This window comes from Heterodontus francisci, chromosome 49, assembly GCF_036365525.1.
Source record: "Heterodontus francisci isolate sHetFra1 chromosome 49, sHetFra1.hap1, whole genome shotgun sequence".
Classification (NCBI taxonomy): domain Eukaryota; kingdom Metazoa; phylum Chordata; class Chondrichthyes; order Heterodontiformes; family Heterodontidae; genus Heterodontus; species Heterodontus francisci.
In genome coordinates this window covers 9,401,143-9,545,321 of record NC_090419.1, presented here as the reverse complement: position 1 = coordinate 9,545,321, position 144,179 = coordinate 9,401,143, and the positions used below count along the sequence as shown (strand labels likewise).

The window sequence follows — 144,179 nt, the reverse complement described above, 5'->3', positions numbered from 1 at the left end:
GTATAATAACACACCGTGCGTTACTGCGTATAACACTGTATATTGTATAATAACACACCGTGCGTTACTGGATATAACACTGTATATTATATAATAACACACCCTGTGTTACTGGGTATAACACTGTATATATTATATAATAACACACCCTGTGTTACTGGGTATAACACTGTATATATTATATAATAACACACCATGCGTCACTGGGTATAACACTGTATAGTGTATAATAACACACCGTGCGTTACTGGGTATAACACTGTATATTGTATAATAACACATCGTGCTTTACTGGATATAACACTGTATATTATATAATAACACACCCTGTGTTACTGGGTATAACACTGTATATATTATATAATAACACACCCTGTGTTACTGGGTATAACACTGTATATATTATATAATAACACACCGTGCGTCACTGGGTATAACACTGTATATTATATAATAAAACACCATGCGTTACTGGGTATAACACTGTATATTATATAATAACACACCCTGTGTTACTGGGTATAACACTGTATATATTATATAATAACACACCCTGTGTTACTGGGTATAACACTGTATATATTATATAATAACACACCGTGCGTCACTGGGTATAACACTGTATATTGTATAATAACACACCGTGCGTTACTGGGTATAACACTGTATATTGTATAATAACACACCGTGCGTTACTGGATATAACACTGTATATTATATAATAACACACCGTGCGTTACTGTGTATAACACTGTATATTGTATAATAACACACCGTGCATTACTGCGTCTAACACTGTATATTGTATAATAACACACCGTGCGTTACTGGGTATAACACTGTATATATTATATAATAACACACCGTGCGTTACTGGGTATAACACTGTATATTGTATAATAACACACCGTGCGTTACTGGGTATAACACTGTGTATATTATATAATAACACACCGTGCGTTACTGGGTATAACACTGTATATTGTATAATAACACACCGTGTGTTACTGGATATAACACTGTATATTGTATAATAACACACCGTGCGTTACTGGGTATAACAGTGTATATATTATATAATAACACACTCTGCGTTACTGGGTATGACACTGTGTATATTATATAATAACACACCGTGCGTTACTGGGTATAACACTGTATATATTATATAATAACACACCGTGCGTTACTGGGTATAACACTGTATATTGTATAATAACACACCGTGCGTTACTGGGTATAACACTGTATATATTATATAATAACACACCGTGCGTTACTGTGTATAACACTGTATATTGTATAATAACACACCGTGCGTTACTGGGTATAACACTGTGTATATTATATAATAACACACCGTGCGTTACTGGGTATAACACTGTATATTGTATAATAACACACCGTGCGTTACTGGGTATAACAGTGTATATATTATATAATAACACACTCTGCGTTACTGGGTATAACACTGTGTATATTATATAATAACACACCATGCGTTACTGGGTATAACACTGTATATTGTATAATAACACACCGTGCGTTACTGGGTATAACACTGTATATATTATATAATAACACACCGTGCGTTACTGGGTATAACACTGTATATATTATATAATAACACACCGTGCGTTACTGGGTATAACACTGTGTATATTATATAATAACACACCGTGCGTTACTGGGTATAACAGTGTATATATTATATAATAACACACTCTGCGTTACTGGGTATAACACTGTATATATTATATAATAACACACCATGCGTTACTGGGTATAACACTGTATATATTATATAATAACACACCGTGCGTTACTGGGTATAACACTGTGTATATTGTATAATAACACACCGTGCGTTACTGGGTATAACACTGTATATATTATATAATAACACACTCTGCGTTACTGGGTATAACACTGTATATATTATATAATAACACACCCTGTGTTACTGGGTATAACACTGTATATATTATATAATAACACACCGTGCGTTACTGGGTATAACACTGTATATTATATAATAACACACCGTGCGTTACTGCGTATAACACTGTATATTATATAATAACACACCGTGCGTTACTGGGTATAACACTGTGTATATTATATAATAACACACCGTGCGTTACTGGGTATAACACTGTATATATTATATAATAACACACCGTGCGTTACTGGGTATAACACTGTGTATATTATATAATAACACACCGTGCGTTACTGGATATAACACTGTATATTATATAATAACACACCGTGCGTTACTGGGTATAACACTGTGTATATTATATAATAACACATCGTGCGTTACTGGGTATAACACTGTATATATTATATAATAACACACTCTGCGTTACTGGGTATAACACTGTATATATTATATAATAACACACCCTGCGTTACTGGGTATAACACTGTATATATTATATAATAACACACCCTGTGTTACTGGGTATAACACTGTATATATTATATAATAACACACTGTGCGTTACTGGGTATAACACTGTATATTATATAATAACACACCCTGTGTTACTGGGTATGACACTTTGTATATTATATAATAACACACCGTGCATTACTGGGTATAACACTGTATATATTATATAATAACACACCGTGCGTTACTGGGTATAACACTGTGTATATTATATAATAACACACCGTGCGTTACTGGGTATAACACTGTATATATTATATAATAACACACCGTGCGTTACTGGATATAACACTGTATATTATATAATAACACACCGTGCGTTACTGGGTATAACACTGTGTATATTATATAATAACACACCGTGCGTTACTGGGTATAACACTATATATTATATAATAACACACCGTGCGTTACTGGATATAACACTGTATATTATATAATAACACACCGTGCGTTACTGGATATAATACTGTATATTGTATAATAACACACCGTGCGTTACTGGATATAACACTGTATATTATATAATAACACACCGTGCGTTACTGCGTATAACACTGTATATTATATAATAACACACCGTGCGTTACTGGGTATAACACTGTGTATATTATATAATAACACACCGTGCGTTACTGGGTATAACACTGTATATATGATATAATAACACACCGTGCGTTACTGGGTATAACAGTATATATATTATATAATAACACACCGTGCGTTACTGGGTATAACACTGTGTATATTATATAATAACACACCGTGCGTTACTGGGTATAACACTGTGTATATTATATAATAACACACCGTGCGTTACTGGATATAACACTGTGTATATTATATAATAACACACCGTGCGTTACTGGATATAACACTGTATATTATATAATAACACACCGTGCGTTACTGGATATAACACTGTGTATTTTATATAATAACACACCGTGCGTTACTGGATATAACACTGTGTATATTATATAATAACACACTGTGCGTTACTGGGTATAACACTGTGTATATTATATAATAACACACCGTGCGTTACTGCGTATAACACTGTATATTATATAATAACACACCGTGCGTTACTGGGTATAACACTGTATATTGTATAATAACACTCCGTGCGTTACTGGGTATAACACTGTATATTATATAATAACACACCGTGCGTTACTGGGTATAACACTGTATATTATATAATAACACACCGTGCGTTACTGGATATAACACTGTATATTGTATAATAACACACCGTGCGTTACTGGATATAACACTGTATATTGTATAATAACACACCGTGCGTTACTGGATATAACACTGTATATTGTATAATAACACACCGTGCGTTACTGGGTATAACACTGTATATTATATAATAACACACCGTGCGTTACTGGATATAACACTGTATATATTATATAATAACACACCGTGCGTTACTGGATATAACACTGTATATTGTATAATAACACACCGTGTGTTACTGGATATAACACTGTATATTGTATAATAACACACCGTGCGTTACTGGATATAACACTGTATATTATATAATAACACACCGTGCGTTACTGGATATAACATTGTGTATATTGTATAATAACACACCGTGCGTTACTGGGTATAACACTGTATATTATATAATAACACACCGTGCGTTACTGGATATAACACTGTATATATTATATAATAACACGCTCTGCGTTACTGGGTATAACACTGTATATTATATAATAACACACCGTGCGTTACTGGGTATAACACTGTATATATTATATAATAACACACTCTGCGTTACTGTGTATAACACTGTATATTATATAATAACACACTCTGCGTTACTGGATATAACACTGTATATATTATATAATAACACACCGTGCGTTACTGGATATAACACTTAATATTGTAGAATAACACACCGTGCGTTACTGGATATAACACTGTATATATTATATAATAACACACCGTGCGTTACTGGGTATAACACTGTATATATTATATAATAACACACTCTGCGTTACTGGGTATAACACTATATTATATAATAACACACCGTGCGTTACTGGGTATAACACTGTGTATATTATATAATAACACACCGTGCGTTACTGCGTATAACACTGTATATTATATAATAACACACCGTGCGTTACTGGGTATAACACTGTATATATTATATAATAACACACCGTGCGTTACTGGATATAACACTGTATATTATATAATAACACACCGTGCGTTACTGGGTATAACACTGTATATTATATAATTACACACCGTGCGTTACAGGGTATAACACTGTGTATATTATATAATAACACACCGTGCGTTACTGGATATAACAATGTATATTGTATAATAACACACCGTGCGTTACTGGATATAACACTGTATATTATATAATAACACACCGTGCGTTACTGGATATAACACTGTATATTGTATAATAACACACCGTGCGTTACTGGATATAACACTGTATATTATATAATAACACACCGTGCGTTACTGGATATAACACTGTATATTATATAATAACACACCGTGCATTACTGGATATAACACTGTATATTATATAATAACACACCGTGCATTACTGGATATAACACTGTATATTATATAATAACACACCGTGCGTTACTGGGTATAACACTGTGTATATTGTATAATAACACACCGTGCGTTACTGGGTATAACACTGTATATTATATAATAACACACCGTGCGTTACTGGATATAACACTGTATATTATATAATAACACACCGTGCGTTACTGGGTATAACACTGTATATTGTATAATAACACACCGTGCGTTACTGGGTATAACACTGTATATTATATAATAACACACCGTGCGTTACTGGGTATAACACTGTGTATATTATATAATAACACACCGTGCGTTACTGGGTATAACACTGTATATATGATATAATAACACACCGTGCGTTACTGGGTATAACAGTATATATATTATATAATAACACACTCTGCGTTACTGGGTATAACACTGTGTATATTATATAATAACACACCGTGCGTTACTGGGTATAACACTGTATATATTATATAATAACACACTCTGCGTTACTGGGTATAACACTGTATATATTATATAATAACACACCCTGTGTTCCTGGGTATGACACTTTGTATATTATATAATAACACACCGTGCGTTACTGGGTATAACACTGTGTATATTATATAATAACACACCGTGCGTTACTGGGTATAACACTGTATATTATATAATAACACACCCTGTGTTACTGGGTATAACACTGTATATATTATATAATAACACACCCTGTGTTACTGGGTATAACACTGTATATATTATATAATAACACACCGTGCGTCACTGGGTATAACACTGTATATTATATAATAACACACCCTGTGTTACTGGGTATAACACTGTATATATTATATAATAACACACCCTGTGTTACTGGGTATAACACTGTATATATTATATAATAACACACCGTGCGTTACGGGGTATAACACTGTATATTGTATAATAACACACTGTGCGTTACTGGATATAACACTGTATATTATATAATAACACACCGTGCGTTACTGGGTATAACACTGTATATTGTATAATAACACACCGTGCGTTACTGCGTATAACACTGTATATTATATAATAACACACCGTGCGTTACTGGGTATAACACTGTATATTATATAATAACACACCCTGTGTTACTGGGTATAACACTGTATATATTATATAATAACACACCCTGTGTTACTGGGTATAACACTGTATATATTATATAATAACACACCGTGCGTTACTGGGTATAACACTGTATATTGTATAATAACACACCGTGCGTTACTGGGTATAACACTGTATATTATATAATAACACACCGTGCGTTACTGGGTATAACACTGTATATTATATAATAACACACCGTGCGTTACTGGGTATAACACTGTATATTGTATAATAACACACCGTGCGTTACTGGATATAACACTGTATATTATATAATAACACACCGTGCGTTACTGCGTATAACACTGTATATTGTATAATAACACACCGTGCGTTACTGGCTATAACACTGTATATTGTATAATAACACACCATGCGTTACTGCGTATAACACTGTATATTGTATAATAACACACGGTGCGTTACTGCGTATAACACTGTATATTGTATAATAACACACCGTGCGTTACTGGGTATAACACTGTATATATTATATAATAACACACCCTGTGTTACTGGGTATAACACTGTATATTGTATAATAACACACCGTGCGTTACTGGATATAACACTGTATATTGTATAATAACACACCATGCGTTACTGCGTATAACACTGTATATTGTATAATAACACACCGTGCGTTACTGGATATAACACTGTATATTATATAATAACACACCCTGTGTTACTGGGTATAACACTGTATATATTATATAATAACACACCCTGTGTTACTGGGTATAACACTGTATATATTATATAATAACACACCATGCGTCACTGGGTATAACACTGTATAGTGTATAATAACACACCGTGCGTTACTGGGTATAACACTGTATATTGTATAATAACACACCGTGCTTTACTGGATATAACACTGTATATTATATAATAACACACCCTGTGTTACTGGGTATAACACTGTATATATTATATAATAACACACCCTGTGTTACTGGGTATAACACTGTATATATTATATAATAACACACCGTGCGTCACTGGGTATAACACTGTATATTATATAATAACACACCATGCGTTACTGGGTATAACACTGTATATTATATAATAACACACCCTGTGTTACTGGGTATAACACTGTATATATTATATAATAACACACCCTGTGTTACTGGGTATAACACTGTATATATTATATAATAACACACCGTGCGTCACTGGGTATAACACTGTATATTGTATAATAACACACCGTGCGTTACTGGGTATAACACTGTATATTGTATAATAACACACCGTGCGTTACTGGATATAACACTGTATATTATATAATAACACACCGTGCGTTACTGGGTCTAACACTGTGTATATTGTATAATAACACACCGTGCGTTACTGCGTATAACACTGTATATTGTATAATAACACACCGTGCGTTACTGGGTATAACACTGTATATATTATATAATAACACACCGTGCGTTACTGGGTATAACACTGTATATTATATAATAACACACCGTGCGTTACTGGGTATAACACTGTATATTATATAATAACACACCGTGCGTTACTGGGTATAACAGTGTATATTGTATAATAACACACCGTGCGTTACTGGGTATAACACTGTATATTATATAATAACACACCGTGCGTTACTGGGTATAACACTGTGTATATTATATAATAACACACCGTGCGTTACTGGGTATAACACTGTATATATTATATAATAACACACCGTGCGTTACTGGGTATAACACTGTATATTGTATAATAACACACCGTGCGTTACTGGGTATAACACTGTATATATTATATAATAACACACCGTGCGTTACTGTGTATAACACTGTATATTGTATAATAACACACCGTGCGTTACTGGGTATAACACTGTGTATATTATATAATAACACACCGTGCGTTACTGGGTATAACACTGTATATTGTATAATAACACACCGTGCGTTACTGGGTATAACAGTGTATATATTATATAATAACACACTCTGCGTTACTGGGTATAACACTGTGTATATTATATAATAACACACCGTGCGTTACTGGGTATAACACTGTATATTGTATAATAACACACCGTGCGTTACTGGGTATAACACTGTATATATTATATAATAACACACCGTGCGTTACTGGGTATAACACTGTATATTGTATAATAACACACCGTGCGTTACTGGGTATAACACTGTGTATATTATATAATAACACACCGTGCGTTACTGGGTATAACAGTGTATATATTATATAATAACACACTCTGCGTTACTGGGTATAACACTGTATATATTATATAATAACACACCATGCGTTACTGGGTATAACACTGTATATATTATATAATAACACACCGTGCGTTACTGGGTATAACACTGTGTATATTGTATAATAACACACCGTGCGTTACTGGGTATAACACTGTATATATTATATAATAACACACTCTGCGTTACTGGGTATAACACTGTATATATTATATAATAACACACCCTGTGTTACTGGGTATAACACTGTATATATTATATAATAACACACCGTGCGTTACTGGGTATAACACTGTATATTATATAATAACACACCGTGCGTTACTGCGTATAACACTGTATATTATATAATAACACACCGTGCGTTACTGGGTATAACACTGTGTATATTATATAATAACACACCGTGCGTTACTGGGTATAACACTGTATATATTATATAATAACACACCGTGCGTTACTGGGTATAACACTGTGTATATTATATAATAACACACCGTGCGTTACTGGATATAACACTGTATATTATATAATAACACACCGTGCGTTACTGGGTATAACACTGTGTATATTATATAATAACACACCGTGCGTTACTGGGTATAACACTGTATATATTATATAATAACACACTCTGCGTTACTGGGTATAACACTGTATATATTATATAATAACACACCCTGCGTTACTGGGTATAACACTGTATATATTATATAATAACACACCCTGCGTTACTGGGTATAACACTGTATATATTATATAATAACACACCCTGCGTTACTGGGTATAACACTGTATATATTATATAATAACACACCGTGCGTTACTGGATATAACACTGTATATTATATAATAACACACCGTGCGTTACTGGGTATAACACTGTATATTATATAATAACACACTGTGCGTTACTGGGTATAACACTGTATATTATATAATAACACACCCTGTGTTACTGGGTATGACACTTTGTATATTATATAATAACACACCGTGCGTTACTGGATATAACACTGTATATATTATATAATAACACACCGTGCGTTACTGGGTATAACACTGTATATTATATAATAACACACCGTGCGTTACTGTATATAAAACTGTATATTATATAATAACACACCCTGTGTTACTGGGTATAACACTGTATATTATATAATAACACACTCTGCGTTACTGGATACAACACTGTATATTATATAATAACACACCCTGTGCTACTGGGTATAACACTGTATATATTATATAATAACACACCCTGTGTTACTGGGTATAACACTGTGTATATTATATAATAACACACCGTGTGTTACTGGATATAACACTGTGTATATTATATAATAACACACCCTGTGTTACTGGGTATAACACTGTGTATATTATATAATAACACACCCTGTGTTACTGGGTATAACACTGTATATTATATAATAACACACTCTGCGTTACTGGGTATAACACTGTATATTATATAATAACACACCCTGTGTTACTGGGTATAACACTGTATATTATATAATAACACACCGTGCGTTACTGGGTATAACAGTGTATATTGTATAATAACACACCGTGTGTTACTGGATATAACACTGTATATTGTATAATAACACACCGTGCGTTACTGGGTATAACAGTGTATATATTATATAATAACACACTCTGCGTTACTGGGTATAACACTGTGTATATTATATAATAACACACCGTGCGTTACTGGGTATAACACTGTATATATTATATAATAACACACCGTGCGTTACTGGGTATAACACTGTATATTGTATAATAACACACCGTGCGTTACTGGGTATAACACTGTATATATTATATAATAACACACCGTGCGTTACTGTGTATAACACTGTATATTGTATAATAACACACCGTGCGTTACTGGGTATAACACTGTGTATATTATATAATAACACACCGTGCGTTACTGGGTATAACACTGTATATATTATATAATAACACACCGTGCGTTACTGGGTATAACACTGTATATTGTATAATAACACACCGTGCGTTACTGGGTATAACACTGTATATATTATATAATAACACACCGTGCGTTACTGTGTATAACACTGTATATTGTATAATAACACACCGTGCGTTACTGGGTATAACACTGTGTATATTATATAATAACACACCGTGCGTTACTGGGTATAACACTGTATATTGTATAATAACACACCGTGCGTTACTGGGTATAACAGTGTATATATTATATAATAACACACTCTGCGTTACTGGGTATAACACTGTGTATATTATATAATAACACACCGTGCGTTACTGGGTATAACACTGTATATTGTATAATAACACAACGTGCGTTACTGGGTATAACACTGTATATATTATATAATAACACACCGTGCGTTACTGGGTATAACACTGTATATTGTATAATAACACACCGTGCGTTACTGGGTATAACACTGTGTATATTATATAATAACACACCGTGCGTTACTGGGTATAACAGTGTATATATTATATAATAACACACTCTGCGTTACTGGGTATAACACTGTATATATTATATAATAACACACCATGCGTTACTGGGTATAACACTGTATATATTATATAATAACACACCGTGCGTTACTGGTTATAACACTGTGTATATTGTATAATAACACACCGTGCGTTACTGGGTATAACACTGTATATATTATATAATAACACACTCTGCGTTACTGGGTATAACACTGTATATATTATATAATAACACACCCTGTGTTACTGGGTATAACACTGTATATATTATATAATAACACACCGTGCGTTACTGGGTATAACACTGTATATTATATAATAACACACCGTGCGTTACTGCGTATAACACTGTATATTATATAATAACACACCGTGCGTTACTGGGTATAACACTGTGTATATTATATAATAACACACCGTGCGTTACTGGGTATAACACTGTATATATTATATAATAACACACCGTGCGTTACTGGGTACAACACTGTGTATATTATATATAACACACCGTGCGTTACTGGATATAACACTGTATATTATATAATAACACACCGTGCGTTACTGGGTATAACACTGTGTATATTATATAATAACACACCGTGCGTTACTGGGTATAACGCTGTATATATTATATAATAACACACTCTGCGTTACTGGGTATAACACTGTATATATTATATATTAACACACCCTGCGTTACTGGGTATAACACTGTATATATTATATAATAACACACCCTGTGTTACTGGGTATAACACTGTATATATTATATAATAACACACTGTGCGTTACTGGGTATAACACTGTATATTATATAATAACACACCGTGCGTTACTGGGTATAACACTGTATATATTATATAATAACACACTCTGCGTTACTGGGTATAACACTGTATATATTATATAATAACACACCCTGTGTTACTGGGTATAACACTGTATATATTATATAATAACACACTGTGCGTTACTGGGTATAACACTGTATATTATATAATAACACACCCTGTGTTACTGGGTATGACACTTTGTATATTATATAATAACACACCGTGCGTTACTGGGTATAACACTGTATATATTATATAATAACACACCGTGCGTTACTGGGTATAACACTGTGTATATTATATAATAACACACCGTGCGTTACTGGGTATAACACTGTATATATTATATAATAACACACCGTGCGTTACTGGATATAACACTGTATATTATATAATAACACACCGTGCGTTACTGGGTATAACACTGTATATTATATAATAACACACTGTGCGTTACTGGGTATAACACTGTATATTATATAATAACACACCCTGTGTTACTGGGTATGACACTTTGTATATTATATAATAACACACCGTGCGTTACTGGATATAACACTGTATATATTATATAATAACACACCGTGCGTTACTGGGTATAACACTGTATATTATATAATAACACACCGTGCGTTACTGTATATAACACTGTATATTATATAATAACACACCCTGTGTTACTGGGTATAACACTGTATATTATATAATAACACACTCTGCGTTACTGGATACAACACTGTATATTATATAATAACACACCCTGTGTTACTGGGTATAACACTGTATATATTATATAATAACACACCCTGTGTTACTGGGTATAACACTGTGTATATTATATAATAACACACCGTGTGTTACTGGATATAACACTGTGTATATTATATAATAACACACCCTGTGTTACTGGGTATAACACTGTGTATATTATATAATAACACACCCTGTGTTACTGGGTATAACACTGTATATTATATAATAACACACTCTGCGTTACTGGGTATAACACTGTATATTATATAATAACACACCCTGTGTTACTGGGTATAACACTGTATATTATATAATAACACACCGTGCGTTACTGGGTATAACAGTGTATATATTATATAATAACACACCCTGTGTTACTGGGTATAACAGTGTATATATTATATAATAACACACCCTGTGTTACTGGGTATAACACTGTATATTGTATAATAACACACCGTGCGTTACTGGGTATAACACTGTATATTGTATAATAACACACCGTGCGTTACTGGGTATAACAGTGTATATATTATATAGTAACACACCGTGTGTTACTGGGTATAACACTGTGTATATTATATAATAACACACTCTGCGTTACTGGGTATAACACTGTATATTATATAATAACACACCGTGCGTTACTGGGTATAACAGTGTGTATATTATATAATAACACACCGTGCGTTACTGGGTATAACAGTGTGTATATTATATAATAACACACCGTGCGTTACTGGATATAACACTGTGTATATTATATAATAACACACCGTGCGTTACTGGGTATAACACTGTATATATTATATAATAACACACTCTGCGTTACTGGGTATAACACTGTATATTATATAATAACACACCGTGCGTTACTGGGTATAACAGTGTATATATTATATAATAACACACCGTGTGTTACTGGGTATAACACTGTGTATATTATATAATAACACACTCTGCGTTACTGGGTATAACACTGTATATTATATAATAACACACCGTGCGTTACTGGGTATAACAGTGTGTATATTTTATAATAACACACCGTGCGTTACTGGGTATAACAGTGTGTATATTATATAATAACACACCGTGCGTTACTGGATAGAAACACTGTGTATATTATATAATAACACACCGTGCGTTACTGGGTATAACACTGTATATATTATATAATAACACACTCTGCGTTACTGGGTATAACACTGTATATTATATAATAACACACCGTGCGTTACTGGGTATAACAGTGTGTATATTATATAATAACACACCGTGCGTTACTGGGTATAACAGTGTGTATATTATATAATAACACACCGTGCGTTACTGGATATAACACTGTGTATATTATATAATAACACACCATGCGTTACTGGGTATAACACTGTATATATTATATAATAACACACTCTGCGTTACTGGGTATAACACTGTATATTATATAATAACACACCGTGCGTTACTGGGTATAACACTGTATATTGTATAATAACACACCGTGTGTTACTGGATATAACACTGTATATTGTATAATAACACACCGTGCGTTACTGGGTATAACAGTGTATATATTATATAATAACACACTCTGCGTTACTGGGTATAACACTGTGTATATTATATAATAACACACCGTGCGTTACTGGGTATAACACTGTATATGTTATATAATAACACACCGTGCGTTACTGGGTATAACACTGTATATTGTATAATAACACACCGTGCGTTACTGGGTATAACACTGTATATATTATATAATAACACACCGTGCGTTACTGTGTATAACACTGTATATTGTATAATAACACACCGTGCGTTACTGGGTATAACACTGTGTATATTATATAATAACACACCGTGCGTTACTGGGTATAACACTGTATATTGTATAATAACACACCGTGCGTTACTGGGTATAACAGTGTATATATTATATAATAACACACTCTGCGTTACTGGGTATAACACTGTGTATATTATATAATAACACACCGTGCGTTACTGGGTATAACACTGTATATTGTATAATAACACACCGTGCGTTACTGGGTATAACACTGTATATATTATATAATAACACACCGTGCGTTACTGGGTATAACACTGTATATTGTATAATAACACACCGTGCGTTACTGGGTATAACACTGTGTATATTATATAATAACACACCGTGCGTTACTGGGTATAACAGTGTATATATTATATAATAACACACTCTGCGTTACTGGGTATAACACTGTATATATTATATAATAACACACCATGCGTTACTGGGTATAACACTGTATATATTATATAATAACACACCGTGCGTTACTGGGTATAACACTGTGTATATTATATAATAACACACCCTGTGTTACTGGGTATAACACTGTATATATTATATAATAACACACCGTGCGTTACTGGGTATAACACTGTATATATTATATAATAACACACTCTGCGTTACTGGGTATAACACTGTATATTATATAATAACACACCGTGCGTTACTGGGTATAACAGTGTGTATATTATATAATAACACACCGTGCGTTACTGGGTATAACAGTGTGTATATTATATAATAACACACCGTGCGTTACTGGATATAACACTGTGTATATTATATAATAACACACCGTGCGTTACTAGGTATAACACTGTATATATTATATAATAACACACTCTGCGTTACTGGGTATAACACTGTATATTATATAATAACACACCGTGCGTTACTGGGTATAACACTGTATATTGTATAATAACACACCGTGTGTTACTGGATATAACACTGTATATTGTATAATAACACTCCGTGCGTTACTGGGTATAACAGTGTATATATTATATAATAACACACTCTGCGTTACTGGGTATAACACTGTGTATATTATATAATAACACACCGTGCGTTACTGGGTATAACACTGTATATATTATATAATAACACACCGTGCGTTACTGGGTATAACACTGTATATTGTATAATAACACACCGTGCGTTACTGGGTATAACACTGTATATATTATATAATAACACACCGTGCGTTACTGTGTATAACACTGTATATTGTATAATAACACACCGTGCGTTACTGGGTATAACACTGTGTATATTATATAATAACACAAAGTGCGTTACTGGGTATAACACTGTATATTGTATAATAACACACCGTGCGTTACTGGGTATAACAGTGTATATATTATATAATAACACACTCTGCGTTACTGGGTATAACACTGTGTATATTATATAATAACACACCGTGCGTTACTGGGTATAACACTGTATATTGTATAATAACACACCGTGCGTTACTGGGTATAACACTGTATATATTATATAATAACACACCGTGCGTTACTGGGTATAACACTGTATATTGTATAATAACACACCGTGCGTTACTGGGTATAACACTGTGTATATTATATAATAACACACCGTGCGTTACTGGGTATAACAGTGTATATATTATATAATAACACACTCTGCGTTACTGGGTATAACACTGTATATATTATATAATAACACACCATGCGTTACTGGGTATAACACTGTATATATTATATAATAACACACCGTGCGTTACTGGGTATAACACTGTGTATATTGTATAATAACACACCGTGCGTTACTGGGTATAACACTGTATATATTATATAATAACACACTCTGCGTTACTGGGTATAACACTGTATATATTATATAATAACACACCATGTGTTACTGGGTATAACACTGTATATATTATATAATAACACACCGTGCGTTACTGGGTATAACACTGTATATTATATAATAACACACCGTGCGTTACTGCGTATAACACTGTATATTATATAATAACACACCGTGCGTTACTGGGTATAACACTGTGTATATTATATAATAACACACCGTGCGTTACTGGGTATAACACTGTATATATTATATAATAACACACCGTGCGTTACTGGGTATAACACTGTGTATATTATATAATAACACACCGTGCGTTACTGGGTATAACACTGTATATTATATAATAACACACCGTGCGTTACTGCGTATAACACTGTATATTATATAATAACACACCGTGCGTTACTGGGTATAACACTGTGTATATTATATAATAACACACCGTGCGTTACTGGGTATAACACTGTATATATTATATAATAACACACCGTGCGTTACTGGGTATAACACTGTGTATATTATATAATAACACACCGTGCGTTACTGGATATAACACTGTATATTATATAATAACACACCGTGCGTTACTGGGTATAACACTGTGTATATTATATAATAACACACCGTGCGTTACTGGGTATAACACTGTATATATTATATAATAACACACTCTGCGTTACTGGGTATAACACTGTATATATTATATAATAACACACCCTGCGTTACTGGGTATAACACTGTATATATTATATAATAACACACCCTGCGTTACTGGGTATAACACTGTATATATTATATAATAACACACCCTGTGTTACTGGGTATAACACTGTATATATTATATAATAACACACCGTGCGTTACTGGATATAACACTGTATATTATATAATAACACACCGTGCGTCACTGTGTATAACACTGTATATTATATAATAACACACTGTGCGTTACTGGGTATAACACTGTATATTATATAATAACACACCCTGTGTTACTGGGTATGACACTTTGTATATTATATAATAACACACCGTGCGTTACTGGATATAACACTGTATATATTATATAATAACACACCGTGCGTTACTGGGTATAACACTGTATATTATATAATAACACACCGTGCGTTACTGTATATAAAACTGTATATTATATAATAACACACCCTGTGTTACTGGGTATAACACTGTATATTATATAATAACACACTCTGCGTTACTGGATACAACACTGTATATTATATAATAACACACCCTGTGTTACTGGGTATAACACTGTATATATTATATAATAACACACCCTGTGTTACTGGGTATAACACTGTGTATATTATATAATAACACACCGTGTGTTACTGGATATAACACTGTGTATATTATATAATAACACACCCTGTGTTACTGGGTATAACACTGTGTATATTATATAATAACACACCCTGTGTTACTGGGTATAACACTGTATATTATATAATAACACACTCTGCGTTACTGGGTATAACACTGTATATTATATAATAACACACCCTGTGTTACTGGGTATAACACTGTATATTATATAATAACACACCGTGCGTTACTGGGTATAACAGTGTATATTGTATAATAACACACCGTGTGTTACTGGATATAACACTGTATATTGTATAATAACACACCGTGCGTTACTGGGTATAACAGTGTATATATTATATAATAACACACTCTGCGTTACTGGGTATAACACTGTGTATATTATATAATAACACACCGTGCGTTACTGGGTATAACACTGTATATATTATATAATAACACACCGTGCGTTACTGGGTATAACACTGTATATTGTATAATAACACACCGTGCGTTACTGGGTATAACACTGTATATATTATATAATAACACACCGTGCGTTACTGTGTATAACACTGTATATTGTATAATAACACACCGTGCGTTACTGGGTATAACACTGTATATATTATATAATAACACACCGTGCGTTACTGTGTATAACACTGTATATTGTATAATAACACACCGTGCGTTACTGGGTATAACACTGTGTATATTATATAATAACACACCGTGCGTTACTGGGTATAACACTGTATATTGTATAATAACACACCGTGCGTTACTGGGTATAACAGTGTATATATTATATAATAACACGCTCTGCGTTACTGGGTATAACACTGTGTATATTATATAATAACACACCGTGCGTTACTGGGTATAACACTGTATATTGTATAATAACACAACGTGCGTTACTGGGTATAACACTGTATATATTATATAATAACACACCGTGCGTTACTGGGTATAACACTGTATATTGTATAATAACACACCGTGCGTTACTGGGTATAACACTGTGTATATTATATAATAACACACCGTGCGTTACTGGGTATAACAGTGTATATATTATATAATAACACACTCTGCGTTACTGGGTATAACACTGTATATATTATATAATAACACACCATGCGTTACTGGGTATAACACTGTATATATTATATAATAACACACCGTGCGTTACTGGGTATAACACTGTGTATATTGTATAATAACACACCGTGCGTTACTGGGTATAACACTGTATATATTATATAATAACACACTCTGCGTTACTGGGTATAACACTGTATATATTATATAATAACACACCCTGTGTTACTGGGTATAACACTGTATATATTATATAATAACACACCGTGCGTTACTGGGTATAACACTGTATATTATATAATAACACACCGTGCGTTACTGCGTATAACACTGTATATTATATAATAACACACCGTGCGTTACTGGGTATAACACTGTGTATATTATATAATAACACACCGTGCGTTACTGGGTATAACACTGTATATATTATATAATAACACACCGTGCGTTACTGGGTATAACACTGTGTATATTATATATAACACACCGTGCGTTACTGGATATAACACTGTATATTATATAATAACACACCGTGCGTTACTGCGTATAACACTGTATATTATATAATAACACACCGTGCGTTACTGGGTATAACACTGTGTATATTATATAATAACACACCGTGCGTTACTGGGTATAACGCTGTATATATTATATAATAACATACTCTGCGTTACTGGGTATAACACTGTATATATTATATAATAACACACCCTGCGTTACTGGGTATAACACTGTATATATTATATAATAACACACCCTGTGTTACTGGGTATAACACTGTATATATTATATAATAACACACTGTGCGTTACTGGGTATAACACTGTATATTATATAATAACACACCGTGCGTTACTGGGTATAACACTGTATATATTATATAATAACACACTCTGCGTTACTGGGTATAACACTGTATATATTATATAATAACACACCCTGTGTTACTGGGTATAACACTGTATATATTATATAATAACACACTGTGCGTTACTGGGTATAACACTGTATATTATATAATAACACACCCTGTGTTACTGGGTATGACACTTTGTATATTATATAATAACACACCGTGCGTTACTGGGTATAACACTGTATATATTATATAATAACACACCGTGCGTTACTGGGTATAACACTGTGTATATTATATAATAACACACCGTGCGTTACTGGGTATAACACTGTATATATTATATAATAACACACCGTGCGTTACTGGATATAACACTGTATATTATATAATAACACACCGTGCGTTACTGGGTATAACACTGTATATTATATAATAACACACTGTGCGTTACTGGGTATAACACTGTATATTATATAATAACACACCCTGTGTTACTGGGTATGACACTTTGTATATTATATAATAACACACCGTGCGTTACTGGATATAACACTGTATATATTATATAATAACACACCGTGCGTTACTGGGTATAACACTGTATATTATATAATAACACACCGTGCGTTACTGTATATAACACTGTATATTATATAATAACACACCCTGTGTTACTGGGTATAACACTGTATATTATATAATAACACACTCTGCGTTACTGGATACAACACTGTATATTATATAATAACACACCCTGTGTTACTGGGTATAACACTGTATATATTATATAATAACACACCCTGTGTTACTGGGTATAACACTGTGTATATTATATAATAACACACCGTGTGTTACTGGATATAACACTGTGTATATTATATAATAACACACCCTGTGTTACTGGGTATAACACTGTGTATATTATATAATAACACACCCTGTGTTACTGGGTATAACACTGTATATTATATAATAACACACTCTGCGTTACTGGGTATAACACTGTATATTATATAATAACACACCCTGTGTTACTGGGTATGACACTTTGTATATTATATAATAACACACCGTGCGTTACTGGGTATAACACTGTATATATTATATAATAACACACTCTGCGTTACTGGGTATAACACTGTATATTATATAATAACACACCGTGCGTTACTGGGTATAACAGTGTATATATTATATAATAACACACCCTGTGTTACTGGGTATAACAGTGTATATATTATATAATAACACACCCTGTGTTACTGGGTATAACACTGTATATTGTATAATAACACACCGTGCGTTACTGGGTATAACACTGTATATTGTATAATAACACACCGTGCGTTACTGGGTATAACAGTGTATATATTATATAATAACACACCGTGTGTTACTGGGTATAACACTGTGTATATTATATAATAACACACTCTGCGTTACTGGGTATAACAGTGTATATATTATATAATAACACACCGTGCGTTACTGGGTATAACAGTGTGTATATTATATAATAACACACCGTGCGTTACTGGGTATAACAGTGTGTATATTATATAATAACACACCGTGCGTTACTGGATATAACACTGTGTATATTAGATAATAACACACCGTGCGTTACTGGGTATAACACTGTATATATTATATAATAACACACTCTGCGTTACTGGGTATAACACTGTATATTATATAATAACACACCGTGCGTTACTGGGTATAACAGTGTATATATTATATAATAACACACCGTGTGTTACTGGGTATAACACTGTGTATATTATATAATAACACACTCTGCGTTACTGGGTATAACACTGTATATTATATAATAACACACCGTGCGTTACTGGGTATAACAGTGTGTATATTATATAATAACACACCGTGCGTTACTGGGTATAACAGTGTGTATATTATATAATAACACACCGTGCGTTACTGGATAGAAACACTGTGTATATTATATAATAACACACCGTGCGTTACTGGGTATAACACTGTATATATTATATAATAACACACTCTGCGTTACTGGGTATAACACTGTATATTATATAATAACACACCGTGCGTTACTGGGTATAACAGTGTGTATATTATATAATAACACACCGTGCGTTACTGGGTATAACAGTGTGTATATTATATAATAACACACCGTGCGTTACTGGATATAACACTGTGTATATTATATAATAACACACCGTGCGTTACTGGGTATAACACTGTATATATTATATAATAACACACTCTGCGTTACTGGGTATAACACTGTATATTATATAATAACACACCGTGCGTTACTGGGTATAACACTGTATATTATATAATAACACACCGTGCGTTACTGGGTATAACACTGTATATATTATATAATAACACACTCTGCGTTACTGGGTATAACACTGTATATTATATAATAACACACCGTGCGTTACTGGGTATAACAGTGTGTATATTATATAATAACACACCGTGCGTTACTGGGTATAACAGTGTGTATATTATATAATAACACACCGTGCGTTACTGGATATAACACTGTGTATATTATATAATAACACACCGTGCGTTACTGGGTATAACACTGTATATATTATATAATAACACACTCTGCGTTACTGGGTATAACACTGTATATTATATAATAACACACCGTGCGTTACTGGGTATAACACTGTATATTGTATAATAACACACCGTGTGTTACTGGATATAACACTGTATATTGTATAATAACACTCCGTGCGTTACTGGGTATAACAGTGTATATATTATATAATAACACACTCTGCGTTACTGGGTATAACACTGTGTATATTATATAATAACACACCGTGCGTTACTGGGTATAACACTGTATATATTATATAATAACACACCGTGCGTTACTGGGTATAACACTGTATATATTATATAATAACACACCGTGCGTTACTGTGTATAACACTGTATATTGTATAATAACACACCGTGCGTTACTGGGTATAACACTGTGTATATTATATAATAACACACCGTGCGTTACTGGGTATAACACTGTATATTGTATAATAACACACCGTGCGTTACTGGGTATAACAGTGTATATATTATATAATAACACACTCTGCGTTACTGGGTATAACACTGTGTATATTATATAATAACACACCGTGCGTTACTGGGTATAACACTGTATATTGTATAATAACACACCGTGCATTACTGGGTATAACACTGTATATATTATATAATAACACACCGTGCGTTACTGGGTATAACACTGTATATTGTATAATAACACACCGTGCGTTACTGGGTATAACACTGTGTATATTATATAATAACACACCGTGCGTTACTGGGTATAACAGTGTATATATTATATAATAACACACTCTGCGTTACTGGGTATAACACTGTATATATTATATAATAACACACCATGCGTTACTGGGTATAACACTGTATATATTATATAATAACACACCGTGCGTTACTGGGTATAACACTGTGTATATTGTATAATAACACACCGTGCGTTACTGGGTATAACACTGTATATATTATATAATAACACACTCTGCGTTACTGGGTATAACACTGTATATATTATATAATAACACACCCTGTGTTACTGGGTATAACACTGTATATATTATATAATAACACACCGTGCGTTACTGGGTATAACACTGTATATTATATAATAACACACCGTGCGTTACTGCGTATAACACTGTATATTATATAATAACACACCGTGCGTTACTGGGTATAACACTGTGTATATTATATAATAACACACCGTGCGTTACTGGGTATAACACTGTATATATTATATAATAACACACCGTGCGTTACTGGGTATAACACTGTGTATATTATATAATAACACACCGTGCGTTACTGGATATAACACTGTATATTATATAATAACACACCGTGCGTTACTGGGTATAACACTGTGTATATTATATAATAACACACCGTGCGTTACTGGGTATAACACTGTATATATTATATAATAACACACTCTGCGTTACTGGGTATAACACTGTATATATTATATAATAACACACCCTGCGTTACTGGGTATAACACTGTATATATTATATAATAACACACCCTGTGTTACTGGGTATAACACTGTATATATTATATAATAACACACTGTGCGTTACTGGGTATAACACTGTATATTATATAATAACACACCCTGTGTTACTGGGTATGACACTTTGTATATTATATAATAACACACCGTGCGTTACTGGGTATAACACTGTATATATTATATAATAACACACCGTGCGTTACTGGGTATAACACTGTGTATATTATATAATAACACACCGTGCGTTACTGGGTATAACACTGTATATATTATATAATAACACACCGTGCGTTACTGGATATAACACTGTATATTATATAATAACACACCGTGCGTTACTGGGTATAACACTGTATATTATATAATAACACACTGTGCGTTACTGGGTATAACACTGTATATTATATAATAACACACCGTGCGTTACTGGGTCTAACACTGTGTATATTGTATAATAACACACCGTGCGTTACTGGGTATAACACTGTATATTATATAATAACACACCGTGCGTTACTGGGTATAACACTGTATATTATATAATAACACACTGTGCGTTACTGGGTCTAACACTGTGTACATTATATAATAACACACCCTGTGTTACTGGGTATGACACTTTGTATATTATATAATAACACACCGTGCGTTACTGGATATAACACTGTATATATTATATAATAACACACCGTGCGTTACTGGGTATAACACTGTATATTATATAATAACACACCGTGCGTTACTGTATATAACACTGTATATTATATAATAACACACCCTGTGTTACTGGGTATAACACTGTATATTATATAATAACACACTCTGCGTTACTGGATACAACACTGTATATTATATAATAACACACCCTGTGTTACTGGGTATAACACTGTATATATTATATAATAACACACCCTGTGTTACTGGGTATAACACTGTGTATATTATATAATAACACACCGTGTGTTACTGGATATAACACTGTGTATATTATATAATAACACACCCTGTGTTACTGGGTATAACACTGTGTATATTATATAATAACACACCCTGTGTTACTGGGTATAACACTGTATATTATATAATAACACACTCTGCGTTACTGGGTATAACACTGTATATTATATAATAACACACCCTGTGTTACTGGGTATAACACTGTATATTATATAATAACACACCGTGCGTTACTGGGTATAACAGTGTATATATTATATAATAACACACCCTGTGTTACTGGGTATAACAGTGTATATATTATATAATAACACACCCTGTGTTACTGGGTATAACACTGTATATTGTATAATAACACACCGTGCGTTACTGGGTATAACACTGTATATTGTATAATAACACACCGTGCGTTACTGGGTATAACAGTGTATATATTATATAATAACACACCGTGTGTTACTGGGTATAACACTGTGTATATTATATAATAACACACCGTGCGTTACTGGATATAACACTGTGTATATTATATAATAACACACTCTGCGTTACTGGGTATAACACTGTATATTATATAATAACACACCGTGCGTTACTGGATATAACACTGTATGTTATATAATAACACACCGTGCGTTACTGGATGTAACAGTGTGTATATTATATAATAACACACCGTGCGTTACTGGATATAACACTGTGTATATTATATAATAACACACCGTGCGTTACTGGGTATAACACTGTATATATTATATAATAACACACTCTGCGTTACTGGGTATAACACTGTATATTATATAATAACACACCGTGCGTTACTGGGTATAACAGTGTATATATTATATAATAACACACCGTGTGTTACTGGGTATAACACTGTATATTGTATAATAACACACCGTGCGTTACTGGGTATAACAGTGTATATATTATATAATAACACACCGTGCGTTACTGGATATAACACTGTATATTGTATAATAACACACCCTGCGTTACTGGATATAACACTGTGTATATTATATAATAACACACCGTGCGTTACTGGGTATAACACTGTGTATATTATATAATAACACACTCTGCGTTACTGGGTATAACACTGTATATTATATAATAACACACCGTGCGTTACTGGGTATAACAGTGTGTATATTATATAATAACACACCGTGCGTTACTGGGTATAACAGTGTGTATATTATATAATAACACACCGTGCGTTACTGGATATAACACTGTGTATATTATATAATAACACACCGTGCGTTACTGGGTATAACACTGTATATATTATATAATAACACACTCTGCGTTACTGGGTATAACACTGTATATTATATAATAACACACCGTGCGTTACTGGGTATAACAGTGTGTATATTATATAATAACACACCGTGCGTTACTGGGTATTACACTGTATATATTATATAATAACACACTCTGCGTTACTGGATATAACACTGTATATTATATAATAACACACCGTGCGTTACTGGGTATAACAGTGTGTATATTATATAATAACACACCGTGCGTTACTGGGTATTACACTGTATATATTATATAATAACACACCGTGTGTTACTGGGTATAACACTGTATATTATATAATAACACACCGTGCGTTACTGGGTATAACAGTGTGTATATTATATAATAACACACCGTGCATTACTGGGTATAACACTGTATATATTATATAATAACACACCGTGCGTTACTGGGTATAACAGTGTGTATATTATATAATAACACACCGTGCATTACTGGGTATAACAGTGTGTATATTATATAATAACACACCGTGTGTTACTGGGTATAACACTGTATATTATATAATAACACACCGTGCGTTACTGGGTATAACAGTGTGTATATTATATAATAACACACCGTGCATTACTGGGTATAACACTGTATATTATATAATAACACACCGTGCGTTACTGGGTATAACAGTGTGTATATTATATAATAACACACCGTGCGTTACTGGGTATAACAGTGTGTATATTATATAATAACACACCGTGCGTTACTGGGTATAACACTGTATATTGTATAATAACACACCGTGCGTTACTGGGTATTACACTGTATATATTATATAATAACACACCGTGCGTTACTGGGTATAACACTGTATATTGTATAATAACACACCGTGTGTTACTGGATATAACACTGTGTATATTATATAATAACACACCGTGTGTTACTGGGTATAACACTGTATATTATATAATAACACACCGTGCGTTACTGGGTATAACACTGTATATTGTATAATAACACACCGTGCGTTACTGGGTATTACACTGTATATATTATATAATAACACACTCTGCGTTACTGGGTATGACACTGTATATATTATATAATAACACACTCTGCGTTACTGGGTATGACACTTTGTATATTATATAATAACACACCGTGCGTTACTGGGTATAACACTGTGTATATTATATAATAACACACCGTCCGTTACTGGGTATAACACTGTATATTATATAATAACACACTCTGCGTTACTGGGTATAACACTGTGTATATTATATAATAACACACCGTGCATTACTGGGTATAACACTGTATATTATATAATAACACACCGTGCGTTACTGGGTATAACAGTGTGTATATTATATAATAACACACCGTGCGTTACTGGGTATAACACTGTATATATTATATAATAACACACTCTGCGTTACTGGGTATAACACTGTGTATATTATATAATAACACACCGTGCGTTACTGGGTATAACACTGTATATTATATAATAACACACTCTGCGTTACTGGGTATAACACTGTATATTATATAATAACACACCGTGCGTTACTGGATATAACACTGTGTATATTGTATAATAACACACCGTGTGTTACTGGGTATTACACTGTATATATTATATAATAACACACCGTGCGTTACTGGGTATAACACTGTATATTGTATAATAACACACCGTGCGTTACTGGGTATAACACTGTGTATATTATATAATAACACACTCTGCGTTACTGGGTATGACACTTTGTATATTGTCCATTGGCATGCCATGCTTTCCTGGGTATGAGACTCATGTATGTGTCATACATATGCTGATCGAAGACATAGTGAATATCTTTTGGTTAAATTGTTTCTTGCTGTTTCAGTTAATTTAATCTCGTCTGTTTTATGCATGAACAGATACTGACCTAACTGACTTACAATTTGAAATCACTTCAGATTTACAGCCCGAGTGGTATGAAAAACATTTGTTGTCAGCCCCTGCTCTGTTCCACCGAACGTCATTCTTCTGAGATCCCCAATGTCTGCCTTCCTTCGAAATCAAACACCTTATTTGGCTTAAATAAAAACAAAAAGTGCTGGAAATTCTCAGCAGGTCTGGCAGCATCTGCGGAGAGAGAAGCAGAGTTAACGTTTCGGGTCAGTGACCCTTCATCAGAACCGGCAAAAGTTAGAAATGACATAGGTTTCTGCAAGTAAAGCAGGGGTGGGGCAAAAGAGCACAAATGGGAATGTGTTGACAGGACAGAGGATCACAGAGAATAAAGAGGTCATGGGGCAAACACAAAGAGTGTGTAAATGGCGTGGTGAAAGATGAAGTGTTAGTGCAGAGAGGGTGTTAAATGACAGAATAATGAAAGCCCTGGGCAAAAGCACAAACATGAAAAAAAAAGTGGGCAGGCACATGGTAAAAAAATTGAATGACGAAACAAACTAAAATAAAATAAAAAATGTTTTTAATTAAAATTAAAAATGGGGAGCCATGCTCTGAAATTATTGAACTCACTGTTCAGTCCGGCAGGCTGTCGTGTGCCGAATCGGTAGATGAGATGCTGTTCCTCGAGCTTGCGTTGATGTTCACTGGAACACTGCAGCAATCCCAGGACAGAGATGTGAGCATGAGAGCAGGGGGTGGGTGTTCAAATGGCCAGCAACCGGAAGCTCGGGGTCCTGCTTGCGGACCGAGCGGAGGTGTTCCGCAAAGCGGTCACCCAGTCTGCGTTTGGTCTCCCCAATGTAGAGGAGACCACATTGTGTACAGTGAATACAGTATACTACATTGAAAGAAGTACAAGTAAATCGCTGCTTCACCTGAAAGGAGTGTTTGGGGCCTTGGATAGTGAGGAGAGAGGAGGTAAATGGGCAGGTATTACACCTCCTGTGATTGCAGGGGAAGGTGCCATGGGACGGGGATGAGGTGGTGGGGGTAATGGAGGAGTGGACCAGGGTGTCGGGGAGGGAACGATCCCTTCAGAATGCTGACAGGGGAGGGGAGGAGAAGATGTGTTTGGTAGTGGCATCACGCTGGAGGTGGCGAAAATGGCAGAGGACGATCCTTTGGATGTGGGGGCTGGTGGGATGTAAAGTGAGGACTAGGGGAACCCTGTCACGGTTCTGGGAGGGAGGGGAAGGGGTGAGGGTAGAGGTGCGGGAAATGGGCCGGACACGGTTGAGGGCCCTGTCAACAACAGTGGGGGGGAATCCTCGGTTGAGGAAAAAGGAAGACGTATCAGAAGCACCGTCATGGAAGGTAGCATCATCAGAGCAGATGCGTCGGAGACGGAGAAACTGGGAGAATGAAATGGAGTCCTTACAGAAGGCAGGGTGTGAAGAAGTGTAGTCGAGGTAGCTGTGGGAGTCGGTGGGCTTATAGTGAATAGAACAAATTCCCAAGAGTTCACCTACCTAGGCTCAACTATCACCAGTAACCTGCCTCTCGATGCAGAAATCAACAAGCGCATGGGAAAGGCTTCCACTGCTATGTCCAGACTGGTCAAGAGAGTGTGGGAAAATGGCGCACTGACACGGAACACAAAAGTCCGAGTGTATCAAACCTGTGTCCTCAGTACCTTGCTCTCCGACAGCGAGGCCTGGACAACGTATGTCAGCCAAGAGCGACGTCTCAATTCATTCCATCTTCACTGCCTCCGGAGAATCCTTGGCATCAGGTGGCAGGACCGTATCTCAACACAGAAGTCCTCGAGGCGGCCAACATCCCCAGCTTATACACACTACTGAGTCAGCGGCGCTTGAGATGGCTTGGCCATGTGAGCCGCATGGAAGATGGCAGGATCCCCAAGGACACATTGTACAGCGAGCTCGCCACTGGTATCAGACCCACCGGCCATCCATGTCTCCGCTTTAAAGACGTCTGCTAATATGACATGAAGTCCTGTGACATTGATCACAAGTCGTGGGAGTCAGTTGCCAGCGTTCGCCAGAGCTGGCGGACAGCCATAAAGGCGGGGCTAAAGTGTGGCGAGTCGAAGAGACTTAGCAGTTGGCAGCAAAAAAGACAGAAGCGCAAGGGGAGAGCCAACTGTGTAACAGCCCTGACAAACCAATTTTATCTGCAACACCTGTGGAAGAGTCTGTCACTCTAGAATTGGCCTTTATAACCACTCCAGGCGCTGCTTCACAAACCACTGACCACCTCCAGGCGCTTATCCATTGTCTCTCGAGATAAGGAGGCCAAAGAACTGGATAGCCTATCCCCAGAGATAGAGATAGAGAAGTCGAGGAAGGAAAGGGAAGTGTCGGAGATGGACCATGTAAAGGTGAGAGAAGGGTGGAAATTAGAAGCAAAGTTGATAAAATTTTCCAGTGCGGGGCGGGAGCAGGAAATGACATGGGTACCTGCATGGCTCCTAGTTATGCATTTCTTTTTGTGGGATATGTTGAACATTCCTTGTTCGAGTCCTGCTCAGGCCCCCTTCCCCCCACTCTTTTTCCAGTATATTGATGACTGTATCGGTGTCGGGACAGGAGGAGGTTACAGAGATAGGGAGGGTTGTAGGGGCTGGAGGATGTTACGGAGATAGGGAGGGTTTTCGGGGCCGGAGGAGGTTACAGAGATTGGGAGGGTTGTAGAGGCTGGAGGAGGTTACAGAGATAGGGAGGGTTGTAGGGGCCGGAGGAGGTTACAGAGATTGGGAGGAGTGTAGGGATTGGAGGAGGTTACAGAGATAGGGAGGGTTGTAGGGGCCGGAGGAAGTTCCAGAGATAGGGAGGGTTATAGGGGCCAGAGGAGGTTACAGAGATAGGGAGGGTTGTCGGGGCTGGAGGATGTTACAGAGATAGGGAGGGTTGTCGGGGCTGGAGGAGGTTACAGAGGTAGGGAGTATTGTCGGGGCCGGAGGAGGTTACAGAGATAGGGAGGATTGTAGGGGCTGGAGGTGGTTACAGAGATAGGGAGGGTTGTTGGCTTTAGAAGCTTCAGGCGGGATAGAGGGGGATGTAAAAGGGGTGGGGGAGTTGCATTACTGGTTAAGGAGAATATCACAGCTGTACTGCGGGAGTACACCTCGGAGGGGTCATGCAGCGAGGCAATATGGGTGGAGCTCAGGAATAGGAAGGGTACAGTCACGATGTTGGGGGTTTACTACAGGCCTCCCAACAGCCAGCGGGAGGTAGAGGAGCAGATATGTAGACAGATTTTGGAAAGATGTAAAGGTAACAGGGTTGTAGTGGTGGGTGATTTTAACTTCCCCTATATTGACTGGGACTCACTTAGTGCTAGGGGCTTGGATGGGGCAGAATTTGTGAGAAGCATCCAGGAGGGCTTCTTGAAACAATACGTAGATAGTCCAACTAGGGATGGGGCCATTCTGGACCTGGTATTGGGGAATGAGCCCGGCCAGGTGGTCGAAGTTTCAGTAGGGGAGCATTTCGGGAGCAGTGACCATAATTCCATAAGTTTTAAGGTACTTGTGGATAAGGATAAGAGTAGTCCTCGGGTGAAGGTGCTAATTTGGGGGAAGACTAATTATAACAATATTAGGCAGGAACTGAAGAATTTAGATTGGGGGCGGCTGTTTGAGGGTAAATCAACATCTGACATGTGGGAGTCTTTCAAACGTCAGCTGATTAGAATCCAGGACCAGCATGTTCCTGTGCGGAAGAAAGAAATGTTTGGCAAGTTTCGGGAAGCTTGGATAACACGGGATATTGTGAGCCTAGTCAAAAAGAAAAAGGAATCATTTGTAAGGGCTGGAAGGCTAGGAACAGATGAAGCACTTGAGGAATATAAAGACAGTAGGAAGGAACTTAAGCAAGGAGTCAGGAGGGCTAAAAGGGGTCATGAAAAGTCATTGGCAAACAGGATTAAGAAGAATCCCAAGGCTTTTTATACGTATATAAAGAGCAAGAGGGTAACCAGGGAAAGGGTTGGCCCACTCAAGGACAGAGATGGGAATCTATGTGTGGAGCCAGAGGAAATGGGCGAGGTGCTAAATGAGTACTTTGCATCAGTATTCACCAAAGAGAAGGACTTGGTGGATGATGAGCCTAGGGAAGGGAGTGCAGATAGTCTCAGTCATCTCAATATCAAAAAGGAGGAGGTGTTGGGTGTCTTGCAAAGCATTAAGGTAGATAAGTCCCCAGGGCCTGATGGGATCTACCCAGAATACTGAGGGAGACAAGGGAAGAAATTGCTGGGGCCTTGACAGAAATCTTTGCATCCTCATTGGTTACAGGTGAGGTCCCAGAGGACTGGAGAATAGCCAATGTTGTTCCTTTGTTTAAGAAGGGTGGCAAGGATAATCCAGGAAATGATAGGCCGGTGAGCCTTACGTCAGTGGCAGGGAAATTATTCGAGAGGATTCTTCGGGACAGGATTTACTCCCATTTGGAAACAAATGAACTTATTAGCGAGAGACAGCATGGTTTTGTGAAGGGGAGGTCGTGTTTTACTAATTTGATTGAGTTTTTTGAGGAAGTGACGAAGATGATTGATGAAGGAAGGGCAGTGGATGTTATCTATATGGACTTTAGTAAAGCCTTTGACAAGGTCCCTCATGGCAGACTGGTACAAAAGGCGAAGTCACACGGGATCAGAGGTGAGCTGGCAAGATGGATACAGAACTGGCTCGGTCATAGAAAACAGAGGGTCGCAGTGGAAGGGTGTTTTTCTGAATGGAGGGATGTGACTAGTGGTGTTCCGCAGGGATCAGTGCTGGGACCTTTGCTGTTTGTAGTATATATAAATGATTTGGAGGAAAATGTAGCTGGTCTGATTAGTAAGTTTGCGGACGACACAAAGGTTGGTGGAGTTTCGGATAATGATGAGGATTGTCAGAGGATACAGCAGGATATAGATCGGTTGGAGACTTGGGCGGAGAAATGGCAGATGGAGTTTAATCCGGACAAATGTGAGGTAATGCATTTTGGAAGGTCTAATGCAGGTGGGAAGTATACAGGAAATGGCAGAACCCTTAGGTGGATTGACAGGCTGAGAGATCTGGGCGTACAGGTCCACAGGTCACTGAAAGTGGCAACGCAGGTGGATAAGGTAGTCAAGAAGGCATACGGCATGCTTGCCTTCATCGGTCGGGGCATAGAGTATAAAAATTGGCAAGTCATGCTGCAGCTGTACAGAACTTTAGTTAGGCCACACTTAGAATATTGCGTGCAATTCTGGTCGCCACACTACCAGAAGGATGTGGAGGCTTTGGAGAGGGTATAGAGGAGGTTTACCAGGATGTTGCCTGGTCTGGAGGGCATTAGCTATGAGGAGAGGTTGGAAAAACTCGGATTGTTTTCACTGGAACGACGGAGGTGGAGGGGCGACATGATAGAGGTTTACAAAGTTATGAGCGGCATGGACAGAGTGGATAGTCAGAAGCTTTTTCCCAGGGTGGAAGAGTCAGTTACTAGGGGACATAGGTTTAAGGTGAGAGGGGCAAAGTTTAGAGGGGATGTGAGAGGCAAGTTCTTTACACAGAGGGCGGTGAGTGCCTGGAACCTGCTGCCAGGGGAGGTGGTGGAAGCAGGTACGATAGCGACGTTTAAGAGGCATCTTGACAAATATATGAATAGGATGGGAATAGAGGGATATGGTCCCCGGATGTGCAGAAGGTGTTAGTTTAGGCAGGCATCAAGATCGGCGCAGGCTTGGAGGGCCAAATGGCCTGTTCCTGTGCTGTACTGTTCTTTGTTCTTTGTTCTTTGTTGGGGCTGGAGGTGGTTACAGAGATAGGGAAGGTTGTAGGGGCAGGAGGAGGTTACAGAGATAGGGAGGGTTGTAGGGGCCGGAGGAGGTTACAGGGTTTGGGGAGGGTTGTAGGGGCCAGGTGAGGTTACAGAGATAGGGAGTGTTGTAGGGGCCAGAGGAGGTTCCAGAGATAGGGAGGGTTGTAGGGGCCAGAGGAGGTTACAGAGATAGGGAGTGTTGTAGGGGCCAGAGGAGGTTACAGAGATAGGGAGGGTTGTAGGGGCCAGAGGAGGTTACTGAGATAGGGAGTGTTATAGGGGCTGGAGGAGGTTACAGAGATAGGGAGGGCTGTAGGGGCTGGAGGAGGTTGCAGAGATAGGGACGGTTGTAGGGGCCGGAGGAGGTTACAGAGATAGGGAGGGTTGTAGGGGCTGAAGGAGGTTACAGAGATTGGGAGGGTTGTATGGGCTGGCGGAGGTTACAGAGATAGGGAGGGTTATAGGGGCCGGAGGAGGTTACAGAGATAGGGAGGGTTGAGGGGCTGGAGGAGGTTACAGAGATAGGGAGGGTTGTAGGGGCTGGAGGAGGTTACAGAGATAGGGAGGGTTATAGGGGCCGGAGGAGGTTACAGAGATAGGTAGGTTTGTAGGGGCTGGAGGAGGTTACAGAGATTGGGGAGGGTTGTAGGGGCTGGAGGAGGTTACAGAGATTGGGGAGGGTTGTAGGGGCTGGAGGAGGTTACAGAGATTGGGGAGGGTTGTAGGGGCTGGAGGAGGTTACAGAGATAGGGAGGGTTGTAGGGGCTGGAGGAGGTTACAGAGATTGGGAGGGTTGTAGGGGCTGGAGGAGGTTACAGAGATAGGGAGGGTTGTAGGGGCTGGAGGAGGTTACAGAGATTGGGGAGGGTTGTAGGGGCTGGAGGAGGTTACAGAGATAGGGAGGGTTGTAGGGGCTGGAGGAGGTTACAGAGATTGGGGAGGGTTGTAGGGGCTGGAGGAGGTTACAGAGATTGGGAGGGTTGTAGGGGCTGGAGGAGGTTACAGAGATTGGGGAGGGTTATAGGGGCTGGAGGAGGTTACAGAGATAGGGGAGGGTTGTAGGGGCTGGAGGAGGTTACAGAGATTGGGGAGAGGGGGGAGTGGTGCTGGAGGGATTTGAAACCAATGATGAGAATATTAAAATTGAGGCATTGCCAGACCAGAAGCCAATGTCAGTCAGTCTGCACGGTGGGGTGATGGGTGAACAGGACTCGGTACGATTTCGGATCAAGGAGTAGTGCTGTTTAACTGGCAGATGACTGCTGAATTGGCTGTAATGGTATACTGACCAACAGTTATGCAAGGTGCTATCTCATCCAGTTGCTGTGACGTACGGGGGAAGTGTCGGGGCCTAGATAGTGGGGCGAAAGTTGCTGGAGTGGGTTTTGAAACCCGCAGCCTCCTGTTTTAGAGGGGAGAGTGCTACCCATCTCTACCAGTCTTTGTCTCCTGTGGTGACAAAGGGTCCGATCCCAGAGAAGTGCCAGGCTCAGTCAAAGAAGAAGCCTGCAGGCCTCGGCCTTTTGTGCCGTGCAGTCTGCCTGCAGTGTTCCTGTCAGAATATTGCTATGTTTTCAGAACCAGCCTGAATGGTAACCATACTCTCGAGAGCACAGAGGCTCCTTTCCTCATCGGAAATCACCTGCTGATTTCAGCCATTTCCTGAAAGCTAAATTCTCAGTCAAGTGACAGGCTCTGGCCTAGAGCCTGAACCATGTCCCGTGGCCCACTCACAGGTTGCCTCCAGTGCGTCCGAACCTCAGAGATTCTCTCGATAGCCCTCACCTCAGTGAATGTGCACAGCACAACGCAGAAGCTATTTAGCTGGGAACATTCAGGGCCTAGAGGCTTAAGTGGACAGGCCACATCCTCTAGGCTTGTATCCCCTCGAGTGTCGAAGATTAAGGGCGTGACCTGATCGAGGGGTTTAAGATGATTAAAGGATTCGATCGGGTCAATAGGGAGAAACTATTTCCTCTGGTGGGGGGAGAGTCCAGAACAAGGGGGCAGAACCTTAAAATCCGAGCCAGGCCGTTCAGGGGGTGATGTGAGGAAGCACTTCTTCACACAAAGGGGGAGTGGAAATCTGGAACTCTCTTCCCCATTAAAGTGGTCAATTGGATTGAGCTCTCAAAATCGAGACTGAAAGATTGTGGCCTGTGAATTGCTGTGTATGTGAGCCTGTTTATATTCGGGCCTACGTATCTCTCTATATAAGCCCCCGATTAGATTGTGGCCGGTGAATCTTTGCATATGTCTTTGATCCCTGTTTGCTCTGATCGTTGTTGGCTTGCAGGCCAGGCAGGGAACATATGAGAAAGAACAAATTAAGCTGTGGTTCTTTGCGTGCTCAGACAGGCAGCGATCTGGGCCTGGGATTAACAGCAGGGACAGCCTTCAGCATTTGTGGCAAGAATGTAGAGCAAGTGCCACAGGATGCCAGGGGTGAAAAGTTGAAGCCTTTTATGTGACGTGCAGGAGTGACTAAGAGCTTGATCTCTGTCTCAGACTGTTCACTTCACAATTTATTAACTCCTCGGCCTCCTGCTTTCCCCTCACTCCATTTCCAGACCTCATTCCAGAAGGATTGTGAAGGAAAAGTCTTTAAAAAAATGGAGAGGCCTTGTTTTGGCCAATTCTCCTCCCCGTTACTTTTCTCTTAACACTCTGCAAACTCCTCTTTGTTCGCTGCCAACATCTGAACGGGGAAATATGGGGAACACGTGAACCTGGGAGATGGATATTTAGCCCAGAATTAGAGGTTGAGCAGTGCGAGGGAGTGTAGGAACAGCAGGAGGTAATTCAGCCCCTTGAGTGTGCAATTAATGGGAGGATTTCGGGAACACACGCAGTGAAACTGTGTGGTTGGGTCTCACTCTCCCAACTTCAAGTCAGGACGGAGGGAGTGCCACACTGTCGGAGGTTCAGTAACGAGGGAGTGCCGCACTGTCGGAGGGTCAGCACCAAGGGAGCGCCGCACTGTGGGAGGGTCAGTATTGAGGGAGCGCCGCACTGTCGGAGGGTCAGTACTGAGGGAGTGCCGCACTGTCGGAGGTTCAGTAACGAGGGAGTGCCGCACTGTCGGAGGGTCAGTACCAAGGGAGCGCCGCACTGTGGGAGGGTCAGTACTGAGGGAGCGCCGCACTGTCGGAGGGTCAGTACTGAGGGAGCGCCGCACTGTCGGAGGGTCAGTACTGAGGGAGTGCCGCACTGTCGGAGGGTCAGTACTGAGGGAGCACCGCACTGTCGGAGGGTCAGCACTGAGGGAGTGCCGCACTGTCGGAGGGTCAGTACTGAGGGAGTGCCGCACTGTCGGAGGGTCAGTACTGAGGGAGCGCCGCACTGTCGGAGGGTCATTACTGAGGGAGTGCCGCACTGTCGCAGGGTCAGTACTGAGGGAGCACCGCACTGTCGGAGGGTCAGTACTGAGGGAGTGCCGCTCTGTCGGAGGGTCAGTACTGAGGGAGCGCCGCACTGTCGGAGGGTCAGTACTGAGGGAGCGCCGCACTGTCGGAGGGTCAGTACTGAGGGAGTGCCGCTCTGTCGGAGGGTCAGTACTGAGGGAGTGCCGCACTGTCGGAGGGTCAGTACTGAGGGAGCGCCGCACTGTCGGAGGGTCAGTACTGAGGGAGCGTTGTAGGGGCTGGAGGAGGTTACAGAGATTGGGAGGGTTGTAGGGGCTGGAGGAGGTTACAGAGATTGGGGAGGGTTATAGGGGCTGGAGGAGGTTACAGAGATAGGGGAGGGTTGTAGGGGCTGGAGGAGGTTACAGAGATTGGGGAGAGGGGGGAGTGGTGCTGGAGGGATTTGAAACCAATGATGAGAATATTAAAATTGAGGCATTGCCAGACCAGAAGCCAATGTCAGTCAGTCTGCACGGTGGGGTGATGGGTGAACAGGACTCGGTACGATTTCGGATCAAGGAGTAGTGCTGTTTAACTGGCAGCGTGGCGCTCCCTCAGTACTGACCCTCCGACAGTGCGGCGCTCCCTCAGTACTGACCCTCCGACAGTGCGGCACTCCCTCAGTACTGACCCTCCGACAGTGCAGCGCTCCCTCAGTACTGACCCTCCGACAGTGCGGCACTCCCTCAGTACTGACCCTCCGACAGTGCGGAGCTCCCTCAGTACTGACCCTCCGACAGTGCGGCGCTCCCTCAGTACTGACCCTCCGACAGTGCGGCGCTCCCTCAGTACTGACCCTCCGACAGTGCGGCGCTCCCTCAGTCCTGACCCTCCGACAGTGCGGCGCTCCCTCAGTACTGACCCTCCGACAGTGCGGCGCTCCCTCAGTACTGACCCTCCGACAGCGCGGCGCTCCCTCAGTACTGACCATCTGACAGCGCGGCACTCCCTCAGTGCTGACCCTCCGACAGTGCGGCGCTCCCTCAGTACTCACCCTCCGACAGTGCGGCGCTCCCTCAGTACTGACCCTCCGACAGTGCGGCGCTCCCTCAGTACTGACCCTCCGACAGTGCGGAGCTCCCTCAGTACTGACCCTCCGACAGTGCGGCGCTCCCTCAGTACTGACCCTCCGACAGTGCGGAGCTCCCTCAGTACTGACCCTCCGACAGTGCGGAGCTCCCTCAGTACTGACCCTCCGACAGTGCGGCACTCCCTCAGTACTGACCCTCCAACAGTGCGGAGCTCCCTCAGTACTGACCCTCCGACAGTGCGGCGCTCCCTCAGTACTGACCCTCCGACAGTGCGGTGCTCCCTCAGTACTGACCCTCCGACAGTGCGGCGCTCCCTCAGTACTGACCCTCCGACAGTGCGGCGCTCCCTCAGTACTGACCCTCCGACAGTGCGGCGCTCCCTCAGTACTGACCCTCCGACAGTGCGGCGCTCCCTCAGTACTGACCCTCCGACAGTGCGGCGCTCCCTCAGTACTGACCCTCCGACAGTGCGGAGCTCCCTCAGTACTGACCCTCCGACAGTGCGGCGCTCCCTCAGTACTGACCCTCCGACAGTGCGGTGCTCCCTCAGTACTGACCATCTTACAGCGCGGCGCTCCCTCAGTACTGACCATCTGACAGCGCGGCACTCCCTCAGTACTAACCCTCCGACAGTGCGGCGCTCCCTCAGTACTGACACTGGGGGTGTGGGGGGGGGTGGTGGTGAGCCTTGGGCCTGGATTAAGGGTCTCGAGTCAGTGAAGTGAGAGCTCGAACCCACAACCCTCTGACTTGGAGGCAAAAGGGAGACACACTGGGCCACAGCTGAGAAAAGGGCCTCAGCCAAATGTAGAAGCAGAGAGACGCTGGCGGAGAGAGAGTGAGAGATAGAGGTTCACGGAGAGAGAACGCCCATGAGAGAGAGAGAGAGAGAGAGGGAGAGAAAGTGTGTGTGAAGTGGAAAGAGGGATAAACAGAGAGCCAGACACCTGGAGGGAGCCTGCAAGCAAAAGAGCGAGGAGATAGAATGAGAAACATGTGAGAAATGAGAGGAAATGTTTGGACGAGGCTTGTGTGACAATGCAAGATAGGGCATGTTGCAGAGAGAAAGAGACTACACGGAACAGCCTGCGAGAGGAGTGGGAGATATTGTGTCCTGGTGTTACTGGCTCAGAATAAACAGTGCCTGCAGATTATGTTCCCAATGACCAGACCATCACATACTCGGGAGTGGAGAAGACTGGTCCAGAGAAAGAAAGAAGAGACAAACAACAACCAACTTGCATTTATAAAGCGCCTTTAACATCGCAAAGCGTCCCACGGCAGTTTTACAAGGAGCACAAGTCAGACAGTGTTTGCCGCCAAAGCGCGTCAGGAGATATTAGGGCCGATGTGGTCGTGTGGTTGATGATGCGGGAGAAAGCTGTCGACTGCTGGGAGATATAAGTGGACCAGTCAGATGGGAGGAGCAGGTGGAGACAGGAGATCAAGCTCCCGTCTGCCCTGGGCATAAAAGCTTCTGGGGCGTTACTTCGAAGAAGAGCAGGAAGGGAGTTCTCCCCATGTCCTGCAGCCAATACTTGTCCTTCACCCAGCATCACCAAAACAGCTGATCTGGGTCATTTATCACATTGCTGTTTGTGGGATCTTGCTGTGCACAAATTGGCTGGGTTTCCTACAGTACAACAGTGACTGCATTTCATTGCCGGTGAGGCGTTGAGATGTCCTGAGGTGGTGAAAGGTGCAGGAAAAATGGAGGACTTCTTTCTTTTTTTTCCCCTCTGTCTCTTTCCATCTCTCTCCCTTCCACCCTGCTCTCCCTGCCACACTCGGTCTCTGTGCCTCCCTCTCCCTCTTTCTACCTTTTAATTCTCTCCGTCCCCTGTTCCTCTTTCTCATAGATGTGGTGTCACTGCATTAGTCACCAAGAGTGAAAAGCAGACTGAGAACCAAGCAACTCCCAGGAATAGATACTGTTTAACATGAGGGGATAAACACAAAGAGGCACTCGGGGAGAGAGACAGAGAGAGGGACAGAGACAGACAGAGAGAGAGAGCGGGGGGACAGAGAGAGAGAGAGAGAGACAGAGAGAGGGACAGAAAGAGAGACAGAGAGAGAGAGACAGAGAGAGGATCAGAGAGGGGGACAGACAGACAGAGAGAGAGAGAGACAGAGAGAGGGACAGAGACAGACAGAGAGAGAGAGCGGGGGGACAGAGAGAGAGAGAGAGACAGAGAGAGAGAGACAGAGAGGGACAGAGAGAGAGACAGAGAGAGAGACAGAGAGAGGGACAGAGAGAGGGACAGAGAGAGGGACAGAGACAGACAGAGAGAGAGAGCGGGGGGACAGAGAGAGAGAGAGAGAGAGACAGAGAGAGAGAGACAGAGAGGGACAGAGAGAGAGAGACAGAGAGAGGATCAGAGAGAGGGACAGACAGACACAGAGAGAGAGAGACAGAGAGAGGGACAGAGACAGACAGAGAGAGAGAGCGGGGGGACAGAGAGAGAGAGAGAGAGACAGAGAGAGAGAGACAGAGAGGGACAGAGAGAGAGACAGAGAGAGGGACAGAGACAGACAGAGAGAGGAGCAGAGAGAGGGACAGAGAGAGGGACAGAGAGAGAGGGACAGAGAGAGAGACAGACAGACAGACAGACAGAGCGAGAGAGACAGAGAGAGGGACAGAGACAGACAGAGAGAGAGAGCGGGGGGACAGAGAGAGAGAGAGAGACAGAGAGAGAGAGCGGGGGGACAGAGAGAGAGAGAGACAGAGAGAGGGACAGAAAGAGAGACAGAGAGAGAGAGACAGAGAGAGGATCAGAGAGAGGGACAGACAGACAGAGAGAGAGAGAGACAGAGAGAGGGACAGAGACAGACAGACAGACACAGAGAGAGAGACACAGAGAGGGACAGAGACAGACAGACACAGAGAGAGACAGAGACAGAGAGAGGGACAGAGAGAGAGACAGAGACAGACAGACAGACAGAGCGAGAGGGACAGAGAGACAGAGAGAGGGACAGAGAGAGACAGACAGACACAGAGACAGAGACAGAGAGAGGGACAGAGACAGACAGACAGAGAGAGAGAGCGGGGAGACAGAGAGACAGAGACAGAGAGAGGGACAGAGAGAGAGACAGAGTGCGGGACAGAGTGCGGGACAGAGTGCGGGACAGAGACAGACAGACAGAGACAGACAGACAGACAGAGCGAGAGGGACAGAGAGACAGAGAGAGGGACAGAGACAGACAGACAGAGAGAGAGAGCGGGGAGACAGAGAGACAGAGACAGAGAGAGGGACAGAGAGACAGAGAGAGGGACAGAGACAGAGAGCGGGGCAGACAGACAGAGCGAGAGGGACAGAGAGACAGAGAGAGGGACAGAGAGGGACAGAGACAGAGAGAGAGACAGAGAGAGGGACAGAGACAGACAGACAGAGAGAGAGCGGGGGGACAGAGAGAGAGAGACAGAAAGAGAGAGACAGAGAGAGGGAGAGAGAGAGAGACGAGAGAGAGAGAGACAGAGAGAGGATCAGAGAGAGGGACAGAGACAGACAGACAGAGCGAGAGGGACAGAGAGACAGAGAGAGACAGGCAGACAGAGAGAGACAGACAGACAGACAGAGAGAGACAGAGAGAGGGACAGAGACAGACCGACAGAGAGAGAGAGCGGGGGGACAGAGAGAGAGAGACAGAGAGACAGAGACAGAGACAGAGACAGAGGGACAGAGAGAGAGAGACAGAGACAGAGACAGAGAGAGAGGGACAGAGAGAGAGGGAAAGAGAGAGAGGGAAAGAGAGAGAGGGAAAGAGAGAGGGACAGTGACAGACAGACAGAGAGACAGAGAGAGGGACAGAGAGAGACAGAGAGGGAGAGAGAGACAGACAGACAGAGAGGAAGAGAGAGACAGACAGAGAGAGGGACAGAGACAGACAGACAGAGACAGAGAGAGGGACAGAGACAGAAAGACACAGAGAGACAAAGACAGAGAGACAGAGAGAGAGAGACAGAGACAGAGAGACAGACAAAGAGAGAGCAGGTGGACAGAGAGAGAGAGAGAACAGGGACAGAGATAGAAAGAGAGAGACAGAGAGAGAGACAGACACAGAGAGAGAGAGAGACAGACAGAGAGAGACAGAGAGAGAGACAGACACAGAGAGAGAGAGAGAGAGACAGAGACAGAGAGAGGGACAGAGACAGAGAGACAGACAAAGTGAGAGCAGGTGGACAGAGAGAGAGAGAACAGGGACAGAGAGAGACAGACAGACAGAGAGACAGACAGACAGAGAGAGGGACAGAGACAGAAAGACACAGAGAGACAAAGACAGAGAGACAGAGAGAGGGACAAAGAGAGAGCAGGTGGACAGAGAGAGAGAGAACAGGGACAGAGATAGAATGAGAGAGACAGAGAGAGGGGATAGAAACAGAGAGAGAGAGACAAAGAGAGAGATAAAGAGAGATGGAGACAGAGTGAGAGATGGAGAGAGAGATGGAGAGAGAGAAAGAGAGTGACAGGAAAGAGGCAGGAGGAGAGGGAGAAACACAGACACACAGAGGGAGGAGAGAGGGAGAGATAGAAGAGTGAGCAGCTGGGTTAAATTAGCAGGGCCGAGGGAGCCCACGTCACTCAACGACACACCCAGAGGAGAGTACAAGGCACAGGGCAGGGGAGACTGGAGATGTGAGTGTGAGTTTCTCCTCCTGTCTGGTTAATGAGCAGTGTGTGGGGGCAAAATTCCTCCTGTGGGTTCCTTTCCAAGGCAAGAAATAAGAACTGTGTTGGACAAATTAGGAACTCGTGAAGATAATTATGGACTGCGGGAGTATTTTAGAATCAGAATATAACGTTCAGTTGAGCACTGCCCATTTGAGAGTCCATTTATAGTGCAGAAACTGGCTTGTTTAATCTTTAATCTTGGCATGTTAGAATTAAAGAAAAGTTGCAACCTGAACAAAGTTTTATTTTTACATGGTAATAACTTTTACGAACTTTCCCATGTTCGGCACCGGAAGTTGTGGGGAAACAAGGGTCTAGTGAGAGTGTTGTAATTCATATCAGCAGAGAGAGAAATACAGGGAAAATTAAAAGAGACTAAAAGCTTACACATCCCCCCCCCCCAGGAGCTGACGGGCTGCATCCGAAGGTCCTAAAAGATCTTCCAAAATTCCCGAGATTCTGGAAAGGTCCCGGCAGGTTGGATGTTAGCAAATGTAAAACCACGATTCAGGAAAGGAGGGCGAGTGAAAACAGGGAACTCCGGGCCAGTTAGCCTGACATCAGTCGTCGGGGAAAATGCTGGAGTCTGTTACTGGGGAGATGACAACAGGTCATGTAAACGAGGCCGAGTCGACATGCATTTATGATTATAAGATGTTAACATGCTGGGGCAGAAAGAAATTAGGAACGTGAACTTTACGATAAGGAGGTTGGAGTCTGAGAGTAAGTAGGGTTTTGGAGAGCAGGTGTCCTGATACATTCAGCATCTCAATTCCCTGCTCTTTCCCTATGACTTGGGTAGGATCTTCTTCCTTCATAAAGACAGATACAAAGTACTCATTTAGTACCTCAGCCGTGGCCCCTGCCTCCAAGTGTAAATCCCCTTTTTGGTCCTGAATCAGTCCCACCCCTCCTTTTACCACCCTTTTACTATTTATATGGCAATTGAAGACTTTTGGATTCCCTTCTATGTTAGCTGCCAGTCTCTTCTCATACTCTCTCTTTGCTTCTCATTTCTTTTTTCACTTCCCCTCTGGACTTTTTATATTCAGCCTGGTTCTCACTTGTGTTATCCACCTGACATCGGACATATGCATCCTTTTTCTGCTTCATCTTACTCTCGATCTCTTTCATCATCCAGGGAGCTCTAGGCTTCGTTTGTCCTACCATTCCCCCTCGTGGGAATGTACCTTGACTGTACCCGAACTGTCTCCTCTTTAAAGGCAGTCCACGGTTTTGCCTGCCAATCCTGGATTCCATTTTCCCTGGAACAGATTTGTTCTCACTCCATCGACATTGCAATCCCCCAATTTAATTATCTTTATTCCAAATTTCGCTGTATCCTTTTCCATCGCCAACCTTAACCTTATGATGCTATGATCACTCTCCCCTAAATGTTCCCCGACTGACACTTGATCCACCTCATTTCCCCCAACCAGATCCAGCAATGCCTCGTTGGACTGGAAACATACTGTAGAAAATTCTCCTAAATATACTCTATAGAAACTCTTGCCCCTCTCTGCCCTTTACACTATTACTATCCCAGTCTAACTTCTGATAATTAAAGTCCCCCCATTATAACAACTCTATATAATTCTTGCACCTCTCTAATTTCTCTGCAAGTTTGTTCCTCCTATATCTTTCCCACTAGTTGGTGGCCTATAGAATACACCCAGTTGTGTAATGGTATCTCTATCGTCTTATAATTCTAACCAAATAGATTCTCTCCTTGACCCGCTCGGACATCCTCTCTCTCTCCAGCACTGTAATATTCTCCTTAATCAATACTGTCACCCCTCCTCCTTTCTTTCCTTCCCCATCTTTCCAGAACACCTCGTATCCAGGAATATTTGGGACCCACTCCTGCCCTTGTTTGAGCCGGATCTCCTTCATCGCCACAACATCATGTTCCCACATGGCTACCCACAGCTGCAGCTCACCAACCTTATTTACCACCTTGTGTGTTCAGATACATGCACAGTAAACCTAATCTACACCTTTACTGCATTCCCTCTTACTCTGAACCCACCTAATGTCTTACTATTTCCTACTCTAGTGCAATCTGTCTCTCTCCCAATCCTTTGTGCACCTTGTTTTTCCTCTCTAGTATTACCCCCTGCCAGGTTAGTTTAAACCCTCCCAAATAGCACGAGCAAATCGCCCTGCAAGGACATTGGTCCCAGCTCTGTTTGGGTGCAAACCGTCCAGTCTATAAAAGTCCTAACCTCCCCAGAACCGCTCTCAATGTCCCAGAAATTGAAAGGCCTCTCTCCTGCACCAGATTTCCAGCCAGGCATTCATCTGCTCGATCCTATTTCTGTACTCACTAACACGTCATACCAGGAGTAATCCGGAGATTTACTTACTTTGAGAGCCTGCTTGCTAGTTTCTTCCCTAGCTCCCTAAACTCTGCCTGCAGGACCTCATCCCTGTTTCTACCCATGTCGTTGGAACCGATATAGACCACGATCACTGGCTGTTCATTCTCAGAGTGATCTGCAGTGACATCATTAACCCAGGCACCAGGGAGGCAACACACCATCCTGCATTAGTGTCTGCGGCTGCAGAAATGCTTGTCTGTTCCCCGAAGTATAGAATTCCTCATCACGATTGCTTTTCCAATCTTCCTCCTGCACCCCCCCCCTGTGCAGCTGAGCCAGCCGTGGTGCCATGGACTTGGCTCTGGCTGCACTCCCCAGATGAACCATCAAGACTGAATACCGGTTGGAAAGTGAGATGCACTCGGGGGGACTCCTGCACTACCTACCTGGACTTCCTCAGCTATTTGGCAGTCTCCCATTCCCTCTCTGCCTGCACACCCCTAAGTTACAGGGTGACCATCTCCAGAAATGTGCTGTCCATGCAGCTCTCTGCCACACGGATGCAGTGCAGTAATGCTGACTGATTCTCGGGTTCCAAAACCCAGAGCTCAAGCTGCTCCAGCTGATGTCACTTCCTGTACACATGGTTATCCAGGACACAGGAAGCGTCCTGCAGCTCCCCCATGGAACACGATGTGCACTCCATGGGACTGAGGTGCCCTGCACTGTCTTTATGTAGAAGGCACGCTAAACCTAACAGACATAAAACAAAGGCTTATCAAAGACAGATTTTTAAAAGCTCACAAATCAGCACCTTCCCTTGTGCAGATGTTACTTTGTCATTTGTGAATTGCTCACCGACTGTCGCACTCACTCGCTCTGCAGCTCCTCCATAATGTCTTTCAGGTCCGCTCTCCTTACCTCTGGGCTCTCCAAACTCTAACCCATGCTGTACCTGTCCTGGGAGTGTTTGATGGGGACAGTGTAGAGGGAGCTTTACTCTGTATCTAACCCCCGTACTGTACCTGTCCTGGGAGTGTTTGATGGGGACAGTGTAGAGGGTGCTTTACTCTGTATCTAACCCCCGTACTGCACCTGTCCTGGGAGTGTTTGATGGGGACAGTGTAGAGGGAGCTTTACTCTGTATCTAACCCCCGTACTGTACCTGTCCTGGGAGTGTTTGATGGGGGACAGTGTAGAGGGTGCTTTACTCTGTATCTAACCCCCGTACTGTACCTGTCCTGGGAGTGTTTGATGGGGACAGTGTAGAGGGAGCTTTACTCTGTATCTAACCCCCGTACTGTACCTGTCCTGGGGAGTGTTTGATGGGGGACAGTGTAGAGGGAGCTTTACTCTGTATCTAACCCCCGTACTGTACCTGTCCTGGGAGTGTTTGATGGGGACAGTGTAGAGGGAGCTTTACTCTGTATCTAACCCCGTACTGTACCTGTCCTGAGAGTGTTTGATGGGGGACAGTGCAGAGGGAGCTTTACTCTGTATCTAACCCCGAGCTGTACCTGTCCTGGGGAGTGTTTGATGGGGGACAGTGTAGAGGGAGTTTATGGATATTTTGGTCAAAAGATTATTAATATGGATCTTACGAAACACAATCACATTTAGTAATGAGAATGCTTTAGAATTAACTGGCTGTAGAATGCAATCCAGAGAGGTGTAACCCACAGGAACTATCTCCATGATTTGCATTTGGCATATTGAACAGCAATTAGGCAAAACAAACACAGTATATTTCTAACTGTCATTTACAGTGAGGGGTGTGGGATATATCAGAGTGTAACAGTGAGGGGTGTGGGGTATATCAGAGTGTTACAGTGAGGGGTGTGGGATATATCAGAGTGTTACAGTGAGGGATGTGGGATATATCAGAGTGTTACAGTGAGGGATGTGGGATATATCAGAGTGTTACAGTGAGGGGTGTGGGATATATCAGTGTGTTACAGTGAGGGGTGTGGGATATATCAGAGTGTTACAGTGAGGGATGTGGGATATATCAGAGTGTTACAGTGAGGGGTGTGGGATATATCAGAGTGTTACAGTGAGGGATGTGGGATATATCAGTGTCACAGTGAGGGGTGTGGGATATATCAGTGTGTTACAGTGAGGGGTGTGGGATATATCAGTGTGTTACAGTGAGGGGTGTGGGGTTTATCAGTATTACAGTGAGGGGTGTGGGATATATCAGTGTGTTACAGTGAGGGGTGTGGGATATATCAGAGTGTTACAGTGAGGGATGTGGGATATATCCGAGTGTTACAGTGAGGGGTGTGGGATATATCAGAGTGTTACAGTGAGGGGTGTGGGATATATCCGAGTGTTACAGTGAGGGGTGTGGGATATATCCGAGTGTTACAGTGAGGGGTGTGGGATATATCAGAGTGTTACAGTGAGGGGTGTGGGATATATCAGAGTGTTACAGTGAAGAGTGTGGGATATATCAGAGTGTTACAGTGAGGGGTGTGGGATATATCCGAGTGTTACAGTGAAGAGTGTGGGATATATCAGAGTGTTACAGTGTGGGGTGTGGGGTATATTAGAGTGTTACAGTGAAGAGTGAGGGATATATCAAAGTGTTACAGTGAGGAGTGTGGGATATATCAGTGTTACAGTGAGGGGTGTGAGGTAGATCAGAGTGTTACTGTGAGGGATGTGGGATATATCCGAGTGTTACAGTGAGGGGTGTGGGATATATCAGAGTGTTACAGTGAGGGGTGTGGGGTATATCAGAGTGTTACAGTGAGGGGTGTGGGATATATCAGAGTGTTACAGTGAGGGGTGTGGGGTATATCAGAGTGTTACAGTGAGGGGTGTGGGATATATCAGAGTGTTACAGTGAGGGGTGTGGGATATATCAGTGTGTTACAGTGAGGGGTGTGGGGTATATCAGTGTGTTACAGTGAGGGGTGTGGGATATCTCCGAGTGTTACAGTGAGGGGTGTGGGATATATCAGAGTGTTACAGTGAGGGGTGTGGGGTATATCAGAGTGTTACAGTGAGGGGTGTGGGATATATCAGCGTGTTGCAGTGAGGGGTGTGGGATATATCAGAGTGTTACAGTGAGGGGTGTGGGATATATCAGAGTGTTACAGTGAGGGGTGTGGGATATATCCGAGTGTGACAGTGAAGAGTGTGGGATATATCAGAGTGTTACAGTGAGGGGTGTGGGATATATCAGTGTGTTGCAGTGAGGGGTGTGGGGTATATCAGAGTGTTACAGTGAGGGGTGTGGGGTATATCAGAGTGTTACAGTGAAGAGTGTGGGATATATCAGAGTGTTACAGTGAAGAGTGTGGGATATATCAGAGTGTTACAGTGAGGGGTGTGGGATATATCAGAGTGTTACAGTGAGGGGTGTGGGGTATATCAGAGTGTTACAGTGAAGAGTGTGGGATATATCAGAGTGTTACAGTGAGGGGTGTGGGATATATCCGAGTGTTACAGTGAAGAGTGTGGGATATATCAGAGTGTTACAGTGAGGGGTGTGGGATATATCCGAGTGTTACAGTGAAGAGTGTGGGATATATCAGTGTGTTACAGTGAGGGGTGTGGGGTATATCAGAGTGTTACAGTGAGGGGTGTGGGATATATCAGAGTGTTTCAGTGAGGGGTGTGGGATATATCAGTGTGTTACAGTGAGGGGTGTGGGATATCTCCGAGTGTTACAGTGAGGGGTGTGGGATATATCAGAGTGTTACAGTGAGGGGTGTGGGGTATATCAGAGTGTTACAGTGAGGGGTGTGGGATATATCAGCGTGTTACAGTGAGGGGTGTGGGATATATCAGAGTGTTACAGTGAGGGGTGTGGGATATATCAGAGTGTTACAGTGAGGGGTGTGGGATATATCCGAGTGTGACAGTGAAGAGTGTGGGATATATCAGAGTGTTACAGTGAGGGGTGTGGGGTATATCAGAGTGTTACAGTGAAGAGTGTGGGATATATCAGAGTGTTACAGTGAGGGGTGTGGGATATATCCGAGTGTTACAGTGAAGAGTGTGGGATATATCAGAGTGTTACAGTGAGGGGTGTGGGATATATCCGAGTGTTACAGTGAAGAGTGTGGGATATATCAGTGTGTTACAGTGAGGGGTGTGGGGTATATCAGAGTGTTACAGTGAGGGGTGTGGGATATATCAGAGTGTTTCAGTGAGGGGTGTGGGATATATCAGAGTGTTACAGTGAGGGGTGTGGGGTATATCAGAGTGTTACAGTGAGGGGTGTGGGATATATCCGAGTGTTACAGTGAGGGGTGTGGGGTATATCAGAGTGTTACAGTGAAGAGTGTGGGATATATCAGAGTGTTACAGTGAGGGGTGTGGGGTATATCAGAGTGTTACAGTGAGGGGTGTGGGGTATATCAGAGTGTTACAGTGAGGGGTGTGGGATATATCAGAGTGTTACAGTGAGGGGTGTGGGGTATATCAGAGTGTTACAGTGAAGAGTGTGGGATATATCAGAGTGTTACAGTGAGGGGTGTGGGATATATCAGAGTGTTACAGTGAGGGGTGTGGGGTATATCAGAGTGTTACAGTGAGGGGTGTGGGATATATCAGAGTGTTACAGTGAGGGGTGTGGGGGGCATATCAGAGTGTTACAGGGTTCCAAAACACTCACTGAACCTGCCTCCACCACACTCTCAGACAGTGCATTCCAGATCCTAAACACTCACTGAACCTGCCTCCACCACACTCTCAGACAGTGCATTCCAGATCCTAAACACTCACTGAACCTGCCTCCACCACACTCTCAGACAGTGTATTCCAGATCCTAAACACACACTGAACCTGCCTCCACCACACTCTCAGACAGTGCATTCCAGATCCTAAACACTCACTGAACCTGCCTCCACCACACTCTCAGACAGTGTATTCCAGATCCTAAACACTCACTGTGCAAAAACGTTTTCCCTTGTGTTACCTCTGGTTCTTTTGCCTATCACTTTAAATTGGTGTCCTCTTGTTCCGGATCCTTCTGCCAGTGGGAACAGTTTCTCCCTATCCACTCTGTCCAGACCCCTCATGATTTTGAACACCTCTATTAAATCCCCTCTCAACCGTCTCTTCACCCAAGAGAACAGCCCCAGCTTCTCCAATCTGTCCACGTAACTGAACTCCCTCATCCTGGGAACCATTCTCATGAATCCTTTATGCACCCTCTCTCAAGCCTTTACTTCCTTGCTATAGTGTGGGGCCCAGAATTGGACACAATACTCTAGTCGAGGCCAAATCATCATGATCGCAGATTGTCACAGGAAGTGTTAGAAATACTCAACAGGTCAGGCAGCATCTGTGGAGACAGATACAGAGTTAGCGTTTGATGAAAGGTCACAGACCTGCTACTGTCTCTTTTATTCCATGGGCTCTAACTTTGCTGACAAGCCTTTTGTGTGGCACTTTAACAAACACCTTTTGGAAGTCCATGTAAACCACATCAACCGCAATACCCTCATTAGCCCTCCAAGTCACCTCATCAAAAAAGCTCAATCCAGTCAGTTAAACACAATTTGCCTTTAACGAATCTGTGCTGGCTTTTCTTAGTTAATCCATAATTGTCCAAGTGACTGTTAATTTTGTCAACCACAGTCCGGGGGCGGGGGGCGGGGGCGGGTGGTGGAATCCTCGGTTGAGGAAAAAGGAAGACATATCAGAAGTGCTGTCATGGAACATTTGCGATTCTCCAGTCCTCTGGCACCACCCCTGTATCTAAGGAGGATTGGAAGATTATGACCAGAGGCTCTGCAATTTCCACCCTTACTTCTCTCAGTATCCTCAGAAGCATCCCATCTGGTCCTGGTGACTTATCAACTTTAAGCACAGCCAGCCTTTCTAATACCTCCTCTTTTATCAATTACTAGATAAAAGGAAGCCTATGTAGATGTTTGATCAATCACTGCACCCCTTTATAAAGTTTCACCACACCCCATGTTGGCCTTAAATCTGCTGAACCCTGACGCACTTGACTCTTTTGATGGATGTTTTGCCTTGGAGAATGTTCTTTGTCGATGAACTCAGGGTCCAACCAGCAGAAAGGAATTTTACAGAACGTCCAGCACAGAAACAGGCCATTCGGCCCATCCGCTCCGTGCTGGCGTTTCTGCTCCACACGAGCCTCCTCCCACCCCCTACTTCATCTCCCCCCCATCACCACATCCTTCTATTCCTTTCTCCCTCGTGTGTTTATCCAGCTTCCCCCTTAAATACATCGATACTATTCACCTCGACCACTCCCTGTGGGAGCGAGTTCCACATTCTCACCACTCTCTGGGGAAAGGAGTTTCTCCTGAATTCCCCATTGGATTTATTACTGACTGTCTTATATTGATGGCCTCCCGAGTTCTGGTCTCCCCCCACAGCCTTCTCTTTTCCACTAAGAGCCCCAGCTTTCCTGACAGTTTGCATGTTAAATGCTTTGAAGTGACAACTTGTTTCTCACTGAGAGCTGAGGGTTAGCAAAGGAATTGTTGTGATTGGCATGGAGGATGTTTCTGAGTTGCCGCAGCGACTCGCAATGAGAAGCAGCTGCTGGTCTTCATTCTGTGAATCGCGCATCAGATCCTGTTCAGAATACAGTCAGACTGACCTTCCCCACCTCCCCTCCCCTCCCCTCCCTGACCCCCTCCAACTACCCTCTCCCTTCCCCCTCCCCACCTCTCCACCTCCCCTCCCCTCCCTGACCCCCTCCGACTACCCTCCCCCTTCCCCCCTCCCCTTCCCCACCTCCCCTCCCTGACCCCCTCCGACTACCATCCCCCTTCCCCCTCCCCTTCCCTTCCCCACCTCCCCTCCCCTCCCCTCCCCTTCCCTTCCCCACCTCCCCTCCCTGACCCCCTCCGACTACCATCCCCCTTCCCCTTCACCTTCCCTTCCCCACCTCCCCTCCCCTTCCCTTCCCCACCTTCCCTCCCCTCCCCTTCCCCACCTTCCCTCCCCTCCCCTTCCCTTCCCCACCTTCCCTCCCCTCCCCCTCCCTGACCCCCTCCGACTACCCCCCCTCCCCTTCCCTCTCCCTCCCCGGCCCCCTCTGACAACCCTCCTCCCCCACCTCCCGTCGCCCTCCCTGACCCCCTCCGACTTCTCAGTCACTTCCCCCTCATCTCCCACAACCACCACTCCCCCTCCCTGACCCCCTCTGACTGCTTACCCTCTTGCCCCTCCTCCCTAAAGTCCCCTCCTTGATTCCCTCCGACTACCCTTCCCCTTTCCCACCTCCACTCCCCTCCCCCTCCCTGACCCCCTCCGACTACCCCCCCTCCCCTTCCCTCTCCCTCCCCGGCCCCCTCTGACAACCCTCCCCCCTCCTCCTCCTCTCCCCATCCACCTCCCCTGCCCCTCCGTGACCCTCTCCAACAAAGAGCCCCCTTCCCCCTCCCCAACCCCCTCCGACTACTCACCCACTTCCCCACTCTCCTCCCCCACCTCCCGTCGCCCTCCCTGACCCCCTCCGACTTCTCAGTCACTTCCCCCTCATCTCCCACAACCACCACTCCCCCTCCCTGACCCCCTCTGACTGCTTACCCTCTTGCCCCTCCTCCCTAAAGTCCCCTCCTTGATTCCCTCCGACTACCCTTCCCCTTTCCCACCTCCACTCCCCTCCCCCTCCCTGACCCCCTCCGACTACCCCCCCTCCCCTTCCCTCTCCCTCCCCGGCCCCCTCTGACAACCCTCCCCCCTCCTCCTCCTCTCCCCATCCACCTCCCCTGCCCCTCCGTGACCCTCTCCAACAAAGAGCCCCCTTCCCCCTCCCCAACCCCCTCCGACTACTTACCCACTTCCCCACTCTCCTCCCCCACCTCCCGTCGCCCTCCCTGACCCCCTCCGACTTCTCAGTCACTTCCCCCTCATCTCCCACAACCACCACTCCCCCTCCCTGACCCCCTCTGACTGCTTACCCTCTTGCCCCTCTCCTCCCCAAAGTCCCCTCCTTGATTCCCTCCGACTACCCACCCCATTCCACCTCCCACTCCCCTCCCTTCTGCCTACTTGCCCCATCCCCCTCTGTCGATCCTCTCCCTTCCCCCTCTCCTCTCTGACCCCCCACTTCCATTCCTCTCCCCCTCCCCGACCTGCTCCGACTAGCCTCCCCTCACCTTACCCTCCTCACTTCCCCTCCAAATACCCTCCCCCTCTCCTACCTCCGCTTGAACTCCCACTCGACTACACTCCCCTTCCCATCCCCCTCCCCTCCCCGACACTCCCAGGACAGGTACAGTACGGGGATTAGATACAGAGTAAAGCTCCCTCTACACTGTCCCCATCAAACACTCCCAGGGGACTGATTAGATGCAAAGGCTAATCCCCAATCAAATGCTTTGGTGCTAATACTAAGAAGTGAATTTCTGCTGCACAATTTGAAAGTTGTATGCCATCGTCCTTGCGGTGTCTCTTGGAGTCCGAGAACACACAGTCACTCTTGCACTAAACTGGGAATTGTGTTAAGAATAGCCAGTTTAACCCTTAAGTACCTGGATGTTGAATGCTTTGATAGTCAGTGGGAGAGTGATGGCATTTCTCCAGTCCAATTCTTTACATTGCTGAGGTTTGGAATGTGTTTGAATTCCTTTCGATACCTTGTTGGAACCTGCTATTGAAGAAACTGCCTTCTTGCGGGGAGCAGGTACTGGGGCTGACTTCACACCAGGGCAAACTAAGGAACGTCAACGTCATTCAGAGCAAAGAGAATACAGAGAGAAAAAAGAAACTTTTATCTCTCCAGCATCTACCACCACCTCAAGATGTTCCAAATAGCTTCACAGCCCATGAGGTCCGTCTGAAGTGTGGTCACTGTCACAACGTGGGAAATGCAGCAGCCATTTTGTACACAGCAAGATCCCACAAACAGCCAAAGTGAGAATGACCAGTTCATCAGGACACTGGGGAGAACTTGCCCTCCGACAGTGCGGCGCTCCCTCGGTACTGACCCTCCGACAGTGCGGCGCTCCCTCGGTACTGACCCTCCGACAGTGCGGCGCTCCCTCGGTACTGACCCTCCGACAGAGCGGCGCTCCCTCGGTACTGACCCTCCGACAGTGCGGCGCTCCCTCGGTACTGACCCTCCGACAGTGCGGCGCTCCCTTGGCACTGACCCTCCGACAGTGCGGCGCTCCCTCGGGTCTTTGGAATGGAGATTGGTCCCTACAATGTTCTGAGTCAGAGGCGAGAGTAAGAGTCACTGAGCCAAACGGTAAAGAATATTAAAGGGTTACAGAACCCAGGCGGGTGAGTGGAGATGTGGTGCTGATCAGCCGCAGTTGGAATGCAGAGCAAGACCCCGTGTTGGCTGAATGACCCTTCTCCTATTCCCAAACCCATTTTCCCTCCCAGCTTGCTGGCTGCACACTAGACCAGCACAAACATGCAGGCCAAGAGGCTCTGGATTGCTTCTGTCAGCCTGGGATGTGTCATGCTTGGCCCACGCTGAGGCCTGCGAGAACAGGCTGTGCTTGATTTGATGGAAGACCCTTGACGTTTCCTTCCCTGCCTCCAGAAGGCCTCCCGGCGGGCTCTGGTGTGCCGTGGTTGGGGTGGGGGGGGGCCCTCCTTGTCAGACACATCCCCCCCCCCTACTCCCTGTCGAGGCCAGGGGGTCAATTGAGAATTTCAAACCTGAGATTGATAGATTTTAGTTGGGTGAGCGGATTAAGGGTTAGGGAACCAAGGCGGGGAAATGGAGTTAAAATACAGATCAGCCAGGATCTGATTGAATGGTGGGAAAGGCTGGAGGGGCTGAATAGCCTCCTCCTGTTCCTGTGTAACAGGCTCGAGAGGGGCTGAGTGGGCCTCCTCCTGTTCCTGTGTAACAGGCTCGAGGGGCTGAATGGCCCTCTTCCTGTTCCTGGGTTCCCAATATTGCATTTATATGTCTGGTTATCCTGCTCTTTGAACTTCCCATTGTATTTGGCAGCCAATGAATTACTTTTGAGGTGCAGTCACTGTTGCCATGTGGGCAAGCGTGGTTTCAGCACAGCAAGATCCCACATACAGCCATGATGTGAATGCCCAGTTACTCTGGGTTTTGTTTTTTGGGTGGCATTGGTTGAGGGAGGGATGTTGGACCCACTTGCAGTAGGATTGAAGAGGAGAGTCCAACTATACCTGACAGGGCAAGATCGGGAAAGGAAGGGCAGAAAGAGAGAGAGACGGAGAGAGACGGCGGAAGAGACAGAGAGAGAGACAAAGAGAGAGAGAGAGAGAGAGAGAGAGACGGAGAGACAGAGAGAGGGAGGGAAAGATAAAGAGAAAGATACAGAGAGAAAGAGACAGAGAGACAGCAGAAGAGACACAGAGAGAGAAACAAAGAGTGAGAGACGGAGAGGGAGAGAGAGACGGAGAGAGAGAGAGAAAGGGACAGCACAAGCGAGAGAGTGTGTGTGAGAGAGACAGAGGAGTGTGATGGAGGGGAATTCTCCACAAGGATAATCCTGTCAGATCTACTTCCCAAGTGCTGGCAGGCTGTGACTGTTAAAGATCTCACATTCACCCCAGCCCTGAAAAATAGGCGAAAATATTTCAAATCAAAAGAGAATAAACAGGGCAGTCTCTCTGTCTGTGAAACAAAACAGGAGGAGAGGGGAGCTGGTGACAGAGAGATCAAGCAAGGGAGGAAAGGGCTGGGAATGTGTTGGAATGTTCCTGCTCGTTCTTTTCAAAAAGACAAACTGTCTGAGAAGCACAGAGACAGAGACAGAGCGAGAGAAGGAGAGAGAGAAACATCGAGAGATCGAGTGACAGAGAGAGACAGACAGACAGAGACCGATAGACATAGAGAGAGAGAGAGAGAGAGAGAGACAGAGGAAGAGAGAGAGAGCGAGACAGCGAGAGAGGGAGACAGCGAGAGAGGGAGACAGAGGGAGAGAGAGACAGCGAGAGAGGGAGACAGCGAGAGAGGGAGACAGAGGGAGAGAGAGACAGCGAGAGAGGGAGACAGCGAGAGAGGGAGACAGAGGGAGAGAGAGACAGCGAGAGAGAGAGACAGCGAGAGAGGGAGACAGAGGGAGAGAGAGACAGCGAGAGAGGGAGACAGCGAGAGAGGGAGACAGAGGGAGAGAGAGACAGCGAGAGAGAGAGACAGCGAGAGAGGGAGACAGAGGGAGAGGGAGACAGCGAGAGAGGGAGACAGAGGGAGAGAGAGACAGCGAGAGAGGGAGACAGCGAGAGAGGGAGACAGAGGGAGAGGGAGACAGCGAGAGAGGGAGACAGAGGGAGAGAGAGACAGCGAGAGAGAGAGACAGCGAGAGAGACATAAACAGAGAGACAGAGACAGTGAGACAGAGAGAGAGAGACAGAAACTGAAACAGAGAGACAGAGACAGGCAGACAGTGAGAAACAGAGAGGAAAGAGAGTGAAAGACAGAGACCGCAAAATTCAGCTCCGTCGTGCTGGTGGTTTGGGTGCTATAGATGCCAGTTCTGACGTGTAAATGGGATCCACACCGATTCCTGGAGGTGCAGGGAATGGTGCTAAACGTGGTATCATTCTGGTAAATCTCCACTGCCCTCCCTCCAAGACCAATACATCCTTCCCAAGGTGTGGTGCCCAGAACTGTTCACAATACTCCAGGTGTGGGTCTAACCAGGGCTTTGTATAGCTGAAGCATGACTTCTATCCCCTTGTATTCCAGTCCTCGAGATATAAAGGCCAGCATTCCTTCAGCCTTTTGATTATTTAATGTACCAGTTCATGATATTTTAATGATCTGTGTACCTGGATCCCTAAGTCTCTTTGGACCACCACTGTTTCTAGCCTTTCACTATTTAGAAAGTACCCTGTTCTATCCTTTCTGTCCAAAGTGGATGATCTCACATTTGCCGACATTGAAATCCATTGGCCACAGTTTTGCACATTGAGTTACTCTATCAACATCTCTTTGTAATTCGATATTTCCGTCTACACTGCTCACCATACTGCCCAGCTTTGTGTCTTCTGTCTTTAAGCCGGTGCCACCTCCCCCAGAGCAGTGCCTCAGCAATCCTAGTGATGGGTCTGGGGGAGTATTGCTGGACTGCTGCAAGAGAGCCTGCAAGCCCCTTGTGCGCTGGTATCTATCCACAGACTTGGGGAGCAGCAATCTGAGCTCCAGCACTTACAGCTGTCAGACGGCGGGTGGAAACTGAGACTTTGGCCATTGGGGTGCTCCATAGGTCTGCCAGTGCCCTCATGGGAGCTGGCCACCACCTCCATGCCACTTAGCTCCAGCATCCGCCTATTACGGGCCTCTTGTCCTATGAGAGAGAGAGAGAGAGAGAGAGAGAGGGAAATGCATCAGCGAGCATTTGTGATGCAGTCTGTCTGGGCGATGTGTCTGCCATGGAGGAATAGCTGGCAAAGTGCCCAAGCTGCGAGACGTGGGTGCAAGGCTTGCCGCAGTGGGTGAGGCGAGGATTGTGAGGAATGAGTTGGGGGTTGAGAGAGCTTGCCTGTCGGTTGAGTGAAGGGTTGAATGGAGCTGTGTGTGTGTGTGTGTGTGTGTGTGTGTCTGTCTGTAAAGTGGTGTTGAGGTGTGCAGCTCCTTCATGAACAGGCTCAGCCCTGGTCGCACTTTGCAATCGTCCAAATTAGCAGGCGGTTTGCGCGCTGCACGCATCACTTTGAATGGGGACGCGGTGTGAGCGTGCATTGTGATCCTCGTGCCCGAGATCGGGGGCTTTAACAGTTTGCCCCTAGAGAGAGAGAGAGAGAGAACAAGCAAAAAATAGCTGACATCTTAATCCGACTGGTTACTGCACTTCCTCTCACTTGGCTGCTTTCGAAGTCTGCAGTCCTATAACACAATGCAGGGTTTCATTTCACTGTCCAAGCAACTCGCAGCCCCAGACACCCCCACCCTTGCCCCTCGGCATCCCCCCACCCCGCCATCCCCATCCCCCACTCCGATGATGCCAAACGTGGCTCGTCACTGCAGCAAGGCAAACAGTCCTTGATTAGCTTAAACACAACCAGATGGCCTTGAGTCACATTCTTGTCTTCGCTGAGAAAAGGAGCCTGCTGGTTTCGCATGTTATTTGAACCAAAGACCTGGGAGGGGAGAGGACGGAGAGAGAGAGAAAGAGAGAGAGAGAGAGAGAGAGAGACAGGCAGAGAGCCAAGGGGTGGGTTTGTGGTAGGGTAAATGAGACATCAGGATCCCTTCTCTCCAGCTCTTTTCACCACCTCAGCACATCCCAGAGTACCTCACAGACAACGGAGGAGCTATTTTTTGACGTGTGGTCACTGTTGTAATGTCGGAAACTTGGCAGCTAATTTGCGCACAGCAAGATCCCACAAACAGCAACGTGATAATGATCAGATAATTTTTATTTTAACAAATGATGTTGGTTGAGGGATAAATACTGGCCCCCCTCAAGACACCGGGGAGAACTCCCCCCGCCGCCCCCCCCACATCCGATCTTCTTGCAATACTGTCAGCGGGCTCTTTTACGTCCACCTCCGGGAATGCATGGGGGCCTCGTGTTTAAGGCCTCATCCTGAAAGCTACCACCTCCGACAGTGCGGCGTTCCCTCAGAACTGACCCTCCGACAGTGAGGCACTCCCTCAGTACTGACCCTCCGACAGTGAGGCACTCCCTCAGTACTGACCCTCCGACAGTGAGGCACTCCCTCAGTACTGACCCTCCGACAGTGAGGCACTCCCTCAGTACTGACCCTCCGACAGTGAGGCACTCCCTCAGTACTGACCCTCCGACAGTGCGGCGCTCCCTCAGTGCTGACCTTCCAACAGTGCGGCGCTCCCTCAGTACTGACCCTCCGACAGTGCGGCGCTCCCTCAGTGCTGACCCTCCGACAGTGAGGCACTCCCTCAGAACTGACCCTCCGACAGTGAGGCACTCCCTCAGTACTGACCCTCCGACAGTGAGGCGCTCCCTCAGTACTGACCCTCCGACAGTGAGGCACTCCCTCAGTACTGACCCTCCGACAGTGAGGCACTCCCTCAGAACTGACCCTCCGACAGTGAGGCACTCCCTCAGTGCTGACCTTCCGACAGTGCGGTGCTCCCTCAGAACTGACCAACCGACAGTGAGGCACTCCCTCAGTACTGACCCTCCGACAGTGCGGCGTTCCCTCAGAACTGACCCTCCGACAGTGAGGCACTCCCTCAGTACTGACCCTCCGACAGTGCGGCGTTCCCTCAGAACTGACCCTCCGACAGTGCGGCACTCCCTCAGTACTGACCTTCCGACAGTGCGGCGTTCCCTCAGTGCTGACCCTCCGACAGTGCGGCACTCCCTCAGTCCTGACCCTCCGACAGCGCGGCGCTCCCTCAGAACTGACCCTCCGACAGTGAGGCACTCCCTCAGTACTGACCCTCCGACAGTGAGGCACTCCCTCAGTACTGACCCTCCGACAGTGCGGCACTCCCTCAGTACTGACCCTCCGACAGCGCGGCGCTCCCTCAGAACTGACCCTCCGACAGTGAGGCACTCCCTCAGTACTGACCCTCCGACAGTGCGGCGTTCCCTCAGAACTGACCCTCCGACAGTGAGGCACTCCCTCAGTACTGACCCTCCGACAGTGCGGCGTTCCCTCAGAACTGACCCTCCGACAGTGAGGCACTCCCTCAGTACTGACCCTCCGACAGTGCAGCGTTCCCTCAGAACTGACCCTCCGACAGTGAGGCACTCCCTCAGTACTGACCTTCCGACAGTGAGGCACTCCCTCAGTACTGACCCTCCGACAGTGCGGCGTTCCCTCAGAACTGACCCTCCGACAGTGAGGCACTCCCTCAGTGCTGACCCTCCGACAGTGCGGCACTCCCTCAGTACTGACCCTCCGACAGCGCGGCGCTCCCTCAGAACTGACCCTCCGACAGTGAGGCACTCCCTCAGTACTGACCCTCCGACAGTGCGGCGTTCCCTCAGAACTGACCCTCCGACAGTGCGGCGCTCCCTCAGTACTGACCCTCCGACAGTGCGGCGCTCCCTCAGTACTGACCCTCCGACAGTGCGGCGTTCCCTCAGTGCTGACCCTCCGACAGTGCGGCACTCCCTCAGTACTGACCCTCCGACAGTGCGGCACTCCCTCAGTACTGACTCTCTGCCACAATGGCGTTCCCTCAGTATTGGCCCTCCGACAGTGCGGCGCTCCCTCAGTACTGACCCTCCGACAGTGCGGCGCTCCCTCAGTACTGACCCTCCGACAGTGCAGCGCTCCCTCAGTACTGACCCTCCGACAGTGCGGCGCTCCCTCAGTACTGACCCTCCGACAGTGCGGCGCTCCCTCAGTACTGACCCTCCGACAGTGCGGCGCTCCCTCAGTGCTGACCTTCCGACAGTGTGGAGCTCCCTCAGAACTGACCCTCCGACAGTGAGGCACTCCCTCAGTACTGACCCTCCGACAGTGCGGCGCTCCCTCAGTACTGACCCTCCGACAGTGCGGCGCTCCCTCAGTACTGACCCTCCGACAGTGCGGCTCTCCCTCAGTACTGACCCTCCAACAGTGCGGTGCTCCCTCAGTACTGACCCTCCGACAGTGCGGCACTCCCTCAGTACTGACCCTCCGACAGTGCGGCGCTCCCTCAGTACTGACCCTCCGACAGTGCGGCACTCCCTCAGTACTGACCCTCTGCCACAATGGCATTCCCTCAGTACTGACCCTCCGACAGTGCGGCGCTCCCTCAGTGCTGACCTTCCGACAGTGTGGAGCTCCCTCAGAACTGACCCTCCGACAGTGAGGCACTCCCTCAGTACTGACCCTCCGACAGTGCGGCTCTCCCTCAGTACTGACCCTCCGACAGTGCGGCGCTCCCTCAGTACTGACCCTCCGACAGTGCGGCACTCCCTCAGTACTGACCCTCCGACAGTGCGGCGCTCCCTCAGTACTGACCCTCCAACAGTGCGGCGCTCCCTCAGTACTGACCCTCCGACAGTGCGGCACTCCCTCGGTACTGACCCTCCGACAGTGCGGCGCTCCCTCAGTACTGACCCTCCAACAGTGCGGCGCTCCCTCAGTACTGACCCTCCGACAGTGCGGCACTCCCTCGGTACTGACCCTCCGACAGTGCGGCGCTCCCTCAGTACTGACCCTCCGACAGTGCGGCACTCCCTCGGTACTGACCCTCCGACAGTGCGGCGCTCCCTCAGTACTGACCCTCCGACAGTGCGGCGCTCCCTCAGTACTGGCACCCGGGGGAATTTTGGGCCTGGGGCTCGAGTCTCTGGAGTGGGGGCTCGAACCCACTACCGTCTGACTCGGAGTTGAGAGTGAGCTCCACTGAGCCACAGCTGATTCCTGATATTCATTAGGCCAGTGACCCACAGCCACGTGTTCAAATCAGATCATACCTTGCGTACAACTGAAACAGCAAAGACTTCAGGAGTATTTTGTGTATCGAATGTTCATCTGAGGCAAAGGAAACTCTCCATTGCATCTGATACCAACTTTTAATTCACACATACCCTGTTATAGTCATTGAAGTGTTTACTGACCCCACAGTGTCAGTCAATGAGTTGGAAGAAGGGTGGGATTAAGGCAATGAAGTGTATTTTACAACAAACAAAGTCTACTAACAGAGTCTATTTAAATGACTCTCGACGGACTACAGCAAACAGTCTACAGAGTCTAGTTAAAAAAAGTCCCTATGAACAACAGCAACTGGTCTACAGAGCCTCTCGGACTACAGCAAACAGTCTATGTACTTATTCCTGTCTAAAAAGTCTCGAAGAACTGCATCAAAATTAACTTGTGACCAAAACGACAGCAACATCCCCCGGTAAAAGCAAGATTATTGCACCAGGACAACGGAGAAGCTTACTGGAATTCTCTGGCTTGGCACAAGTGGATTTCAACCAGGTGATGCCTCAAGGTTAACGACAACTGAGATATAACTAACCATCCCGTAATTTCCCATTCGAGCCCCCGTCCCTTTCTTGAAAGGTGGGTGTAAAAGTTGGCATACTTTTTTGGCACATTCTGTTCCCAGAGATCATCGTACTGATTTGGCTATCTCCTCTGCAACGTCATTCAATATTGTCTCTCATCTGTATCTAACCCTGTGCTGTACCTGTCCTGGGAGTGTTTGATGGGGGACAGTGTAGAGGGAGCTTTACTCTGTATCTAACCCCCGTGCTGTCTCTGTCCTGGGAGTGTTTGATGGGGACAGTGTAGAGGGAGCTTTACTCTGTATCTAACCCCCGTACTGTACCTGTCCTGGGAGTGTTTGATGGGGACAGTGTAGAGGGAGCTTTACTCTGTATCTAACCCCCGTACTGTACCTGTCCTGGCAGTGTTTGATGGGGACAGTGTAGAGGGAGCTTTACTCTGTATCTAACTCATGAGTAGAGCTGATAGAAATTTATTCTAAGACCAGATTCAGTTTCCAAGTTCCATCAATCAATTCCCAAACAATTGGCATTCCAACCTTTGATGATCCCTGAACATGTGCCGGCAGGGTGCTTGCAGGGTAAATACGTAACACATTGGCACACCAAATACTGAGACTTACAGGCAACTCTCTCGAGTTATTTTTCTTTCCAGCTCCAGTGTTGTCCAAGGCTTGGAGAGTTCTTCTCGAATGTTCTTGGCATCCCATATTTGCTTGCTCTCACTGGTTGTAACATTAACTGAGCCCAAGGGAGTGATTCCAAAGTTTCACCTATTGATTTGAGCCAGCATTCATACCCTTGTTGCACCAACAGCCGGCAGCTCCCAGGCTCCTCGAGCAGTTTAGAAGGCAAGCAGGTCAGATAACGTGACTTGAGGATCATGGGCAACTGGGCAGGAGGGCCCTGGGCACGCAGCTACACGAACACAGGATGTGGTACCGTAGATTATTCACGGCAATGCACCTGTCTCCGCTTCTGTGGATTTCAGGGACACAGGGAAACAGAGTCCAGAGCTCACACCGAGGCAGTTCAGGAGCAACTCGTTGAAAAGGTCCTGGAACGTCGAAGAAAATGATGCCCGCTTTTTCCATGTCGGCTGGAGATTGCTGGGAGCTTGAAGCTGGTGGGCAGTCTCCGAGTTAGCAAGTTTCAAACATCCCTCGAGCAAACTCTCATTGAGCTGCCAATGCTTCCAACACTGACTGAACCTCGAGTACCATCTGGCTGTGGGCTGACCCCTCTCCAACAGGGGCAGCATCGAAATATTTAACAGAGCATCAGAATAAACCAATGTATTGGGGACACACTCCCATGGGCCTCTTATATATTGGCGCACTCCCCAAGACCCCATTTAAATACTGACACTCCCCAGGACCCCCTATAAATACTGACTCACTCCCCAGGACCTCCTGTAAATACTGACACTCCCCGGGGACCCCCCCTGTAAATACTGACACACTCCCCAAGACCCCATTTAAATACTGACACTCCCCAGGACCCCCTATAAATACTGACTCACTCCCCAGGACCTCCTGTAAATACTGACACTCCCCGGGGACCCCCCCTGTAAATACTGACACACTCCCCAAGACCCCATTTAAATACTGACACTCCCCAGGACCCCCTATAAAAACTGACTCACTCCCCAGGACCTCCTGTAAATACTGACACTCCCCGGGACCCCCTGTAATTACTGACACACTCCCCGGGGACCCCCCCTGTAAATACTGACACACTCCCCCAGGGGACCCCCTATAAATACTGACACACTCCCCAGGACCTCCTGTAAATACTGACACACTCCCCCAGGGGACCCCCTGTAAATACTGACACACTCCCCCAGGGGACCCCCTGTAAATACTGACACACTCCCCGGGGACCCCCCTGTAAATACTGACACACTCCCCCAGGGGACCCCCTATAAATACTGACACACTCCCCAGGACCTCCTGTAAATACTGACACACTCCCCCAGGGGACCCCCTGTAAATACTGACACACTCCCCCAGGGGACCCCCTATAAATACTGACACACTCCCCAGGACCCCCTATAAATACTGACTCACTCCCCAGGACCTCCTGTAAATACTGACACTCCCCGGGACCCCCTGTAATTACTGACACACTCCCCGGGGACCCCCCCTGTAAATACTGACACACTCCCCAAGACCCCATTTAAATACTGACACTCCCCAGGACCCCCTATAAATACTGACACACTCCCCAGGACCTCCTGTAAATACTGACACACTCCCCAGGACCTCCTGTAAATACTGACACTCTCCCCGGGGACACCCCTGTAAATACTGACACACTCCCCGGGGACACCCCTGCAAATATTGACACACTCCCCGGGGACCCCTCCTGTAAATACTGACACACTCCCCGGGGAACCCCCTGTAAATACTGACACACTCCCCCGCGGGACCCCCTGTAAATACTGACACACTCCCCCAGGGGACCCCCTGTAAATACTGACACACTCCCCGGGGAACCCCCTGTAAATACTGACACACTCCCCCGCGGGACCCCCTGTAAATACTGACACACTCCCCCAGGGGACCCCCTGTAAATACTGACACACTCCCCAAGACCCCATTTAAATACTGACACTCCCCAGGACCCCCTATAAATACTGACACACTCCCCGGGACCCCCAATAAATACTGACACTCTCCCCAGGACCTCCTGTAAATACTGACACTCCCCGGGACCCCCTGTAATTACTGACACACTCCCCGGGGACCCCCCCTGTAAATACTGACACACTCCCCCAGGGGACCCCCTGTAAATACTGACACACTCCCCAAGACCCCCTGTAAATACTGACACTCCCCAGGACCCCCTATAAATACTGACACACTCCCCAGGACCTCCTGTAAATACTGACACTCTCCCCGGGGACACCCCTGTAAATACTGACACACTCCCCGGGGACACCCCTGTAAATACTGACACACTCCCCGGGGACCCCCCTGTAAATACTGACACACTCCCCGGGGACCCCCCTGTAAATACTGACACACTCCCCAGGACCTCCTATAAATACTGACACACTCCCCAGGACCCCCTGTAAATACTGACACACTCCCCAGGACCCCCCTGTAAATACTGACACACTCCCCAGGACCCCCCTGTAAATACTGACACACTCCCCAGGACCCCCTGTAAATACTGACACACTCCCCAGGACCCCCTGTAAATACTGACACACTCCCCAGGACCCCCTATAAATACTGACACACTCCCCGGGACCCCCTGTAAATACTGACACACTCCCCAGGACCCCCTGTAAATACTGACACACTCCCCAGGACCCCCCTGTAAATACTGACACACTCCCCAGGACGCCCTATAAATACTGACACACTCCCCGGGACCCCCTGTAAATACTGACACACTCCCCGGGGACACCCTGTAAATACTGACACACTCCCCGGGACCCCCTGTAAATACTGACACACTCCCCAGGACCCCCTGTAAATACTGACACACTCCCCAGGACCTCCTATAAATACTGACACACTCCCCGGAACCCCCTGTAAAAACTGACACACTCCCCGGGGACAACCCCCCTGTAAATACTGACACACTCCCCGGGGACCCCCCCTGTAAATACTGACACACTCCCGGGGGACCCCCCTGTAAATACTGACACACTCCCCGGGGACCCCCCTGTCAATACTGACACACTCCCCGGGGACCCCCCTGTAAATACTAACACACTCCCCGGGGACCCCCCTGTAAATACTGACACACTCCCCGGGGACCCCCCTGTAAATACTGACACACTCCCCAGGACCTCCTGTAAATACTGACACACTCCCCAGAGACCCCCCTGTAAATACTGACACACTCCCCGGGGACCCCCCTGTAAATACAGACACACTCCCCAGGACCCCCCTGTAAATACTGACACACTCCCCAGGACCCCCTATAAATACTGACACACTCCCCGGGACCCCCTGTAAATACTGACACACTCCCCGGGGACACCCTGTAAATACTGACACACTCCCCGGGACCCCCTGTAAATACTGACACACACCCCGGGGACACCCCTGTAAATACTGACACACTCCCCGGGGACCCCCCCTGTAAATACTGACACACTCCCCGGGACCCCCTATAAATACTGACACACTCCCCGGGAACCCCTGTAATTACTGACACACTCCCCGGGGATCCCCCCTGTAAATACTGACACACTCCCCGGGAACCCCTGTAATTACTGACACACTCCCCGGGAACCCCTGTAATTACTGACACACTCCCCGGGAACCCCTGTAAATACTGACACACTCCCCGGGAACCCCTGTAAATACTGACACACTCCCCGGGAACCCCTGTAATTACTGACACACTCCCCGGGAACCCCTGTAATTACTGACACACTCCCCGGGAACCCCTGTAAATACTGACACATTCCCCGGGGACCCCCCCTGTAAATACTGACACACTCCCCAGAACCCCCTGTAAATACTGACACACTCCCCTAGACCCCCTATAAATACTGACACACTCCCCAGAACCCCCTGTAAATACTGACACACTCCCCTAGACCCCCTATAAATACTGACACACTCACCAGGACCTCCGATAAATACTGACACACTCCCCGGGACCTCCTGTAAATACTGACACACTCCCCGGGACCCCCTGTAAATACTGACACACTCCCCGGGACCCCCCTGTAAATACTGACACACTCCCCGGGGATCCCCCTGTAAATACTGACACCCCCCCCGGGGACCCCCCTGTAAATACTGACACACTCCCCGGGGACCCCCCTGTAAATACTGACACACTCCCCGGGGACCCCCTGTAAATACTGACACACTCGCCGGGAACCCCTGTAAATACTGACACACTCCCCGGGAACCCCCCTGTAAATACTGACACACTCCCCGGGACCCCCATGTAAATACTGACACACTCCCCGGGGATCCCCCTGTAAATACTGACACACTCCCCGGGAACCCCTGTAAATACTGACACACTCCCCGGGGACCCCCTGTAAATACTGACACACTCCCCAGGACCTCCTATAAATACTGACACACTCCCCAGGACCCCCTGTAAATACTGACACACTCCCCAGGACCCCCCTGTAAATACTGACACACTCCCCAGGACCCCCCTGTAAATACTGACACACTCCCCAGGACCCCCTATAAATACTGACACACTCCCCGGGACCCCCTGTAAATACTGACACACTCCCCGGGGACACCCTGTAAATACTGACACACTCCGCGGGACCCCCTGTAAATACTGACACACTCCCCAGGACCCCCTGTAAATACTGACACACTCCCCAGGACCTCCTATAAATACTGACACACTCCCCGGAACCCCCTGTAAAAACTGACACACTCCCCGGGGACAACCCCCCTGTAAATACTGACACACTCCCCGGGGACCCCCCCTGTAAATACTGACACACTCCCGGGGGACCCCCCTGTAAATACTGACACACTCCCCGGGGACCCCCCTGTCAATACTGACACACTCCCCGGGGACCCCCCTGTAAATACTGACACACTCCCCGGGGACCCCCCTGTAAATACTGACACACTCCCCGGGGACCCCCCTGTAAATACTGACACACTCCCCAGGACCTCCTGTAAATACTGACACACTCCCCAGAGACCCCCCTGTAAATACTGACACACTCCCCAGGACCTCCTGTAAATACTGACACACTCCCCGGGGACCCCCCTGTAAATACTGACACACTCCCCAGGACCTCCTGTAAATACTGACACACTCCCCGGGGACCCCCCTGTCAATACTGACACACTCCCCGGGGACCCCCCTGTAAATACTGACACACTCCCCGGGGACCCCCCTGTAAATACAGACACACTCCCTGGGGACCCCCTGTAAATACTGACACACTCCCCTGGGACCCCCCTGTCAATACTGACACACTCCCCGGGGACCCCCCTGTAAATACTGACACACTCCCCGGGGACCCCCCTGTCAATACTGACACACTCCCCGGGGACCCCCCTGTAAATACTGACACACTCCCCGGGGACCCCCCCTGTAAATACTGACACACTCCCGGGGGACCCCCCTGTAAATACTGACACACTCCCCGGGGACCCCCCTGTCAATACTGACACACTCCCCGGGGACCCCCCTGTAAATACTGACACACTCCCCGGGGACCCCCCTGTAAATACTGACACACTCCCCGGGGACCCCCCTGTAAATACTGACACACTCCCCAGGACCTCCTGTAAATACTGACACACTCCCCAGAGACCCCCCTGTAAATACTGACACACTCCCCGGGGATCCCCCTGTAAATACTGACACACTCCCTGGGGACCCCCTGTAAATACTGACACACTCCCCTGGGACCCCCCTGTCAATACTGACACACTCCCCGGGGACCCCCCTGTAAATACTGACACACTCCCCAGGACCTCCTGTAAATACTGACACACTCCCCGGGAACCCCTGTAAATACTGACACACTCCCCAGAACCCCCTATAAATAATGACACACTCCCCGGGACCCCCTGCAAATACTGACACACTCCCCGGGACCCCCTGTAAATACTGACACACTCCCCAGGACCCCCTATAAATACTGACACACTCCCCAGGACCTCCTGTAAATACTGACACACTCCCCAGGACCTCCTATAAATACTGACACACTCCCCGGAACCCCCTGTAAATACTGACACACTCCCCAGGACCTCCTATAAATACTGACACACTCCCCGGAACCCCCTGTAAATACTGACACACTCCCCAGGACCTCCTATAAATACTGACACACTCCCCAGGACCTCCTGTAAATACTGACACACTCCCCAGGACCCCCTATAAATACTGACACACTCCCCAGGACCTCCTATAAATACTGACACACTCCCCGGAACCCCCTGTAAATACTGACACACTCCCCAGGACCTCCTATAAATACTGACACACTCCCCGGAACCCCCTGTAAATACTGACACACTCCCCGGGACCCCCTGCAAATACTGACACACTCCCCGGGGACCCCCTGTAAATACTGACACACTCCCCGGGACCCCCTGTAAATACTGACACACTCCCCGGGGACCCCCTGTAATTACTGACACAAAACCCAGAAACCCCTCTAAATACTGACACACTCCCCGGGGACCTCCTGTAAATACTGACACACTCCCCGGGACCTCCTGTAAATACTGACACACTCCCCGGGACCCCCTGTAAATACTGACACACTCCCCGGGACCCCCTGTAAATACTGACACACTCCCTGGGGACCCCTTGTAAATACTGACACACTCCCCGGGGACCCCCCCTGTAAATACTGACACACTCCCCGGGACCCCCTGTAAATACTGACACACTCCCCGGGGACCCCCCGGTAAATACTGACACACTCCCCGGGACCCCCTGTAAATACTGACCACACTCCCCGGGACCCCCTGTAAATACTGACACACTCCCCAGGACCTCCTGTAAATACTGACACACTCCCTGGGGACCCCCCTGTAAATACTGACACACTCCCCGGGACCCCCTGTAATTACTGACACACTCCCCGGGGACCCCCTGTAAATACTGACACACTCCCCGGGGACCCCCTGTAAATACTGACACACTCCCCCGGGGAACCCCCTGTAAATACTGGCACACTCCCCGGGGACCCCTGTAAATACTGGCACACTCCCCGGGGACCCCTGTAAATACTGACACACTCCCCGGGGACCCCCCCCAGTAAATACTGGCACACTCCCCGGGGACCCCCCTGTAAATACTGACACACTCCCACGGGGGACCCCCTGTAAATACTGACACACTCCCACGGGGGACCCCCCTGTAAATACTGACACACTCCCCGGGGACCCCCCTGTAAATACTGACACACTCCCCGGGGACCCCCCTGTAAATACTGACACACTCCCCGGGGACCCCCCTGTAAATACTGACACACTCCCCGGGGACCCCCCTGTAAATACTGACACACTCCCCGGGGACCCCCCTGTAAATACTGACACACTCCCCGGGGACCCCCCTGTAAATACAGACACACTCCCCGGGACCCCCTATAAATACTGACACACTCCCCAGGACCTCCTGTAAATACTGACACACTCCCTGGGGACCCCCCTGTAAATACTGACACACTCCCCGGGGACCCCCCTGTAAATACAGACACACTCCCCGGGACCCCCTATAAATACTGACACACTCCCCAGGACCTCCTGTAAATACTGACACACTCCCTGGGGACCCCCCTGTAAATACTGACACACTCCCCAGGACCTCCTGTAAATACTGGCACACTCCCCGGGGACCCCCCTGTAAATACTGACACACTCCCACGGGGGACCCCCCTGTAAATACTGACACACTCCCCGGGGACCCCCCTGTAAATACTGACACACTCCCCGGGGACCCCCCTGTAAATACAGACACACTCCCCGGGACCCCCTATAAATACTGACACACTCCCCAGGACCTCCTGTAAATACTGACACACTCCCTGGGGACCCCCCTGTAAATACTGACACACTCCCCGGGGACCCCCCTGTAAATACAGACACACTCCCCGGGACCCCCTATAAATACTGACACACTCCCCAGGACCTCCTGTAAATACTGACACACTCCCTGGGGACCCCCCTGTAAATACTGACACACTCCCCGGGACCCCCTGTAATTACTGACACACTCCCCGGGGACCCCCTGTAAATACTGACACACTCCCCGGGGACCCCCTGTAAATACTGACACACTCCCCCGGGGGACCCCCTGTAAATACTGGCACACTCCCCGGGGACCCCTGTAAATACTGGCACACTCCCCGGGGACCCCTGTAAATACTGGCACACTCCCCGGGGACCCCCCTGTAAATACTGACACACTCCCACGGGGGACCCCCTGTAAATACTGACACACTCCCACGGGGGACCCCCTGTAAATACTGACACACTCCCACGGGGGACCCCCTGTAAATACTGACACACTCCCCGGGGACCCCCCTATAAATACTGACACACTCCCCGGGGACCCCCCCTGTAAATACTGACACACTCCCCGGGGATACCCCTGTAAATACTGACACACTCCCCGGGGACAACCCCCCTGTAAATACTGACACACTCCCCGGGGACCCCCCTGTCAATACTGACACACTCCCCGGGGACCCCCCTGTAAATACTGACACACTCCCCGGGGACCCCCCTGTAAATACTGACACACTCCCCAGGACCTCCTGTAAATACTGACACACTCCCCGGGGACCCCCTGTAAATACTGACACACTCCCCGGGACCCCCCTGTAAATTCTGACCCCCTGTAAATACTGACACACTCCCTGGGGACCCCCTATAAATACTGACACACTCCCCTGGGACCCCCCTGTCAATACTGACACACTCCCCGGGGACCCCCCTGTAAATACTGACACACTCCCCAGGACCTCCTGTAAATACTGACACACTCCCCGGGGACCCCCCTGTAAATACTGACACACTCCCCGGGGTCCCCCTGTCAATACTGACACACTCCCCGGGGACCCCCTGTAAATACTGACACACTCCCCGGGGACCCCCCTGTAAATACTGACACACTCCCCGGGGTCCCCCTGTCAATACTGACACACTCCCCGGGGACCCCCTGTAAATACTGGCACACTCCCCGGGGACCCCTGTAAATACTGGCACACTCCCCGGGGACCCCTGTAAATACTGGCACACTCCCCGGGGACCCCCCTGTAAATACTGACACACTCCCACGGGGGACCCCCTGTAAATACTGACACACTCCCACGGGGGACCCCCTGTAAATACTGACACACTCCCACGGGGGACCCCCTGTAAATACTGACACACTCCCCGGGGACCCCCCTATAAATACTGACACACTCCCCGGGGACCCCCCCTGTAAATACTGACACACTCCCCGGGGATACCCCTGTAAATACTGACACACTCCCCGGGGACAACCCCCCTGTAAATACTGACACACTCCCCGGGGACCCCCCTGTCAATACTGACACACTCCCCGGGGACCCCCCTGTAAATACTGACACACTCCCCGGGGACCCCCCTGTAAATACTGACACACTCCCCAGGACCTCCTGTAAATACTGACACACTCCCCGGGGACCCCCCTGTAAATACTGACACACTCCCCGGGGTCCCCCTGTCAATACTGACACACTCCCCGGGGACCCCCTGTAAATACTGACACACTCCCCGGGGACCCCCCTGTAAATACTGACACACTCCCCGGGGTCCCCCTGTCAATACTGACACACTCCCCGGGGACCCCCTGTAAATACTGGCACACTCCCCGGGGACCCCTGTAAATACTGGCACACTCCCCGGGGACCCCTGTAAATACTGGCACACTCCCCGGGGACCCCCCTGTAAATACTGACACACTCCCACGGGGGACCCCCTGTAAATACTGACACACTCCCACGGGGGACCCCCTGTAAATACTGACACACTCCCACGGGGGACCCCCTGTAAATACTGACACACTCCCCGGGGACCCCCCTATAAATACTGACACACTCCCCGGGGACCCCCCCTGTAAATACTGACACACTCCCCGGGGATACCCCTGTAAATACTGACACACTCCCCGGGGACAACCCCCCTGTAAATACTGACACACTCCCCGGGGACCCCCCTGTCAATACTGACACACTCCCCGGGGACCCCCCTGTAAATACTGACACACTCCCCGGGGACCCCCCTGTAAATACTGACACACTCCCCAGGACCTCCTGTAAATACTGACACACTCCCCGGGGACCCCCTGTAAATACTGACACACTCCCCGGGGACCCACCTGTAAATTCTGACCCCCTGTAAATACTGACACACTCCCTGGGGACCCCCCTGTCAATACTGACACACTCCCCGGGGACCCCCCTGTAAATACTGACACACTCCCCGGGGACCCCCCTGTAAATACTGACACACTCCCCAGGACCTCCTGTAAATACTGACACACTCCCCGGGGACCCCCCTGTAAATACTGACACACTCCCCGGGGTCCCCCTGTCAATACTGACACACTCCCCGGGGACCCCCTGTAAATACTGACACACTCCCCGGGGACCCCCCTGTAAATACTGACACACTCCCCGGGGACCCCCCTGTAAATACTGACACACTCCCCGGGGTCCCCCTGTCAATACTGACACACTCCCCGGGGACCCTCTGTAAATACTGACACACTCCCCGGGGACCCCCTGTAAATACTGACACACTCCCCGGGGTCCCCCTGTCAATACTGACACACTCCCCGGGGACCCTCTGTAAATACTGACACACTCCCCGGGGACCCCCTGTAAATACTGACACACTCCCCGGGGTCCCCCTGTCAATACTGACACACTCCCCGGGGACCCCCCTGTCAATACTGACACACTCCCCGGGGACCCCCTGTAAATACTGACACACTCCCCGGGGTCCCCCTGTCAATACTGACACACTCCCCGGGGACCCCCTGTAAATACTGACACACTCCCCGGGGACCCCTGTAAATACTGACACACTCCCCGGGGATCCCCCTGTAAATACAGACACACTCCCCGGGGACCCCCTGTAAATACTGACACACTCCCCGGGGACCCCTGTAAATACTGACACACTCCCCGGGGACCCCCTGTAAATACTGACACACCCCCCCCGGGACCCCCCCATAAATACTGACACACTCCCCCGGGACCCCCTGTAAATACTGACACACTCCCCGGGGACCCCCCTGTAAATACTGACACACTCCCCGGGACCCCCCTGTAAATACTGACACACTCCCCGGGGACCCCCTGTAAATACTGACACACTCCCCGGGGACCCCCCTGTAAATACTGACACACTCCCCGGGGATCCCCCTGTAAATACTGACACACTCCCCGGGGACCCCCTGTAAATACTGACACACTCCCCCGGGACCCCCCCTGTAAATACTGACACACTCCTCGGAGAGACAGTGACATAGTGGCAATGTAACTGGATTAGTAATCCAGATGCCCAGGCTAGAGCCCCGGGGATACCAGCTCAAAGTGCACCACGGTAGCTCGTGGAATGTAAAAATTCAATTAGTTAATTTATCAAAAGATCTGGGATTGAAAACTAGTCTCAGTGACGGTGCCATGAAAGGATCAAGGATTTTCCAAAAAGGGAAGGAAATCTGCCGTCCTGACCTGGTCTGGCCTACATGTGACTCCAGACCCACAACAATGTGGTTAACTCTTAACTGCCCTCCGAAATGGCCAAGCAAGACACTCAGTTCAAGGGCAATTAGAGATGGGCAACAAATGCTGGCTTTGCCAGTGGCACCCACGTCCCACGAAAGAATTTTTACAAAAGGGAGGTCAGTGGTGGTGTGTGTGTGTGTGTCTGTGTGTGTGTCTGTGTGTCCTTTGCTGTACCCGAGCTGGAACACCTGAGCAGGCAGATGGAACCACTTTGACGTCGTACCTCGTTGGAACACGGTTGGCGTGAGTCCTCAGCGTCCAAGGAGAGCCGGGGGTGGGGGGGGTGCTGCCCGCTGAACCCAGGGGACGGCGGGTCTGTGAATGAGCTCTGCCGGGAGTCGGCACTGAAACAGTCAGGGCAGGAGGCTGGGAGACGCTGCCGCAGTGGCCTGCGGCAGCTGCAATCTGGGATATCGTTTGGGAAGGACATCCAGCGCTCCCTTTCAGGTTCAATCCCAATGTATAGCGAGTGCATCTCGACTCCGCTTTTCCAGCTCGACCTGCCGCCAGCCCAGCAGGCTTTAAAAGGGGCCGCCACCCAGGAAAAACACAGGGTTTTGTTTTCTCAAACTTCTTGCTGTGGTATTTGACCCCGAGGCGAGCTTCCGACTCCACATCCACGCCGTTAACAAGACCGCCTACCTCCCCCTCTGTAATGGCTAGCGTCTCGAAGTCTGCCACTGAAACCCAAATCCGATTGGGTTACCTCTGGACTTGACTGTTTCAATGCTCTCCTGACCAGCCTCCCATCTTCCAACTTACATAAACATCAGCTCATCCGAAACTCTGCCTTGTATCCTAATTCGTATCTTGTTTGTTCACCCATCACCCCGCCCAGTCCTCACTGACCGACAGTGACTCCCGGTCAAGCAACTTCTCCACTTTCAAATTCTCATCCCTGTGTTCAAATCCTTCCATGGCCTCCTCGCCCCCTCCCGATCTCTGTAACCTCCTCCAGCCCCTAAAACCCTCCCAATCACTGTAACCTCCTCCAGCCCCTACAACCCTCCCTATCTCTGTAACCTCCTCCAGCCCCTACAACCCTCTCTATCTCTGTAACCTCCTCCAGCCCCGACAATCCTCCCGATCTCTGTAACCTCCTCCAGCCCCGACAATCCTCCCTATCTCTGTAACCTCCTCCAGCCCCGACAACCCTCCCTATCTCTGTAACCTCCTCCAGCCCCTACAATCCTCCCTATCACTGTAACCTCCTCCAGCCCCGACAACCCTCCCTATCTCTGTAACCTCCTTCAGCCCCTACAACCCTCCCTATCTCTGTAACCACCTCCAGCCCTGACAACCCTCCCTATCACTGTAACCTCCTCCAGCCCCTACAACCCTCCCTATCTCTGTAACCTCCTCCAGTCCGCTACAACCCTCCCTATCTCTGTAACCTCCTCCAGCCCCTACAACCCTCCCTATCTCTGTAACCTTCTCCAGTCCCTACAACCCTCCCTATCTCTGTAACCTCCTCCAGCCCCTACAACCCTCCGAGATCTCTGCCCTCCTCCAATTCCGGCCTCTTGACCATCCCCCGATTCCCATCGCTCCACCATCGATGGCCGTGCCTTCAGCTGCCTGGGGCCCTAAGCTCTGGAATTCCCTCCCTAAACCTCTCCGCCTCTCTCTCTCTCCTCCTTTAAGACGCTGCTTAAAACCGGCCTCTTTGACCGAGCTTTTGGTCGCCCGTCCCTGATATCTCCTGATGTGGATCGGAGTGAAATTGTATCTCATTTACACTCCTGTGAAACACCGCGGGATGTTTTACTGCATCAGAGGTGCTATATAATTACAAGTTGCTCCTGGTGCAGGCGGGAAGAGAGACACTGTTGTGCCTGGTTGTCCCACTGAAACTTCACCCTGTACCATCGGCCATACTCCTCCCCACCCCGACTCTCTCCCGGACATACCTGAGGCTGACTGTCGCTCCTAATTAGTCCTAGGTCCAGTTTCGAGTGGACCTTGGGTTTCCAAAAGCGGACCTGAATTAATTTCTCGGTCAAACGGATGATGTATTTTGAAGCCGAGGGCAGACCTGAAGGCACAACAACTTGAGCAGTCAAAGACATTAACCCAAGGCCTTGATGGATTGTCGGGTGACACAGAGTGTACGTTTTATAAATAAAAGCTAATCTTTATTGCACTGTACGCATTTCCAACACATCAGGAGCAATGGTGAGTTACTGTATCACAAGGACAGAGTATCCTGGCCCCTGAACAATGGTTTCAAAATTACAGCCCCCTTTTACCCTGGGAGTTTTGTGGTGAACGAGATGAGAGGTTTTATTGCTGGGGAATGGAATAGTTAGAATTTCAGGCACCCTTAGGTCAGGTACAGCACGGGGTTAGATACAGAGTAAAGCTCCCTCTACACTGTCCCCATCAAACACTCCGCAGGACAGGTACAGTACGGGGTTAGATACAGAGTAAAGCTCCCTCTACACCGTCCCCATCAAACACTCCGCAGGACAGGTACAGTACGGGGTTAGATACAGAGTAAAGCTCCCTCTACACTGTCCCCATCAAACACTCCCCAGGGCAGGTACAGCACGAGGTTTAGATACAGAGTAAAGCTCCCTCTACACTGTCCCCATCAAACACTCCCAGGACAGGTACAGTACGGGGGTTAGATACAGAGTAAAGCTCCCTCTACACTGTCCCCCATCAAACACTCCGAGGACAGGGACAGTACGGGGGTTAGATATAGAGTAAAGCTCCCTCTACACTGTCCCCATCAAACACTCCCAGGACAGGTACAGCACGGGGGTTAGATACAGAAAAAAAGAAAAAAAAAAACGGGGGAAAAAAAAAAACGGGGGTTAGATACAGAGTAAAGCTCCCTCTACACTGTCCCCATCAAACACTCCCAGGACAGGTACAGCACGGGGTTAGATACAGAGTAAAGCTCCCTCTACACTGTCCCCATCAAACACTCCGCAGGACAGGTTCAGCACGGGGGGTTAGATACAGAGTAAAGCTCCCTCTACACTGTCCCCATCAAACACTCCGCAGGACAGGTACAGTACGGGGGTTAGATACAGAGTAAAGCTCCCTCTACACTGTCCCCATCAAACACTCCGCAGGACAGGTACAGTACGGGGGTTAGATACAGAGTAAAGCTCCCTCTACACTGTCCCCATCAAACACTCCCAGGACAGGTACAGCACGGGGGTTAGATACAAAGTAAAGCTCCCTCTACACTGTCCCCCATCAAACCCTCCCAGGACAGGTACAGTACGGGGGTTAGATACAGAGTAAAGCTCCCTCTACACTGTCCCCATCAAACACTCCGCAGGACAGGTACAGTACGGGGGTTAGATACAGAGTAAAGCTCCCTCTACACTGTCCCCATCAAACACTCCCAGGACAGGTACAGCACGGGGGTTAGATACAGAGTAAAGCTCCCTCTACACTGTCCCCATCAAACACTCCCAGGACAGGTACAGCACGGGGGTTAGATACAAAGTAAAGCTCCCTCTACACTGTCCCCATCAAACACTCCCAGGACAGGTACAGTACGGGGGTTAGATACAAAGTAAAGCTCCCTCTACACTGTCCCCCATCAAACACTCCCAGGACAGGTACAGTACGGGGGTTAGATACAAAGTAAAGCTCCCTCTACACTGTCCCCATCAAACACTCCCAGGACAGGTACAGTACGGGGGTTAGATACAAAGTAAAGCTCCCTCTACACTGTCCCCATCAAACACTCCCAGGAATACAGAGCAGCTGTGATCTAATTGATTGGTGGAAGAGACGCAAGGGGCCAAAAGAGTTCCTCCTGTCCTGAATTCGCCCGAGACCAAACAGTGCATTCCTTGACTTTCACTGGACCAACCCGAGGCCAAGCTAATAACACAGCTCTCGGTTGGTCAGGATCCGCGCAATGACTCATTGCAATGAGAGACACTGGGCTTGTGGAGGAAGGACGTGGGGGAGGAGGGGACAGAGGGACAGGGAGTGGGGGACAGGGGGAGAGCTGGTGGGAGGGTTAAGTTAGTCTTCGAATCGCTGTGGCCGCAGAACAACACTCTGGTAGGATCGGATACAGGAGAAGGCAATGGGTGGGATCAATCTCCGGTCAATGAGGTTGTTCTCCAGGTGAATGGACACCAAGCTGGAATCCTCACTGATCCTGGTATTGCAGACAGAGTCCAATGGAATGTACCTTGGATTGGGAGGGAGCGGGAGGAAAGAGCATTAGAAAGTAGAGTTGAAACATCACTGGGACAATCAGCAAATCACAAACAAGAAACAATTCCAACTTTTACAAATGTCCTGTCAGCCGTGGCTCAGTGACTCTTGCCACTCAGTGACAGGGTCGTGGATCGAGCCCCCACTCCAGAGACTTGAGCCCCATAACCTCGGCCCGACAAAACCCCCGGTGTCAGTACTGAGGGAGCGCCGCACTGTCGGAGAGTCAGTACTGAGGGAGTGCCTCAGTGTCAGAGGGTCAGTACTGAAGGGGTGCCTCAGTGTCGGAGGGTCAGTACTGGGGGAGTGTCTCAGCGTCGGAGGATCAGTATGAGGGAGTGCCTCAGTGTCGGAGGGTCAGTACTGAGGGAGTGCCTCAGTGTCGGAGGGTCAGTACTGAGGGAGTGTCTCAGTGTCGGAGGGTCAGTACTGGGGGAATGCCTCAGCGTCGGAGGGTCAGTACTGAGGGAGTGCCTCAGCGTCGGAGGGTCAGTACTGGGGGAGTGCCTCAGTGTCGGAGGGTCAGTACTGGGGGAGTGTCTCAGTGTCGGAGGGTCAGTACTGGGGGAGTGTCTCAGTGTCGGAGGGTCAGTACTGGGGGAATGCCTCAGCGTCGGAGGGTCAGTACTGAGGGAGTGCCTCAGCGTCGGAGGGTCAGTACTGGGGGAGTGCCTCAGCGTCGGAGGATCAGTATGAGGGAGTGCCTCAGTGTCGGAGGGTCAGTACTGAGGGAGTGCCTCAGCGTCGGAGGGTCAGTACTGGGGGAGTGCCTCAGCGTCGGAGGGTCAGTACTGGGGGAATGCCTCAGCGTCGGAGGGTCAGTACTGGGGGAGTGCCTCAGCGTCGGAGGGTCAGTACTGGGGGAGTGCCTCAGTGTCGGAGGGTCAGTACTGGGGGAGTGTCTCAGTGTCGGAGGGTCAGTACTGGGGGAGTGTCTCAGTGTTGGAGGGTCAGTACTGGGGGAGTGCCTCAGTGTCGGAGGGTCAGTACTGGGGGAGTGCCTCAGTGTCGGAGGGTCAGTACTGAGGGAGTGCCTCAGTGTTGGAGGGTCAGTACTGAGGGAGTGCCTCAGTGTCGGAGGGTCAGTACTGGGGGAGTGCCTCAGTGTCGGAGGGTCAGTACTGAGGGAGTGCCTCAGTGTCGGAGGGTCAGTACTGGGGGAGTGTCTCAGTGTTGGAGGGTCAGTACTGGGGGAGTGCCTCAGTGTCGGAGGGTCAGTACTGAGGGAGTGCCTCACTGTCGGAGGGTCAGTACTGAGGGAGTGCCTCAGTGTCGGAGGGTCAGTACTGAGGGAGTGTCTCAGTGTCGGAGGGTCAGTACTGGGGGAGTGCCTCAGTGTCGGAGGGTCAGTACTGAGGGAGTGCCTCAGTGTCGGAGGGTCAGTACTGGGGGAGTGTCTCAGTGTTGGAGGGTCAGTACTGGGGGAGTGCCTCAGTGTCGGAGGGTCAGTACTGAGGGAGTGCCTCAGTGTCGGAGGGTCAGTACTGAGGGAGTGCCTCAGTGTCGGAGGGTCAGTACTGAGGGAGTGCCTCAGTGTCGGAGGGTCAGTACTGGGGGAGTGTCTCAGTGTTGGAGGGTCAGTACTGGGGGAGTGCCTCAGTGTCGGAGGGTCAGTACTGAGGGAGTGTCTCAGTGTCGGAGGGTCAGTACTGGGGGAGTGCCGCACAGTCAGAGGTGCCGTCTTTCAGGATGAGACGTTAATCCCAAGACCCCCGTCTGCCCTCTCAGGTGGATGTAAAGGATCCCACGGTCACTATTGGAAGAAGAGGAGGGGGTGGGAGAGAGTTCTCCCCGATGTCCTGCGGCTGATATTTATCCATCAGTGAAAATCACTAGAAAATGAGATAATCGGATCGTCATCTTGTTCCTGATTTGAAAGTTCAAAATTCCCCTTTTGAAAGTTACGATTGAATCTGCTTCCACCGCCCTTTCAGGCAGCGCGTTCCAGATCACAACAACTCACTACGTCGAAAACATTCTCCTCCTCTCCCCCCTCTTGTTCTTTTCCCGATTATCTTCAATCTGTGTCCCTCTGGTTACCGACCCTCCCGCCACTGGGAACAGTTTCTCCCTGTCTATCAAAACCCCTCATACTTCCGATTAGCTCTGTTAAATGCCCCCATAACAGTCTCTGCTTTCAGATGACTTTGAAAGGCACAACAGAAACATGGATCCTTCAAAGTAGTTCGAAGGACTGTCAGTCTGGCCCATTCTGACCTAATGGCGAGCTATCCGCCGATGACTGGGAGAGAAGCCTCCTACCTGATCTGGTTGTCACTAAGCCGGAGGACCTGGAGGACACGGAGGTTGAGGATGCCTCGAGGGACGGCCTTCAGCTGGTTGTGGTCCAACAGGAGCTCGTGCAGTGACTTGTAGAGGCCCAGGAAGGAAATGCCGTGGATGCCATCATTGCTCAAGCGGTTGTAAGAGAGATGGAGGAACTCCAAGCCGGGCTTGAGGTGGGCGAAGACATAGCCGGGAATGCGCTCAATCTGGTTATGGTGCAGCAGGAGCTGCTTCAGCCCCATTGGCAGGAAGGAAGGAACATGGACCAGTCGGTTGTGGGACAGGTCCAGAGTCTCCAACTTTCTGAAAGACAAACGGTTCAAGAAATTAATCGGAACAATCAGATTCCTCACCCATCTCACACTCCCAGGACAGGTACAGCACGGGGGTTAGATACAGAGTAAAGCTCCCTCTACACTGTCCCCATCAAACACTCCCAGGACAGGGACAGTACGGGGGTTAGATACAGAGTAAAGCTCCCTCTACACTGTCCCCATCAAACACTCCCCAGGACAGGTACAGTACGGGGGTTAGATACAGAGTAAAGCTCCCTCTACACTGTCCCCATCAAACACTCCCAGGACAGGTACAGTACGGGGGTTAGACACAGAGTAAAGCTCCCTCTACACTGTCCCCATCAAACACTCCCAGGACAGGTACAGTACGGGGGTTAGATACAGAGTAAAGCTCCCTCTACACTGTCCCCATCAAACACTCCCAGGACAGGTACAGCACGGGGGTTAGATACAGAGTAAAGCTCCCTCTACACTGTCCCCATCAAACACTCCCAGGACAGGTACAGTACGGGGGTTAGATACAGAGTAAAGCTCCCTCTACACTGTCCCCATCAAACACTCCCAGGACAGGGACAGTACGGGGGTTAGATACAGAGTAAAGCTCCCTCTACACTGTCCCCATCAAACACTCCCAGGACAGGTACAGTACGGGGGTTAGATACAGAGTAAAGCTCCCTCTACACTGTCCCCATCAAACACTCCCAGGACAGGGACAGTACGGGGGTTAGATACAGAGTAAAGCTCCCTCTACACTGTCCCCATCAAACACTCCCCAGGACAGGGACAGTACGGGGGTTAGATACAGAGTAAAGCTCCCTCTACACTGTCCCCATCAAACACTCCCAGAACAGGTACAGTACGGGGGTTAGATACAGAGTAAAGCTCCCTCTACACTGTCCCCATCAAACACTCCCCAGGACAGGTACAGTACGGGGGTTAGATACAGAGTAAAGCTCCCTCTACACTGTCCCCATCAAACACTCCCAGAACAGGTACAGTACGGGGGTTAGATACAGAGTAAAGCTCCCTCTACACTGTCCCCCATCAAACACTCCCAGGACAGGTACAGTACAGGGGTAGAACACAAACTGGATACATTTTCTGTTGTCTACAAGAAACTAACAGGCAAAGATGTTGTCTATGAATTCCCAGAGTTCCAACTGTAAATTGTGCAGAATGGCTGAAATAAATTTTTTTCGGTCCTAAAGAAAAACGGGGTTTAGATCCAGAGTCAAGCTCCCTTTTCAGCATGCTGTGGGTGTGATCTGGAATGTGTTAGCTCTCAGGCAGGATTCAGTTTGCTGACATTCTCTGTGTAGCCGAGAGTGGCTGAGTGGCATTGAGTTAAAGAACCCTGTCTCATTCCATCAGTTCCCATTCTTTTCTGATTAAGCTGATAGGAAGCAGCTGCCGCCTGTCGCTTGCGGCCTCCGTTATGAAAGACACTTCAAAGTCTGTCCTCGGCACGCGTATGGCTCTTGTTAGTTTTATTACTGGATACTTGCCAATGTGACTGCCCGTCCTGTTCCCCCCGCCCCTGAAGCCAACCCCAGTGCCCAAGGCTCAGGCCTTTGCAATTCCAACCCCCGATTCAGACCCCAACTGGGGTACGACCAGTGGATTGGCATCGGAATGGATGCTGGCTTGGAGGAACAGAGACCGGTTCGTGGTGATGCCTGTTGGACCAGGACCCAGAGGTGATCGATGTGTATGTGCATTGACGATCCCTTGACAAATTTCAGAAAAGCATTGAACTGAAATTAAAAGCCAGCGCCAGAGGGGCAGGCACTCCTGTGTACAGGCCACTCGAACGGACTTGGCTGTGGCTTAACCTGAAATCCCCGCCTAACGGGGTTTCGACTGCAGCGTGAGACTGTCAATGGCTGTGTTCCTCCGAATCTGGCCACTTACTCATCATCCACTCCCATCCTCTCCTCCACCACCCCCCCCCCTCACTATCCTACCCTCCCCCATTGGCTGCCGTGCCTTCAGCTGCCTGGGGCCCTAAGCTCTGGAATCCCCTCCCTAAACCTCTCCGCCTCTCCCTCTCCTCCTTTAAGACGCTGCTTAAAACTGATCTCTTTGACCGAGCTTTTGGTCGCCCGTCCCTAATATCTCCTTTCAGGGCCGGGTGTTGAACTTTTGTCCGTTAACGCCCCCGTGAAGCTGCCTCGTTCCTGTGCAAAAGGCCAGTTGTCAGCAAGACTGCCAGAAAACTGTTGACCAGATCCATTGGCAGGCTGGTGCAGCCAAGGGTCAAACTGTGACCTTTCACCCCCGAGGGCTGTCCAAAGCTCAGTCCTCTATCCTGCACCAAGTCTTGCCTAAATTAAACAGGATGCTCATACTCGCAAAGTGCTCAATTTAAAGTGAAGGTCCTCACCTCCAAAACCCTTTCCCACCCTATCCTGCAACCTCCTTCAGCCTCACGACCCCCAATCCCACTTCCCACCATCCTTCAGTGTTGAAACTCCCATCCACGTGCCCTGACCATCAGTGACAGGCCCTTCATCCGCCTCGTCCCCTCTTCCTGGCATCCTCTCACTAACTCAGGCAGGCAGGACTTCCAAGGTGCGAGTGGTCCCAAGTGCGTCAGCAGTGGCTGCGTGGGTCTCTCTCTCACCTCACAGTCACAAGTCATGGGTTTGAGCCTCAATCCAGAGACCCAAGCCTCACAGCCCCAGGACGACACTCATCCCGGAAGCAGTACTGAGGGAGGGTCAGTACTGAGGGAAAGCCGCACTGTCGGAGGGTCAGTACTGTGGGAGCGCCGCACCGTCGGAGGGTCAGTACTGAGGGAGCGCCGCACCGTCGGAGGGTCAGTACTGTGGGAGCGCCGCACCGTCGGAGGGTCAGTACTGAGGGAGCGCCGCACCGTCGGAGGGTCAGTACTGAGGGAGCGCCGCACTGTCGGAGGGTCAGTACTGAGGGAGCGTCGCACTGTCGGAGAGTCAGTACTGAGGGAACGCCGCACTGTCGGAGGGTCAGTACTGTGGGAGCGCCGCACTGTCGGAGGGTCAGTACTGAGGGAGCTCCGCACTGTCGGAGGGTCAGTACTGAGGGAGCGCCGCACTGTCAGAGGGTCAGTACTGAGGGAGCGCCGCACCATCGGAGGGTCAGTACTGAGGGAGAGCCGCACTGTCGGAGGGTCAGTACTGAGGGAGCGCCGCACTGTCGGAGGGTCAGTACTGTGGGAGCGCCGCACTGTCGGAGGGTCAGTACTGAGGGAGCGCCGCACTGTTAGAGGGTCAGTACTGAGGGAGCTCCGCACTGTCGGAGGGTCAGTACTGAGGGAGCGCCGCACCATCGGAGGGTCAGTACTGTCGGAGGGTCAGTACTGAGGGAGCGCCGCACTGTCGGAGGGTCAGTACTGAGGGAGCGCCGCACCATCGGAGAGTCAGTACTGTCGGAGGGTCAGTACTGAGGGAGCGCCGCACTGTCGGAGGGTCAGTACTGAGGGAGCGCCGCACTGTCGGAGGGTCAGTACTGAGGGAGCGCCGCACTGTCGGAGGGTCAGTACTGAGGGAGCGCTGCACTGTCGGAGGGTCAGTACTGAGGGAGCGCTGCACCGTCAGAGGGTCAACACCGAGGGAGCGCTGCACCGGAGGGTCAACACCAAGGGAGCACCGCACCATCAGAGGGTCAGTTCTGAGGGAGAGCTGCACTGTCGGAGGTGCCGTCTTTCTGCCCTGTCAAGTGGATGTAAAAGATTCCACGGCCACTAATGGAAGAAGAGCTTGGGGGGGGGGGGGGGGGCGGAGTTCTCAAAAAAATAGATGATCTGGGTTATCATGCTGCAGTTTGCGGGATCTTGCTGTGCCTAAAGTGGCGACTGCATTTCCAACATGACAACAGTGACCACACTTCACAAAGTACCAGCTTGGCGGTGGTAATGCTTTGGGATGTCCTGCCGCAGTGAAAGGTGCATGGTGGACTGCAGACTGTTGTTGGGTGTGTCCATCAGGAGTTTAGCCCGGTAGCCAGCAAGCTACACCCTGCCCCCCTGACACTCCCGCTGATAGTTATCAGCTTTCTAAAAGCCTTCCTCTCGTCAAGTCCATACCCACATCTGAAGGTTCGAGACATAGAACGTAGGAACAGGAGTCAGTCATTCCGCCCCTTCGACAGGATCCCCCATTCAATGAGACCTGAACACACTGTGATTTCCCCTCTCACATCACAGCTTGTCAGTCAGTGTCCACCCCATCAGGGTTTAAACCCACCCTCCCATCACCCGGGTCACTTCCCCTCGGAATCCTTGATTCAATGACCTCGAGCACTTCACAATGAGTAAGTCCGACTTCCTGATGGGGTCAGCCAAGGCTCCGAGTGATCCCACTCCCACCCAAGGCAGAGGGTTGTGGGTTTCAGCCCCCACTCCAGAGGTTTGAGCCCCAGAATCCAGGCCGACACTCCTCCCTATCGAAACCCCTTTGTCATTTTAAAGAGCTGCATCAGGTCACCCCTCAGCCCTCTCTTTTCTAGAGAGCAGAGGCCCAGCCTGCTCTACTCCTTGTAGATGAGGTGAGCAGGATTGCTTTGCGTTCCAGATGGGGCTTGCCTTCCAGTAAACACCGAATACCATCGAGCAAATCAGCAGAGCACACGCCCCGTTTAAAACAGAGGACTGAGCCAAAACAAACACCCTTGTAAATTCACACACACTCACACACAGAGGAAACCAGGGCCTTGTGGATTCTGTGGTTTGCATAATGGTTTTGTTTAAGAAGGCTACAAGCATTTGATTTACTTAACCATCCCTCTCTTGACTGGAACACTTCAGTGCGCGATGCAAGGGGGCTGCAGTCTCGGAAATGAGCACCAACAGTTGGCTTTGCCAAGATAAGGTGACGATCTCAGGAGCAGGACAGGGTGAGGGGAGAGATTGGAGGGATGAGGAAAGAGAGAGGGTGATGTTGGTTGAGAGATAAATATTGGCCCCAGGACACCGGGGAGAATTCCCCCACCCACTGTCGTTCTTCCAATAGGACTGGCATTGGGCGGGGGGGGTGGTTGGGGAGTGCCAGGCCTGGATTATGGGGGCCCCAAGTCTCGGGATGGGGGCTCGAACCCACAATCCTCTGTCCCATGAGGCCAGAGTGAGACCCATTGAGACACGGCTGGCACGGGAGAAAGATGGGGCGGTGGGGAGGCAGCGGGGGAGGGGGGGCGGGGGTGGAGGAAGCAAGTGGGGGTGGGGGCCTGGCTGAAAGCTCTCTGTTAATACGGAAATCCAGTTCAGGCCACCTGCAAAGAGGCCTCCCAGCTGTGGGAGAGACTGGCGATGTGAAAACAGACAGTCTGTCCTTCACGCTGGCTTCACAAAGGTAAGACGCATGAACACTCTTTGTGCGATCTTTGGCTTGCTCCAGCCTGCTCTCAGACAAGCGTCTATTCCAAACTACCTGCCTGGGCCTTTTCCTTTTGCATTTTTGGAATGCTCGCCCTCATCCCTGGCTCCCTCTTATCAAAATGTCCTGTTCTACATCACAAGCAGAATGTCAACTGAGAGATTATAACCATCAGGAAAGACTGAACAGGCTGGAGCTCGTCTCTCTGGAAAAGAGGCGGCCGAGGGGGTGACCTGATTGAGGTCTTTAAAATGATGAAGGGGGTTTCGATCGGGTAGACGTAGAGAAGATGTTTCCTCTTGTGGGGGGAGACCAGAACTCGGGGGCCGTCAATATAAGACAGTCAGTAATAAATCCGATGGGGAATTCAGGAGAAACTCCTTTCCCCAGAGAGTGGTAAGAATGTGGAACTCGCTCCCACAGGGAGTGGTCGAGGTGAATAGTATCGATGTATTTAAGCTGGATAAACACACGAGGGAGAGAGGAATAGAAGGATATGGTGATGGGGGGGAGATGAAGTAGAGGGTGGGAGGAGGCTCGTGTGGAGCAGAAAGACTAGCACGAAGCAGATGGGCCGAATGGCCTGTTCCTGTGCTGTAGACTCAATGCACTATGTAAAAGTGCTGGCATGCTTTTGTTTTGAACAGGAGGAGGCCATTCAGCCCCTCGAGACTATTCCACCATGCAATCAGATCATGGTTGAACTGTATTTTAACTCCATTTCCCCACCTTGGATTCCCTAACCCTTAACCCCCTCACCCAACTAAAATCTATTAATCTCAGGTCTGAAATTTCCAATTGACCCCCGGCCTCGACAGCTTTCTGGGGGGAGAGAGTTCCAGATTTCCACTCCCCCTTTTGTGTGAAGAAGTGCTTCCTCACATCACCCCCTGAACGGCCTGGCTCTGATTTTAAGGTTCTGCCCCCTTGTTCCGGACTCCCTCCAGCAGAGGAAATAGTTTCTATCGACCTGATCAAATCCTTTAATCATGTTAAACCCCTCGATTTGATCACCCCCTTAATCTTTTTTTTAATTCATTCAGGGATGTGGGTGTCGCTGGCCAGGCCAGCATTTATTGCCCATCCCTAATTGCCCTTGAGAAGGTGGTGGTGAGCTGCCTTCTTGAACTGCTGCAGTCCGTGTGGGGTAGATACACCCACAGTGCTGTTAGGAAGGGAGTTCCAGGATTTAGACCCAGCGACAGTGAAGGAACGGCGATATAGATCCAAGTCAGGATGGTGTGTGACTTGGAGGGGAACTTGCAGGTGGTGGTGTTCCCATGCGTCTGCTGCCCTTGTCCTTCTAGGTGGTAGAGGTCACGGGTTTGGAAGGTGCTGTCTAAGGAGCCTTGGTGCGTTGCTGCAGTGCATCTTGGAGATGGTACACACTGCTGCCACTGTGCGTCGGTGGTGGAGGGAGTGAATGTTTGTGGATGGAGTGCCAATCAAGCGGGCTGCTTTGTCCTGGATGGTGTCGAGCTTCTTGAGTGTTGTTGGAGCTGCACCCATCCAGGCAAGTGGAGAGTATTCCATCACACTCCTGACTTGTGACTTGTAGATGGTGGTCAGGAGGTGAGTTACTCGCCTCAGAATTCTGAGCCTCTGACCTGCTCTTGTAGCCACGGTATTTATATGGTAGTTCGGTTTCTGGTCAATGGTAGCCCCTAGGATGTTGATAGTGGGGGATTCAGCGATGGTAATGCCATTGAATGTCAAGGGGAGATGGTTAGATTCTCTCCTGTTGGAGATGGTCATTGCCTGGCACTTGTGTGGCGTGAGTGTTACTTGCCACTTATCAGCCCAAGCCTGAATATTGTCCAGGTCTTGCTGCATTTCTACACAGACTGCTTCAGTATCTGAGGAGTCACGAATGGTGCTGAACATTGTGCAATCATCAGCGAACATCCCCACTTCTGACCTTATGATTGAAGGAAGGTCATTGATGAAGCAGCTGAAGATGGTTGGGCCTAGGACACTACCCTGAGGAACTCCTGCAGTGATGTCCTGGAGCTCAGATGATTGACCTCCAACAACCACAACCATCTTCCTTTGTGCTAGGTATGACTCCAGCCAGCGGAGGGTTTTCCCCCTGATTCCCATTGACCTCAGTTTTGCTAGGGCTCCTTGATGCCATACTCGGTCAAACGCTGCCTTGATGTCAAGGGCAGTCCCTTTCACCTCACCTCTTGAGTTCAGCTCTTTTGTCCATGTTTGAACCAAGGCTGTAATGAGGTCAGGAGCTGAGTGGTCCTGGCGGAACCCAAACTGAGCATCACTGAGCAGGTTATTGCTAAGCAAGTGCCGCTTGATCACACTGTTGATGACACCTTCCATCACTTTACTGATGATTGAGAGCAGGCTGATGGGGCGGTAATTGGCCGGGTTGGATTTGTCCTGCTTTTTGTGTACAGGACATACCTGGACAATTTTTCACATTGCAGGGTAGATGCCAGTGTTGTAGCTGTACTGGAACTGCTTGGCTAGGGGCGCGGCTAGTTCTGGAGCACAGGTCTTCAGTACTATTGCTGGAATATTGTCAGGGCCCATAGCCTTTGCAGTATCCAGTGCCTTCAGTCGTTTCTTGATATCACGCGGAGTGAATCGAATTGGCTGAAGTCTGGCATCTGTGATGCTGGGGACTTCAGGAGGAGGCTGAGATGGATCATCAACTCGACACTTCTGGCTGAAGATTATTGCAAATGCTTCAGCCTTATCTTTCGCACTGATGTGCTGGGCTCCCCCATCATTGAGGATGGGGATATTTGTGGAGCCACCTCCTCCAGTTAGTTGTTTAATTGTCCACCACCATTCACAACTGGATGTTGCAGGACTGCAGAGCTTAGATCTGATCCGTTGGTTATGGGATCGCTTAGCTCTGTCTATTGCATGCTGCTTACACAGTTTGGCACGCAGATAGTCCTGTGTTGTAGCTTCACCAGGTTGACACCTCATTTTGAGGTATGCCTGGTGCTGCTTCTGGGATACCCTCCTGCACTCTTCATTGAACCAGGGTAGGTCTCCTGGCTTGATGGTAATGGTAGAGTGGGGGATATGCCGGGCCATGAGGTCACAGATTGTGGTTGAGTACAATTCTGCTGCTGCTGATGGCCCACAGCGCCTCATGGATGCCCAGTTTTGAGCTGCTAGATCTGTTCGAAATCTATCCCATTTAGCACGGTGATAGTGCCACACAACACGATGGAGGGTACCCTCAATGTGAAGGAGGGACTTCGTCTCCACAAGGACTGTGCGGTGGTCACTCCTACCAATACAGTCATGGACAGATACATCTGCGGCAGGCAGATTGGTGAGGACGAGGTCAAGTATGTTTTTCAACAAAGAACAAAGAACAGTACAGCACAGGAACAGGCCATTCGGCCCTCCAAGCCTGCGCCGATCTTGATGCCTGCCTAAACTAACACCTTCACATCCGGGGACCGTATCCCTCTATTCCCATCCTATTCATGTATTTGTCAAGATGTCTCTTAAACGTCGCTATCGTACCTGCTTCCACCACCTCCCCTGGCAGCAAGTTCCAGACACTCACCACCCTCTGTGTAAAAAGACTTGCCTCGCACATCCCCTCTAAACTTTGCCCCTCTCACCTTAAACCTATGTCCCCTAGTAACTGACTCTTCCACCCTGGGAAAAAGCTTCTGACTATCCACTCTGTCCAAGCCGCTCATAACTTTGTAAACCTCTATCATGTCGCCCCTCCACCTCCGTCATTCCAGTGAAAACAATCTGAGTTTTTCCAACCTCTCCTCATAGCTAATGCCCTCCAGACCAGGCAACATCCTGGTAAACCTCCTCTGTACCCTCTCCAAAGCCTCCACGTCCTTCTGGTAGTGTGGCGACCAGAATTGTACTCAGTATTCTCAGTGTGGCCTAACTAAGGTTCTGTACAGCTGCAACATGACTTGCCAATTTTTATACTCTATGCCCCGACCAATGAAGGCGAGCATGTCGTATGCCTTCTTGACTACCTTATCCACCTGCGTTGCCACTTTCAGTGACCTGTGGACCTGTACGCCCAGATCTCTCTGCCTGTCAATACTCCTAAGGGTTCTGCCATTTACTGTATACTTCCCACCTGCATTAGACCTTCCAAAATGCATTACCTCACATTTGTCCGGATTAAACTCCATTTGCCATTTCTCCGCCCAAGTCTCCAACCGATCTATATCCTGCTGTATCCTCTGACATTCCTCATCACTATCCGAAACTCCACCAACCTTTGTGTCGTCCGCAAACTTACTAATCAGACCAGCTACATTTTCCTCCAAATCATTTATATATACGACAAACAGCAAAGGTCCCAGCACTGATCCCTGCGGAACACCACTAGTCACATCCCTCCATTCAGAAAAACACCCATCCACTGTTACCCTCTGTCTTCTATGACCGAGCCAGTTCTGTATCCATCTTGCCAGCTCACCTCTGATCCCATGTGACTTCGCCTTTTGTACCAGTCTGCCTTGCGGGACCTTGTCAAAGGCTTTACTAAAGTCCATATAGATAACCTCGTGTTTTCCCTCGTGTTGGTTCTCTCACAACCTGCCGCAGACCCAGTCTAGCAGCTTTGTCCTTTAGGACTGGGCCAGCTCGGTCAGCAGTGATTCTACCGAGCCACTCTTGATGATGGACATTGAAGTCCCCCACCCAGAGTGCATTTTGCGCCCTTGCCACCCTCAGTGCTTCCTCCAAGTGGTGTTCAACATGGTGGAGTACTGAGTGATCAGCTGAGGGAGGGCGGTCGGTGGTAATCAGTAGGAGGTTACCTTGCCCATGTTTGGCCTGATGCCATGAGACTTCATGGGGTCCGGAGTTGATGTTGAGGACTCCCAGGGCAACTCCCTCCCTACAGTCTACCATTGTGCCACCACCTCTGGTGGATCTGCACTGCCGGTGGGACAGGACATACCCGGGGATGGTGATGGCAGTGTCTGGGACATTGTCTGTAAGGTATGATTCCGTGAGTATGACTATGTCAGGCTGTTGCTTGACTAGTCTGTGGGACAGCTCTCCCAACTTTGGCACAAGCCCCCAGATGTTAGTAAGGAGGACTTTGCAGGGTCGACAGGGCTGGGTTTGCCGTTGTCGTTTTTGTTGCCTAGGTCGGTGCCGGGTGGTCCGTCCGGTTTCATTCATTTTTATCGACTTCGTAGCGGTTAGATACAACTGAATGACTTGCGAGGCCATTTCAGAGGGCATGTAAGAGTTAACCACATTGCTGTGGGTCTGGAGTCACATGTCGGCCAGACCAGGTAAGGACAGCAGATTTCCTTCCCTAAAGGACATTAGTGAACCAGATGGGTTTTTACAACAATCGACAATGGTTTAGACTAGCTTTTAATTCCAGATTTATTAATTAAATTCAAATTCCACCTTCTGCTGTGGTGGGATTCGAACCCATGTCCCCAGAGAAATACCCTGGGTCTCTGGGTTACTAGTCCACTGATAATACCGCTACTCCACCGCCTACCCCGAGGGGATACAAGCCCAGTCTGTGCAACCCGTCCTCGTCGTTTAACCCTTTCAGCCCCGGGGTCATTCTGGTGAATCTGTGCTGCACTCACTCCAACACCCCAGAGGTTGGAAGCTGGGAATCTGGCCAGGAGAGCTTCGGAATAGGTGAATGTGGAAGTAATGAAATTGCAGAGAAGCGTTTCAGCCGCAGATGAGCTGAGAGAAGGGAAGTTACGCTGAACCTCTATAAATCTCTGGTTAGGTCACAACTGGAGTATTGTGTCCAGTTCTGGTCACCACACTTTCAGCAGGATGTGAGGGTCCTTGAGAGGGTGCAGAGGAGATTTACCAGAATGGGTCCAGGGATGGGGGATTTTAGTTACAAGGTTAGGTTGGAGAAGCTGGGGTTGGTCTCCCTGGAGCAAAGGAGATTGAGGGGAGATTTGATGGAGGTGTACAAGATTCTGACAGGTTTAGATAAGGTAGATAAAGAAACTCTGTTCCCATTAGCTGATGGTACAAGGACTAGGGGACACAGACTGAAGGTTTTGGGTCAGCGATACAGTGGGTGATGTGAGGATGAACTTGTTTACACAGCGAGTGGTAATGACCTGGAACTCACTGCCTCCGCAGGCGGTGGATGTGGAGACGGTGAATGATTTCAGAAGGAGATTGGACGGGCAGTGGAGGGAAATCAACTTGCAGGGCTACGGGGATAGAACGGGGGAATGGGACTGACTGGATTGCTCTACAGAGAGAGCCGGCATGGGCTCGATGGGCCGAATGGCAGCTTTCCGTGCCGTAATGAGTCGTATCACTTGCTCCTCGACAGCCGTTGGCTCCATTTAAGATTCCTCCTCTCTCACCCTACCCCCAGACCCCCACCTCACCCCTGGAAAAAGATTAAAATCAGCAGATGCCAGTTGCTTCATCTGGCAAGGTGTCCTCAGCAGATGTCAGGACATTCCACAATTAGTCAACATTCCCAATCAGAGAGCTGTTGTTTAACGTTTTCTTTCCCTGTCAATGGACAGAATTAACTTAACCTCCTGTCTGCTGGACGTCAGAAAACCCAATCAACAGACCAAAAAGCAGAGGCAACCGTTTGTTCTTTTCATGGGAAGGGAATGATATGGGCGTGACTCCGTGACGTGAACAGCTCCATCCCCTGTCCCACTGTCCCCTCCAGACTGGACTGTTCAAACACCATCCCTCCCGGCCTCTGGAAAGGTCAATCTGCCAAAACTCTGCAGTCCCCGTGCCCCGCCTCGCACCGAGTCCCGTTCACTCACCACTCGTCCACATTGGCTGACGGTCCATTTTAAAATTCCTACCCTCGTGTTCAAATCCATCCATGGTCCTCACCCCCTACAGCCCTCCCTATCTCTGTAACTTCCTCCAGCCCCTACAACCCTCCCTATCTCTGTAACCTCCTCCAGCCCCTACAACCCTCCCTATCTCTGTAACCTCCTCCAGCCCCTACAACCCTCCCAATCTCTGTAACCTCCTCCAGCCCCCGACAACCCTCCCTATCTCTGTAACCTCCTCCAGCCCCGACAACCCTCCCTATCTCTGTAACTTTGTCCAACCCCTACAACCCTCCCTATCTCTGTAACCTCCTCCAGCCCCTACAACCCTCCCTATCTCTGTAACCTCCTCCAGCCCCTACACCCTCCCTATCTCTGTAACCTCCTCCAGCACCGACAACCCTCCCTATCTCTGTAACCTCCTCCAGCCCCTACAGCCCTCCCTATCTCTGTAACTTCCTCCAACCCCTACAACCCTCCCTATCTCTGTAACTTCCTCCAACCCTTACAACCCTCCCTATCTCTGTAACTTCCTCCAACCCTCCCTATCTCTGTAACTTCCTCCAACCCCTACAACCCTCCCTATCTCTGTAACTTCCTCCAACCCCTACAACCCTCCCTATCTCTGTAACTTCCTCCAACCCCTACAACCCTCCCTATCTCTGGAACTTCCTCCAACCCCTACAACCCTCCCTATCTCTGTAACCTCCTCCAGCCCCTACAACCCTCCCTATCTCTGTAACCTCCTCCAGCACCAACAACCCTCCCTATCTCTGTAACCTCCTCCAGCCCCTACAACCCTCCCAATCTCTGTAACTTCCTCCAGCCCCTACAACCCTCCCTATCTCTGTAACCTCCTCGAGCACCGACAACCCTCCCTATCTCTGTAACCTCCTCCAGCCCCTACAACCCTCCCTATCTCTGTAACCTCCTCCAGCACCGACAACCCTTCCTATCTCTGCAACCTCCTCCAACCCCTACAACCCTCCCTATCTCTGTAACTTCCTCCAACCCCTACATCCCTCCCTATCTCTGTAACCTCCTCCAGCTCCTACAACCCTCCCTATCTCTGTAACTTCCTCCAACCCCTACAACCATCCCTATCTCTGTAACTTCCTCCAACCCCCACAACCCTCCCTATCTCTGTAACCTTCTCCAGCCCCTACAACCCTCCCTATCTCTGAAACCTCCTCCAGCCCCTACAACCCTCCCTATCTCTGTAACCTCCTCCAGCACCGACAACCCTTCCTATCTCTGTAACCTCCTCCAACCCTCCCTATCTCTGCAACTTCCTCCAACCCCTACATCCCTCCCTATCTCTGTAACCTCCTCCAGCCCCTACAACCCTCCCTATCTCTGTAACCTCCTCCAGCCCCTACAACCCTCCCTATCTCTGTAACTTCCTCCAACCCCTACAACCCTCCCTATCTCTGTAACTTCCTCCAACCCCTACAACCCTCCCTATCTCTGTAACCTCCTCCAGCCCCTACAACCCTCCCTATCTCTGGAACCTCCTCCAGCACCGACAACCCTTCCTATCTCTGTAACCTCCTCCAGCCCCTACAACCCTCCCTATCTCTGTAACCTCCTCCAGCACCGACAACCCTTCCTATCTCTGTAACCTCCTCCAGCCCCGACAACCCTCCCTATCTCTGTAACTTCCTCCAACCCCTACAACCCTCCCTATCTCTGTAACTTCCTCCAACCCCTACAACCCTCCCTATCACTGTAACCTCCTCCAGTACCGACAGCCCTCCCTACCTCTGTAACCTCCTCCAGCCCCTCCTCTTGGAGTCAGAAGGTTGTGCTTTTGAGCCCCCGTTCCAGAGGCTCGAGCCCCATAATTCAGGCTCGACGCTCCCCTGGTGCCAGTACTGAGGGAGCGCCGCACTGTCGGAGGGTCAGTACTGAGGGAGCACCGCACTGTCGGAGGGTCAGTACTGAGGGAGCTCCGCACTGTCGGAGGGTTGGTACTGAGGGAGCGCCGCACTGTCGGAGGGTCAGTACTGAGGGAGCGCCGCACTGTCGGAGGGTCAGTACTGAGGGAGCACCGCACTGTCAGAGGGTCAGTACTGGGGGAGCGCCGCACTGTCGGAGGGTCAGTACTGAGGGAGCGCCACACTGTCGGAGGGTCAGTACTGAGGGAGCACCGCACTGTCGGAGGGTCAGTACTGAGGGAGCGCCGCACTGTCGGAGGGTCAGTACTGGGGGAGCGCCGCACTGTCAGAGGGTCAGTACTGAGGGAGCGCCACACTGTCGGAGGGTCAGTACTGAGGGAGCGCCACACTGTCGGAGGGTCAGTACTGAGGGAGCTCCGCACTGTCGGAGGGTCAGTACTGAGGGAGCTCCGCACTGTCGGAGGGTCGGTACTGAGGGAGCGCCGCACTGTCGGAGGGTCGGTACTGAGGGAGCGCTGCACTGTCGGTGGGTCAGTACTGAGGGAGCGCCGCACTGTCGGAGGGTCGGTACTGAGGGAGCGCCGCACTGTCGGAGGGTCGGTACTGAGGGAGCGCTGCACTGTCGGTGGGTCAGTACTGAGGGAGCGCCGCACTGTCGGAGGGTCAGTACTGAGGGAGCGCCGCACTGTCGGAGGGTCAGTACTGAGGGAGCGCCGCACTGTCGGTGGGTCAGTACTGAGGGAGCGCCGCACTGTCGGAGGGTCAGTACTGAGGGAGCTCCGCACTGTCGGAGGGTCGGTACTGAGGGAGCGCCGCACTGTCGGAGGGTCAGTACTGGGGGAGCGCCGCACTGTCAGAGGGTCAGTACTGAGGGAGCGCCACACTGTCGGAGGGTCAGTACTGAGGGAGCGCCGCACTGTCGGAGGGTCAGTACTGAGGGAGCTCCGCACTGTCGGAGGGTCAGTACTGAGGGAGCGCCGCACTGTCGGAGGGTCAGTACTGAGGGAGCGCCGCACTGTCGGAGGGTCAGTACTGAGGGAGCGCCGCACTGTCGGAGGGTCAGTACTGAGGGAGCGCCGCACTGTCGGTGGGTCAGTACTGAGGGAGCGCCGCACTGTCGGAGGGTCAGTACTGAGGGTGCGCCGCACTGTCGGAGGGTCGGTACTGAGGGAGCGCCGCACTGTCGGAGGGGCTTTCTTTTGGGATGAGACGTTAAACCCGAGGCCCCCGTCTGCTCTCTCAGGTGGATGTAAAAGATCCCATGGCCACGATTGGAAAAAGGGCGGGGTGAGAGGGGGGGCTGGGGGGGGAGGCGGGGCGAGTATTCCCCGGGGCCCTGTGGCCGATATTTATCCCGCAACCAACATCATTAAAACAGATGGGTCATTATCACACTGCTGTTTGTGGGATCTTGCTGTGCACAAATTGCCTGCTGCATTTCCTACATTCCAACAGCGAGGACACTTTATACTCCTCCATTGCCTGTGAGGCGTTTTGGAATGTCCTGAGGTGGTGCTTAGGAGCTGCAGAGAGAGATGTTCTTCCCTCCCTTTCCCTCTTTACCTGACAGACTGGTTCGCAGTCCGGGGGCCCCGCTGGCACCTTTTTGCCCTCCTGGCACAAGCTCAGCTTGGGACTTGTTTATGCAACAGTTGCCGGGGCCGATCCAGTCGGAATCTGCCGTATGACCCCGGTAGCCTTAGCCACTGTTCTGGAATGTTCTGTGCTGTCTGCTACTACGAGCTGTTCAAAGCCTTCAGTGAGCTCTTCCCCAAACCAAGCCAAATCATTTACCGTAAACAGCCTGTGCATGTCACTGGGTTGGAGAGATTCCATTCTGCTATTTCCACTGGGGCCCTCCTGTCAATCCGACCTCAATTCGGCCATTCTATATCTCTGAGTCACAGTTACAGATGCTGTCAATTGCAAGTCCATCCATTGATACTTACATACTATTATCAATGGAGATACACAACAACTTTTAAACATCCCCGCAGTGTTTCACAGGAGAGTAAATCAGACAATTTCACCCCGAGACACATCAGGAGATATGAGGGACGGGCGGCCAAAAGTTCAGTCAAAGAGGTCGGTTTTAAGGAGCGTCTTAAAGGAGCAGGTAGAGAGAGGTGGAGAGGTTTAGGCAGGGAATTCCAGAGCTTAGGGCCCCAGGCAGCTGAAGGCACGGCCGCCAATGGTGGAGCGATGGGAATCGGGGGATGGTCAAGAGGCCGGAATTGGAGGAAGGCAGAGATCTCGGAGGGTTGTAGGGGCTGGAGGAGGTTACAGAGATAGGGAGAGGTTGTAGGGGCTGGAGGAGGTTACAGAGATAGGGAGAGGTTGTAGGGGCTGGAGGAGGTTACAGAGATAGGGAGGGTTGTAGGGGCTGGAGGAGGTTACAGAGATGGGGAGGGTTGTAGGGGCTGGAGGAGGCTACAGAGATAGGGAGGGTTGTAGAGGCTGGAGGCGGTTACAGAGATAGGGAGGGTTGTAGGGGCTGGAGGAGGTTACAGAGATATGGAGGGTTGTAGGGGCTGGAGGAGGTTACAGAGATAGGGAGGGTTGTAGGGGGCTGGAGAAGGTTATAGAGATAGGGAGGGTTGTAGGGGCTGGAGGAGGTTATAGAGATAGGGAGGGTTGGAGGGGCTGGAGGAGGTTACAGAGATAAGGTGGGTTGTAGGGGCTGGAGGAGGTTACAGAGATAGGGAGGGTTGTAGGGGCTGGAGGAGGTTACAGAGATAGGGAGAGGAATGAGGCCATGGAGAGATTTGAACAGGAGGATGAGAATGTTAAAATCGAGGTGTTGCTGGACAGGGAGCCAATGTAGGTCAGCGAGCAAGAGGTGAGAGGTGATGTGCGAACAGGACTTGGTGTAAATTTGGCTCAGGGGCAGCCCAGTTTATTAGCTATACGTGAACTTTAACCAGTTTCAGGAGCAGTTTGAACTGAAAGAAATGAGAGCCACGTTTCTCCAAAGAGGCACCTTCTCCCACTCCATTCGCGCCACCATTGGCGACCGTGCCTTCGGCTGCTTGGGGGCCCTAAGCTCTGGAATTCCCTCCCTAAACCTCTCCACCCCTCTCTCTCCTCCTTTAAGACGCTGCTTAAAACCGACCTCTTTGACCGAGCTTTTGGTTGCCCGTTCCTTTTGAGCCTCGGTATTAAGGTTTTGTCTTATTTCCACTCCTGTGAGGCACCTTAAGACGTTTTATCGTGCTGCGAGGCTGTGTGTCCGTGCGGGCTGATCATGGTCAGGTTTTCACCTCCGGGTGAGGATGATCAGGGGCTTAACAAGGGGCAAAGGCCCACGGCCTGTGAAAACAGAGCCAACCGGCTGCCAGTACTCACCGTAAGTGGATCCATGCTCGAGGAGCGATACGGTTTTCCTGAATTCTGTTGTTACGCAACACCAGGATGGTCAGGTTCAGTGTCTTGTTCAGCAGCCCCCCGGGAACTTCCTCAATGTGATTGCTCTCGAGATGCAGCTCCTTGAGTCAATGAAAGAAAGAGGTTAGACTTGGAGGGGAGCAGTGCTCACCAGAGGCAACTGCTGCTGACAGGCCTGAGGCCCAGTTAGAGAGATAACTGGAAATAGAGAAAAAAAAAAGACAGTCTACAGAGAGGGATGGAGGGAGAGACAAAGCGAGAAAGAAAAGATAGAAAAAAAAACAAAGAACAAATAAATCCCATTTCACCACCTCAGAACACCCAGAGACGCCTCACAGACTTCGGAGGAGTGTGGTCAACGTTTGTTGCAGGAAATGTGGCAACCAATTTGTGCACAGCAAGAACACATGAACAGCAGGGGTCATAAACGATCAGGTCATCTGTGTTTAGTGATGTTGGTTGAGGGACACCGGGGAGAACTCCCCCTGCCCCACTGCACCTGCTCTTCTCCCAATATTGGCAGTGGGAGCTTTTATGTCCACCTGAGAGGGCAGACGGGGGGTATTGGGTTTAACCTCTCATCCTGAACGACGGCACCTCTGACACTGCGGCACTCCCTCAGTACTGACCCTCCGACAGTGCAGTTCTGCCTCAGTACTGACCCTCCGACAGTGCGGCACTCCCTCATTACTGACCCTCCGACAGTGCGGCGCTCCCTCAGTACCAACCCTCCGACACTCCCTCAGTACTGACCCTCCGACAGTGCGGCATTCCCTCAGTACTGACCCTCCGACAGTGCGGCGCTCCCTCAGTACTGACTCTCCGACAGTGCGGCACTCCCTCAGTACTGACCCTCCGACAGTGCGGCGCTCCCTCAGTACCAACCCTCCGACACTCCCTCAGTACTGACCCTCCGACAGTGCGGCACTCCCTCAGTACTGACCCTCCGACAGTGCGGCGCTCCCTCAGTACTGACTCTCCGACAGTGCGGCACTCCCTCAGTACTGACCCTCCGACAGTGCGGCGCTCCCTCAGTACTGACACTCCGACAGTGCGGCGCTCCCTCAGTACTGACCCTCCGACAGTGCGGCACTCCCTCAGTACTGACCCTCCGACAGTGTGGCGCTCCCTCAGTACCAACCCTCCAACACTCCCTCAGTACTGACCCTCCGACAGTGCGGCACTCCCTCAGTACTGACCCTCCGACAGTGCGGCCCTCCCTCGGTACTGGCACTGGGGGTGTCGTGCCTGGATTATGGGGCTCGAGTCTCTCGAGTGGGGGCTTGAACCCACAACCTTCTGAGACACGGTTGACAACTCAGTTGAGTTAGGGTTCAGGTGTAGGCTGCTATTTCGTATTAGGCCAGGATACAGAATCACATAACTGTTACAGTGCAGAAGGAGGCCATTCGGCCCATTGCGTCTGTACTGGTTCTCCGAAAGAGCAATTCCCTCAGTGTCATTCCCCTGCCTTCTCCCCGTAACCCTGCACATTCTTCCTTTTCATATAACTGTCTAATTCCCTTTTAAATGCCTCGATTGAATCTGCCTCCACCACACTCTCTGGCAGCGCATTCCAGACCTTAACCACTCGCTGTGTGAAAAAGTTTTTCCTCGTGTCACTTTTGCTTCTTTTACCAAATACTTTAAATCTGTGACCTCTCGTTCTCAATCCTTTCATGAGTGGGAACAGTTTCTCTCCATCTACTCTGTCCAGACCCCTCATGATTTTGAATACCTCTATCAAATCACCTCTCAGCCTTCTCTTCTTCAAGGAAAACAGTCCTAACTTCTCCAATCTATCTTCATAACTGAAATTCCTCATCCCTGGAACCACTCTCGTGAATCTTTTCTGCACTCTCTCCAATGCCCTCACGTCTTTCCTTAAATGCAACACCCAGAACTGGACGCAATACTCCAGCTGAGGCCGAACTAGTGTCTTATACAAGTTCAACATAACTTCCTTGTTCTTGTACTCTCTGTCCCTATTAATAAAGCCCAGGACACTGTATGTTTTATTAACCGCTCTCTCAACCTGTCCTGCCACCTTCAATGATTTATGCACATATACACCCAGGTCCCTCTACTCCTGCACCCTCTTTAGAATTGTACCCTTTATTCTCTATTGTCTCTCCATGTTCTTCCTACCAAAATGAATCACTTCACATTTCTCTGCATCAAACATCATCTGTCACCTGTCTGTCCATTCCACCAACTTGTCTATGTCCTTTTGAAGTTCTACACTATCCTCCTCACAGTTCACAATGCTTCCAAGTTTTGTATCATCTGCAAACTTTGAAATTGTGCACTGTACACCGAGGTCTAGGTCATTAATATATATCAGGAAAAGCAAGGGTCCCAACACTGATCCCTGGGGAACTCCACTACAAACCTTCCTCCAGCCTGAAAAACATCCATTAACCACAACTCTCTATTTCCTGTCACTCAGCCAATTCCGTATCCATGTTGCTACTGTCCCTTTTTATTCCATGAGCTACAAGTTTGCTCACAAGTCTGTTGTGTGACACTGCATCAAACGCCTTCTTTCTGAGAAGCGAAGCATATATTCAGGCTTTGCTAAATTAGGCTGCATTTTATTCCAGATTGTAATGACACAGTCAGGGGAAGAAATGGGCATTTGCTGTCACTGATTTCCCTGAAACCTGAGGCCTCGTTCAACAATATCAAGATTTGGATGGAAGCCCAGAGTGAGAGATTAAAGCTTTCTTCTAAACTCTCGTTTAAAAAGGGATCGGACAAGTCGCTTTTGTGTGCTCATCCAGTCCAACCTGAGCAGAAGTGAAAGTTTTATCTGTTTGACAGGCAATTAGAGACTCCCTGCACCTCACCACCGCTCAATACCCCTCCCCACCCCTCCCGCCTCTCAATACTCCTCCCGCCTCTCAATACTCCTCCCCACCCCTCCCGCCTCTCAATACCCCTCCCCACCCCTCCCGCCTCTCAATACTCCTCCCCACCCCTCCCGCCTCTCAATACTCCTCCCCACCCCTCCGGCCTCTCAATACTCCTCCCCACCCCTCCGGCCTCTCAATACTCCTCCCCACCCCTCCCGCCTCTCAATACCCCTCCCCACCCCTCCCGCCTCTCAATACCCCTCCCCACCCCTCCCGCCTCTCAATACCCCTCCCCACCCCTCCCGCCTCTCAATACCCCTCCCCACCCCTCCCGCCTCTCAATACTCCTCCCCACCCCTCCCGCCTCTCAATACCCCTCCCCACCCCTCCCGCCTCTCAATACTCCTCCCCACTCATGACCAACGGGCTTTTCATAACTGGTCGGAACCTGCCATACAACCCCGAAAAAGTTGGGAAGCTGCTGTTCCCAATGTCAGCTGTGAAACTGACAGCGCAATTTTTTTTTTAGAAAGGCTGATCTGAAAGAAACCGACAATGGGAAATTGCTCATCTCTGAAATACATCCGTGGGCCGGATGGAAACCTATGGCGGGCCAGATGTTGGACAACCCTAGTCTAGAGACGAGAGCCCCATAATCCATTCCCGGCGTTCCCCAGTGCCTCAAGGAATAGCTAGGTCCACTGGCCAGCGTTTAGCCCAACTGCACCACCGGTCCTTTCTTGCAAAGCTATCAGACAATAGAAGACCGGTGAAAAGTCTTTACCCATGCCCCCTTATCTCCGCCACTCCCTGGGAACATACATGAGAAACAGGAGCAGGAAGCGGCCATTCGGCCCCTCGGGGCCTGCTCACCCGTTCAATATGATCTTCGACTTCAACTTCCACCTTCCCGCCCCATCCCTCCATTCCCCCATTCCCCCAGTGCCCGAACATCCATCGATCTCAGTCTGGAATTTACTCAACGAAGGAGCATCCACATCTCTCTGGGGGGGGGGGGGAGAGAATTCCAAAGATTCACAACCCTCCGAGTGAAGAAATATCTCCCCATCTCAGTCCGAAATGACCGACCCTTTATCCTGAGACTGTGACCCCCGTGTTCCAGACTCTCCAGCCGGGGAGTGCGGGGGGAAACAGCCTCTCAGTATCTACCCTGTCAAACCCCTCTCAGAACTTTACACGTATCAATGAAGAAAGACTCACCCGCAAGGAGGGAGGAAGACCTGAGGGCATCGCTCGGAACCTGTTGCGGCCAAGACGCAGGTAGATCAGCTTCCTCAGCGGACGGAAAGCGTTGGGGTTAACGTTCCCATCGTTCAGCCCGTTCCCTTCCAGTTCAAGGGTCAGGAGCCTGTGCAGCCCTGCAGCAAATAAGAGTGCTCGAGAGAGCAGGAAGAGAGTCAATGGGAAATCTTGCATCTCTCTCCAGCTCCTTTCACCACCTCAGGATGTCCCAAAGCGCATCACAGACAATGAATTACTTCCAGCTGAAGTCTCGTCACTCTTGCAACGTAGGGGACATGGCGAGATCCTACAAACAGCAATATAATGACCAGATCCCAGGTTTTTTGCCTGGTGTTGGTTGAGGGATAGATATTGGGCCCCAGGACCTCAGGGAGAACTCCCCAACCCCGCTCCTCTTCCAAAAGTGTCCATGGGATCTTTTACATCCACCTGAGAGGTGGGACACAGTTTCCCAAAGCTCCATAGCAGCATAAATTACCCGTGAAAGTAGATCATCAATTCACTCCCACATCTCCCTCCCTCTCCCCACATCCCTGTAAATTTTTCCCCTTCCAGTATTTCTCCAATTCCCCTTTAGAAAGTTACTATTGAATCTGCTTCCACCGCCCTTTCAGGCAGCGCGTTCCAGATCACAACAACTCACTGCGTCAAAAAACATTCTCCTCCTCTCCCCCCCTCTGGTTCCTTTCCCCGATTATCTTATGTTGGAAAGACTTTGTGGATGGCTTTCGATAATAGTGCCATGGTGTATGAGACTTAGAAACAACTGTGGCGAGGACTCCATGTGTGGCTTCAAGTTTAGCCCACACTGTATTTAAAACACAGTGTACATGCTCTAAATTATAGAAAGCTAATGAGAGACTCCTCACACTCCCACGAGTTACAGATGTGGTGCAACAGGCATTCCTTCACGTAAACTGAAACCCATCGCACACAATACCACCCCGAGCATCAGAGGTAATCATGGAGTTGGGCAGAGAGATTCAAATTCTGGATAGCTGTGCACTGAGGTGTCATGTCTCACTGGGTCTGAGTCCTGAGGGAGCGCCGCACAGTCAGGGGGGGGTCAGTGCTGATGGAGCGCCACACTGTCGGAGGGTCAGGACTGAGGGAGCGCCGCACTGTCGGAGGGTCAGTACTGAGGGAGCGCCGCACTGTCGGAGGGTCAGTACTGAGGGAGCGCCGCACTGTCGGAGGGTCAGTACTGAGGGAGCGCCGCACCGTCGGAGGGTCAGTACTGAGGGAGAGCCGCACTGTCGGAGGGTCAGTACTGAGGGAGCGCCGCACCGTCGGAGGGTCAGTACTGAGGGAGTGCCGCACTGTCGGAGGGTCAGGACTGAGGGAGCGCCGCACTGTCGGAGGGTCAGTACTGAGGGAGCGCCGCACTGTCGGAGGGTCAGGACTGAGGGAGCGCCGCACTGTCGGAGGGTCAGTACTGAGGGAGCGCCGCACTGTCGGAGGGTCAGGACTGTGGGCGCGCCGCACCGTCGGAGGGTCAGTACTGAGGGAGCGCCGCACTGTCGGAGGGTCAGTACTGAGGGAGTGCCGCACTGTCGGAGGGTCAGTACTGAGGGAGCGCCGCACCGTCGGAGGGTCAGTACTGAGGGAGCGCCGCACTGTCGGAGGGTCAGTACTGAGGGAGCACCGCACTGTCGGAGGGTCAGTACTGAGGGAGCGCCGCACTGTCGGAGGGTCAGGACTGAGGGAGCGCCGCACTGTCGGAGGGTCAGTACTGATGGAGCGCCGCACTGTCGGAGGGTCAGTACTGAGGGAGCGCCGCACCGTCGGAGGGTCAGTACTGAGGGAGAGCCGCACTGTCGGAGGGTCAGTACTGAGGGAGCGCCGCACTGTCGGAGGGTCAGTACTGAGGGAGCGACGCACTGTCGGAGGGTCAGTACTGAGGGAGAGCCGCACTGTCGGAGGGTCAGTACTGAGGGAGCGCCGCACTGTCGGAGGGTCAGTACTGAGGGAGTGCCGCACCGTCGGAGGGTCAGTACTGAGGGAGAGCCGCACTGTCGGAGGGTCAGTACTGAGGGAGAGCCGCACTGTGGGAGGGTCAGGACTGAGGGAGTGCCGCACTGTGGGAGGGTCAGTACTGAGGGAGAGCCGCACTGTGGGAGGGTCAGGACTGAGGGAGCACCGTTCTTTCGGTTGAGACATTAAACCTGAGACCCCGAGCCCTTCCTCTGCCCTCTAAGGTGCATGTAAAGGATCCCACGGCCACTCTTGCAAGAGGAATGGGGTTGGCGATGGCGGTGGGGTTGGGGGCGGGAGGGGGGGGAGGGGCAGAGTTCTCCCTGGTGTCCCGCACCCAATATTTATCCCTCAACCAACATCATTAAAAAAAAGGTTCTGATCATTCTAATATTGTTGTTTATGGGTTCTTGCTGTGCAGAAATTAGCTTTCCCGTTTCCCACATTACAAGCACAATTGAAAAACAAACTTCATTAAGCATGAATCACTTAGTGACATCCTGAGATAATGTCAGGTGCTGGAGAAATAGGAGGCTCTCTATTCCTTTCCCACAATCAGCTGGGCGTTTTCCATTGGCTCAAGCCATCTCTGTCTGGACAGAAATTCACAAAAGTACAAGTTATTTTGGGGAGCGAGGCGAGAGATGTTTGTGGGCAGTCACAGAAATGTTCCTTCACCTGGTAGCAGCTCCTAGACCACATGTGTGTGTGAGGGAGAGAGAGAATGTGTGTGTTTGAGAGTATGTGTTAAAGAGAGAGTGTGTGAGAAAGAGAGCGAGATTGTGTGTGTAAGATAGGGAGTCTGTGTGAGACAGAGAGAGGGAGCATGCACGAGTATGTCTGTGTGTATAAAGGGTACAATTCTAAATGGGTTGCAGAGCAGAGGGTCCTGGGTGTATATGTGCATAAATCATTGAAGGTGGCAGGACAGGTTGAGAGAGCGGTGAATAAAGCATTCAGTATCCTGGGCTTTATTAACAGGGGCATAGAGTACAAGAGCAAGGAAGTTATGTTGAACTTGTATCAGACACTAGTTCGGCCTCAGTTGGTGTACTGTGTCCAGATCTGGGTGTCGCACGTTCGGAAAGATGTGAGGGCATTGGAGAGAGTCCAGAAAAGATTCACGAGAATGGTTCCAGGGATGGGGAATTTCAGTTATGCAGATAGATTGGAGAAGTTCGGACTGTTTTCCTAACATGCTTCCACAAACCTCTGGGGTAGAGAATTCCAAAGATTCACAACCTTCTGAGTAAAGATATTTCTCCTCATCTCTGTCCTAAGTGGCTTCCCCCTTAGTTTGAAATTGTGTCCCCTGGTTCTAGACTCCCCGACCAGGGGAAACATCTCAGCTTCATCCACCCTGTCTATCCCTTTAAGTATTTTGTAGGTTTTAATGAGATCACCTCTCATTCTTCAAAACTCTAGAGAATACAGGCCCAGTTTTCCCAATCTCTCTTCCTAGGACAGTCCCGCCATCCCGGGAACAAGTCTGGTGAACCTTCGTTGCACTCCCTCGATGGCAATTATATCCTTCCTATGGTAAGGGGACCAAAACTGCACACAGTACTCTGGGTGCAGTCTAACCAAGGTTCTATACAATTGAAGCAAGACTTCACTACTCCTGTACTCAAATCCTCTTGTGATAAAGACGAACATACCATTAGCCTTCCTAATTGCTTGCTGCATCTGCATGTTAATTTTCAGTGACTTATTGACGAGGACACCCAGGTCCCTTTGTACATCGACACTTTCTAATCTCTTACCATTTAAGAAATACTCTGCACATCTGTTCCTCCTACCAAAGTGGATAACCTCACATTGTTCCACATTATATTCCATCTGCCACATTCTTGCCCACTCACTAAGTCTGTCCAAATCCCCTTGAAGCCGCTTTGCATCTTCCTCACAACATACATTCCCACCTAATTTTGTGTCAGCTGCGAACTTGGAAATATCAGAATTGGTCCCCACATCCAAGTCATTGATATATATTGTGAACAGCTGGGGCCCAAGTACTGATCCCTGCCGTACCCCACCAGTCACAGCCTGCCAACGCAGGAATGGCCTGTTTATTCCTACCCTCTGTTCTCTGCCTGTTAACCAATCCTGAATCCACACCACTATATTACCTCCTATCCCATGTGCTTTAATTTTGCGAACCAACCTCCTGTGGGGGACTTTATCAAAAGCCTTTTGAAAAACCAAGTATACCACATCTACCGACTCCCTTTATCAATTCTGTTAGTAACATCCTCAAAAAACTCCAACAGGTTTGTCAAACATGATTTCCCATTCATAAATCCATGTTGACTCTGCCCAATCAGATCATTATTATCCAAGTGTCCATTTACCACATCCTTTAGAATAGATTCTACCATTTTCCCAATGACTGATGTAAGACTAACAGGTCTGCAATTCTCTGTTTTCTTCAGCCTCATTAATTTCATAGAGAAAGAGAGTGTGTGTGTGAGGGAGAAAGTGCATCACAGTATAAAAGTGTGCGTGTGTGCGGATGTCTTTGTGAGCATGAGTGAGAGTGCGTGTGCGTTCACACGGAGGGGAGGCCTAATTGGACTTCAGTTGGCAACACATTTGACAGTTGCCAACTCTCTTGGAGTGTTCCGGAAACTCCAGGATCTCTCTGGCTATCGCTGCAGCCAACAAATCCAGGAAACAACAATCCTGTCAGGTGACGAGGAACGGCCAGTGTTACCGACTTTACAAGAGCCCAGTTCAGAATCCTTGGGGCCTGGGGTTGTGTCAGGTGACCCGGACGCTCAAACTCACATTCACACACGCGCGCAAACAGCAGCTCTCACCTCGGAAACTGCTCCGGTCCAGCACCTCCAGACGGTTATCATTCACCTTCAGCTCCTCGAGGGACGGGGGCAGCCGAGGGACTTGGCTGATCCTGTTTCCATCCAGATTGAGTCTCCTGAGTCTGGTGAGGTTCTGGAGCAGAGAGAAAGGGGACTGGCCGTCAGTTCACCTCACGGGTGGATGTGGTGCCAGTTCTGTCAGCGGTGTCAGGATCGCACTGAGACCACGCCGAGTCAAAGGTCAGCAGAAACACAGAGGGCCGAGGTCAGCCATTCGAACCATCAAGGCTCGTCCGCTAAATCTTAAAAATGCTCATCCTCATGTCCAAACCCCTCCCTATCTCTGTAACCTCCTCTAGCCCCAACAACCCTCCCTATCTCTGTAACCTCCTCTAGCCCCAACAACCCTCCCTATCTCTGTAACCTCCTCCAGCCCCGACAACCCTCTCTATCTCTGTAACCTCCTCCAGCCCCAACAACCCTCCCTATCTCTGTAACCTCCTCCAGCCACTACAACCCTACCTATCTCTGTACCCTCCTCCAGCCCCGATAGCCCTCCCTATCTCTGTAACCTCCTCCAGCCCCGACAACCCTCCCTATCTCTGTAACCTCCTCCAGCCCCGACAACCCTCCCTATCTCTGTAACCTCCTCCAGCCACTACAACCCTACCTATCTCTGTAACCTCCTCCAGCCCCGACAACCCTCCCTATCTCTGTAACCTCCTCCAGCCACGACAACCCTACCTATCTCTGTACCCTCCTCCAGCCCCGACAACCCTCCCTATCTCTGTACCCTCCTCCAGCCCCTACAACCCTACCTATCCCTGTACCCTCCTCCAGCCCCGATAACCCTCCCTATCTCTGTAACCTCCTCCAGCCCCGACAACCCTCCCTATCTCTGTAACCTCCTCCAGCCCCGACAACCCTCCCTATCTCTGTAACCTCCTCCAGCCCCGACAACCCTCCCTATCTCTGTAATCTCCTCCAGCCCCTACAACCCTCCCTATCTCTGGAACCTCCTCCAGCCCCGACAACCCTCCCTAGCTCTGGAACCTCCTCCAGCCCCTACAACCCACCCTATCTCTGTAACCTCCTCCAGCCCCTACAACCCTCCCTATCTCTGTAACCTCCTCCAGCCCCGACAACCCTCCCTAACTCTGTTACCTCCTCCAGCCCCTACAACCCTCCCTATCTCTGTAACCTCCTCCAGCCCCTACAACCCTCCCTATCTCTGTAACCTCCTCCAGCCCCGACAACCCTCCCTATCTCTGTAACCTCCTCCAGCCCCGACAACCCTCCCTATCTCTGTAATCTCCTCCAGCCCCTACAACCCTCCCTATCTCTGGAACCTCCTCCAGCCCCGACAACCCTCCCTAGCTCTGGAACCTCCTCCAGCCCCTACAACCCTCCCTATCTCTGTAACCTCCTCCAGCCCCTACAACCCTCCCTATCTCTGTAACCTCCTCCAGCCCCTACAACCCTCCCTATCTCTGTAACCTCCTCCAGCCCCGACAACCCTCCCTATCTCTGTAACCTCCTCCAGCCCCTACAACCCTCCCTATCTCTGTAACCTCCTCCAGCCCCTACTACCCTCCCTATCTCTGTAACCTCCTCCAGCCCCTACAACCCTCCCTATCTCTGTAACCTCCTCCAGCCCCTACAACCCTCCCTATCTCTGTAACCTCCTCCAGCCCCTACAACCCTCCCTATCTCTGTAACCTCCTCCAGCCCCTGTAACTGGATGAAGCAGCTCGAATGTCAGTCGTGGGGTCAAAGCTTTGAAAATCTGGAACGCGCTGCCTGAACGCAACTTTCAAAGGGAGAATTGGAGAAATACTGGAAGGAGAAATAATTGCAGGACGACTGGGATAGAGCTGGGGAGCAAGGGTGGGAAACTGGGACTCAGTGCGTAGCTCTTTGAAAGGGCTGACACAGTAAAAACGGGCCGAATGTCCTTGTCTGTGCTGTAAATATGAAGTGACCTGCCCACTGGTCACCATGCGACTTGTTTTTTCTACCCCCCACCCCACAATGTGCTTGGACACACAAGCCTCCTCACATAACGTGTTTAGATTTAATCTTCAAAGTGAATGTAAAAGATATGGTCCAGCAGCTCAAGCCAGACCGAGGCCTCATTCATCAAATCTAGCTCCACTTAAAGAGTCGATCAGTTAATGTTCTTGCAACTACCTCCCGCCAACCCCCCCTCTTAATAGCTTGCAGCTGCGAAGCCTGAAATCGAGGGCCTCTGCCATTCAAAGCCCCAGGGATCTCCATGTTGCCTCAGTGAGTGAAGCCAAGGCATAGCTGAGCTTGTACTGTTTGCCCTGGCAGCGTCTGAAAGCTTTGCAGCTTGGTCCTGACTCGAGCTTTTCGCGGGACCAGCCAGCGTGAGATAACCTCATGGGCCTGCCTTCCTCTGGCTGCCAGGCCTCGCAGTAATGTCTCATTCCCAGGCGAAGCTTCACAAAACTTAAAGGGCCACCTGCTCGCTGCAGCTCGGTCAGCCACACTCGGGCCTCCCATTCCAGAGACTGCAGCCCCATAATCCAGGCCCGACACTCCCACCATCGGTACTGAGGGAGCGCCGCGCTGTCAGAGGGTCTGTACTGAGGGAGCGCTGCACTGTCGGAGGGTCAGTACTGAGGGAGCGCTGCACTGTCGGAGGGTCAGTACCGAGGGAGCGCTGCGCTGTCGGAGGGTCAGTACTGAGGGAGCGCCGCACTTTCGGAGGGTCAGTACTGAGGGAGCGCTGCACTGTCGGAGGGTCAGTACTGAGGGAGCGCTGCACTGTCGGAGGGTCAGTACTGAGGGAGCGCCGCACTGTCGGAGGGTCACTACTGAGGGAGCGCCGCACTATCGGAGGGTCAGTAATGAGGGAGCGCCGCACTGTCGGAGGGTCAGTACTGAGGGAGTGCCGCACTGACGGAGGGTCAGTGCTGAGGGAGTGCCGCACTGTCGGAGGGTCAGTACTGAGGGAGCGCCGCACTTTCGGAGGGTCAGTACTGAGGGAGCGCTGCACTGTCGGAGGGTCAGTACCGAGGGAGCGCTGCACTCTCGGAGGGTCAGTACTGAGGGAGCGCCGCGCTGTCGGAGGGTCAGTACTGAGGGAGCGCTGCACTCTCGGAGGGTCAGTACTGAGGGAGCGCCGCGCTGTCGGAGGGTCAGTACTGAGGGAGCGCTGCACTCTCGGAGGGTCAGTACTGAGGGAGCGCCGCGCTGTCGGAGGGTCAGTACTGAGGGAGCGCTGCACAGTCGGAGGGTCAGTACTGAGGGAGCGCCGCACTGTCGGAGGGTCAGTACCGAGGGAGCGCCGCACTGTTGGAGGGTCAGTACTGAGGGAGCGCTGCACTGTTGGAGGGTCAGTACCGAGGGAGCGCTGCACTCTCGGAGGGTCAGTACCGAGGGAGCGCCGCACTGTTGGAGGGTCAGTACTGAGGGAGCGCTGCACTGTCGGAGGGTCAGTACCGAGGGAGCGCTGCACTCTCGGAGGGTCAGTACCGAGGGAGCGCTGCACTGTCGGAGGTTCAGTACCGAGGGAGCGCTGCACTGTCGGAGGGTCAGTACTGAGGGAGCGCCGCACTGTCGGAGGGTCAGTACTGAGGGAGACCCGCACTGTCGGAGGGTCAGTACTGAGGGAGCGCCGCACTGTCGGAGGGTCAGTACTGAGGGAGACCCGCACTGTCGGAGGGTCAGTACTGAGGGAGCGCCGCACTGTCGGAGAGTCAGTACTGAGGGAGCACAGCACTGTCGGAGGGTCAGTACTGAGGGAGCGCCGCACTGTCGGAGGGTCAGTACTGAGGGAGCACCGCACTGTCGGAGGGTCAGTACTGAGGGAGCGCCTCACTGTCGGAGGGTCAGTACTGAGGGAGCGCCGCACTGTCGGAGGGTCAGTACTGAGTGAGCGCCGCGCTGTCGGAGGGTCAGTACTGAGAGAGAGCCTCACTGTCGGAGGGTCAGTACTGAGGGAGCACTGCACTGTCAGAGGGTCAGTACTGAGGGAGCGTCGCACTGTCGGAGGGTCAGTACTGAGGGAGCGCCGCACTGTCGGAGGGTCAGTACTGAGGGAGCGCCGCACTGTCGGAGGGTCAGTACTGAGGGAGCGCCGCACTGTCGGAGGGTCTGTACTGAGGGAGCGCCGCACTGTCGGAGGGTCAGTACCGAGGGAGCGTCACACTGTTAGAGGGTCAGTACTGAGGGAGCACCGCACTGTCGGAGGGTCAGTACCGAGGGGGCGCCGCACTGTCGGAGGGTCAGTACCGAGGGAGCGTCACACTGTTAGAGGGTCAGTACTGAGGGAGCACCGCACTGTCGGAGGGTCAGTACTGAGGGAGAGCCTCACTATCGGAGGGTCAGTACTGAGGGAGAGCCGCACTGTCGGAGGGTCAGTACTGAGGGAGCGCCGCACTGTCGGAGGGTCAGTACTGAGGGAGCGCGCACTGTCGGAGGTTCAGTACCGAGGGGGCGCCGCACTGTCGGAGGTCAGTACCGAGGGAGCGTCACACTGTTAGAGGGTCAGTACTGAGGGAGCACTGCACTGTCGGAGGGTCAGTACTGAGGGAGAGCCGCACTGTCGGAGGGTCAGTACTGAGGGAGCGCCGCACTGTCGGAGGGTCAGTACCGAGGGAGTGTCGCACTGCCAGAGGGTCAGTACTGAGGGAGCGCCGCACTGTCGGAGGGTCAGTACTGAGGGAGCGTCGCACTGTCGGAGGGTCAGTACTGAGGGAGCGCCGCACTGTCGGAGGGTCAGTACCGAGGGAGCGTCGCTCTGTCGGAGGGTCAGTACCGAGGGAGCGCCGCACTGTCGGAGGGTCAGTACTGAGGGAGCGCCGCACTGTCGGAGGGTCAGTACCGAGGGAGCGTCGCACTGTCGGAGGGTCAGTACTGAGGGAGCGCCGCACTGTCGGAGGGTCAGTACCGAGGGAGCGTCGCACTGTCGGAGGGTCAGTACTGAGGGAGTGCCGCACTGTCTGAGGGTCAGTACCGAGGGAGCGTCGCACAGTCGGAGGGTCAGTACTGAGGGAGCGCCGCAGTGTCGGAGGGTCAGTACTGAGGGAGTGCCGCACTGTCAGAGGGTCAGTACCGAGGGAGCGTCGCACTGCCGGAGGGTCAGAACTGAGGGAGCGTTGCACTGTCGGAGGTGCCGTGTTTTGGGGTGAGAAGTTAATCCTGAGGCCCCCGTCTTGTCCTATCAGATGGGTTCAAAAGATCCCACTGCCACGACTGAAAGAAACAAATGGGGGAGCGCGGGGTGTCGAGTTGGGGGGAAGCAGTGTGTGATACTGCTATCCTTGGGATAGGCAAATTGGCTTTGGCTGTGGTAGAACAATGGTGGAATAGCTAAGGTACCAGAGGGAGGAGGAACGTGACCGCCTCCGTGGGGGAACAAGGTGAGGAAAAGACCGGATCAGGAATCCGATGTGAAATGGAGAAATTTTTGAAAAGATCAGAAGTCTAAAAATGGGCTTCCCTTGTTTCCCCCATTTAATGTCTTGGTGCCATGTCCAGGCGACTCACCTTGGCACTGGAAGATGGTCCTCCACAGCCTAGCTCCGATGCTGATCACCTCCACTGTCCAAACTCATACCGAGTCCCGTTTACTCTTCACCCCCTACACTGGCTCCCAGTCTAACAACACCTCCATTTGTAATTCACATCCTCATGTTCAAATCCCTTCATGGCCCTCACCCCCTCCCTATCTCTGTAACCTCCTCCAGCCCCTCACCCCCTCCTTATGTCTGCAACCTCCTTCAGCCCCTACAAACCTCCCTATCACTGTAACCTCCTCCAGCCACGACAACCCTCCCTATCTCTGTAAACTCCTCCAGCACCTACAACCCTCTCTATCTCTGTAACCTCCTCCAGCCCCTACAACCCTCTCTATCTCTGCAACCTCCACCAGCCCCTACAACCCTCCCGATCTCTGTAAACTCCTCCAGCACCTACAACCCTCTCTATCTCTGTAACCTCCTCCAGCCCCGACAACCCTCCCTATCTCTGTAACCTCCTCCAAAACCTACAAACCTCCCTATCACTGTAATCTCCTCCAGCCCCTACAACCCTCCCTATCTCTGTAAGCTCCTCCAGCCCCTACAACCCTCTCTATCTCTGTAACCTCCTCCAGCCCCTACAACCCTCCCTATCTCTGTAACCTCCTCCAGCCCCTACAACACTCTCTATCTCTGTAACCTCCTCCCGCCCCTACAACCCTCTCTATCTCTGTAACCTCCTCCAGCCCCTACAAACCTCCCTATCACTGTAACCTCCTCCAGCCCCTACAACCCTCCCTATCTCTGTAAGCTCCTCCAGCACCTACAACCCTCTCTATCTCTGTAACCTCCTCCAGCCCCTACAACCCTCTCTATCTCTGCAACCTCCTCCAGCCCCTACAAACCTCCCTATCACTGTAACCTCCTTCAGCCCCTACAACCCTCCCTATCTCTGTAACCTCCTCCAGCCCCTAAAACCCTCTCTATCTCTGTAACCTCCTCCAGCCCCTACAAACCTCCCTATCTCTGTAAACTCCTCCAGCCCCTACAACCCTCTCTATCTCTGCAACCTCCTCCAGCACCTACAAACCTCCCTATCACTGTAACCTCCTCCAGCCCCTACAACCCTCCCTATCTCTGTAAACTCCTCCAGCCCCTACAACCCTCTCTATCTCTGCAACCTCCTCCAGCACCTACAAACCTCCCTATCACTGTATCCTCCTCCAGCCCCTACAAACCTCCCTATCACTGTAACCTCCTCCAGCCCCTACAACCCTCTCTATCTCTGTAACCTCCTCCAGCCGCTACAACACTCCCTATCTTTGTAACCTCCTCCAGTCCCTACAAACCTCCCTATCACTGTAACCTCCTCCAGCCCCTACAACCCTCCCTATCTCTGTAACCTCCTCCAGCCCCTACAACCCTCCCTATCTCTGTAACCTCCTCCAGCCCCTACAACTCTCCCTATCTCTATAACCTCCTCCAGCCCCTACAAACCTCCCTATCACTGTAACCTCCTCCAGCCCCTACAACCCTCTCTATCTCTGTAACCTCCTCCAGCCGCTACAACACTCCCTATCTTTGTAACCTCCTCCAGTCCCTACAAACCTCCCTATCTCTAACCTCCTCCAGCCCCTACAACCCTCTCTATCTCTGTAACCTCCTCCAGCCGCTACAACACTCCCTATCTTTGTAACCTCCTCCAGTCCCTACAAACCTCCCTATCACAGTAACCTCCTCCAGCCCCTACAACCCTCTCTATCTCTGTAACCTCCTCCAGCCGCTACAACACTCCCTATCTTTGTAACCTCCTCCAGTCCCTACAAACCTCCCTATCACTGTAACCTCCTCCAGCCCCTACAACCCTCCCTATCTCTAACCTCCTCCAGCCCCTACAACCCTCTCTATCTCTGTAACCTCCTCCAGCCGCTACAACACTCCCTATCTTTGTAACCTCCTCCAGTCCCTACAAACCTCCCTATCACAGTAACCTCCTCCAGTCCCTACAACCCTCCCTATCTCTGTAACCTCCAATAGCCCCGACAACCCTCCCTATCTCTGTAACCTCCAATAGCCCCGACAACCCTCCCTATCTCTGTAACCTCCTCCAGCCCCGACAACCCTCCCCATCTCTGTAACCTCCTCCAGCCCCGACAACCCTCCCTATCTCTGTAACCTCCTCCAGCCCCGACAACCCTCCCTATCTCTGTAACCTCCTCCAGCCCCGACAACCCTCCCTATCTCTGTAACCACCTCCAGCCCCTACAACCCCCCCTATCTCTGTAACCTCCTCCAGCCCCGACAACCCTCCCTATCTCTGTAACCTCCTCCAGCCCCTACAACCCTCCCTATCTCTGTAACCTCCTCCAGTCCCTACAACCCTCCGAGATCTCTGCCCTCTTGACCATCCCCCGATTCCCATCGCTCCACCATTGGCGGCCGTGCCTTCAGCTGCCTGGGGCCCGAAGCTCTGGGATTCCCTCCCTAAACCTCTCCGTCTCTCTCTCTCCTCCTTAAAACCGGCCTCTTTGACCAAGTGTTTGGTCGCCCGTCCCTGATATCTCCTGATGTGGCTCGGGGTGAAATTCTGTCTGATTTACACTCCTGTGAAGCATCTTGGGATGTTAAAAGTGCAATATAAATGCACGTTGTTGCTATTGCTGTCTCTGTCCTGGGAGTGTTTGATGGGGACAGTGTAGAGGGAGCTTTACTCTGTATCTAACCCCCGTGCTGTACCTGTCCTGGGAGTGTTTGATGGGGACAGTGTAGAGGGAGCTTTACTCTGTATCTAACCCCCGTGCTGTACCTGTCCTGGGGAGTGTTTGATGGGGACAGTGTAGAGGGAGCTTTACTCTGTATCTAACCCCCGTGCTGTACCTGTCCTGGGGAGTGTTTGATGGGGACAGTGTAGAGGGAGCTTTACTCTGTATCTAACCCCCGTGCTGTACCTGTCCTGAGAGTGTTTGATGGGACAGTGTAGAGGGAGCTTTACTCTGTATCTAACCCCCGTGCTGTACCTGTCCTGAGAGTGTTTGATGGGACAGTGTAGAGGGAGCTTTACTCTGTATCTAACCCCCGTACTGTACCTGTCCTGGGGAGTGTTTGATGGGGGACAGTGTAGAGGGAGCTTTACTCTGTATCTAACCCCCGTGCTGTACCTGTTCTGGGAGTGCTACCAACTGGAACAAGAAGGGTTCTATTCCCCAGCACCAGGATCTCTCAATTTGACAAGTGCGTCATTCATTCGGGGTACTCAGCAGGCAAAGGGTTACTGCTGGCACGGTACAGGTGGTTTCACGGGGCTGCTTTGAGTTAAGAATGTTATGTTGCACTCTCCGAACAGTGCCTGAACTCAGCTGCCTTGACCCAGCCGCTAAATTAAGTGGAAACCATCCAGAACCAATTGGCTCCAGGTGGGGAAGCTAATCTCCCTCCGAGTCAATTCTGACCGGAATACTGAAAGGAAATAGTTGAATAATGGATGCAATTAGCACAGCAAGAACCATACGAGAACTCTTACACTGACAAAAGGCCAGGGGTGGCAACAATTTAATATTGAACTTACAGGGAACAGGAAGTCTAGCTCTCCGTCAGCCTTGGCTCCCTTGCCCTTGTTCTCCGTCCCTCCAGCTCTCAGTCCGAGGCCGTGGGCACAGGCCTGCGATCTAGGCCTCCACTCCCCGCTGCAGTACCGAGGGAGTGCTGCAGCGTCGGAGGGTAAAGCTTTGGATGAGAGGTTGAATTGAGAGCCCGTCTGCCCATTCAGACTGGTTAACCCCCTCTGTTTGACATTTATACTCCCCTGTTGCCGTGGCAACCCCTCAAGTACAAGGAAGCCCTCCATTTCAAGAAAGCCTCTTATGACTTCAGGAGGTCATGAAGTGCTTCACAACCAATTAATTACATTTTCTTTTTGGAAAGTTGGTCACTTTTATCACGGAGGAAATGCAGCAACCAGTTTGTGCACAGTAAGATCCCACAAACTGCAATAATAAGTGCCCCCATCAACTGTTTTTATTTTAGAGGCATTGATTGAGAGATAAATATTGACCCCAGGACACCAAGGAGAGGGCCCCTCCCTGCTCTTCTTCCAATAGTGGCCACGGGATCTTTTACATTCACCTGAAAGGGCAGACGGCACTCCCTCAGTACTGACCCTCCCACAGTGCGGCGCTCCCTCAGTACTGACCCTCCCACAGTGCGGTGCTCCCTCAGTACTGACCCTCCCACAGTGCGGTGCTCCCTCAGTACTGACCCTCCAACAGTGCTGCGCTCCCTCAGTACTGACCCTCCCACAGTGCGGCGCTCCCTCAGTACTGACCCTCCCACAGTGCGGCGCTCCCTCAGTACTGACCCTCCCACAGTGCGGTGCTCCCTCAGTACTGACCCTCCGACAGTGTGGCGCTCCCTCAGTACTGACCCTCCGACAGTGCGGTGCTCCCTCAGTACTGACCCTCCCACAGTGCGGTGCTCCCTCATTACTGACCCTCCCACAGTGCGGTGCTCCCTCAGTACTGACCCTCCGACAGTGCGGCGCTCCCTCAGTACTGACCCTCCGACAGTGCGGTGCTCCCTCAGTACTGACCCTCCGACAGTGTGGCGCTCCCTCAGTACTGACCCTCCGACAGTGCGGTGCTCCCTCAGTACTGACCCTCCGACAGTGCGGTGCTCCCTCAGTACTGACCCTCCGACAGTGCGGCTCTCCCTCAGTACTGACCCTCCGACAGTGCGGAGCTCCCTCAGTACTGACCCTCCGACAGAGCGGCACTCCCTCAGTACTGACCCTCCGACAGTGCGGTGCTCCCTCAGTACTGACCCTCCGACAGTGCGGCTCTCCCTCAGTACTGACCCTCCGACAGTGCGGAGCTCCCTCAGTACTGACCCTCCGACAGAGCGGCACTCCCTCAGTACTGACCCTCCGACAGAGTGGCACTCCCTCAGTACTGACCCTCCGACAGTGCGGTGCTCCCTCAGTACTGACCCTCCGACAGTGCGGCGCTCCCTCAGTACTGACCCTCCGACAGTGCGGCGCTCCCTCAGTACTGACCCTCTGACAGTGCGGCTCTCCCTCAGTACTGACCCTCCGACAGTGCGGCGCTCCCTCAGTACTGACCCTCCGACAGTGCGGCTCTCCCTCAGTACTGACCCTCCCACAGTGCGGCGCTCCCTCAGTACTGACCCTCCGACAGTGCGGCGCTCCCTCAGTACTGACCCTCCGACAGTGCGGTGCTCCCTCAGTACTGACCCTCCCACAGTGCGGCGCTCACTCAGTACTGACCCTCTCACAGTGCGGCACTCCCTCAGTACTGACCCTCCGACAGTGCGGCGCTCCCTCAGTACTGACCCTCCGACAGTGCGGCGCTCCCTCAGTACTGACCCTCCGACGGAGCGCGGCGCTCCCTCAGTACTGACCCTCCGACAGTGCGGCACTCCCTCAGTACTGACCCTCCGACAGTGCGGAGCTCCCCCAGTACTGACCCTCCGACAGTGCGGTGCTCCCCCAGTACTGACCCTCCGACAGTGCGGAGCTCCCTCAGTACTGACCCTCCGACAGTGCGGGGCTCCCCCAGTACTGACCCTCCGACAGTGCGGTTCTCCCCCAGTACTGGTACCAGGGGTGTGTCAGGCCCGGATTATGGGGCTCGAACCCAGAACCTGCGATTTTGGTGAAAAGACACATTTTCTGTCTGTGACGTGGAGAGCAGGTGTGTGGCCGGGAGAGATGTTGCCATTGCTCCTGTATTCAACAAAAACAACTTGCTTTTCACGCAATAAAACATCTCAAAGCTGTTTCACAGGAGCGTAAATCAAACAAAATTTAACCACAATCCACATCAGGAGATATTAGGGACGGGCGACCAAAAGCTCGGTCAAAGAGGTCGGTTTTAAGAAGGAGAGAGAGAGGTGGAGAGGTTCAAGGAGGGAATTCCAGAGCTTAGGGCCCCAGGCAGCTGAAGGCACGGCCGCCAATGGTGGAGCGATGGGAATCGGGGGATGGTCAAGAGGCCGGAATTGGAGGAGGGCAGAGATCTCTGAGGGTTGTAGGGGCTGGAGGAGGTTACAGAGATAGGGAAGGTTGTAGGGGCTGGAGGAGGTTACAGAGATAGGGAGGGTTGTAGGGGCTGGAGGAGGTTACAGAGATAGGGAGGGTTGTAGGGGCTGGAGGAGGTTACAGAGATAGGGAGGGTTGTCGGGGCTGGAGGAGGTTACAGAGATAGGGAGGGTTGTAGGGGCTGGAGGAGGTTACAGAGATAGGGAAGGTTGTAGGGGCTGGAGGAGGTTACAGAGATAGGGAGGGTTGTAGGGGCTGGAGGAGGTTACAGAGATAGGGAGGGTTGTCGGGGCTGGAGGAGGTTACAGAGATAGGGAGGGTTGTCGGGGCTGGAGCAGTTTACAGAGATAGGGAGGGTTGTAGGGGCTGGAGGTTACAGAGATAGGGAGGGTTGTAGGGGCTGGAGGAGGTTACAGAGATAGGGAGGGTTGTCGGGGCTGGAGCAGGTTACAGAGATAGGGAGGGGTGTAGGGGCTGGAGGAGGTTCCAGAGTTGGGGGGGTTGTAGGGGCTGGAGGAGGTTACAGAGATAGGGAGGGTTGTAGGGGCTGGAGGTTACAGAGATAGGGAGAGTTGTAGGGGCTGGAGGAGGTTACAGAGATAGGGAGAGTTGTAGGGGCTGGAGGAGGTTACAGAGATAGGGAGGGTTGTAGGGGCTGGAGCAGGTTACAGAGATAGGGAGGGGTCTAGGGGCTGGAGGAGGTTACAGAGATAGGGAGGGTTGTAGGGGCTGGAGGAGGATACAGAGATAGGGAGGGTTGTAGGGACTGGAGGAGGTTACAGAGATGGGGGGGGTTGTAGGGGCTGGAGGAGGTTACAGAGATAGGGAGGGTTGTAGGGGCTGGAGCAATTTACAGAGCTAGGGAGGGGTGTAGGGGCTGGAGGAGGTTACAGAGATAGGGAGGGTTGTAGGGGCTGGAGCAGGTTACAGAGATAGGGAGGGCTGTAGGGGCTGGAGGAGGTTACAGAGATAGGGAGGGGTGTAGGGGCTGGAGGAGGCTACAGAGATAGGGAGGGGTGTAGGGGCTGGAGGAGGTTACAGAGATAGGGAGGGTTGTAGGGGCTGGAGGAGGTTACAGAGATAGGGAGGGTTGTAGGGGCTGGAGCAGGTTACAGAGATAGGGAGGGGTGTAGGGGCTGGAGGAGGTTACAGAGATAGGGAGGGTTGTAGGGGCTGGAGGAGGATACAGAGATAGGGAGGGTTGTAGGGACTGGAGGAGGTTACAGAGATGGGGGGGGTTGTAGGGGCTGGAGGAGGTTACAGAGATAGGGAGGGTTGTAGGGGCTGGAGGTTACAGAGATAGGGAGAGTTCTAGGGGCTGGAGGAGGTTACAGAGATAGGGAGGGTTGTAGGGGCTGGAGGAGGTTACAGAGATAGGGAGGGTTGTAGGGGCTGGAGGAGGTTACAGAGATAGGGAGGGTTGTAGGGGCTGGAGCAGGTTACAGAGATAGGGAGGGTTGTAGGGGCTGGAGCAGGTTACAGAGATAGGGTGGGTTGTAGGGGCTGGAGCAGGTTACAGAGATAGGGAGGGTTGTAGTGGCCGGAGGAGGTTACAGAGATAGGGAGGGGTGTAGGGGCTGGAGGAGTTTACAGAGATAGGGAGGGTTGTAGGGGCTGGAGGAGGTTACAGAGATAGGGAGGGGTGTAGGGGCTGGAGCAGGTTACAGAGATAGGGAGGGGTGTAGGGGCTGGAGGAGGTTACAGAGATAAGGAGGGTTGTAGGGACTGGAGCAGGTTACAGAGATAGGGAGGGGTGTAGGGGCTGGAGGAGGTTACAGAGATAGGGAGGGAGTAAGAACCCCACGTAGGGGTATGAAGACGAGGTTGCGAATTTTAAATTTGTGGCGTTGCCACATTGAGAGCCAATGGTGGTCAGTGCAGACTGCGCCAATGGGTGAGCAGGAATTGGAGCCAGATAGAAATCAGGGCAGCAGTGTTTTTGGATGAACTGTTGGTTGCTGAGGAAGGCAGGTGAGAGGACAACCGGGAAAGCCTTGGGTAATGCGGGCCGGAGAGAAAGGAGGTAGGGGCTGAGGCAGGCGGGGGAGAGGGGTGATGTTTGGGAAGGCGGAAGGAGGTGCTCTTGGCGATGGATGTGGGGGTCGGACGCTTGGTTCAGGGGTCAAATAGAACGGCGATAAAGTTGACAAGGTCAAGGGCACTCACCCGGAAGGCATCACGATCCAAACGTTCGTCTCCAATCCTGTTCCTGCTCAGGTCCAGCCACTGGAGATTAGGGAGACCAGCGAGATCAGAGGCTGAAACTGTGGTGATGCCATTGTCTACAGGGAGGGAGAAAGGAATAATTATTGTCAATGTATGGGAACCGACTGAACCCGCAAGCCTGCTCCACACTCAAGTTGGCCAGAAAATCCTGACAAGAGACTTCCTAAATTCCCCAATTTGCACTATCAACAAATGACATTTACCTAGTGCCTTTACCATCACAAAACATCCCCAAGGTGCTTCACAGGAGAGTAAATCAGTCAGAATTTAACCCCGAGCCACATCAGGAGATATTAGGGACGGGCGACCAAAAGCTCGGTCAAAGATGTTGGTTTTTAAGCAGCGTCTTAAAGGAGGAGAGAGAGAGGCGGAGAGGTTTCGGGAGGGAATTCCAGAGCTTAGGGCCCCAGGCAGCTGAAGGCACGGCCGCCAATAGTGGAGCGATGGGAATCAGGGGAGGGTCAAGAGGCTGGAATTGGAGGAGCGCAGAGATCTCGGAGGGTTGTAGGGACTGGAGGAGGTTACAGAGATAGGGAGGGTTGTAGGGGCTGGAGGAGGTTACAGAGATAGGGAGGGTTGTAGGGGCTGGAGGAGGTTACAGAGTTAGGGAGGGTAATCGGGGCTGGAGGTGGGTACAGAGATAGGGAGGGTTGTAAGGGTTGGAGGAGGGTACAGAGATAGGGAGGGTTGTGGGTGCTGGAGGTGGGTACAGAGATAGGGAGGGTTGTAGCGGCTGGAGGAGGTTACAGAGATAGGGAGGGTAGTCGGGGCTGGAGGTGGGTACAGAGATAGGGAGGGTATTCGGTGCTGGAGGTGGGTACAGAGTTAGGGAGGGTAGGCGGGGCTGGAGGTGGGTACAGAGATAGGGAGGGTTGTCGGTGCTGGAGGTGGGTACAGAGTTAGGGAGGGTCAAGAGGCTGGAGGTGGGTACAGAGATAGGGAGGGTTGTCGGGGCTGGAGGTGGGTACAGAGATAGGGAGGGTTGTCGGTGCTGGAGGAGGTTACAGAGTTAGGGAGGGTAGGCGGGGCTGGAGGTGGGTACAGAGATAGGGAGGGTTGTCGGTGCTGGAGGAGGTTACAGAGTTAGGGAGGGTAGGCGGGGCTGGAGGTGGGTACAGAGATAGGGAGGGTTGTCGGTGCTGGAGGTGGGTACAGAGTTAGCAAGGGTAGGCGGGGCTGGAGGTGGGTACAGAGATAGGGAGGGTTGTTGGTGCTGGAGGAGGTTACAGAGTTAGGGAGGGTAGGCGGTGCTGGAGGTGGGTACAGAGATAGGGAGGGTTGTCGGTGCTGGAGGTGGGTACAGAGTTAGGGAGGGTAGGCGGTGCTGGAGGTGGGTACAGAGTTAGGGAGGGTAGGCGGTGCTGGAGGTGGGTACAGAGATAGGGAGGGTTGTTGGTGCTGGAGGAGGTTACAGAGTTAGGGAGGGTAGGCGGGGCTGGAGGTGGGTACAGAGATAGGGAGGGTTGTCGGTGCTGGAGGAGGGTACAGAGATAGGGAGGGTTGTTGGTGCTGGAGGAGGTTACAGAGTTAGGGAGTGTAGGCGGGGCTGGAGGTGGGTACAGAGATAGGGAGGGTTGTCGGTGCTGGAGGAGGGTACAGAGATAGGGAGGGTTGTTGGTGCTGGAGGAGGTTACAGAGTTAGGGAGGGTAGGCGGTGCTGGAGGTGGGTACAGAGTTAGGGAGGGTAGGCGGGGCTGGAGGTGGGTACAGAGATAGGGAGGGTTGTTGGTGCTGGAGGTGGGTACAGAGTTAGGGAGGGTAGGCGGGGCTGGAGGTGGGTACAGAGATAGGGAGGGTTGTTGGTGCTGGAGGTGGGTACAGAGTTAGGGAGGGTTGTTGGTGCTGGAGGTGGGTACAGAGTTAGGGAGGGTAGGCGGGGCTGGAGGTGGGTACAGAGATAGGGAGGGTTGTTGGTGCTGGAGGTGGGTACAGAGTTAGGGAGGGTAGGCGGGGCTGGAGGTGGGTACAGAGATAGGGAGGGTTGTTGGTGCTGGAGGTGGGTACAGAGTTAGGGAGGGTAGGCGGGGCTGGAGGTGGGTACAGAGATAGGGAGGGTTGTTGGTGCTGGAGGAGGTTACAGAGATAGGGAGGGTTGTTGGTGCTGGAGGAGGTTACAGAGATAGGGAGGGTTGTTGGTGCTGGAGGAGGGTACAGAGTTAGGGAGGGTAGGCGGTGCTGGAGGTGGGTACAGAGATAGGGAGGGTTGTCGGTGCTGGAGGAGGTTACAGAGTTAGGGAGGGTAGGCGGTGCTGGAGGTGGGTACAGAGATAGGGAGGGTTGTTGGTGCTGGAGGAGGTTACAGAGTTAGGGAGGGTTGTCGGTGCTGGAGGTGGGTACAGAGATAGGGAGGGTTGTCGGTGCTGGAGGTGGGTACAGAGTTAGGGAGGGTTGTCGGTGCTGGAGGAGGTTACAGAGATAGGGAGGGTTGTCGGTGCTGGAGGAGGTTACAGAGTTAGGGAGGGTAGGCGGGGCTGGAGGTGGGTACAGAGATAGAGAGGGTTGTTGGTGCTGGAGGTGGGTACAGAGTTAGGGAGGGTAGGCGGGGCTGGAGGTGGGTACAGAGATAGAGAGGGTTGTCAGTGCTGCAGGTGGGTACAGAGTTAGGGAGGGTAGGCGGGGCTGGAGGTGGGTACAGAGTTAGGGAGGGTTGTCGGTGCTGGAGGTGGGTACAGAGTTAGGGAGGGTTGTCGGTGCTGGAGGTGGGTACAGAGTTAGGGAGGGTTGTCGGTGCTGGAGGTGGGTACAGAGTTAGGGAGGGTAGGCGGGGCTGGAGGTGGGTACAGAGTTAGGGAGGGTAGGCGGGGCTGGAGGTGGGTACAGAGATAGAGAGGGTTGTTGGTGCTGGAGGTGGGTACAGAGTTAGGGAGGGTAGGCGGGGCTGGAGGTGGGTACAAAGATAGAGAGGGTTGTTGGTGCTGGAGGTGGGTACAGAGTTAGGGAGGGTAGGCGGGGCTGGAGGTGGGTACAGAGATAGAGAGGGTTGTCAGTGCTGCAGGTGGGTACAGAGTTAGGGAGGGTAGGCGGGGCTGGAGGTGGGTACAGAGATAGAGAGGGTTGTTGGTGCTGGAGGTGGGTACAGAGTTAGGGAGGGTAGGCGGGGCTGGAGGTGGGTACAGAGATAGGGAGGGTTGTCGGTGCTGGAGGTGGGTACAGAGTTAGGGAGGGTTGTCGGTGCTGGAGGTGGGTACAGAGATAGGGAGGGTTGTCGGTGCTGGAGGTGGGTACAGAGTTAGGGAGGGTAGGCGGGGCTGGAGGTGGGTACAGAGATAGAGAGGGTTGTTGGTGCTGGAGGTGGGTACAGAGTTAGGGAGGGTTGTCGGTGCTGGAGGTGGGTACAGAGATAGGGAGGGTAGGCGGGGCTGGAGGTGGGTACAGAGATAGGGAGGGTTGTCGGTGCTGGAGGTGGGTACAGAGATAGGGAGGGTTGTAGGGGTTGGAGGAGGGTACAAAGATAGGGAGGGTTGTCGGTGCTGGAGGTGGGTACAGAGTTAGGGAGGGTAGGCGGGGCTGGAGGTGGGTACAGAGATAGGGAGGGTTGTCAGTGCTGCAGGTGGGTACAGAGTTAGGGAGGGTAGGCGGTGCTGGAGGTGGGTACAGAGATAGGGAGGGTTGTCGGTGCTGGAGGAGGGTACAGAGTTAGGGAGGGTAGGCGGGGCTGGAGGTGGGTACAGAGATAGGGAGGGTTGTCGGTGCTGGAGGTGGGTACAGAGTTAGGGAGGGTAGGCGGGGCTGGAGGTGGGTACAGAGATAGGGAGGGTTGTCAGTGCTGCAGGTGGGTACAGAGTTAGGGAGGGTAGGCGGGGCTGGAGGTGGGTACAGAGATAGGGAGGGTTGTCAGTGCTGCAGGTGGGTACAGAGTTAGGGAGGGTAGGCGGTGCTGGAGGTGGGTACAGAGATAGGGAGGGTTGTCGGTGCTGGTGGAGGGTACAGAGTTAGGGAGGGTTGTGGGTGCTGGAGGTGGGTACAGAGATAGGGAGGGTTGTCGGTGCTGGAGGTGGGTACAGAGTTAGGGAGGGTTGGCGGGGCTGGAGGTGGGTACAGAGATAGGGAGGGTTGTGGGTGCTGGAGGTGGGTACAGAGATAGGGAGGGTTGTCGGTGCTGCAGGTGGGTACAGAGTTAGGGAGGGTTGGCGGGGCTGGAGGTGGGTACAGAGATAGGGAGGGTTGTAGGGGTTGGAGGAGGGTACAAAGATAGGGAGGGTTGTCGGTGCTGGAGGTGGGTACAGAGATAGGGAGGGTTGTCGGTGCTGCAGGTGGGTACAGAGTTAGGGAGGGTTGGCGGGGCTGGAGGTGGGTACAGAGATAGGGAGGGTTGTCGGTGCTGGAGGTGGGTACAGAGTTAGGGAGGGTTGTCGGTGCTGGAGGTGGGTACAGAGTTAGGGAGGGTTGTAGGGGTTGGAGGAGGGTACAGAGATAGGGAGGGTTGTTGGTGCTGGAGGAGGTTACAGAGTTAGGGAGGGTTGTAGGGGTTGGAGGAGGGTACAGAGATAGGGAGGGTAGGCGGTGCTGGAGGTGGGTACAGAGATAGGGAGGGTTGTTGGTGCTGGAGGAGGTTACAGAGTTAGGGAGGGTAGGCGGTGCTGGAGGTGGGTACAGAGATAGGGAGGGTTGTGGGTGCTGGAGGAGGGTACAGAGATAGGGAGGGTTGTCGGTGCTGGAGGTGGGTACAGAGTTAGGGAGGGTAGGCGGTGCTGGAGGTGGGTACAGAGATAGGGAGGGTTGTCGGTGCTGGAGGAGGTTACAGAGTTAGGGAGGGTAGGCGGTGCTGGAGGTGGGTACAGAGATAGGGAGGGTTGTGGGTGCTGGACAACTGCACTTTTCACCACACCCAGGACGTCCCAAAGTGCCTCACAGACAACGAAGGACTTTATTTTGAAGCGCGGTCATTGTTGTAATGTCAGAAACACAGCAGCCAAATTGCACACAGCAAGATCCCACAAACAGCGATGTGATAAATGACCAGATCATCCGGTCTGTTTTTACTGATGTTTGTTGATAAATATCAGCTCCAGGGCACCAGGGAGAACTCCCTCCCCACTCTTCTTCCAATAGTGGCTGTGGGATCTTTTACATCTACCTCGGGTTTAACATCTCATCCCGAAAGACGGCACCCCTGACAGTGCGGCGCTCCCTCAGTACTGACCCTCCGACAGTGCGGCGCTCCCTCAGTACTGATCCTCCGACAGCGCGGCGCTCCCTCAGTACTGACCCTCCGTCAGTGCAGCGCTCCCTCAGTACTGACCCTCCGACGGTGCGGCCCTCCCTCAGTACTGACCCTCCGACAGTGCGGCGCTCCCTCAGTACTGATCCTCCGACAGCGCGGCGCTCCCTCAGTACTGACCCTCCGTCAGTGCAGCGCTCCCTCAGTACTGACCCTCCGACGGTGCGGCGCTCCCTCAGTACTGACCCTCCGACAGTGCGGCGCTCCCTCAGTACTGACCCTCCGACAGTGCGGCGCTCCCTCATTACTGACCCTCCGACAGCGCGGCGCTCCCTCATTACTGACCCTCCGACAGTGCGGCGCTCCCTCAGTACTGATCCTCCGACAGCGCGGCGCTCCCTCATTACTGACCCTCCGACAGTGCGGCGCTCCCTCAGTACTGACCCTCCGACAGTGCGGCGCTCCCTCAGTACTGACCCTCCGACAGTGCGGCGCTCCCTCAGTACTGACCCTCCGACAGAGCGGGGCTCCCTCAGTACTGACCCTCCACTGGTGGAGTGTCGGGTTGAATTATGGGGCTCGAGTCTCTGGTGTGGGGGCTCGAAGCCATGACCTTCGGACCCTGGGGCGAGCGCGAGTCCCTGCTTTACAGGGCTTTCTCTGTTCTTTTTTAATTTCCTCCTGGCCAGGGGGAGAGGAAGGGACCATTTTGCATTGCTATTGAAAACAAACGGACCTCTCCTTACAATGAGAGCTAAGCAGGATGGAATGTAGGCCCCAAGGCTCCTCTGTTGGGCTGCAGTCCACCACTGCTCTGTGATCCTTTGCGAGCCAGGGAGTGAGTCACCCGTCATTAAAGCTGCGGAGCTGGTGAGTGGCTGCCAGAGCTTCTCTCCACTACCCCACCCCCAACATACACCACGTTAACAAACAGATTGGCCACAAAACAACCCCCATGAATGGAGACCAGCACATCTGGAACCAGCTGTTTTCTGCATTGCTCACCACAAATATGGGCTTCCTGCTCCCAACCAGGAATGATGGACTTCATCCTAGGGTGTTAAAAGTGGCTAGAGAGATAGTGGATGCGTTAGTTTTGATTTTCCCAAATTCCCTAGATTTGGGGAAGGTTCCGTTGGACTGGAAAATAGTGAATGTAACTCCTTTATTCAAAAAGGGAGGGAGACAGAAAGCAGGAAACTACAGGCCAGTTAGCGTAACATCTGTCTTAGGGAAAATGTTAGAAGCTATTATTAAAGATGTTATAGCAGGGCATTTAGAAAAATTCAAGGTAATAAGGCAGAATCAACATGGTTTTGTGAAAGGGAAATCATGTTTAACCAATTTATTGGAGTTCTTTGAGGGAGTTACATGTGCTGTGGATAAAGTGGAACCAGAGGATGTACTGTACTTAGATTTCCAGAAGACATTTGATAAGGTGCCACATCAAAGGTTATTGCAGAAAATAAAAGCTCATGGTGTAGGGGGTAACATTTTGACATGGATAGAAGATTGGTTAGCGAACAGGATACAGAAAGTCGGCATAAATGGGTCATTTTCTGTTTGGCAAGATGTAACGAGTGGTGTGCCACAGAGATCAGTGCTGGGGCCTCAAATTTTTACAATTTATATAAATGACTTAGATGATGGGACCGAAGGTATAGTGGGTAAATTTGCTGATGACACAAAGATAGGTAGGAAAGTAACTTGTGAAGAGGACATAAGGGGGTTACAAAGGGATATGGATAGGTTAAATGAGTGGGCAAAAACCTGGCAAATGGAGTATAATGTGGGAAAGTGGGAAATTGTCCACTTTGGCAGGAAGAATAAAAAGAAGCATATTATCTAAATGGTGAGAGATTGCAGAGCTCTGAGATGCAGAGGGATCTGGGTGTCCTAGTGCATGAATCGCAAAAGGTTAGTATGCAGGTACAGCATGTAATTAGGAAAGCGAATAGAATGTTATCGTTTATAGTGAGGGGAATTGAATATAAAAGTAGGGAGGTTATGCTTCAGCTATACAGGGCATTGGTGAGACCACATCTGGGGTACTGTGTACAGTACTGGTCTCCTTATTTAAGGAAGGATGTTAATGTGTTGGAGGCAGTACAGAGAAGGTTTACTAGACTGATACCTGGAATGGGCGGGCTGTCTTGTGAGGAAAGATTGGACAGGTTAGGCTTGTATCCACTGGAATTTAGAAGAGTAAGATTGAAACATAGAATCATAGAAAAATTATGGCACAGTAGGAGGCCATTCAGCCCATTGCATTCGTGCCGGCCGCAAAAACTAGCCACCCAATCTAATCCCACTTTCCAGCATCACCAATCCTGACAGTGAATTCCAGACACCCACCACCCTCTGGGTGAAAATGTTTTTCCTCATGTCCTTCTACCAATCACCTTAAATCTGTGCCCCCTGGTAATTGACCTCTCCGCCAGGGGAAACAGGTCCTTCCTGTCGACTCTATCTCGGCCCCTCATAATTTTGTACACCTCAATTAAGTCTCCCCTCAGCCTCCTCCGTTCTAAGGAAAACAACCCTAGCCAATCCAATCTTTCCTCATAGCTGCAACTTTCAAGCCCTGGCAACATTCTTGTAAATCTCCTCTGTACTCTCTCCAGAGCAGTTATGTCCTCCCTGTAATGTGGTGACCAGAACTGTACACAATAGTCCAACTGTGGGTGACCCAGCGTTTTATACAGTTCCAGCATTACATCTCTTGTTTTGTATTCTGTACCTCGACCAATAAACGAAAGTATTCCATATGCCTTCTTCACCACTCTATCTACGTGTCCTGCCACCTTCAGGGACCTGTGGACATGTACTCCAAGGTCTCTCACTTCCTCTACCCCTCTCAATATCCTCCCATTTATACTGTATTCCCTCGCTTTATTTTCCCTTCCCAAATGCATGACCTCACACTTCTCTGGATTGAATTCCATTTGCCGCTTTTCCGCCCACTCAACCAAACCATTGATATCATTCTGGAATCTACAGCTGTCCTCGTCACTATCAACTACACGGCCAATTTTCGTGTCATCAGCAAATTTCCCAATCATGCCTCCCACATTTAAGTCCAAATCATTAATATTTACCACAAACAGCAAGGGACCCAACACTGAGCCCTGTGGAACACCACTGGAAACAGCTTTCCATTCGCAAAAACACTAGTCGACAACTACTCTTTGTTTCCTGTCCCTGAGCCAATTCTGGATCCAACCTGCCACATTCCCCTGTATCCCACGGGCTTTCATTTTACTGATCTGTCTGCCATGCGAGACCTTGTCAAATGCCTTACTAACGTCAACGTAGACCACTGCACTGCCCTCATCAATCCTCCTTGTCACTTCCTCAAAAAACTCAATTAAGTTAGTAAGACATGACCTTCCCCTAACAAATCCATGCTGACTATCCCTGATTAATCCGTGCCTTTCTAAGTGGCAGTTTATCCTGTCCCTCGGAATAGATTCTAACAATTCACCCACCACCGAGGTCAGACTGACTGGCCTATAATTATTTGGCCTTTCCCTCGTACCCTTTTTAAACAATGGTACAATGTTCGCAGACCTCCAATCCTCTGGTACCTCGGCTGTACCTAGTGAGGATTTGAAGATAATCCTCAGTGTATCCGTTATTTCCTCCCTCTTTTCCTTTAACAACCTGGGATGCAATCCATCCAGTCCTGGCGATTTATCCACTTTCAAGAATGTCAGACCCTCTATACTTCCTCTCTCATTATGCTTATTGTATCTAATATTTCACACTCCTCCTCTTTAATTATAATGTCTACATCAACCGTCTCCTTTGTGAAGACCAAGACAAAAAAAGCTCATTAGGAACCCTGCCCACATCTTCTGCATCCACGCATCAGTTCCTCTGTACATCTCTGATAGGCCCTACCTTTTCTTTAGTTATCCTCTTGCTCTTAATGTACTGATAAAACATCTTTGGGTTTTCCTTGATTTTACCTGCCAATAATTTTTCATGTCCTCTCTTTGCTTTTCTAATTCCCTTTTTTACTTCACCCCTGCATTTTCTATACCCCTCTCGGCTTTCTGAAGTATTAAGATATTTGTGATCATCATAAGCTTTCATTTTCAGCTTTAACTTACCCTGTCAGCTTCTAGATAACCAGGGGGTTCTAGATTTGGCAGTACCACCCTTTATCTTTGTGGGGACATTCCTACACTGTGCCTGTACTATCTCGCTTTTGAATGCCCCCCCCCCCCCCCCGCCCACTGGTTTGCCACTGATTTTCCTTCAAGTAGCTGTATCCAGTCCACTTTCACCAGATCACTTCTCAGTTTTGTAAAATTTGCCTTCCCTCACTTTAGAACCTTTGCTCCTATTTTATCTTTGCCTTTTCCACGATTATGCTAAAACTATCTGTATTATGGTCACTATTTCCAAAATGGTCACCCACTGTTACTTCATCCACTTGCCCAGCTTCATTACCGAAGTCTAAATCTAGAATTGCGCCCCCTCTCGTTGGGCTTGTTAAGTGCTGGCTAAAAAAGTTCTCTTGAACGCAGTTGAAGAATTTCGTCCCCTCTGCCCTTCACACTGTTTGTATCCCAGTTGATATTGGGGTAGTTGAAATCCCCAACTATTATTGCCCTGTAGTTTTTGCACTCAGAAATTTGCCTACATATTTGTTCTTCTACCTCCCTCTCACTGTTTGGGGGTCTATAGTGCACTCCTAGTCGTGAGGCTGCCCCTTTTTTATTTCTGAGCTCCACCCATATGATCTCATTTGATGATTCATTTAGCATATCATCCCTCCTCAAAGCTGTTAGTGATTCTTAAACTAATAATGTTACACCCCCTCCTTTCTTATCCCCCTCTCTATCCGTCCGAAAACTCGACATCCAGGGATGTTGAGCTGCCATTCTTGCCCCTACTTAAGCCAAGTTTCCGTTATAGCAACGATTTCGTGTTGCCATGTGTCTATCTGTGCCCTCAGCTCATTGGCTTCATTTAGTATACCCCTTGCATTTAAATAAGTACCCTTTTAACACTGCCAAATTCCTGTGCTGCACACTTTTTAACCTTTGCTTCTTCTGTCTCATGCTCACATCTCTGTCCTGGGATTGCTGCAGTGTTCCAGTGAACATCAACGCAAGCTCGAGGAATAGCGTCTCATTTACCGATTAGGCACACTACAGCCTGCCGGACTGAACATTGAGTTCAATCATTTCAGAGCATGACAGCCCCCCTCATTTTACTTGTATTTTTAGGTTTTTTTTGTGTTTATTTTATTTTATCTTGGTTGGTTCAGTTTTCAGCCCATTAACACCCTATCTGTACTAATGCTTTGTCTTTCAACAAAACATATTGTTTGCCTTTGTTCCATGACCTTCTGGTTGGTTATTTTCTATGACCTTGTCTTAGCTACACCTTCTCCTTTGTTATCTCTTGCCCCACCCCTGCTTTACTTGCTTAAAACCTTTCACATTTCTAATATTTGCTAGTTCTGAAGAAGGGTCACTGACCCGAAACTTCTCTCTCCACAGATGCTGCCAGACCTGTTGAGTATTTCCAGCATTTCTTGTTTTTATTTAAGATCCTGAGGGGTCTTGACAGGGTGGATGTGAAAAGGATGTTTCCCCTTGTGGGAGAATCTAGAACTAGGGGTCACTGTTTAAAAATAAGGGGTCACCCATTTAACACAGATGAGGAGAAATTTTTTCTCTCAGAGGGTGGTGAGTCTTTGGAATTCTCTTCCTCAAAAGGCGGTGGAAGCAGAGAATGCTTTTAAGGCAGAGGTAGATAGATTCTTGATAAGCAAGGGTGTGGAAGGTTATCGGGGGTAGGTGGAAATGTGGAGTAATCAGTTCAGCTATGAACTTACTGAACGGCAGAGCAGGCTCGAAGGGCCGAGTGGCCTACTCCTACTCCTAATTCGTATGTTCGTATCTTCGTAGGACTGGACAGCAGGTGGGACATTGAGATAAGGAGTTATTAGTAAAAACGTAAGGCGAAGGTCCTTTTTTCAACTCAAGCTCCCCTGCCTACCTACACCCTCCCTTACCCTCAGCCAGGATCCTGCAGGTTAATAGGATGGAGGGAGGGCTCAGTCTCTCTGCTGGTCAGTGACCACAGTGCTGGAGAGAGATGTATTTTACGGCTCGGTGCTATCTGGCACTTTGCAGAATATGTTATTCAGTAAATAGCCGAAAGAGGCCCGAGCTCAGAAGGATGCAGTAGATGCTGTCCGCCTCACAGTAAACTGTGCTATGTGAAACTATTAAAAGGGAAAGAGATGTACAGACTGCGTTCTGGTTATTGCTCTCTCAATCCTGTACCTGTCCTGGGGAGTGTTTGATGGGGACAGTGTAGAGGGAGCTTTACTCTGTATCTAACCCCCGTGCTGTCCCTGTCCTGGGAGTGTTTGATGGGGACAGTGTAGAGGGAGCTTTACTCTGTATCTAACCCCCGTGCTGTACCTGTCCTGGGAGTGTTTGATGGGGGACAGTGTAGAGGGAGCTTTACTCTGTATCTAACCCCGTACTGTACCTGTCCTGGGAGTGTTTGATGGGGACAGTGTAGAGGGAGCTTTACTCTGTATCTAACCCCCGTGCTGTACCTGTCCTGGGAGTGTTTGATGGGGGACAGTGTAGAGGGAGCTTTACTCTGTATCTAACCCCGTACTGTACCTGTCCTGGGAGTGTTTGATGGGGACAGTGTAGAGGGAGCTTTACTCTGTATCTAACCCCCGTACTGTACCTGTCCTGGGAGTGTTTGATGGGGGACAGTGTAGAGGGAGCTTTACTCTGTATCTAACCCCCGTGCTGTACCTGTCCTGGGAGTGTTTGATGGGGGACAGTGTAGAGGGAGCTTTACTCTGTATCTAACCCCGTACTGTACCTGTCCTGGGAGTGTTTGATGGGGGACAGTGTAGAGGGAGCTTTACTCTGTATCTAACCCCTGTACTGTACCTGTCCTGGGAGTGTTTGACAGGGACAGTGTAGAGGGAGCTTTACTCTGTATCTAACCCCCGTGCTGTACCTGTCCTGGGAGTGTTTGATGGGGACAGTGTAGAGGGAGCTTTACTCTGTATCTAACCCCCGTACTGTACCTGTCCTGGGAGTGTTTGATGGGGGACAGTGTAGAGGGAGCTTTACTCTGTATCTAACCCGTGTTCAATGCTGTTAGTAGTAAGGAAGGAGAATGCTGTAACTCATCATTCCTTCCCAGGTATCGTTCCCAATAGGCTCAATGACTCTACATTACTTCCATTAGATGGAGAACCTGGGGTCATTTTCTTCAGAGCTGCAAAGGGAAAAGGAAGATTTAATCGTTTTATATTCTTTCAAAGGATTTGTATGTCGCTAGCAAGGCCAGCATTTGTTAGCCGTCCCTATTTAACCCTTGAGAAGGTGGAGGTGAATGAGGTGTTCGAAATTATGAGGGTTTTTTTCTGGAGTTTAATGGAGTAAAAAACTTTTTTTTCATTCGTTCAGGGATGTGGGCGTCACTGGCCAGGCCAGCATTTATTGCCCATCCATAATTGCCCCTTGAGAAGGTGGTGGTGAGCTGCCTTCTTGAACCGCTGCAGTCCGTGCGGGGTAGGTACACCCACAGTGCTGTTTGGCAGGGAGTTCCAGGATTTTGACCCAGCGACAGTGAAGGAACGGCCGATATAGTTCCAAGTCAGGATGGTGTGTGACTTGGAGGGGAACTTGCAGGTGGTGGTGTTCCCATGCATTTGCTGCCCTTGTCCTTCTAGTTGGTCGAGGTCGCGGGTTTGGAAGGTGCTGTCTAAGGAGCCTCGGTGAGTTGCTGCAGTGCATCTTGGAGATGGTACACACTGCTGCCACTGTGTGTTGGTGGTGGAGGGAGTGAATGTTTGTAGATGGGGAGCCAGTCAAGCGAGCTTGCTTTGTCCTGGATGGTGTCGAGCTTCTTGAGTGTTGTTGGAGCTGCACCGATCCAGGCAAGTGGAGAGTATTCCATCACACTCCTGACTTGTGCCTTGTAGATGGTGGACGGGCTTTGGGGAGTCAGGAGGTGAGTTACTCGCCTCAGGATTCCCAGCCTCTGACCTGCTCTTGTAGCCACGGTATTTATATGGCTATTCCAGTTCAGTTTCTGGTCAATGGTAGCCTCCAGGATGTTGATAGTGGGGGATTCAGCGATGGTAATGCCATTGAATGTCAAGGGGAGATGGTTAGATTCTCTCTTGTTGGAGATGGTCATTGCCTGGCACTTGTGTGGCGCGAGTGTTACTTGTCACTTATCAGCCCAAGCCTGGATATTCTCCAGGTCTTGCTGCATTTCTACACGGACTGCTTCAGTATCTGAGGAGTCACGAATGGTGCTGAACATTGTGCAATCATCAGCGAACATCCCCACTTCTGACCTTACGACTGAAGGAAGGTCATTGATGAAGCAGCTGATGATGGTCAGGCCGAGGACACTACCCTGAGGAAGTCGAGCAGTGATGTCCTGGAGCTCAGATGATTGACCTCCAACAACCACAGCCATTTTCCTTTGTGCTAGGTATGACTCCTGCCAGTGGAGAGTTTAACCCCCGATTCCCATTGACTCCAGTTTTGCTAGGGCTCCTTGATGCCATACTCGGTCAAATGCTGCCTTGATGTCAAGGGCAGTCACCCTCACCTCACCTCTTGAGTTCAGCTCTTCCGTCCATGTTTGAACCAAGGCTGTAATGAGGTCAGGAGCTGAGTGGCCCTGGCGGAACCCAAACTGAGCATCACTGAGCACTGTTTCCACTGTTTGAAGGGGAAAAATTTGCAGGGCTATGGGGGAAAGAGCGGGGGGTGGGGGGGGGGGGGGTGGGTGGTGGAATGTGGGGTTAATTGGATAGCTCTTTCAATGAGACAGCACAGGGATGATGGCCCGAACTGCCTCCTTCTGCGCTGTGTGATGTCCCAATTACCTGCCAGGTAGAGAGTATGTAAACCTGGGTCCACAAGCATGGGGATCTCAGTCAATTTGCCAGCTGGACATGCAATGGCGTTCTCTGCAAGTATACAGCCCACTGGGAGGGATGGCATGTTGAATTCGCTCTCCGGAGGGGGCAGGAGCTCCTGGGGGAAAGGGACGGAGGTGGCCGTGACGTTGCCTGTTTTCACTGCCGACCGTGGCGCCTTGTCGTTCTTTCCAGCGCTGGAGGATTTCAGCGGCTGCCTTTCAGCCATCGTTGCCGTCTTGACCCCGCCTGCCCCTTGTTTCATGGCTCCGACTTGCGTTTTCGCCCGAGAGGTCTGCTCCTTCTTGGGCCCCACTTCCTGCACCTTTGTGCTCTCGCCACGAGCCCTTGCAGCTGCTAGTTTCTGTCTCTTGGGTACTATTCCCAGTTGGTTGTCTTCTACTTCCTGTCTCTGCGGAGCAATTTCCTGCTTCTTTGTTCCCACTGCAGGACCCACTTCCTGTTTCTTAGCGGCAGCTTCCTGTTTCTTCTTGCCCCCTTTGCGGGACTCTTCCTGCTTTATGGGAAGCACCCCCTGTTTCTTTGGGCCATCCTGTTTCTTGAAGCCAGCGACAGCGACCACTTCCGGCTTCTTGACGCCTACGTCCCGTTTCTTGGGGACCAGTCCCTTTGTTTTGGTGGCTGCTCCCTGCTGCTGAAGACCCAGTCGGGGTATCTTGTGCAAGTCTTCCTTCTCAACATGCAGCTCCTGTTTCTTTGTGTTTTTCTCCGGTTTCCTTGCTTCCTGCTTGGCACTCACACGCGCAGATTCCTTCGCCTTTCCATGCTTGCTGCTGCTGCGGTCCTTCGGTCCTCTCTTGTCCTCCTTCCTGTTAGCTGGGGCTCGTTTCCGATTTCCCTTCAGGACAGCGTCACTTCCCTGACTGCCGGTAGCAGTGTCACCTAAACCGTAGGGAATGAAACAGACAATTAGGGAACTAACTGACGTGGAACGCCAGTCTCTCAACTTAGACAGCACCACGAACAAAGCAAAAAGTTACAAGGCTCTTCACAGGAGCATAAAACAGACAGAATTCGACACGGAGCCGCTTACAAAGATGATAAGGACAGGCGACCAAAAGCTCGGTCAAAGAGGTCGGTTTTTAAGCAGCGTCTTAAAGGAGGCGAGAGAGAGGCGGAGAGGTTTAGGGAGGGAATTCCAGAGCTCAGGGCCCCAGGCAGCTGAAGGCACGGCCGCCAATGGTGGAGCGATGGGAATCGGGGGATGGTCAAGAGGCCGGAATTGGAGAAGGGCAGAGATCTCAGAGGGTTGTAGGGGCTGGAGGAGGTTACAGAGATAGGGAGGGTTGTAGGGGCTGGAGGAGGTTACAGAGATAGGGAGGGTTGTAGGAACTGGAGGAGGTTACAGAGATAGGGAGGGTTGTAGGGGCGGGAGGAGGTTACAGAGATAGGGAGGGTTGTAGGGGCTGGAGGAGGTTACAGAGATAGGGAGGGTTGTAGGGGCTGGAGGAGGTTACAGAGATAGGGAGGGTTGTAGGGGCTGGAGGAGGTTACAGAGATAGGGAGGGTTGTAGGGGCTGGAGGAGTTTACAGAATAGGGAGGAGGGGGTGGTGTAAGTGAGGTCATGGAAGGATTTAAAGGCCTATACATGGGTGCCAAATTGAGAAATGGATGGTTGGATGGAGGGTGGAGGTGAAGAGGTGGGTACAAACCCAGCCGCCATCGCTCACCAAGGTATGGGCAGCAGTGGGTGGTCGGGAGCGAGTTACTGTTAGATTCCCATTACCTTGGGTGGTGTCTGGCAAACACACTGGGCAACATTGGCCAGGGGGCCTGCGGCTCCTGCGACAGTTGGTAGCCGGGCACTCGATGTCCTCACAGATTGCCTGGCCCTCTTCACAGGCGCAGACGGTGCAGGGTCTGGGGGACCACACAGCCCCTTGGTACAGCGTCAGCCCGTTAACGACACACGGCTCACTCGCTGGAAAGCAGAAAGGAAATGCATTACAAATCGCACATTTCAACACTTTACGACTCACAGCCAATGAAGTGCAGTCACTGCTGTGATGCGTCATCCATAGTGGTGCATGGCAGGATCCCACAGGCAGCAATCTGATAAATGACCAGACCACTTGTTTTTTTTTTAAACTGATGTTGATTGATACCCCCCATTACAACACTTTCTCTCTGTTACACCCCGCCCTCAGTATAACACTCCCAGTTACAACACTGTCTCTGTTACAGCCCATACTCTGTGTAATGCTCTCCGCTAGAACTCTCTCTGTTACACACCCCACCCTCAATACGAGATTCTCAGCTACAACACGCTCTCTGTTACACACCCCACCCTCAGTATAAAGTTAGCTAAAGCTCATAGATTTGAAGGCAAATTATTGACTTGGTTCGCAAAATGCCTGAGTGGCAACAGGTACATTAAATAATTAAAAAGGCTGAAGGAATGCTGGCCTTTATATCTCAAGGACTGGAATACAAGGGGGTAGAAGTCATGCTTCAGCTATACAAAGCCCTGGTTAGACCCACACCTGGAGTATTGTGAACAGTTCGGGCAGCACAGTGGCGCAGCGGTTAGCACCGCAGCCTCACAGCTCCAGCGACCCGGGTTCGATTCTGGGTACTGCCTGTGCGGAGTTTGCAAGTTCTCCCTGTGTTTGCGTGGGTTTTCGCCGGGTACTCCGGTTTCCTCCCACAAGCCAAAAGACTTGCAGGCTGATAGGTAAATTGGCCATTGTAAATTGCCCCTAGTGTCGGTAGGTGGTAGGAGAATGGTGGGGATGTGGTAGGGAATATGGAGTTAATGTAGGATTAGTATAAATGGGTGGTTTCGGTCGGCACAGACTCAGTGGGCCGAATGGCCTGTTTCAGTGCTGTATCTCTAAATAAAAAATAAATAAACAAACAGTTCTGGGCACCACACCTTAGGAAGGATGTATTGGGCTTGGAGGGAGGGCAGTGGAGATTTACCAGAATGATACCGGGTCTCCAAGGGTTAAATTACGAGGGGAGATTACACAAACTCGGGTTGTAGTCCCTGGAATTTAAAGGTTAAGGAGTGATTTGATTGACGGTTTCAGGATATTTGGGGGAACTGATAGGGTAGAGAGAGAGAGAAACTGCTTCTGCTGGTCGGGGAGTCTAGGACTGGGGGTCAGAGACTAAAACTGAGAGGCAGACCTTTCAGGAGTGAAATTAGGAAACATTTCTACACACAAAGGGTGGGAGAAGTTTGGAACTCTCTCCCGCAAACGGCAATCGATACTGGATCAATTGTTAATTTTAAATCTGAGATTGATCGATTTTTGTTTTCCAAAGGTATTAAGGGATTTGGGGCAAAGAATTTGGAGTTAGGTCACAGATCAGCCAAGATCTTATTGAATGGGGGAACAGTGTCAAGGGCCAAGTGGCCTCATCCAGTTCCTCGCAGGCATGAGGGGCTGAATGGGCCTCCTCCTGTTCCTGCGTAACAGGCTCGAGGAGGGGCTGAATGGGCCTCCTCCTGTTCCTGTGTAAGAGGCTCGAGGGGGCTGAATGGGCCTCCTCCTGTTCCTGTGTAACAGGCTCGAGGAGGGGCTGAATGGGCCTCCTCCTGTTCCTGTGTAAGAGGCTCGAGGGGCTGAATGGGCCTCCTCCTGTTCCTGTGTAACAGGCTCGAGGGGCTGAATGGACCTCCTCCTGTTCCTGTGTAACAGGCTCGAGGAGGGGCTGAATGGCCTCCTCCTGTTCCTGTATAACAGGCTCGAGGGGGCTGAATGGGCCTCCTCCTGTTCCTGTGTAACAGGCTCGAGGAGGGGCTGAATGGGCCTCCTCCTGTTCCTGTGTGACAGGCTCGAGGGGGGCTGAATGGGGCCTCCTCCTGTTCCTGTGTAACAGGCTCGAGAGGGGCTGAATGGGCCTCCTCCTGTTCCTGTGTAACAGGCTCGAGGAGGGGCTGAATGGGCCTCCTCCTGTTCCTGTAAGACTCTCAGTTATAACACTCTTGTCTGTTATACCTCCGGTTCCCAATGTGCTGAAAAATTAGCTAACAAAGGCCTTGTATAGATGGGAAGCATTATGCTACGTACCAAACCTAACGTGAGTATAACTCCAATCAGCCAACAGCACGACAGACCTCACAGACCCGAGAGCAGTATAACTCTGATCTGGCAGGAGGTCTCTGTGGCTATGCAGGTATCCTGGGCGGTACAGGATTTGTGTAAACTAAACAAGACAAGTCTTAGCCAGGCATGGTAACATAGTGTAGTTCCCGAGGGAACTGTACCAGTATTACTGTGAAAGCGGAACTCTGAGGACATTAGAGAGAGACAGAGGGAGAGAGATGGGGACCGTGAGACAGACAGTCAGAGAGAGAGACAGAGGGAGAGAAGCAGAGATAGAGAGGAGGAGAGGCAGAGATAGACAGATAGAAAGAGAGAGAGAGAGATGGTAACAGAGATGCAAGAGAGTGTAAGGTAAAGCCAGAGAGAAAGAGATAGATAGATGGAGACAGGGAGGGCAGAAAGGGACGGGGAGGGTAGAGAGGGATGGGCAATGAGATCGAAACAGAGATAGAGGCAGAACGGACAGAAAGAGAGAGAGAGAGAGAGATTGAAATAGAGAGACAGAGACACAGACAGTGAGGCAGAGAGCTGTAGAGGGAGAGGCAGGGGCAGAGACAGGCAGCGCGAGACAGAGACTCTGACTCCTTCGGAGGAGTGGGTGGTATCTGGAGGGTAACAGGTAGTATTTCATAATGCATGAGTACAAAGATCCTGTTACACAGGAGCAGGAGGAGGCCATTCAGCCCCTCCAGCCCATTCAATCAGATCACAGCTGATCTGCATCGTAAATCAATCCAGCCCCTTGGTTCTGTAACCCTTAACAAAAAGATCCACCGTAGCAGAATGGGAAAATGAAATGGACGTACCTTTGGCGGGTTGGGAGCTGGGCATGGTTTTCGGGGTCTTTCTCAGTCTGCCGGGACGTGGGCTGCCTTCTTCCGGACGATTCCAGGTAGGGCCTGGGGTGGGGGGTCGCCCGGTGACCCTGGGGGTCAGGGGCCCCCTCCAGCCGATGAGACGCTGCTGCGTATTTTGTCCCCCGGCGCCACACTGAACCAGTCCCCCAACACAGGCTGCAAAGACTGCCAGCACCCCCCACTTCATCTCGCCCCTTTGCCTTGTTGGCACATAAACAGTTTCTAAACCTTACTAAATGCCCTCTCTCTCTCTCTGTTTCTCTCTGTTTTTCTACCTATCACTGTGTTGCTGTCTCTCTATCTCTCCCTTTCTCTCTCTCTCTGACTCTATCACTCCGCCCCTCTCTTTCTCTCACTCTCTGTATAACTGCTTCTCTCTCATTATCTATCGCTCTGACCTGCTCTCTCTATCACTCTTCCTCTCCACCTCTCCCTTTTTCTTTCTCTGTCTCTCCCTTTTTCTCTTTCACTCTCTACCTCTATCACTCTCTCTCTGTCTCTATCTATCACTCTGTTGTTCTGTCTCTCTCTCTCTCTCTGTCTCTCCCTGTTGCTCCTCCAATGTCCTCAAAGTGCTGGGCTCCCCAGTAAATCCAGCACGGTTCCCTCAGGGGAACCACACTATGGCCAGTCTAAACCAAGCCTTTTCCACGTACGTTTGCACCCAGTCCTTCCCAGAGAAAGTCAACGAGCAGAAAAATAAATAACACTAGAAAACCTTCAACGTTTGACGGGGGTGGGGGGGGGGAAAAAAAAGTTGTAAGACGAGATTTGATTTTGTGTGGAAGGGAACGTTAAAAACCTGTGGACAGAGTGCATTTGTGAGAGCTATCCTAGCTTGCTCTCGGTATTCACCAATGGCATTGCTGAGACTTGTTTCAGGCTTCAGGACTAGGCCTCGATGAATGGAAGCACTGTGTTCTGGAATCTTCCACTCACTCAGGTACCTTCTAATGAAACCTTGACAAGCTGGGAGCGGATGTCTGCTGAACAATGTCCTTATTCACCAGCTTTAAGGAGGCTATAAAGCTCCAAAGTATGACAAATAAATGAAAAGCTTTCAGGCCACTCAGCACCAAAGTGCAGTAGGAGGACCTGGCTGAAACCAGCAGCGTGCTAGCAAGGCCTTGAGTTGAGAAGATGGAGGGGGGAATCCGATTAGGGGGTTTCGAACGTTGGATGGGAGTCATTGGAGTAGAAAGGGAGAAATTATTTCCTCTCGTACAGGGAATTGAGAATGAGGGGCATAATCTCAAACTTCAAACCGGTCAGGGGGCAAATTCACTTCTTCACACAGAGGGGAGTAGCAATCTGTATCTCCCCCCGCACCCCCCCCCCCCCCACCACCCCCGAGAGGTTCAGGGAGGGAATTCCAGAGCTTAGGGCCCCAGGCAGCTGAAGGCACGGCCGCCAATGGTGGAGCGATAGGAATCGGGGGATGGGTCAAGAGGCCGGAATTGGAGGAGCGCAGAGATCTCGGCGGGTACACCTCCTCTTTCAACGGGGCACTTTACAGCCTTCCGGACTCAACACTGAGTTGAATAATTTTACATCGTAACCTCTGCCTCCATTTTGTTTTCTTTTTCGTCGGTGTTTTTTCTTGTTTCTCTTTTTCCCCTTTTATTTGCTCTTGGATGGCAGATGTTCATTCTGCCATTCACACCTCCTCTAGACACATCTCTTGCTTCTTTACTTGTCCCATTGCCACTCCCTTTGGCCTTACGCCGTGCACCCTTTGTCATGGAATCGCTCCGGCCCTCCACCCCATCACACACCTTCCGTTTTGTTCCTCTTCCCACCTTCCGATTAAAGCCCGTCAAACCCAACTCCTCCCAGTTCTGAGGAAGGGTCACCGGCCTGAAACCTTAACTCTGCTGCCAGTCCTGCTGTGTGTTTCTAGCATGTTCTGTTTTTATTTCAGATTTCCAGCACCTGCAGCATTTTGCTTTTGCGTTAGTGTTTCATGGGGTCCAGCCAGATCTGGTGCTGGATTTCTAAACCACTTGTCTGCCATATCCTCTCAACTCTGAGTCCCTTGGACCTGAAGGGGGTGGGGGGGGGGGGGGCGGGGAGGCGAGGTGACAGCCGTACAGGGGAACAGAGTGAGAGAGAGCAATGGTTTCATTGAGAACTGGGGCATGAAAAAGCGGAGGTGAGTGTGCAGTGGGGTAAATCAGTAGCTGATTTACAAAGGGGAGTGGAAATCTGGAACTCTCTCCCCCAGAAAGCTGTCGAGGCTGGGGGAGGGGGGGGCGGGGGGTGCGGTGGGGGGTGGATCAATTGGGAATTTCGAACTCGCGATTGGTCGATTTTTTGATAGATAAGGGGATTGAGGGATACTGAGCAGAGTTGGCTACAGGAAGTGTTGAGGTGGCGATCAGCTGTGATCTGATTGCATGTAGAGCAGGCTAAAGGGGCTGAATGGCCTTCCTCCCGTTTCCCAAGGTGAGACATGCAGGCGCTGGCACAGATTGGCCGTCGGTCCTTGCCAACGCCTGGTTAGTATGCAGTGAGGGGGAGCTGTGGCCAGGAGACCAGCGAGAGCACAGGGTGGTCAATGATTGCAGCCAAATGCAGTCATTACTGGAGAAAGTGCCCGGAGTCTGAGGCTCCCTGAGCACTATTTCTCCTGGCAAATCGCCTCCCACTGCTTCATGTAAAATACTTTAACGGGCATTAGCCCAGCCACAAGAACAACTGACACACTGTTCTCAAAAGGGAGGCTGTCCATTTTGAAGATGATTTACCATTCCTGGTTAAACACAGCAATCACTAGGAGAGTTAAAACACCACTGTCCAACTGACTCAGCTTTAATGAAAGACCCTCATTTGCACTCTGCTTTTCACCAGCTCAGGATATCCCAAGTTGATTCACAACCAATTATCCACCTTTTCTTTTGATGTGCGGTCACTGTCGTAATGTACGAAATGCGGCAGCCAATTTGTGGAGAGCAGGATCCCACAAACAGCAAACGAATAAATCGCCAGATCATCTGTTTTGTTTTTAGTGATGTTGGTTGAGGGTTAAACACTGGGCTCCAGGACATGGAGGAGATCTCCCATCCCTGCTCGTCTTCTGACAGTGTCCAGGGGAATCTTTTACATCCACCCGAGAGGGCAGACGGGAGCCTCGGGTTTAACGTCTCATCCTGAAAGACTGCACCTCCGACAGTGCGGCGCTCCCTCAATACTGACCCTCCGACAGCGCGGCACTCCCTCAGTACTGCCCCTCCGACAGTGCGGCGCTCCCTTAGTACTGACTCTCCGACAGCGCGGCACTCCCTCAGTACTGAACCTCCAACAGTGCGGCACTCGCTCAGTACTGACTCTCTGACAGTGCAGCGCTCCCTCAGTACTGACTCTCCGACAGTGTGGCGCTCCCTCAGTACTGAACCTCCAACAGTGCGGCACTCCCTCAGTACTGACCCTCCGACAGCGTGGCGCTCCCTCAGTACTGACTCTCCGACAGTGCGGCGCTCCCTCAGTACTGAACCTCCGACAGCGCGGCGCTCCCTCAATACTGACCCTCCAACAGCGCGGCACTCGCTCAGTACTGACCCTCCGACAGTGCGGCGCTCCCTCGGTACTGACTCTCCGACAGTGCGGCGCTCCCTCAGTACTGACTCTCCGACAGTGCGGCGCTCCCTCAGTACTGACCCTCCGACAGTGCGGCGCTCCCTCAGAACTGACCCTCCGACAGTGCGGCACTCCCTCAGTACTGACCCTCCGACAGTGCGGCACTCCCTCAGTACTGACCCTCCGACAGGGTGGCACTCCCTCAGTACTGACCCTCCGACAGTGCGGTGCTCCCTCAGTACTGACCCTCCGACAGTGCGGTGCTCCCTCAGTACTGACCCTCCGACAGTGCGGCGCTCCCTCAGTACTGACCCTACGACAGTGCGGCACTCGCTCAGTACTGACCCTCCGACAGGGTGGCACTCCCTCAGTACTGACCCTCCGACAGTGCGGTGCTCCCTCAGTACTGACCCTCCGACAGTGCGGTGCTCCCTCAATATTGACCCTCCGACAGTGCGGCGCTCCCTCAGTACTGACCCTCCGACAGTGCGGTGCTCCCTCAGTACTGACCCTCCGACAGTGCGGCGCTCCCTCAGTACTGACCCTCCGACAGTGCGGCGCTCCCTCAGTACTGACCCTCCG

General features: G+C 49.6%; 1 protein-coding gene across 1 annotated transcript; it reads right to left on the bottom strand.

Moving 5' to 3' along the window:
• Positions 1-76,258: 76,258 nt before the first annotated feature.
• Positions 76,259-140,035, bottom strand: LOC137358236 (extracellular matrix protein 2-like). Its single transcript, XM_068024126.1, has 9 exons — positions 139,971-140,035; positions 136,836-137,030; positions 135,055-135,990; positions 120,929-121,044; positions 107,222-107,354; positions 102,387-102,544; positions 98,272-98,411; positions 80,582-80,908; positions 76,259-78,293 (listed from the first exon to the last, which is right to left on the bottom strand). The coding sequence occupies exons 1-9, from the start codon at positions 139,993-139,995 to the stop codon at positions 78,122-78,124; spliced, it is 2,202 nt and encodes a 733-aa protein (XP_067880227.1). The 5' UTR covers positions 139,996-140,035; the 3' UTR covers positions 76,259-78,121.
• Between the last annotated feature and the right edge of the window lie 4,144 nt (positions 140,036-144,179).

Excerpts from the sequence above, each read along its gene's own strand:
- LOC137358236 (XM_068024126.1), bottom strand. The coding sequence starts at position 139,995 with ATGCCCAGCTCCCAACCCGCCAAAG. Across the intron at positions 98,412-102,386 it reads GTCTTCCTCCCTCCTTGCGG|GAGCTGCATCTCGAGAGCAA; the intron begins GTGAGTCTTTCT and ends CATTGACTCAAG. Across the intron at positions 78,294-80,581 it reads CTTAGTGACAACCAGATCAG|GTACATTCCATTGGACTCTG; the intron begins GTAGGAGGCTTC and ends TCCCAATCCAAG.